The sequence below is a fragment of the Musa acuminata genome, chromosome BXJ2-6, assembly GCF_036884655.1.
Source record: "Musa acuminata AAA Group cultivar baxijiao chromosome BXJ2-6, Cavendish_Baxijiao_AAA, whole genome shotgun sequence".
In the NCBI taxonomy this organism is placed as follows: Eukaryota; Viridiplantae; Streptophyta; class Magnoliopsida; order Zingiberales; family Musaceae; genus Musa; species Musa acuminata.
In genome coordinates this window covers 37,867,142-37,979,736 of record NC_088343.1, presented here as the reverse complement: position 1 = coordinate 37,979,736, position 112,595 = coordinate 37,867,142, and the positions used below count along the sequence as shown (strand labels likewise).

At 39.0% G+C, this 112,595-nt stretch overlaps 14 protein-coding genes and 1 pseudogene across 24 annotated transcripts; 8 read left to right on the top strand and 7 right to left on the bottom strand.

The window, feature by feature from the left end:
- Positions 1-2,294: 2,294 nt before the first annotated feature.
- Positions 2,295-12,355, top strand: LOC135615458 (UDP-glucose 4-epimerase GEPI48-like). The gene is made up of 9 exons (XM_065113971.1): positions 2,295-2,753; positions 4,162-4,211; positions 5,364-5,499; positions 6,922-7,023; positions 7,107-7,334; positions 8,044-8,125; positions 10,921-11,003; positions 11,107-11,198; positions 11,449-12,355. The coding sequence occupies exons 1-9, from the start codon at positions 2,388-2,390 to the stop codon at positions 11,921-11,923; spliced, it is 1,614 nt and encodes a 537-aa protein (XP_064970043.1). The 5' UTR covers positions 2,295-2,387; the 3' UTR covers positions 11,924-12,355.
- A 973-nt stretch (positions 12,356-13,328) lies between these two features.
- On the top strand, positions 13,329-28,368 carry LOC103989151 (dynamin-related protein 5A). Its single transcript, XM_009407920.3, has 16 exons — positions 13,329-13,672; positions 14,712-14,775; positions 14,873-14,977; positions 15,598-15,699; positions 16,686-16,736; positions 16,849-16,910; positions 17,022-17,112; positions 17,422-17,486; positions 19,464-19,658; positions 19,798-19,917; positions 20,618-20,688; positions 22,881-23,106; positions 24,895-24,945; positions 26,328-26,556; positions 26,799-26,938; positions 27,919-28,368. Exons 1-16 carry the CDS (start codon positions 13,544-13,546, stop codon positions 28,045-28,047), a joined length of 1,830 nt encoding a protein of 609 aa, XP_009406195.1. The 5' UTR covers positions 13,329-13,543; the 3' UTR covers positions 28,048-28,368.
- A 1,046-nt stretch (positions 28,369-29,414) lies between these two features.
- Positions 29,415-33,378, bottom strand: LOC135615457 (phosphatidylinositol 4-kinase gamma 4-like). 3 transcript variants are annotated; one of them, XM_065113967.1, is made up of 4 exons: positions 33,094-33,378; positions 32,826-32,951; positions 31,279-32,726; positions 29,415-30,122 (listed from the first exon to the last, which is right to left on the bottom strand). In XM_065113967.1, exons 3-4 carry the CDS (start codon positions 32,629-32,631, stop codon positions 29,745-29,747), a joined length of 1,731 nt encoding a protein of 576 aa, XP_064970039.1. In that variant the 5' UTR covers positions 32,632-32,726; positions 32,826-32,951; positions 33,094-33,378; the 3' UTR covers positions 29,415-29,744. The 3 variants fall into 3 exon arrangements, with proteins under 3 accessions (XP_064970039.1, XP_064970042.1, XP_064970041.1); XM_065113970.1 differs by lacking the exon at positions 32,826-32,951; XM_065113969.1 differs by lacking the exon at positions 33,094-33,378 and having other exon boundaries at positions 32,826-33,074.
- A 446-nt stretch (positions 33,379-33,824) lies between these two features.
- LOC135615456 (pentatricopeptide repeat-containing protein At3g49240, mitochondrial-like) lies at positions 33,825-36,191 on the top strand. Its single transcript, XM_065113966.1, has one exon. The coding sequence runs from the start codon at positions 33,868-33,870 to the stop codon at positions 35,935-35,937; it is 2,070 nt and encodes a 689-aa protein (XP_064970038.1). The 5' UTR covers positions 33,825-33,867; the 3' UTR covers positions 35,938-36,191.
- Positions 36,192-39,828: 3,637 nt separating this feature from the next.
- Positions 39,829-42,765, bottom strand: LOC135615455 (uncharacterized). The gene is made up of 3 exons (XM_065113965.1): positions 42,616-42,765; positions 42,054-42,242; positions 39,829-40,307 (listed from the first exon to the last, which is right to left on the bottom strand). Exons 2-3 carry the CDS (start codon positions 42,233-42,235, stop codon positions 40,121-40,123), a joined length of 369 nt encoding a protein of 122 aa, XP_064970037.1. The 5' UTR covers positions 42,236-42,242; positions 42,616-42,765; the 3' UTR covers positions 39,829-40,120.
- Positions 42,766-43,262: 497 nt separating this feature from the next.
- On the bottom strand, positions 43,263-47,505 carry LOC135615454 (NADH dehydrogenase [ubiquinone] iron-sulfur protein 7, mitochondrial-like; annotated as a pseudogene).
- Positions 47,506-47,640: 135 nt separating this feature from the next.
- LOC135615453 (uncharacterized) lies at positions 47,641-52,686 on the bottom strand. The gene is made up of 7 exons (XM_065113964.1): positions 52,405-52,686; positions 52,174-52,284; positions 51,247-51,315; positions 49,511-49,642; positions 48,338-48,415; positions 48,138-48,260; positions 47,641-48,058 (listed from the first exon to the last, which is right to left on the bottom strand). The coding sequence occupies exons 1-7, from the start codon at positions 52,621-52,623 to the stop codon at positions 47,873-47,875; spliced, it is 918 nt and encodes a 305-aa protein (XP_064970036.1). The 5' UTR covers positions 52,624-52,686; the 3' UTR covers positions 47,641-47,872.
- A 168-nt stretch (positions 52,687-52,854) lies between these two features.
- LOC103989142 (uncharacterized) lies at positions 52,855-56,984 on the top strand. The gene is made up of 5 exons (XM_009407913.3): positions 52,855-53,791; positions 54,287-54,339; positions 55,637-55,803; positions 55,881-56,029; positions 56,138-56,984. The coding sequence occupies exons 1-5, from the start codon at positions 52,981-52,983 to the stop codon at positions 56,566-56,568; spliced, it is 1,611 nt and encodes a 536-aa protein (XP_009406188.2). The 5' UTR covers positions 52,855-52,980; the 3' UTR covers positions 56,569-56,984.
- A 1,004-nt stretch (positions 56,985-57,988) lies between these two features.
- On the top strand, positions 57,989-61,654 carry LOC103989141 (protein NDL1-like). Of its 3 annotated transcripts, none has more exons than XM_065113962.1 (12): positions 57,989-58,147; positions 58,661-58,718; positions 59,308-59,407; positions 59,761-59,858; positions 59,973-60,061; positions 60,162-60,222; positions 60,297-60,383; positions 60,448-60,525; positions 60,611-60,667; positions 60,784-60,839; positions 60,932-61,064; positions 61,179-61,654. In XM_065113962.1, the coding sequence occupies exons 1-12, from the start codon at positions 58,119-58,121 to the stop codon at positions 61,398-61,400; spliced, it is 1,068 nt and encodes a 355-aa protein (XP_064970034.1). In that variant the 5' UTR covers positions 57,989-58,118; the 3' UTR covers positions 61,401-61,654. The 3 variants fall into 3 exon arrangements, with proteins under 3 accessions (XP_064970034.1, XP_009406184.2, XP_009406186.2); XM_009407909.3 differs by having other exon boundaries at positions 57,991-58,147; positions 60,929-61,064; XM_009407911.3 differs by lacking the exon at positions 58,661-58,718 and having other exon boundaries at positions 57,991-58,147; positions 60,929-61,064.
- Positions 61,655-62,376: 722 nt separating this feature from the next.
- On the bottom strand, positions 62,377-70,209 carry LOC135580828 (uncharacterized). 7 transcript variants are annotated; one of them, XM_065113957.1, is made up of 9 exons: positions 70,191-70,209; positions 69,902-70,101; positions 67,657-68,535; positions 65,312-65,500; positions 65,090-65,181; positions 64,574-64,633; positions 64,416-64,485; positions 63,203-63,406; positions 62,377-63,046 (listed from the first exon to the last, which is right to left on the bottom strand). In XM_065113957.1, the coding sequence occupies exons 3-9, from the start codon at positions 68,356-68,358 to the stop codon at positions 62,663-62,665; spliced, it is 1,701 nt and encodes a 566-aa protein (XP_064970029.1). In that variant the 5' UTR covers positions 68,359-68,535; positions 69,902-70,101; positions 70,191-70,209; the 3' UTR covers positions 62,377-62,662. The 7 variants fall into 7 exon arrangements, with proteins under 7 accessions (XP_064970029.1, XP_064970031.1, XP_064970027.1 ...); XM_065113959.1 differs by having other exon boundaries at positions 67,657-68,446; positions 70,032-70,101; XM_065113955.1 differs by lacking the exon at positions 70,191-70,209 and having other exon boundaries at positions 69,902-70,184.
- Positions 70,210-72,536: 2,327 nt separating this feature from the next.
- LOC135615452 (inactive protein kinase SELMODRAFT_444075-like) lies at positions 72,537-78,447 on the top strand. The gene is made up of 10 exons (XM_065113953.1): positions 72,537-73,250; positions 73,431-73,982; positions 74,784-74,938; positions 75,014-75,108; positions 75,293-76,323; positions 76,866-77,026; positions 77,271-77,347; positions 77,423-77,570; positions 77,758-77,907; positions 78,002-78,447. Exons 2-10 carry the CDS (start codon positions 73,796-73,798, stop codon positions 78,233-78,235), a joined length of 2,238 nt encoding a protein of 745 aa, XP_064970025.1. The 5' UTR covers positions 72,537-73,250; positions 73,431-73,795; the 3' UTR covers positions 78,236-78,447.
- A 1,581-nt stretch (positions 78,448-80,028) lies between these two features.
- LOC135615451 (RGG repeats nuclear RNA binding protein A-like) lies at positions 80,029-86,446 on the bottom strand. The gene is made up of 6 exons (XM_065113952.1): positions 86,015-86,446; positions 85,363-85,780; positions 85,113-85,257; positions 80,727-80,885; positions 80,561-80,623; positions 80,029-80,475 (listed from the first exon to the last, which is right to left on the bottom strand). Exons 1-6 carry the CDS (start codon positions 86,187-86,189, stop codon positions 80,281-80,283), a joined length of 1,155 nt encoding a protein of 384 aa, XP_064970024.1. The 5' UTR covers positions 86,190-86,446; the 3' UTR covers positions 80,029-80,280.
- Positions 86,447-86,864: 418 nt separating this feature from the next.
- On the bottom strand, positions 86,865-92,456 carry LOC135615450 (putative leucine-rich repeat receptor-like serine/threonine-protein kinase At2g19230). Its single transcript, XM_065113951.1, has 13 exons — positions 92,061-92,456; positions 90,302-90,857; positions 89,736-90,223; positions 89,512-89,650; positions 89,325-89,396; positions 89,172-89,243; positions 89,017-89,097; positions 88,702-88,853; positions 88,411-88,625; positions 88,219-88,345; positions 88,003-88,068; positions 87,681-87,870; positions 86,865-87,590 (listed from the first exon to the last, which is right to left on the bottom strand). The coding sequence occupies exons 1-13, from the start codon at positions 92,185-92,187 to the stop codon at positions 87,149-87,151; spliced, it is 2,727 nt and encodes a 908-aa protein (XP_064970023.1). The 5' UTR covers positions 92,188-92,456; the 3' UTR covers positions 86,865-87,148.
- An 8,242-nt stretch (positions 92,457-100,698) lies between these two features.
- Positions 100,699-104,390, top strand: LOC135615449 (phosphatidylglycerophosphate phosphatase PTPMT2-like). The gene is made up of 6 exons (XM_065113950.1): positions 100,699-101,189; positions 101,474-101,596; positions 101,935-102,028; positions 103,103-103,185; positions 103,359-103,448; positions 103,744-104,390. Exons 1-6 carry the CDS (start codon positions 101,004-101,006, stop codon positions 104,200-104,202), a joined length of 1,035 nt encoding a protein of 344 aa, XP_064970022.1. The 5' UTR covers positions 100,699-101,003; the 3' UTR covers positions 104,203-104,390.
- A 5,295-nt stretch (positions 104,391-109,685) lies between these two features.
- LOC135615448 (uncharacterized) lies at positions 109,686-111,795 on the top strand. Its single transcript, XM_065113949.1, has 2 exons — positions 109,686-110,427; positions 110,794-111,795. Exons 1-2 carry the CDS (start codon positions 109,778-109,780, stop codon positions 111,491-111,493), a joined length of 1,350 nt encoding a protein of 449 aa, XP_064970021.1. The 5' UTR covers positions 109,686-109,777; the 3' UTR covers positions 111,494-111,795.
- The last annotated feature ends 800 nt before the right edge of the window (positions 111,796-112,595 follow it).

Genomic DNA, 112,595 nt, shown 5'->3' with positions numbered 1-112,595 from the left:
AAGAACATCAATGACTCATAATTGACCCTCTTAATTAAATGCCTGCCAGAAACATTAATATTCCAAAGCAGTAGTAGTTAGTTCTGCCACTCCAATCAGTGATGCTAGCTTCAAATACAAGGAACAAGGTGCAAAATCCAATCGCCACTCTCTGACAAATGCTTCTCAAGATCCATTTCATTAGTTCTATCGCAGAAGATATCCCCAGAAGTATCCTCCCTAGTTAGGATCAAGCTGTCCAACACCTTTGCCTTATGATTACAATGACTACTTGAGGAATCATCACATGATGAACTCATCATTTGTCAACAGCTAATCTTGGAGCTAGCAACCAAACATCAGCCTGCACAACCCTGTAACTTGGGAATGGACAACCAGCTACAGCAAGGCATGACAACCGGATCATTCTTTCAAGAGCATAATGGAATCATGCAGTGGATGAGGATGATGTTAGTTGTACAGATTGATCGCAATCAAACCATGCATGTTCCAGCAATGCTTGGACCCTATATATATATATATTTCTTCCTTCGTGAAGTGCAATAAAAGAGTCATTATTTTAGTGGATGGTGTTCAGTAGAATGCAGTGCGAGAAACCATCAGAATCCAATAGTTCTTGACTAGGCAGAATAATGAGCACAAACTAGGCTTTGACTTCGAGTATCTGAAGATTTCACACATCTTCTGACTCTCTTGATTGAGTACTAAGTATTGTACTCCTCTCTCATCATTTCCATAGGGCTTGCATGTGTTGCTTCCTTGAAAAGGAGAGAATCTTAACTAGGCGGAGACTAAGTATAGATCCATGGGTCAAGTCAAAGGTTGATGCGATACTAAATCAAAGTCCATAAGTGTATTTAGTTGATGGCGCAACACAAAACACTATGGCATCCTCTTGTTTCTGTCTCGGTTGACTCGGTTTACCATTCCACAGTTTTGCTTGTCCATGAACACACACCAAACCTTTCACCAACTGAGAGAACAAAGGATTTGAAGACCAAATCAACACGAGTTTGGCTGGTCTCCTTCAAGTCAAGGTTGGCGATCCACAACGTTGACCATGTAATGGGTTGGAGAACCCCCACCCCCCACCCCACAACTTTTCCTGATCGATTAGGTATTGCTATGAAGCTTCAAGTCACCCGTAACTTTTCCTTTCCATTCAGACCAAGCAATTTGTTCTAATGACTCATAATTCAGACAATAACTCAAGCCGTCGCCAATAAAATTCTTGCAGTTGACTTCTATTATATTATGGTGCGTAAATTTCTGTGCTCCCCTTAAATGCATCACGTGGAAAGCACATGTGCACTGACCATTTACATGGAAAGTCTTCGTCTACAAGTCAACGCTTCTCCCTACTTAGATCCGCTCCAGTTGATTTATCCCCATCATAACAACTCGTGCCGAAACTTCTCCATGACATGTGAGCCAAATCTACGCCTATGGAACCTCTCTCGGGTATCTGACCGGGCGCGAACGTGTGCCGATGGCAAGTCCGAGTCTCACGCACGCGACGCTCCGTACCATCTCTTTAACCTTCTGCTTTTTCCTCGAGTGTCGTCACGGGGAGTTCTTTCTCCCTTCGGCTGGTCCCTCATCTCCAGCTCTAAAAACTGTCTTCTACGAACCGTGCCAGATCAGAACAGTGGATGTGATGTGCCCAGGGAATGCAGCCACCCATCGTTTCTTGGTGGTTCCCTGTGACGTACTTTGAGATGCATCTGAATCAATGATCCACGGGCCCGTTCGAGGTCCTGAGAGCCGACCGCATGTGATGGCTACCTTTCCATCGAAGAATCGGCCGGCGTGTGCGGCTGTGTCGATGCTCTTCGCTCGCCTTCCGCTACACGGCTTTGGGTAGCCCCCGGCTGCGCCTGGCGGTCCTTCCCCACTGTCCCCCCCTTATGCGACGTCCTCTCCTCCGTCAACTCCACCACCGCCACAACGACGTCGGCATTTCGTCAAATACGTGAGCCACAACACGTTTCGTTAACACGCGTCGTCAGCTATTTCCCCGAGGGAGCGGGACGCCTTTGACTCGGTACCGAGTTGAGACGAATCGGGTCTGACTCGGTGTGTGTGGTCCGAGCGTCCACCCTCGCTCGTTCTCACGACGCCGACCTCGTGGTCCCACGCGGCTGAGAAAGCTATGCCCTGTCTGGGACCGGACAGCTGAGCCGCGCTCCTGTCGTCCCGACCGTTGGCGAGAAACGAGCTGTAAAAATACCGCAGTCGGCCACTCGCATGGCGCCACGTGCGCCGCTCCATATCTTAATAATGGCGAAATGCGATGAATTCCCGCTGGGGGAGGAAGTAGGAACGGGAATACCTTTCTCCTGTTGACGCTTCCTGGGGTGTTCGCGGACAGCCCATGCTCGGTGACCATGGCGGTTAGGGATCACCCGCGGGCATATATACCTCCCTCCCTCGTTCCCGGATCCCAATTACAAACCTCCGTCTCTCCTCCTCTCTCCTCTCCCACTCGCCCCGCGTGCCTCTCCCTGGATCTCGAGGATTCCGCTGTCCGCCTTCGTCGTTCCGTCGATCCAATGCCTTCGCCGCCGGCCGTCGCGCGTACCATTTTGGTCACCGGTGGCGCCGGGTACATCGGCAGCCACACGGTGCTGCAGCTCCTCAAAGGGGGCTTCCGGGCCGTCGTGTTGGACAGCCTCAACAACTCCTCGGAGGTTGCCGTCGAGCGGGTCAGGGATCTCGCGGGGGAGTTCGGCAAGAACCTCGCCTTCCATCGGGTACTGATCTGACTCGGTATATTAGATCCAGATTTGGGGTTCTTAAAAGTGTTGGGATGGTTTGTTCGATGCCTGAGTTGGGAACTATTTCTTGATTGCCAAGATTATATTTTTTTCGGTCTGGTTCTCGTTTGAGATGATACGGTTCCCGTTTGCGCTCCTCCTTCCACCGTCTCGCGAACGTCATATTGCGTTTGTCGTATATTCCTGGCATTATGAATTGGAAGATTGCTTCCGCTTCCAGATTGTGACCGTTAATTTTTAGATCCTAATTATTATGCAATTTTGGGTTCACTCTGGACTTATAGTTTAGGGTTTCTTGAATGGTGCTTGTTCGTGCGTCATGATATCTCTTTCATCAAATTAGGGAAACAGGCAAGTTTTTAGATGCTAGACCGTGTATCTAGAACGCGACATCTCTGTCATCAAATTAGGTAAACGGTCAAATATTAGATGCCAGACCACCGTATTGTCGACCCTTATGTGGAATCTAAGAACCTGGAAATTGCTACCAAATCTTATAAGAATCATAAACTGGTAATACCAATTGCCAGAATCGTCCAAACGGTTATGTTTGACAAATTTCCCTGAGAATTTCAGCATGGTAAAATTATTGGTCTGACTCAGCATTTATTTACCTTTAGGCATACATGTTGCCGTCACAAGCATTTGCAGTTCCCCCTATTTACAGTTTATTATCTGTTTTAATCTCTGTTGCTGCTGCAGGATATAGGCAAAACATGTGAGGTATAAAGCGACATTTAATAATTCCTGACATCCCAATTGTTGCAATTTTTAACTATAAAGATACATTGTTGTACATATAAGTGCACAGAGCACTATCAATAACTTTCTCAAACATAGGATTCTTCTGTCCAGAACAACCATGCTTACTGGTAATAAGTTTTCATTGAATGACAATATTGGTCATTTCTTATAAAGAGTACAAATTTATTAACTTGAAAGCATTACCTGCAGCCTGCAGATATAGTTTGACATCAGAAGATCAACCAGCTTTACTTCTTCCCATATTACTGGTTTCTATACTTGACATAGTGTTTTTTTTCTTTGAACAAATGTTAACCATGATCTTTGTATCATGATGTTGAGTACATGCTGCATTCTTGTTGATAATTGAATATCCTTTCTTGACTGGAATCCTGGTCCATGTTAGAACCCTGTCGTCTACACAAACTAAACTCTTTGATTATCTTCATAAGTTGCAGAATCTAACATTTGAATAGCTAAGAAATAAACGAGTAACAAAACTTCATCAGGAATATGCTTCGACAGGCATGCATGATTGGTTGCTGTCAAATTCCTGTTATCCTGGTTCTGATGATTGATAATGAAAACAGCAAGATCCAATATATGGATTCCATTTCTGAATACATCTGTACTGCTGCAGGTTGATCTTCGAGACCGAGAAGCATTGGAATCAGTTTTTTCTTCAACCAAGTAAGGTTCTTTCGTTGTGAACATTGTTATCATTTGTTCACTATTATGTTTCATAAAAATTTCCCTTTACTTTCTCTATTCCGAATTGTATAGATAGGTTTTTATATATTCATGTATATTATATTAACTTTGGAATTTCATGAAAGTAAAGAACTACGCAGCATACTCTTATCTTCTTTTTAGAATATCCAACTCACCTTCTCTTCTGGTGATCTCACAACTGATGGCTGTTTGGGATGCCTTAATAACATTAAAGATTTTGTTCCCTCCCGTTTTCTCCATGATGAGTTGCATTTTTTGGATTTTATTTTATTTTTTCATTTTATAATGGTTGTGGGAGTTCGGTAATTGGTCAAGCAAGAGAGGAAAATTAGGTATTTCATTGTGACTATGGAAGAGTCATAGTCTTGTCCTTAAAATCATGGTTACTTCTTGGTCAATTGGGTGCATTATCTTTGTGTATAAGTTGATTGTGTATAAGCTGTTTACTGAATTCTATTTGGTGAACTGGAGGTAACTTAATGCAGGCTCATCCTACAGTTAATAATTATTTAAGCTTGTTATTTTGTATAATTGGCTTTTCCTTCCCATTATTAATAATTTGTCTTAGTTTATCAAAGTCTTGAAATAGCTGATATACAACCACATATTACAAATGATGAGTGCTGATGAAATGTCATGGTTGGTACATAAATGTTGATAGCTATCTGGTTTTGCTTAAACATGGTTGCTGATATGTACCTGAATAAGGCATTCACGGTTCTTTAAACAATAATTTTATATTGAAAGATAAAGAAACACAGAGATTTTATGTCATCAAGCGAAATATGCATACAACTTAGATCTCTAATTGCTTACTGGTTGGTACATAAATGTTGATGGCTCTCTGGTTTTGCTTAAACGTGGTTGCTGATATGTACCTGAATAAGGCACTCACGGTTCTTTAAACAATAATTTTATATTGAAAGATAAAGAAACACAGAGATTTTATGTCATCAAGCGAAATATGCATACAAGTTAGATCTCTAATTGCTTACTGTTTTCTTTTGTGCCAAAAGACTTTTCCAATTCGAAGATCCATTACTGATATTCTATAATTATTTGTGCTATCCTTTAAGATTTTTAATTACATGATCAGAATTGGCTCTGCAGGTTTGATGCTGTTATTCACTTTGCTGGACTAAAGGCTGTTGGTGAAAGTGTTAAAAATCCTTTACTTTATTATAACAACAACCTCATTGGTACCATAAATCTCTTTGAAGTAATGGCTGCAAACGGATGTAAAAAGGTAGTGTGGTGACTGTGGTCTACTATATATTTGGCATGCAGGCTCATAGAAGCGCATTATGAAAAAAAAAATTAGATAGCCTTTTACAATCATGTGCATCAAACTAACCTTTACCAAGCATTAGCAGCATTTAGTTCAATATTTATTTAATAAATATCTGTTATTAATGACTTGAATTTATAACTTTCTGAAGCAAATCTGAGATTATCAATTGGTTTTGTGGGGTACATATCTAGCTATCCTAGGATGTCATTAAGAGAAATTTTATCCCGCTAGATGCCTCATTCTTGAAGTCAATAATTAATTTTTTTTTCATAATTTTCCCATAGATAGAAGTGATCGATCAAAAGTACCAATTTTCACATTATTATTTAAAATAATGCTACTTTTGCTTAATGTTCCATTTGTCCTATACTTTATTATTCATTTGCCTTCTCTTCCCAAATGGAGTCATTTCCTGCAAGTTGGTTAAAACTGTCAAGGTTCCTAGGTGCTTATAAGTGATGACCCCTTAAAAGACCAAGTGGAAGGCCTTGATATACATTCAACCAGAATATAACATTTAAATATAGTGCAGATGTTGTGTTCTTTTATAATAGTATGTACTAACATGTATGAAGATAAGTTCTGAGGTAACATATGATCATCTGTATTTCTCTTGCTTAATTATTATAATAAATTATTTGGAATTAAGTTTTTAATCTTTGAAGCTCCAACCACATAACTAGTTCCTTCTGTGATCCTCAGAGTTCATAGGAATCCTTTCCTAAGCATCATTTACAGGTACTTTGTTGGTGTATGCATCTAAAGATACTAACGTAAACAAAAGCAGAAGTACAAATAGAAGCATAGTAATAAGCATCATAATTAAGATATAATATTGTTTGTTACGTCTAATAATATTCATAAACTTAACCAAAACAATGCATTCATTGTTATTATTTGTCACATGAGTATGTAGAACAGCTACTTTATATGTAACTGATCTATAACATTTTATTTTGTACATGTTGACCTCATTCTGACCCTTTAGTAACATATTCTTGCATTACATAATCAGCCACCCAAGGAGAAAAAGCACGATGGGGGCTAGGCTCTATCTAGGTGCTTGAGCAGTCACTTCGACTGTGACCCTTAGAGATGTCAGGAAGCTAGATGGTTGTAGCTTGAGTGTATTGACGACCACCTATAACAACTTTAAAGTTTTAGTGTTCTTTGTTGAAGTTCTCCATAAAATACTAATATAAGTTGAGTTGGAAGTTTTGACTTACCATTGTGTTTACTTCCTAAATTCAGGTTTTAAAGATTGTTTCATCTATTTTACATATATGAATTTCATCCTAAATACTGCATGTGCAACATTATTCTGGACTATTTTGAACAGAAGAACCATATGGATGCCTGATATCTTATACTTTTCAGCTAGTTTTTTCGTCATCAGCCACTGTTTATGGGTGGCCCAAGGAAGTACCCTGTACAGAAGACTTTCCTCTATGTGCAATGAATCCATATGGACGGACCAAGGTTTCTTTTTCATCTTTGCCTCTCGGTTTCCTATTTTATGCACCCCCTGTCTGAATTAATTATTCTTGCAATTTTCATTGCAGCTTATGACTGAAGATATCTGTCGTGATATCTGTCAAGGTGACAGTGATTGGGATATGATTCTATTAAGATATTTCAATCCTGTTGGAGCTCATTCCAGTGGATACATTGGTGAAGATCCTTGTGGAATTCCCAATAACCTCATGCCTTTTGTACAGCAAGTAGCTGTTGGAAGGAGACCTGCCCTCACAGTATATGGAAATGACTATTCAACCAAAGATGGCACAGGGGTACTGGTCTTTAAGACGCAATCTTGTATAGTGCTTCAAGCTTTCATTTAATTATCTTTTTCTGGAAAGTGGAAACATCAGTTTTAATTTTGGCATATCTAGCCTTTAGGCATACGCATGAGGGCATTAGTATTTTCAAGCAGATATAAATGATTGGTGTTTGAGAATGATTAGGATGCAGCACGCCTGTAACACCATAACATTGTTTTGGAAGCTATAAATAGGTTATGATATATGTTACATAAATTTTGCTCCAAAATTAAACACTTGTTAAGTTAATCAATGTCGTGTGTCCTAATGCTATTGATAACTGTCCTAAATGTCTATGCAGTCACAATAGGTTGTGTTGGAACACACTTTTTCCTAATGCTATCAGGTTTTTTTGCAATTTCAATAGGAAGCTTAGAGGGCTAATAACACATTCATGAAACTATTTTTTACCTTTATTTTTTCACGAGCACATCATCTCTTATTCTTTTTTGCTTATAATCATTTTTGTTTACTTGTGTTGCTATATACTCTGATGGGTGCATGTAGCATACTAATAATTTTCTCGATTTCCTGTTAAATATCTATAAAATGTTTATTTTGCTCAGTCTTCTGTCTGCCTTGCAATCTGCTAATTTCTGTGTGCAGAAAGTTTCTTCTGTTTAATTATCTTTTTTTTAATAACATTTTCTGTTATTTATGGACATCATTCTGATTCCAGGTAAGGGATTATATCCATGTTGTTGATTTAGCAGATGGACATATTTCAGCCCTGCAGAAGCTCTTTGAAGGCTCTTGTGTAGGTGTGTATTAATAGCACTTAATTTCATGATGTTAGTACTTTGTCGTTGGCTTAATAAGTTTAATAACTCATATTTTTTTTGTTTGGCTAAGAATCTATGCATTTTGCACGTCCCACATAAACTTATATAATCTAGTTTAGCATTGTTAAACATTGACATAGTATCAAAATAATGAATTATGAAAGCCATTTTTTGTTACTAGTATTTATCATTGTACTACAACAACAAGCCATAATATCCCAAGTGTATTTATCATTGTGTGTCCTGTTATTTAATTTTGAATGAAATGTTAAGAGCAGAAAAAAGGAGGGAGGTAAGGACGTGAACCCATTGATTGGAAAAAAAGTCAATATGGATCCATCCCTCTTGGAGAAGTATCATAGAAAGGAATGGACCCATAACCTATATTTTTAAGTGTAAATTATCTACATTGACCTAAAGTTTAATTGATTGTTAATGTAAAAAATAAATAAAAACATATCTAAAATTCCTGCAAACATGAATTTTGATAGCAGCCAGTTCTATTTGACCTCTTCTTTTCTAGCATGAATTTTGATAGTAGCTAGTTCTTAGCTAAATCTAATTGACTTGGTTCCTCCAAGACTGTAAAAGCAAGGTATGTAATTTCGAATAGTACCGGATGGTACGTACCGATCCGTCAGCCAAGGTATACAATACCATACTGTACCAGTGTTTCCAGATTGGCTTGGTACGGTATGGTACCATGTACCGAGCGGTACGCCAGGACGTACCAAGCGGTACACGAGGGCGTACTGAGCGGTACACCTAATTTAGGTGTAAAACCCTCCGAAAATATTTGAAAAAAAAAAAAAAAAGTTAGGATAGGGTTTTTAAGTTAGAAATAAATATAGTAATAGCATAAGTTTAGCAAAATCAATGTAAATTAGGTAAGAATAGTATCACATATCTTTTTCAGGCTTTGAAGAATATCTTGTCTAAGGTTCATATTTCAGTCCATTATGGATTGTCCTTATGTAAACATACCTTTTGGTTAGAAAGTTCTTCCTCTTAATCTTTTCAAATTAACCTCGATTCAATTCATAAATCGTTATTTTGTAGAATTTAGGAAAGCATAAATATGAGAAAAAAAGAGTTTGAGATAGTTTAAGAGAGTATAAGAATGTAATAGAGTGAAATAGGGGAGAAGAAGGGTATAAATACTATGAGAAAGGGTTCCAATGGTCAATTTGACCGTTCGAGCACTATATTACTATTACCGAGCGGTTTTAAATATTTCTTCCTCTTACTATAGCACTGTAACACGTTTCGTCTGGTAGCGGGCGGTTCGCGTATCGGTATGCTGTCGGACCGATACGTACCACCCGTACCGGACGGTATTATTCGAAATTGCATATTATGCCATCAGTTGACTGGTACACGGACCACCTGTTATCGGACGGAACGAAATATATATTTATATATATATATATATTTATTTATTTATAAAAGGCGATGTCGCGTCGTCTTTTTCGGCGACGTCACCTTTTATAAGAATATTTATATATAAATATATATAATCTTATATATATATATATATATATATGTATTTATATATATATAAACGAGGCGATGCGACGTCGCCTTTTATAAAAAAAATAATATAAATATATATATAATCTTTTATATATAAATATATATTTATTAATTTATATATATATATAAACGAGACGACGTCGCCCCGCCTGGGAAAAGAGAGAGGCGATGTCGTCGATATATATATATATATATATATATATATATATATATATATACCAAGCGGTATATCGAACGGTATACCGCTCGGTATACAGTATCGTACCGTACTGAGCAAATATCGAAACTCCGGTATGGTACGATATTTCAATCCTTGTGCAAAAGTATCATCATTCCAGTTGTTTTTGAATTTTGATCATGTCAAATAAGTTGGCTGTGTGAAGACACTTCATTGAGTAGGCTCCCTTCAAAATCTGACCTTACAAAAAGGCATGTGGTTAATTTGGCTGTGCATTAGGAAGATTTTGGCTTTTTGAGCATGCATGTAATGTTGGTCACATTAGAATGGAAGGTGATATCTAAAAATGTTATATGGGCCTAGGATTGTATACACGAGCTCTTTGATTAACTTAGTGACCGGCATTGTCGGAAAGCTAACTGCAGCGAGAATCTGATTGGTCAATAATCTGAACATGCCCCTAGATGGGGTTAAGATAGAAGAATACTAACTCGGAAGCATATGGATGATAAGCTGATTAAAACATTTTCAGCTATTAGGACAATGGATCTGGCATGATGATGTAGCAAAGGTTTCATTCTTCTTTCCTTATTACAGTGTGTAAATTTAAGTTTTAAGCAGCTAAAAATAAACAGGTTTTTCTAAGTTTTGAGAATGCATGCAAAAGTCTGCTGGTCTCGCGTGCCATGCATATAAATATCAAAGGCAAGATGATGTGTTAGCACATGATGTGCTTTAGTTCAGGACAGTGCACCTACATGAATCAGCTCATGTTACTCCCAGGCGTGCACCTCTGATTGTGCCCAAATTTGATCAGCATGGGATGTGCAATAGTATGTACTAGTATCTTTGTCTTTTGATGCTTTGTAGTTGTTATGCAGGTAAATATAACAATTGATGACCTGTTTTTTTGTTTCATTCTTTTTGTCCAACTATTGAATTGTTTCCAAAAAAAAGTCCAGCAATGGATGTGATCACCATAAATGATGCATCTGTTAACTTCTAATAGCTAATCAAGACGGCACTTTCTGTGTTGTGATTGAAGTCTCTTTACAAGATGCAGGTTGTGAAGTCTATAACTTGGGAACTGGAAAGGGAACATCTGTATTGGAAATGGTGGCAGCATTTGAAAAGGCTTCTGGGAAGGTGCTACTGTTTGTCTTCTATTATATTCCATATCAATTATTTAATACCCAGTTTCTACCTTCACTTCGTCTTCCTTATTTTCTGACCTCTAAGAACCTTTCAGAAAATCCCTTTGGTCATGGCTGGAAGGCGGCCTGGTGATGCTGAAGTTGTTTATGCTTCCACCACCAAAGCAGAGAAGGAGCTACATTGGAGGTATGGAGTGGCATACTTTTACCATTAAATGCCTCAGTTCATCCAAAATTATTCTCCATTACATGCCTGAGTGTACTGAAAATGCTCATAAATTAGTTCTACATTGTTTCTGTCAGTTAACTTCTTATCTTCTGGTTGCAACAAAACCTTTTTTCTTCTGAAATTGAATGGCATTTTGAAAGCTATTGTCTAAAGTTAGTTTACTATGACCAGCTTCTTGTCCAAGTGGCTGATGATGGCTTTTGTGCAGGGCAAAGTATGGGATAGAAGAGATGTGTCGAGATCAATGGAACTGGGCTAGCAAAAATCCATGGGGATACGGATCACCTGAGACTACTAACGGAAATCAATTAGGTTATGGATCATCTGAAAGTATTAATGGATCGATTGAGACTGCTAATGAGAAGCGATCGTCTGAGACTGCTAACGGAAAGTATCCTACTTATGGGCCGTTTAAGATAACTAATGGAAAGCACACCGCTTATGAGTCACCTAAAATTGCTAATGGAAAGCATCCTGCTTATGGATTGGTTCACACTGCTAGCTGGAAGCACCCTACTTGTGGATTGTCTGAGACTACCAATGGAAAGCACCCTACTCATGGATCACCTAAGACTACCAATGGAAAGTATCGTATTTATGGATCGCCTAAAATTGCTAATGGAAAGCACCCTACTTATGGATCTCTTACAACTGTTAATGCAAAGCACGTTATTTCCAAATAGCATTAGTTCTTTAGCGGATGAAGAAAGATTACTAATTCAAAGCTTGATACAGAATTGGCATAGGCCCAGCTGATATGATTCTTCAGTTAGATGTCTTGTCTATTTGTGAATAATCATGCTTCTATCATTAGAGAGGTACTATAGTTAAAGGTGTCCTTGCTTTTTCTCTTTAAGGTCCATTATTTGTTGCCCTTGTTGGCATATATCATCAGCTAGACTAGCACAAGATCTGGTATTTAAGCCCTATATGTGAGGATGGCTGATGATTCTTTATCCATAGTTAACCAGAAGTAGCTACCTTAGCAGATATTTTATATGGATTTGGAGGAAGAGATGTCATACATGTGTTATGAGGATGTATATTATTTCATCATTGTATGTCAAATTTGATCATCTGATGTATATGATATTTGTACTGGTGAAATTTTTATACTCTTTTTGATTGTCTAATCTATCGCATGCATTTCACCAACATCATTGCCAGTTTTCTGTTGTGCTCGGACAGAGACATGTTTTCTCATTAGGATACTAAGCGATTGTTTTGACATCTGACTTTTATTCACAGTGCACAGTTGTGTCTATTGAACGCAGAGAAGGATTCATGTGTCTGGATTTTGAACAAGGTTGAAGTAAGTGTTTATAAGTCATTTACAGTATATACAAGCAATTGCATACTATCCACAATCAGATTACCTGCGAGTCTTACAAGATGGCATTTGTTTGGCTGTAAGTTACTCGTATCATGTTGTATGATAATATGAACTATCACGTCATAGCAAGCCAAAATTGGTTGAATGCTTAATTCCTCCTCTCGCATGTATTATTCTCAGCCTCGCTCTTTGGATACTAATCATATAACGATTGTGCATGTAGACATACAGACAGCCACAGCCGCAATATTATTTGCATTATTTTTCTTTTTCTTTTCCAAAAATAAAATGACTTTCTATTAATTCAAAAAACGATTTTATTTACATCTTGTGCTATGGAGATTGGTATATAAAAAATGATTTTTATATACCAATCCTCTCCAATTAGCATATTTATTACGATTTTTTAAATTTGAAAAAAAGAAAAAAAAATATTATATCAAAATGACGTCCATAATATTTACACGAATTTGAACCCGAGTCGCAGCAACATTGGAGGAGACCATCGGTGGACCACCAGCTGTTCCCCAATAACTGCTATCGATTCAAAAAAATTCAAATCGGAGTCGACCACTGACCCGAATCCGACGGCCAATTGACGGATGGTGGACTCGACGGTGAAATGGATCCAAACGCGCTTACGGCCCTCCGATCCAAGGGCGGAGAAGAGGCCGCCTTCGTCGGACGGTCCAGATCATCCGAACCCGCTCCTCTCCGAGTCTTCAAACGACTGCGTCCGTCTTTACCACCGCCACGAAACAGTCATTGCAACATCCGCGGCTGGGTTCGAATCGCTTTCCTCGATCGTCCCTTCGCCTTCCTCTCCGATCTCCTGACTCGTCCCCGCCCTCTCTCTCTCTCTCTCTCTCGGTTTCTCCGATTCCTGGGTTGGTTTGGTCGGAATCGGAGTGATCTTGAGGTTCTTGATTTCTTGGCTTTTGTTAGGGAGGGAATCTGATCGTGAGGCGGCATGGAGAGCTTGATTTCGCTGGTCAATAGGCTGCAGAGGGCTTGCACAGCTCTAGGCGACCATGGGGAGGAGAGCGCCCTCCCGACGCTCTGGGACTCGCTGCCGACGATTGCCGTCGTCGGTGGACAGGTAATCATCTATCGGATCTTGCTGCCTTTTGGTACTACCTTTTGCCTTCCGTTTAGGATCTTGTCGTTTCACTTCCCCTTTCTGTGAATTCAGATGTTCTCCTTTATGAGTCCTAGGTCTCCTCCTTTTTGGTGGGAGATCTTTGTTATTGTAGAGGGGAATTCACAGAGTTGGGTGAACAGACCTAACCTTCGTTCTTGTTGTGGGTTCTTTGATGACTTTAACTTTAAAGAATGGGTTCTCTGATGACTTTAACTTTAAAGAATGGATCTTAGACTTTGATTTTTTGTCATGATTGAAGTTTCTTCATTTCCTTTCTTTTTGGTGCTCATCAATCTTTGAAAGAATGGATCATGGACCCCGATCTTTTGGCACGATTGAAGTCCCTTTATTCTTCTTTTTCTTTTAGGTTCATGGTTTATTTTCATTTTGCTCCTTCCAATCTGACGTTATGTTTGTTGCCTTTCGAATTTAACTTGGTTACATGATTATTCTTGATATCTTCTTGGGAGTGCCATTGATTTGCTGCAAACTTAATCAAAAGAACCAGTAATTAGCATTCACAAGATATTGTCGTTTATAATAGGTTGAAAATAGTGTGGTTAAGAAAGTCATGCAATCTTTTTCTGGTGCAAAAACCAAAAATGAAAGCAAGAAAACTAAGTACCTCCCATTCGACAACATCATATGTGAAGTTGATTTTGGTTAATTTTTCCAGGCTAACTTTATTCTCCAGAAAGAACTCTGTGGTTGTCCACTTGTGTCAGGATGCCAGGCGTTGCTTGTTTGAATTGCTTAGTTCTTCTTTCCATCTCCTATCATCAGACGTCTTAATATGATGCTTCTCTTACCCGACAATCTTTTTCTTGTATGTCTTTCATTAAAGGTCGAAGTTAAGACAAAATTGACTAATTCGTTCTATGATAAAGTGTGCATGTACTTATTCAATATGTCATGATGCATTATAGTGTTATAGAACTTCTTAACAATGCATTGAAGTGTGGGTACTATATTTCATGATGTGAGTATGTGTTATTAGAGCTCTGGCAAGTCTTCAGTACTGGAAAGCATAGTTGGGAAGGACTTCCTACCAAGGGGTTCAGGTAACATATTAGACTCTAAATTTATTTAATAGATAATTTCATACGACGTTAATTTGGTAGTCAATTACTGATTAAATGTTGCCTTTGAATTTAACAGGAATTGTTACTAGACGCCCGCTTGTACTCCAGCTACATAAGATTGATGGAGAGAGAGAATATGCTGAGTTCATGCACCTTCCAAGGAAGAGGTTCACAGATTTTGGTAATCTTGCCTGTCGATAGAATAGTTATTGAAAAGATGAAGTGCCCTTCATGTGTAGCTCCATCATTCTCACAAACATCCTTGCTTCATCCCAACCTTTGTATCCTGTCGACTATTGCTTGCTAGGCTATGATCCTTTGCAAATAATTAGTCAAATAAGCATACTAAAATTATTGTTCATTCATAGTGAACTGCAGTTAGTAAAGGTTGATTGTATTGATATCAGTGCAATTCTTTTTTTTTTTAATTCTTTAGTGTTTACTTTAATATGATAAGTTTTCATGAATGTTTATTGGGCATCGATCTGTCTTGATCCAAGCCCATGTTGTTAGACATGCATCTTGCATGTTTCATACAGCTCTAGTTTTCTAACATATGTTTCCTCACGTGATCAGAATTCTGACTAGTAGCCTGCCATTCTGCACCATTCTGTGGTGGCGACCTTGTTGTCACATGAATCCATTGTTTCTATAATAAAATTTATTTGGCCATACCTGTCACTGTTGTATTTTCTTTTTAATACTGATGCTGATGTCTGGCTATGCGATGCAAATTTTTATGGCGCTCTGTTTATGATTGTTATTGTACTAAGATGCACTTTTTAATCATTTTCAATGCAGCTCTTGTTCGGAAGGAGATTCAAGATGAAACTGACAGAGAAACTGGTCGTACCAAGCAAATTTCCCCTGTTCCGATCCATCTGAGTATTTATTCTCCTAATGGTGAGACAATGGGGCTGAAGGCTAGAGAACTTTTTTATAAACTTGTGATAGTTCTTTTGAACTTTATTCATGTTTTTGTTAGTGTTAAACAAAAATACACATGACTTCACATATTTGTAAAGGCAACAGATTAATATGTTTTTTACATTCAGGAAGTCTATAACTTGTAAACTACTTTTGTGTTAGCATTGAGGCTCATGTACCTTGCTGGAATTTCATTTGCACAACCTTAATTGTTTTGCCATACGGTTTAATTTTCATACAATCTAGAACTCTGATTATTGGACCATAACTATTGGTGGACTGTGCCTTGTGAACGCTAATAATAACTGTGAGAGTGTGCCTTTCATTACATGACATATTAATCAGAAAGGAATTCAACATATATTTGGGAAAGGGATTATATTCTATCTCATTCATACTATTTAAATTAGAAAGATGTTATTCAGCGAGGTATGAAGTTTTTTGTCTTGGTTTTGCTTTCAGTCAAGAGCTGAAGTGCAATGGGTCAACTGTGTTGGAAATTTCAAGTTTAGTAATTAAACAATTAAAAATTTTCAAAAAAAGAAGAAAATAGCTAGGAAAATAAGACATAAAAGGATACATTTTTTAATGTGATATAGGCAAAAGATATGCAACTTTTGATATTATATGATTATAATTTTAGAAATTACAAATGAAAAGTGAATCCATCTTTTAGCTTTTGTTTTGGAAGCAAATAATTAAAAATGAGTCACTTAGATGGTTACCTTATTAGCTCAAAGCTACTTTAATTTTATCAGAGTCTGTATTTTAATCGTTACCAACTGCATGTTGATAAGAGAGAGTAATCTCTTGCTAGGATGTTCGGGTTATTCACATTTATTTAGGTTTATATGTCATGTGTTGGCCACTTCCATATATTTTGAGGTGACAAAACCTGGTGCTTCTCTGAATTTAGAGTTTAACCTTTTCTACATTAATACTAATGCTTCAAAATTTGACAGTTGTGAACCTGACACTCATTGATCTTCCTGGTCTCACAAAGGTGGCTGTTGGTAATTTACTTGCCCTTTTTTATGCTAAAATTGCATTTTATGTATATACTTGTGAAATTATGTTTTTTTAATATGCATGTGCGGCAAACTTACTTGATTGTCAATTTTGCAGAGGGCCAACCTGATAGCGTTGTTGCCGAAATTGAGAATATGGTTCGCTCATATATTGAAAAGGTTATTCTTCTGAAATTATTATTTGTTTCCTGAACAATGAAAGATATCCTATTTGTTGGCCAGGTCATTTAGATTATAATCAAATGTTGATTCTTTTTCTTTGATTTACAGCCAAATTGTATAATTCTTGCCATTTCACCAGCCAATCAGGACCTTGCCACATCTGATGCTATTAAGATGTCCCGTGAAGTAGACCCTAAGGGTATGTCTTGGAGAAAAGTAGTGATCAGAACTTAATTTTGTGAATTCTATTTTCTTTAAATTTACTACATTTTTATCTTTAAAATGCCACTTTTTCACTAAATTGGAAATTTGTCTGAAAGGGGCCTCTAATAAGCATACAACATTTTTCAAAATGTCACTCAAGTGAATATATGAATGAGATTCGACACGGAAACTGCCATAACTGTTCAGATAGTGAATAAAAAATGTGTCGCATCATGCCTCTTTCAATTAATGGTATCGTTGTACTATCTGTATTTGATCTTATGTTTTTGCACTTTCAATCTAGGTGAAAGGACTTTTGGTGTACTTACTAAGATTGATCTTATGGACAAGGGCACTGATGCTGTCGATGTAAGCTGTTTTCTTTTGAGGGCACTTCTTTTCCACTTTAATTATTAGTCTGTTGCTGGTTATATGACACTGGAAGTAATATGTTCTCCATTACTTTTAGTCTGTCGCTAGTTGTATGGTTAACTTTTAGTTTTTTTTATTGTCAGTCCAGGAGATACTTTTTATGTATGTTTGTTTTTTATTCTATGAAGCATTGTTGTTCAATTTATACATTTTTCTGCATTATTGTTATGATTTTCTCTCAAATATGCCTATCTGCAGTTACTTTTTTATACTCCCTTTTGTTTGGTGTAGCCAAAATCCATTTACTTAGGCTACACTAAGAAATGATTAGATATTTGTTCATAAAGTAATTAAAAGTGTTTTGTGTGGCCATTGTGTTCCCTTGTTAAAAGAAAAAAATTATAAGAAAGTTATAAGGTCAACTCCGTGAACAAGACAATAGAAGAGAGAGTTTTCTCATTTCTATCTCCTGTTTTTATACAGGATGAAGTACATATAGTCGAATAAGAAAAAAAAAAAGAAAGAAAGAAAAGAGCAACCTAAATAAATCTTGGTGCTAATATAGGAAATATACAACTAGCACATGTACACAAATACGGTAATACAACTAGGAATGAATCAGCAATCGTATCCTAGTCTATCACTTCAAAAAAGGTGATATGAACTATTTTTAATTCAAAAAAAAATAGGTTTCCCAATATAAAGGACAATTTATGAGAGAATCATTCAAGATGATACGAACATGTTTAAAGGAGACTTATTGATGCCATGACTACTTGATGTGAGTCAATTAGGATTAATGATGTTAGGATAGATAGAGACAGACTTATGAAGAGTTTACTAGGAATAATAAAAAGAGATCTGAACACTCTTTTTTAACTAAACATTCAATATTATAGATGATGTGAGTCATTATTGCCATACAAGATCATTTAAGATGATAAGAACATGTTTAGAGGAGAATCATTATTACCATGATTAGATGATGTGAGTTAATTTCTTCGCCCGCGTTTTACCCGGTGAGACAAACCCGAAGTGAAACCCTACGTTCGCCACCTACATTCATAGCTGTCTATCGTCATTGCCTTCGTCTGTCGCCCTCTCCTTCCCCCACCTTCCTCCACAGTAGCCGGTTACTCCTCTTTTCAGTTCCCTATTTAGAACTGTTTGCCATTGGTAATAATTGATTAGCACCATATTGATCCACTTTTTAGAACTCTATAGCACAAGTTAGAACCATGTAGCACCATATTGATCCATTCTTTAGAACTGTTTAGCACTGGTTAGAAGCCTGTTTAGCCTAGGTCTCCATCGGTAGAAACCATATTGTGATATTTTTACTTTTATGATCATATTTATTAATCATAATATATTTTTTAAAATTTTAATATTCTAGAGTGTTTTGCTTCGCTTGGGTTGGTGCTTAGGCGAGCGCCTAGCACCTTAGGCACCTTGGGACCTTGGTGTTTTTTTTTTGTGCTTAGTGCTTTTAAAAACACTGCTAGAGATATTGTATTAAAGCTCAATTACAAGAAAATATCCATGTAATCTACCCAAAATAATTGAAACATTACAATTTGTTATTGTTGTTGTAGACACAAGATAATGGTTCACCTTTTGTCATTAGAATCATAGAATGTTGTAGTCTACTTGCAGAATCGTCTTTCTTCTAGCCTTAGTAGCCTACATTTTGCTATGATATATATCTTCTTGTTATATGCGTTAATCATGTATATTATAATTTAATACTTTTCCTTTTTAGTTTTTGCCGATCTAGGACAGAAATGTATTTTGCTTCTAATCAGTGAATGGTGACTTCCAGTATGTACTCTTTCATTTTTATTAACAATTATACTTTGATTTAGTAATTTCAATGTCTGTTTTTGATGCTTGAAGCTTTTGACATAAACATGCCATTTTTTCTTGTTTGTATGCTTTATGCTTTTACCAGAATCTGATTCATTATTCTTCTAGATATTGGAAGGAAAATCATATCGTCTGCAGTACCCTTGGATTGGCATTGTTAATCGCTCTCAAGCTGATATTAACAAGAACGTGGACATGATTGCTGCTAGGCGGAGAGAAAGAGAATATTTTGCAAATACACCAGAATACAAGCATCTAGCTCACAGGATGGGTTCAGAGCATTTAGGGAAGATTCTCTCAAAGGTATCACCGCTTGTGTATTCTTGGACTCTTTGTTTGATCCTTTTTGAGAAAGAAGCAGAATGGAACTTGTTCATTGGATTTTGGTTTTTGAATTAATAGCCCTTGTTAAGAGAATTGAAAATCGTGTTGCCTTTTGCAGCATCTGGAACAAGTAATCAAATCTCGAATTCCAGGCATCCAGTCTCTCATAAATAAGACTATTGCTGAACTTGAAGGTGAACTAAATCGTCTTGGGAAACCTATTGCTGCGGATGCTGGAGTAAGTCTACTAATTTAGCATTTGTCTACTCATAAATGAAGCAAAATATTTTATGCACTGTTTTGTAGATGAAGAGTGCCATGTAAAGTGATTTTCTTCTGTCAGCTTGGGATCTTGAGATATGCTAGACATATCTTACTTTTATCAAATGTGATTTTCTTAAGCATGATTCTTTTGTTGTTGCTTTTAGTTGTGAGTGTCCCTGATTGCTGACATTTGAGACTTAATTTATGATTGTTCACTAGCTTCTGGGGATGAACTGTTAGATATTTGAATATTCTTTTTTTTCTGACAAAGATGTTTGACTATTCTCATACAACAGTGGTGTGAAGCACACTTTTAACTTATAAAACGTGTGTACTTAGATACTGGCACCTGTTCACTAGTTTTAATTTGGTTGTCATTGATTGTTGAACTTGAAGCCCATTTGCTGTTAAGTCTGAAAATCATCAACCTCATTGTGCTGTTTGTTATGTATCTTGCTTTAACAAGTTAGGCTTATGTTCTTTCATATTGACTCTCTAAATAAGTCAAGAAGGTGAGCTGCATCTACTCTTCTTTTCTTAGTTAAATTCTCTTTCATAGTTGAAGGGAATTCAAGCTGGAGATATCATAGATATCTAATATCTGCCTTTTTATATAGTTGTATTTAGTATGTTAGTCTGGATCCCTGAGATAATTATTTTGCTCATATGTGCAGGGCAAGCTATATGCAATTGTGGAAATTTGCCGTATCTTTGACCAAATTTACAAGGAACATCTCGATGGCGTGTATGTATTTTAGTGTATACTTTAACAAATGCTTATTTTACAATCATGTATATATTTATAATTTATTAATCTGTATAAACTGCTTCATTCTTGCTCCTGTGGTCGAACACGTGAAATCAAGCTTCTAACAAAGATGGTTTTACTTCTTGCATTTTCATAGGCCAAGTATACTGCACATTTTGCTTGTAAAATCGGTTGTTCAAGTCCTCAAAACCTTGCAATTAACAATTTCCTTTTAGATTTAAGCTTGCAATTTTTTATAGTGTAATCTGTCACAAATAAAAATTATCAAAGCCAATTTAGTGGAATTTGAGATAAGATCCAATATTTTAATGTTGGAGAATTCTGAAACCTTGTAATTTCAACATGTTAATCTTCAATACATAATTGTACTGGAGCATTCTATGGAAATTACAAATGTTTAGGTAGGATAGGCGATCATTAAGATCTATGCAAATAGATACAACATGATGTGTATCTTAAACCTTTAGTCAAAACCTGAGAAGCAAACAATTGCTTTAGTTCAGCGTGAGTTATGGGTCCTTTATCATGACAATAACTCACAGAAAGTGTATGAATTTATTTCATATATTTAAAGCTGTGTCGACTAATTGTATATGCTAATGTTGTGCTTGCATATATTATCTTGCAAATGAAGCTCAATGCACCATGAAGCTTTATCTCTAACAACATTGTTAGACATGTTTGAAAAAATAAGGTGCAATTTCATGTGTTCTTGTCTGCTATCCCTATGTTGCTACTGTCATAGTTACTTTTATAAAATTTACTAACTTGTCTGGCTGTTTCCAATTTTCTTTTCTTTTCCCCATTTGCTGTCTTCAGGAGCCTTGTTCTTATCCTTAAACCAACCGTGTTTCTCTTTTGGTCTTTAATATCACTCAAACCAGAGCTTTGAAGATCCTTGGTTGTTGCTGGTAGAGGAAAAATAGAGGGCAAAAGAGGTGAGAAAGAAAATGAGAGGACAAAATGAGAGGAAAAATAGAGGACAAAATGGGAGTAGTTTCTGCACTATTTTGCTTTTGTTAAAATAGAGTGAGAAAGAAAATGATAAGGAGTGTTAGGACTAGGGGATGAGTGAGAGTGTCTATTTTGTGATTTTGTTTGTTATGTGTATCTTTATTCTGGTTTAATTTTTGAGGATACTTCACCAAAGATCCTTCAAGCAACTTTCTCATCCTATGTGTCCGTCCCACAGATCTGACCTTTGGGACCGGTAGATGTGGTTGAGATGATGATGTTTGTGAAAATAAGATAATCTTTTGGGAAGGACTTTTGCTACATGTACTTGACTCTTTTACTCATGGTTTGCTTTATCGGTTCGTACCTATGTACCAACCAGCCGTTGGTATGGTATGTATCGAATCATACCGATGTACCGACACAGTATGGTAGAGCGTACCGACAAACTGGTATGTACCACCCATACCTTGTCGGACTAATACATACTACTCGTATCGAGCAGTACACCACAATATGACAAGCCTTGTTTTTACCAAATCCACTTTAGTTGGGTGAGGCCCATTAGTTTCGATTTTATGATTTTCTTAACATTTTAGTTTCTATTATGATTTTTTTTGGATTTTGTAACTTTTTTGTTGGCCACATTGTTTGATCTGTGATTCTCAATATATTTTGTTTTGTCCAAACTGGTCTGAATGATTTATAGGATTTCCAACCATGACCTGATTGCAGTTTGAGAAATTTGTTGCATGCCATCATCATGAAAATCCTTTCAAAATTTCACATATCATGGGCTTATATGAATTAATTGGGCACATGTCAAAGAACTTTCATTATAAGGGCAACTATGATATTTGGAATTCTAAAGGGGTGTATGTTTTTTAAAGCATTTATGAATTACCCCCAGTGAAAAAAATTGTTATGCATGGAGATGGCAACAAAATAGGCAAATTTATAGCCATACTGAAACTTGCAACACCCTTTGTGAAGACACATATCTGATACTGTGCCGAGATAGCTTGATAGAAGGAATAGTTTTTCTTTTATGATATGATGAACCAGTTTTCCTGCTGATGACAATAATGGTCTAGCCTTTTGGGGACTGTGAAGTTGCAAGGTGTTTTGATGATTCTATTATATATTTCCTTTGTTCTATTATTGCATAAGCATGCTTTTTTGTTTTCGCCATTAAAATGTGGTACTCTCTGCAGGCGACCTGGTGGTGAAAAAGTTTACAATGTTTTTGATGCTCAACTCCCTGCAGCTCTGAAAAGGTTGCAATTTGACAAGCATCTATCCATGGAGAATGTGAGAAAACTTATCACTGAAGCTGATGGATACCAACCTCACTTAATCGCTCCTGAACAAGGATATCGTCGTCTCATTGAATCTTCATTGGTTTCTATCAGAGGTCCTGCTGATGCATCTGTTGATGCGGTAGGCAATTTGTTTGTCACTATTTCCAGAGATTTAATTTTCTCTTATTAAGCACTGAAGGACACTTTCTTATTTCTGTATTCATGTTTTTTTAGTTCTTTGGTCGGAGTGTTTTTTTTTTTTTTGCTCCATCTTGGCATTCATTTTTGGTGGTGATAGGGGAATCTCCTGGTATTATTTGCTAATTCTGTTGCAGTTAAGATGCTGAAAAAGGAGGCTTTATACATTTGAGGCACATATCATTATTTTTGCTGAGTTAGCAGTAAGAATATTTAAAATACGATTGTCATTTGGTAATTTCCTTAAAAAATTGTCTTTTCTTTCAGTTTTCTTTAGTTCATAATATATTTGTGAAGAAGATATTTGGTTCTATTAAATTTGACCACAGTTATAATGTTACACTAAGTGAGATTATTGTTAGTTCTACCTTAGTTTGAATATGAAGGTGTGACTTTAGAGCTCTCAGTATGTTCCTATGAATATTTTTACTAAGGCAGATCATGTGGATTATGAACAGATGGCAAGGATCAAGCTTGAAAAAGGAAATTGTCGCATCTTTGATATAATTAGTACTGATTGTTAAATAAGGAGTTATTTTTTATTCATAAAAAAAATATCCTTTATATGAATTCTCCCTGAAATCACAAAAGTTCAATGCAAACTATTATGTGTCTTTTGATAATGACTACAGAAAATAAATTGCCCCTATAAGCATAATTCTGCTGTTCCTTCCGTATCATCGAGTTTTTAGCTAATCTCTGGTCAAGGATCATTACTTCTTGCTGATGTTGAAAATTGATTCTGGTTCATCATTTTAAATTCGTGTGTTATGGACTTATGGTTATTGAGAAAATTGTTTGTCAATGTATTTTTTTTTCCTTTTCTCTTGTATGGTAGGTTTGGTGCTTGTTGAAGCCTCTTTAGTTTACATTTTTATACAGGTTCAATGTAAATATGAGTTTCTATGTTAGGGTAGTATCTTTGTGCCATACAGTTCAAACATGAAGTTAGGCTAGGCTTGTCTAGGTTGTATGGTCATATCTGAATAACAGAGGGCCATTTTGTATGAGCTGCCAAAGACAAGCTGGTTTTTGCTGATATATGAAGTCAATAACAGAAGATTTGTAATTCTGTTGGCTAACTTGCACAAAATAGTAGAATAACATTTACTTCGTTGAGAAAATTGAGAAAACTGTGGCAGCATAATTTGCTGCGGCAAAATTATGGAAAATTTGAACTGATAGAGAAATGTATCAAGGAATCAGGCAAAAGAGGCTTTTCTGCTTTTAGTATGGGTTTTACATTCTGTTCTGTTCCAAACTGTAAAGATGCTAATTCCTGACAAGCGATATTTCAACTGTATTATCTTTGCCTGTTTTCATTGTAGTTTCACTGTTACATTTTCTTCTTCTTTGCAACTGCAATATTTCTGCACATCAGCCAAAATCAGCTTAAATAAAAGAACATTGGTCTGTCTTCTTCAGTACAGACAAACTGCTGCTTATGAATGTCTCTTTAGTTTATCACAAAGTGTAGTATTACATCAGGAATTCATACTCTCATTTGAGTGGTATCACTTCGATTATTCGCTTTTATGATGCTTATTGCAGGTCTTACTTGATTCTTATTCAAGTGCTTATTGTCTTTTGATATCTATGAGACTGTTCTATTGTTCTTCCATCTGATTGGCCCTTTGATTGACTTCAACACATCTATCCTATTATTTTGAACTGTTATTAATATAATTTGTGAATTTGTTGATATAATTCTCTTATTACCTGTTTCCAGGTTCATGCTATATTGAAGGATCTTGTTCACAAGGCTATCAATGAAACTCCAGTTAGTTCTGCTTGCCCATTTCGTGCAGTTTATATTATAATATTTATTTATGTTAGATACTTGTGGTGCCACTCACAGTTCCTTTCATTCTGTGAATCATCTTCTCTCTTATTGATTTGCTAGAATATATTTTTACTAGTGGAATAATTTGCTTCTTGATGATAAGGAAGATATGACAAATGTCTACTTTGCTTATGTTAGTCTTAAGAGTTAATGGAGAGATCTTATAAGATTAGACTAGAGGAGAAAGGAAATGAGGTAGAATATAATATTAGGAAAAATACTATACTATGCCATGGGGCCAATAAAGGACAACTTCTATTAAAAACATGACCAAGATGCCAAACATCAGCCCTATACAAGACAATTAACCTTCTAGAGGGGAAAAAAAACACTGGGGGGAGTTCATCCAATATTTACTTATGTCCATCATATCTTCGTTATCTATTCAGCATATATCCTGAATTATTCCACCATTCAATGGACTCTTGCATGATTTTTAACAGTTGAGATAAAGCTGAAATTTGCTACAGAATTTTTATGCTGCAGAGTGTGGATTGAAAGGTTCGAGTCCAAATAGATATCTGGATTTGATGTCTGGTACCTTTAGTTATATTTAATTAAATCCCACATCATAGGAAATACTAGATTGAAGATCATTTTCCTAGACAAGGGACTCCAACAAAAAGATACATGGTAACATCCTATTATCTCATCACTACTCTTGCCAGGGGTATTTTTCATGCTGCAGCTCATACCAGCAACTCACACAATGTAAAGTGACTCTAATTGGACTAAAAAAAATTGACAAGTCTTTTGTGATCAGGCTGAAATTAATCATAAAACGGGACTAACAATCTTAGAACAAAATCTATTCAATTAAAATAAATCCACTCAAACTTTGGGAAACGGGAACTCGATATAACAAGTAAATAAACCCCTAAGCAGAGCAAACTTACTGACAATTTTGATCCAGTCCAACTCAAATTCCAACAAAATGACAAAATCTAACTCATAAAGAACTCAATAAAAAAAGATAATTGAATGCTAATCAAAGTAAATTGAAAGGAATAACTTTGTTGAGTCCATATTGGACTCGACCCTAGCCATGACCCTTTAACAACTGACACAATTCAAATCTGTGTCAGCCGATTAGACAATTTGGCATTTCTGGTAACTTTTGTTGGTAATTACATTTTTGTTTGTCATAATTGGTAGGAATCCAAGAGGTTGAAGCATTGAGCTTTTGCCGAGTTGTTCAAGTCTTAGTTAAGTCGAACAGTTAAGATTTTGTTAATTTGTTCAATATTTTCTCTTTAAGAAAAATTCAAATATCCTTATTGTAGGAAACAAAATGATTTGTCTTGCTTGATATTTTGCAGGAGCTGAAGCAATACCCTACCTTGCGAGTTGAAGTTGCCAATGCAGCTTTTGAATCATTGGAGAGAATGAGGGAAGAAAGTCGAAAAGCAACTCTTAAACTAGTGGATATGGAGTGCAGTTACCTTACTGTAGACTTCTTCCGAAAGCTTCCTCAGGATGTTGAGAAAGGCGGAAATCCTGCACAATCTATTTTTGATAGATACAATGACTCGTACCTCAGACGCATAGGTGAGTTGTTTTAAGTCTATATCCAATCATAATTGTGTCTATTTCAGTCTGAGTTGCTTGTGATTATGTCAGTCTTCGTATGGTTAGGTCTAGAACTAGGAAGCCAAGGGCCTTTCTGATGTCTCATATAATGGTGCACTCATTTGATGTGATGCATCCTTGTGACCTTTGATTTGAATAGACGATGTCTGAAGCTTTAGAATGTAGTGGGTGACATTCTACTTATTTCTTTTGAATGACAGGAACAACTGTTCTGGCATATGTCAACATGGTATGTGCAAGCTTGCGGAACTCCATTCCAAAGTCTATTGTATATTGTCAAGTTCGCGAGGCTAAACGCTCCTTGCTTGATCATTTCCTTACTGAGTTGGGAAAAAAGGAGGTAAGATCATACACTAATCAATTGTTCTAAGTAAGATCCACTGCTAGTTTTTTCCTATATGATAACTATATGTTCTGTATAATTGGAAGTTGTTCAAGTTTTGTATGGAAGAGTGGTAAGATATTAGGCTGTCCTTGATTATTTGATGATTTTGAGGGGAGATACTGATGATACGGGATTTGGTTCTTGTAAAATTAGCTAAATCATCATAGAACTTGCAGACATTGATTGGTTTCTGTGACCACCATTTCTCACAAGGAGCAAGTGCAGTGGGGATCTGGGATGGACCCTCTTCTTTGATCACAATCCAAGAACATATACTATATAGTCTGACAGCTGTATCCGGCAAGCTTGTGATAGGAGAGTGAGAACAAGAGGTGGTAAAGGATTGGATTGAAGCATTGCATCCACCATTGGAAATCCAAACATTTTAATGGTTGGGGTGGGGGATTTTGTTGGGGGTGCATAAATAGCATATTTTTGTTATATATATAGTCTATTGGCTTCTGTCATGATTTGCATATTCAATCTATTTCAACCCAAAAGACTGGCTTGATTTGGAGCATGTTTCCATTAAAAAATATACTTATCAAAATTCAGATTGGGGCGCTGTTTCACCGCGAGAACAGACGGATAAGATTAGCAGATTGCAATAGATTGTTGAGTAATTAGCCTTTATTAGCTATGGTTGGTTGATCTTGTTTGCGAATGACAGAACAACAGATCCACCTTAATATATTCTGTTACTGGACATCAACTTGAATTTGGTTCTTTGGGCAGGAATGTAGTGAAAGTTTTGATTTGTATATAAACCACAAATCAACTTGTATGTTTAGGAATTGATGCATTTTGTACATATTTTAGTCGCCAAAGTTTCTTATGCCTTAATCCTTTGTGCTATTGTAATCATTTGGGAAAAACTATGTATTGTATTATGTACAAGCAAAGACAGAAATAAATGTTAATTATGGATTGTGCAGGCTAAGCAGTTGGGATCGATGTTGGACGAGGACCCAGCGATCATGGAGCGCAGAGCTGCCCTTGCCAAGAGACTAGAACTATACAAAAGTGCGCAAGCTGAGATCGATGCAGTCGCATGGTCTAAGTAGGGGTGCCCGAAGGGGATTGCCATTTCCTCTCCCACCTCCATCACTCACTGTTGCTGTGTATAGATCCGTGTGGTTCATTCATTTATGATGACTACAACATTTGAGTGAGAGAATTCAGTCCTAATTTATATGCTTTTACCGAGTAACAACCGAAGAGTATCACAGACCCTTTTTTCTTATCTTTGACATAGATTATCAATATCAGGAGCTTGTATAATTTAGATGTCTTGTTAAGAACTGCATTATGTCAGGGAGAATCTGTCGAACTTTTTGTGTTGAGCAATGCCAATTGCTATTATCTATAGATTCATATTTCTGAAACTCTTGTATGTTTGATGGGAATAACCTTCAGAAATGTTGGAACCATTGTCTCCCTGTTCAAGCCAATTTGGCTGCAGAGCACTGACCCAAACTAAAGAGAAATCAAGAAACAGTGCCAAGAAAGTTCTATCAAATCCATCAGATTACTCCACCGACAAAAATGCACGCGTCCATTGCATAATCTCCGGAAATTCTGAAAAGAAGAGATAAAAAAAAAAACAAGAGAAGACCAGACCATGGAGTATCACCATGTCAAGGTGGTTCATGTTCTCATCATCGTTAGAACTAACGCCCATTTGCATCGATGCTTTCCACCATGGAGTAATCGATTTGTGACTTCTCACGTATACCAGGAGAGCTCTCCTCCCAAGGGGAAGAGAGGGCTGGCAATTATAGCAGGAGACCGAGATGCGAGGCGTTCGACGAGGGGCGTCCACGGACCTCTTCAAACTCCCAAAAGGTTTTATCTTGTTTACGGCTTCGCATGGATCGTTCTGTAAACTACTTAATCTACGCACGAACATAAATAAATAAATGCTAATGATTTGTGTGTTCCATAATCATGTACAGATTAAGGATGAGTCACCTATAGCTTAATCAATATAAACTCTTGATCCAGTTTAAACCCATACCAGTAGTAAACAAATATGTTAACTTGATTGATCTAAAAGAATTATTATGATATTATAACTTGAATGTAATTCCTTGATTTAGTTCCGATATACAATAAAAGTTTATTGTGATGTAATGCCATGATACGTTACGTCCAGATTTGATTTTAAACTATGTTGGTTTTTTTTTTTTTTGACCAAGACATTGAACATTTAAGTGGAACATTGAGTCGTAATATTCACATCACAATAAACTTTCAAACCTGCATGGCAGAATATAATTTTGAGAAATGAATCTTTGGAATGATTTATTTTAATGATTTGAGATAATTCCAAGCACACAAGTATCAGCTCCACATATATCAATAGTGGCCGCAAAACATTTTGAGATGAAGAGAGAAAACACATGGAAATAGAGAGGAAGAGACATCTATATAAAAGCGAAAAAAGACATCAGGTTTTATTGACCTCTGGATGTATGCATCAGCTTTTTAGACAATAAGATTCATGAGCTTCTGTTCATCTTCTCAGTAAACTGTGTGAGACTTGAGCCGAAAGAAAGAGATGTTAAGTGCTCCAGTTCAAATGTCTCAAGTAACCTCACACCTGTGTATGATCAAGCATGATCATCACTAAATAGCAAAAAGAAAATGAAAAAATAGATGGGGTAAGTTGCAGCGACTGGCACGTGGATCGAGACATTATTTAGATACAACCTCCATCAGTCGACTGCAACCTATCCACTTACAGCTTGCATATGGTGATCTATATGGTTAGTTCATTAAGATGACAATCCATGATGTTGGAAATAGACTCCATGAAAACAGTTTCAGTAATTCCTGGGAAGGCAATACTATTTGCTTCATGGATAATTTCTTCAATTTTGGACTCCTCGTTGATGGTTTCTCTGCACAAGATACTTCCGATGTCATATGGTGTCAGACCTTTCTCGACTCCCTTCTTCAGTAGCATGGTGGAGATGCGAAGAGTGCGAGAACACTCCAGAGACAACTCCCAGCCATAGAACTTCAGAAGAGCAATATCCTGCTCAGCATCCAGCGATCGAATGTAGTCAATTGTTTCAGTGTCAAACGGCTGACGTGATTGAGGCCAATAGAGCCACTCAAAGGTGCAGTCTTCAAACTGCAACAATAAAAGCATTAAAGACAGAAAATTTTCTCAAGATTTTAATGAAAGTAATATGCTAAATAGAAGTAGGTGTTACAAGTTGTTAGGCACGTTAGAAGCTCAAACTAAAGATACTGATCTCACATACATCTTTGCCCCCGTTTCTATTGTCGAATGTTAAATCAAGACTATACAATATATGTCACATTAAGATATCTACAATTTCAAGCAATAACACACTCGATTAAAAGAAATGTGAAAGATAATACTCTTAAAGTTATAAGCAAAACAAAGTCAACATGTGAATCAGAAATCAGCATCCATTTTGTATTATAATGTAATGGATTGTCACAAGAATACACAAAACACACTATTCTCAATCTAAAGACACATATTTGCTAATTCTAAGTGTTGAAGGCAATATCATTTTCACTAACTTTCAAGCCCCAATAAAATATTGCTCCCACTGCTCCACCTGTCATGTTCTTCAATTCCAAGAAAAAAATGTTTTCAAAGGAGGAAGAATAATGTAAGTCGAACAGAACTGCTACAACAGATGCTGAATAGTCGCACAAAGAAAAACATGTAAAGCAATAATAAAAAGTGTACTGCACAAAATGAAAGGGAATATCAAAGTGAAATCCATGTAGACAAGAGACTGATGAAGATAGATGAATTTGAAATAATGTGAGGAAGATTTAATGAGAGATTGGATGTCAACAGTAATCTGAAGATACGTAATGAATTTTACTTCCCAATTGACCGATAACAACAGTATGACATGAACCTTGGTGTTATTGTAAATTTGTTCCCTAGTGACTCGAGTGAACAAGGTTTGAATCAAGAAATTGCTTCTATGCTTCTAGGATAAGACAATGTGGATCAAACCATTCTAAACTCCATATAAATGGAAGCCTCATGCACAAATATGCTGATTTGGTTAGTTTAAGATAATCTTCCACCCTTTTCCTAATGTACAAGTTGCTTAGTCTAAGCCTAAAAGATTAAAGCATGTAGCTACTATCAGACCCAGTGATTGAAATATTGACTGCAGAGTCTGGACTATAGCTGTACACATAAACATGCATCTATATGATCCTAAAAGATGAAAACCTCATGCACAAATATGCCGATTCACCTCAGAGTCTACATGATGAAGTGATAAACTCACATTCTCAGGAAGGCAGTATCCATGATCAATTGGAACCAGCACCAAGTGGTCTTCTTCTCCCTCCTTGCATAGTAGTATATTCCCAGCATGTCGATCAGCATTTGCCAGTCTTATATCCAACACACAGATTTTATGAACTTCTTGAACTGGAAATGCCCGAGGTCCCATTTCTTCACAACTTCCACAGTTCTTCATGAACATCTGCAATGACCCAATCTTAAAATGCTTCATTGCATGCTCATATTCTACAGGATGGTTGAAACTTCCGTGCAAGCACCGCACCAAAACTGTTGGTGGAACACCAGAAAACCCAACATCAACACATGAAAATGACCGGCGCCCACTTAAAGGATGGTCAAGTATGTAAGCTGCGACTTCCCTAAGGGCGCCTTCTCCTACTCGAGTCCTCCTCTTCAAACCTTCACCGTTCACTGACAATGGAAGTCCTCGAGGATTGTTTTCAGCCATTGGCTCCTCATCAATTGGTTTAAAAACAGCAACAAATTTGTCACCTGATATATCCTGCATAAAGTAAGCTCCCCCTGTACCTTCCAAAGACATGATTGGTGGATTCCCATTCTCCAATCCAGCAAGAGTAGCATGAAGGAGATCCCTGATCACTTGAGGCAACTCAATCTTTGGGTTCACGATGATTGGCTCAATCCAGACATTCTTACATGTAGACTCTGTGGTCGTTACCTGAATATCATTCACATTTTCCTTCTCTTCGGACAATGGTGCTACAATGGAAAGCTCAAAGTCTCGTTCAACAGGCTTTGACCTCAACTCTGCTGATTTGTGCAAAAGTAAATGAAACACAGCATCATCATTCTTGCAAATATCATGAATCATCCTCTTGTCATCGAGTTCCTCGCAAGCAAAGACAAGTTTTTGATTTTGAAGATCCACATATGGGTTACCCGTCTTAGCAATTTGCCTTTTAACATATTGTACAGTTTGGCCCCCCTCGATATGAAACTTGAATTTCTTCCCACATGCAGTTTTAACAGTGATGACACGAACATCTGAGATGTGGATGACAAGGTGGAGGATGTTCCCATTGGAGATCCCATAATCCCGGATGAGGCTATCATTCCTACTCAGCTCTCTGCCATCAAACACTAGCTTCTGATTTTTCACAACAAACCCTTTGCAGGTCTGGATCCTAAGCTTCACAGAGGCAATCGAGTCAGAAGCCAGAACGCTCATTGGGGTCATGGAAGCACCAGGAACTGCAAGGTAAATCATAATGGACTCCACGGAACAATGTGGGGTTCTCGTGCCATTAGATTGGAAGAAAGAGACAGCAGGATCTTCATTGATTGGCCTAAGAGTGATTCCGGCGGATGCCATCCTGAATCCTCAACTCGTCGCTAGCGGAATGAACCACGAGCAAGACGAGGGCCTCTCAAAACGTAAAGGCCACTTCTGAATTCGATCCAATGCACCTGCGGACAGATCAATGAGTGAGCACCTAAGAGGCCTGATTAAATCCACAAATCCTTATCTAACTGTAAAAATCCAATTTTTCATAAATCCAACCCCACCAAAAAGAAAACTTTGGCTTGGAACTCTAAATTCCCGCAGACCCCAATTTCCCCAGCGAAGTCCGAGCTAACACTAGACTTGAAAGGAATCAGCTTTACGTCGATCAGGGCTCCAACCAAGACCAACTGCGATTGACAGGTCGTTTTGTGCGCAAAATGCGATCAAAACAGCATGAGAAGGGCGAAAGAAGATCGAGAATTTGAGACATTAAAGACAATGTGGTAGACCCGCCGAAGAGCAATGTCAAAAAGAGGAATGGATTCTTACCGGGATGGAAGAACCAAGTGCTAGGGGGCGACGCAGGGGATCTTAAATTGGGCGATAAAAATAGCAAACCGCTTCGATCGATTGACGAGGGGCGTTTCGTCAAATCAGGGCTTCGCTTCGACCCGATCGCGCCCTTCCTATCTACCACTCGCGCCAGTTCCGGCCTTGGCTGCGAGCATTGCGCTTCGCAAGTCCCTCGAAATGGGAACTGCGAGCGACGGTAAGAGACGACGAGCTACGTCGTCGGATCTGTCGCCGTTTTCCACGGTCTGATCCGAACCTGACGGAAATGCTCATGTTGACGGCGTTATAATGCGATAACCTGGGTTTGAATTACCAAAATGCCACCACGGGCCTTTTATGCTTTATTGGGCTTAATATATCCCACCATAAATTTATCCTCACTCCGCGCATCAAGATTCGTGAAATATTGTCCATTCACTATCCGACGCCTCGTTGGGCTTGGATTGTCCCCTCCGACTTGGATGCTCATCATCGATCTGCTTCAAGATTCGCAAAACGTTGTACGGTACTATCTAGGGCCTTGTTGGGCTTGGATTAGCCCGTCCGTTGCAAGCCCATCATTGTGAGCTATCCTAGGCCTCGTTGGGCTTGGATTGAGCCTCGTTGATTCGCATCAAGATTCGTGAAAACCATCCAACGCGTCCATCCTACGAATCGGAACCTCCAAACCCCCAAACCCTCGTCTATATCGTGCCGACGCCGAGCTCTCAGTCGTCTTCCAATCCTCAACACCCCCGCGGAAGAGGAGGAATGGCTCTCTCGAAACCCCTCTTCCTCTCCCACCACCTCAAATCCCTCAAACCGTATTACCCCCGCCCTTCCTTCCCCTTCGCCTCCCACCTCCGCCTCTTCTCCTTCGCCACCCCGGAGGAGGCAGCCGCCGAGCGCCGCCGCCGCAAGCGCCGCCTACGCATCGAGCCACCCCTCTCCTCCCTCCGCCAGCAGCAGAAGCCACCCTCCTCGTCCGCCCCTCCTCGGTCCCCAAGGACGGCCCCCAACCCTAACGCCCCGAAGCTTCCGGAGCCCATCTCCGCCCTCGCCGGCAGCCGCCTCAACCTCCACAACCGCATCCTCACCCTCATCCGCGAGAACGATCTCGACGAGGCCGCACTCCTCGTCCGCCATTCCATCTACTCCAACTGCCGGCCCACCATCTTCACCGCCAACGCTGTTCTCCACGCCCTCCTCCGCCAGTCCCGCTACGCCGACCTGCTTTCCCTTCACCGCTTCATCACCCAGGCAAACGTTTCCCCCACCGTCATCACCGTCAACCTGCTTCTGCAGGCCTACTGCGACTGCCGCAAGACCGACATCGCCCTCGAGCACTTCCGCCTACTCCTTAAAGACGACGCGCCTTTCCCTCCCTCTCCCACCACCTACCGCATCCTTGCCAAAGGACTGGTCGACAATGGCAAGCTCGACCAAGCCCTCGAACTAAAGGACGACATGCTGGCCAAGGCCTTCGTGCCACCCGACCCCATCGTCTACAACTACCTCATGCAGGGCTTTGTTAAAAAAGGCGACCCCGACAAGGTCGTCTCTCTCTATGAGGAGCTGCTGGAAAAGGTTGGCGGCGGAAAGATCCTTGACGGCATCGTGTATGGGAACCTCATGAAGGGCTATTTCGGAAAGGGAATGGAGAAAGGAGCCATGGAGATATGCCGCGATGTCCTAGGTGAAGGCTCCAAGGTCAGATTTGGTGCAGTGAGCTATAACCTGGTGCTGGACGCGTTGGGAAGGAATGGAAAGTTCGAGGAGGCCATTGACCTGTTTGATCGGATGCTAAAAGAGCACGACCCTCCGAGGAGGATCACGGTGAATTTGGGAACCTTTAATGTGATGGTGGATGCCTACTGTCTTGCTGGGAGGTTCCCAGATGCAATCACTGTCTTTAGGAAGATGGGCGAGCAGAAGTGCATCCCTGACACATTGTCTTATAACAGTTTGATTGAACATCTTGGGAGCAACAAGTTGGTTCCAGAGGCGGAGGAATTATACAAAGAGATGGGTGAGCGTGGGATCAATCCAGATGAATACACGTATGTCTTGCTAGTGGAATCATGTTTTGGAGTGGATAGGGTGGATGATGCAACAGGGTATTTTCAGAAGATGGTGGAGTTGGGGCTGAGGCCAAATGCAACTGCATATAATAAAGTCATTGGTGGACTGGTGAATGTAGTACGGCTCGATGAAGCAAAGAAGTTCTTCGACCAGATGTTGGAGAAGGAGGTGAAACCAAATGTTATGAGTTATGAGCTGCTTCTGAAAGGTTTCATTGACTCTGGCCGGTTGGATGATGGACTTAAAACACTAAAGGATCTGCTGTTAGATGATGGAGTGACATTGAGCCAAGAAATAAAGGAGCTTATGGAGGAGGCATTGAGGAAGGAAGGGAGAGAGGAGGAGATGGGAAAACTGTATGAGGATGTTGAGAGGGAGAAGGCTGAACGATTGGCCCGGGAAGCGGAAGAGAAAGCAAGAGCCGAGGCTCTTGCTAAGGAAGAAGAGGAGAAGAAGAAGAGGGAAGCTGCTGAGAAGGAAGCAGCTGCTGCAAGGGCTAGTGCTGCAGCTATTGAGGCAATTTTGGGACGGAAGAAGGATGCTGCCAACGAGGAGTCTACTGCTGTCGGTTCCAGTGCTCCTGTTAGTGGGATACTTGGTGAAGAGAAGAATGGTAGTGAGTCATCTGTACAATCTGAAACTGCTGATTCAGCAGCTAATTGCGAGGTTCTTCCAGAAGAAATAAATGATGGTTTGGACGATGAAGCAAAGAAAGGATCTGGAGATGCTGATCAACAGGTATCTGCCTCAGGAAATTGAGCTTGTCTCAAGAACAAATCGTTGGAGGGGCTTGATAAGATAATCTTCTATTCCATGTCATTGTTGTCTGTTACTGTAGTTCTGAAGTTCCATTTGCAACATATCATAACTTGTCATGATAGGAGTATAATGCATCTAATTGTTAAAGGTTGTTCACAGTGTTGATCTTACAAACTATAAGTTCTGGTTCTATTTTTACTGGAATGTCATAACATCAAAAAACTCATGTTTTGAATTAAGATGATTACACTCAATGTATGGCTAGAATGTGGCATTTTCTGCACCAATAACCTGTGCTATGTTTGCTGATCTTCTCTTTGGAAAAGTGATTTGCTGTAAGTTTCTGATGGCTTTCACTTTCTGCATGTAATTCAATGAATTAAGAATTTCTTATTTTTCGCAAATATCATGCTTCGGCTCAAGGTTTAGGTTTTGGCCTTCTCGAACTTTTCCTCTGGTACAATGCTTTATCTATCATGTTTGCTGCATAGTTCTAAACCTTATTTGCATTTGATCACTTGTGCTATTCATTTTGTCTTTCAGTATCAATGTCTCAAAGTTACTAAGAATATATTCTCTGCTCTCAGAATTTTGTTCACAGAGCTTTGTATGGACATCACCATGTTATTTTAATTCTGAAGTTCAATTTGCTATTTGTTTTAGCTTACTGTAATAGGAGTGTAATGCAGCTAACTACTGAAGTTTACATGTTTTTGAATATTGGTGACCATTTGAACTATAAGTTCTGGTTCTAGTTTTATCACACCATTGTCAAGGAAAAAAACCCATTATTTGGAATAAAAAAAATTCTGTTACTACTACTAGATAGAACATATGCATTTGTGCTATATCTTCTGGCGTGCTTTATTGAGTAGTGCTTTGCCAGACAATGTATAACTTCTATCCGATTCTGGTATGATCCAGTTTGATGATTATCTCACATGGAAACCTATAGCCGATTGCACTTTCTTCACATATTCAAGTATAAACTCAAGGACTTGTATCTTTTGCAGATAAGAACATATTTTTAAGAAGGTTTAATGTTTTAGCTTTCATGGAGCTCATCCTTTGGTTCTATCTGTGGATCTGAGATGGATTCTGCTTTATCTATTATTATTGTTTTTCAGTGCCTATGTGGATTTCAAAATTCTTTCAATGTCGATTGTTATCCTTTGGTTCTAGCTGTGGATCTGAGATGGATTCTGCTTTATCTATCATTATCGTTTTTCAGTGCCTATGTTGATTTCAGAATTCTTTCATTGTCTTTCGTTATCCTTTGGTTCTAGCTGTGTATCTGAGATGGATTCTGCTTTATCTATCATTATCGTTTTTCAGTGCCTATGTTGATTCCAAAATTCTTTCAATCCAATCTCTCAAATTGATCAATTATAGTATGGTGCATGCTAGGGTGAGTGGTGCTCATACCATCATGTACCTCCAATCCCATCAATGGATAGTCCTTTCCTATTTAGATTCTTTATCATTCTCAATTCTAGATCTATTTTGATATCAATTGTCATGAGAACGATAACCATATGTCATAAGAACGATAACCAAAACCTGGACATGAGATCCCAACCCCACAATGGTTTCACACCATGATATATCTTTGGCCCCGTCCATGAGTAATCCTTTTCTACTTGAGTCTCTCACCCAATACTAAGACTGTTCTTGTACCATTTGTCATAATATGGATCAATGAAATAATTGACTACAAACATGTTTAAGTCAGGTTAATACTAATAGACACATCTAACCCTCTTGACCTGACTCAAATCTCCACTTCTAGGTGTCTCAGCTGTTCGGTTGCTCTCTTCAAATTTTAGTGCTGCAAACTTTGTTGAAGAATAAACCAGGGGAATGTTATTCCCTCACTGTTCTTTACCTGCATTTTGTCAAATGCCCTGGGGACATCCCAATTCAATTGACAATGAAATTGGAGCTGTGAATTAATAGATAGCAACAATATGCATTAGGTAGGGGTGAAAATCTTGATGTGAACCCATTGCATTTCGCAGCCTAACCTGAATAAGCTAGAGTATCATCTTTTGATTATTGTTCGACCTAATCCAACCTTTTTTTTTTTTTCCTGATAATCAATGTAAATCTTTCCTGGCCTGCTGGAAATCTTCATTAGCTGGAAGGAAGGTTGGATTTGGATCCACTTTATGTCCTTATTGTCCCTCCTCAACCCGATCGGACTCGACTCAATCCAATCCCTGTAAGTTGGTTGCTGAAACTCTTTCACAAGCTACACCTGCAGAGTTTAACAACTGAACATGTCTTCACTAATGTAGGTTTTTATTTTATCTGGTATCGTATGCTTTATCCTTGTTTATTATCCAAGCATGATGTAAAGTGTCAAAGAATATTGCTGTTATCTAATTCCTTGGAGACCATTTCTGAACAGATTAATATTACTTGGTAAGGATCAGTGGCCATAGGTGGCATAAGTTCATCCACTCTTGAAGTGTGCATGATGACATTCTGCTCATGTAGGCTGCTTATTTAAGAGTGTTATTAGAATTCTTGTTGATGATCTTCTCGGGACCAAATAAACTTAAGGAGGGCCAATCTTTTGAAGGATTGATTTGCTAAGAGACTCATCTAGCTGCAATATGGCTTTTTTCCACAGGTAAAGAGTTATCCACTTAGAGATTAGATCTTTCCCATGACACAGCTCAATGATACTCCTGATCATATATGTTGTTCCTATGCCAACTCAACAAGCAGTCCTACCTCAGTTGTTGCAGTGTGTGTTGGTAGCAAATTAGAATACATTGAAATCATAATGGCTTTTTTCCACAGGTAGAGTTATCCACTTAGAGGTTAGATCTTTCCCATGACACAGCTCAATGATACTCCTGATCATATATGTTGTTCCTATGCCAACTCAACAAGCAGTCCTACCTCAGTTGTTGCAGTGTGTGTTGGTAGCAAATTAGAATACATTGAAATCATAATGGAGCTTTAGAATACTTTACATTAGATTTCGTACATATTTGGAGACCAGAGACAGGCTTACTACTATCATCCATCAACCCTCATCCTTGGTGGTGTTTGGTGTGTGTCGATTGCCATGTCATCATTAATTTTGGGAGGTGATCCTTATCGATGTAGTCTAATTTTGGGAGAGAATTCTAATTGTGGTTGTTTTAGATGTTAGCAATTGTGGACTGAAGTGAAAAGAGGGAGGAGTAAGTACCTCTTTCTTGGCTTCTTCTTAGTGCTTTAGCATCTCCAAACAACAAAACAAATAATAAACATTATTGTTTATTCCAACATCCAAGATGCGTGAAATATACAGAAATACTTGAATATGCATCATGAACATGATTCATTGATATAGCTTGAAGAAAGAATTGGTATCTGGTTCATACAACCTGATCATACACTTTCTTGGCTTCTTAGTGTTTCAGCATAAAACATCTCCAAACAACAAATCATAAACATTACTGTTTATTACAACATGCAAAATGCCTGAAATATACATAAATACTTGATTGAATATGCATCAAGAACATGATTCATTAATATAGCTTGAAGAAAGAATTGGTATCTGATTTATACAACCTGATCATACACTTTCTTGGCTTTTTAGTGTTTCAGCATAAAACATCTCCAAACAACAAATCATAAACATTACTGTTTATTACAACATGCAAAATGCCTGAAATATACATAAATACTTGATTGAATATGCATCAAGAACATGATTCATTGATATAGCTTGAAGAAAGAATTGGTATCTGATTTATACAACCTGATCATACACTTTCTTGGCTTCTTAGTGTTTTAGCATAAAACTTCTCCAAACAACAAAACAAATAATAAACATTACTGTTTATTACAACATGCAAAATGCCTGAAATTTACAGAAATACTTGAATATGCATCAGGAACATGATTCATTGATATAATTCCAAGAAAGAATTGGTAACTGGTTTATACAACCTGATCGTACAAAACAGGTTTCTGAATCTGGAACAGGAAGGAGTAGGATCAAGCGTATTTTGTGTAACAAGAAGAAAACAAGCCTCCAAATTATTGAGGGAACAACATCTGTCTAGCTGACTACCAGCTTAATTAATTTATGGGCAAAATTAAAATCAAGGTGAAAAAATTCATCATCCAACAATCGAAAATTTGACAGACGAGCAAACTGGCTTTCGATTGAGAAGGTTCAAACGTAGTAGCCAGTAAAGGTGAATCCTCGTCCAACTATCTCACCAACACAGGACCATGCGTACAGCTCGAGACCAAATAATGCTGCTATGCTGGCTTCCTCGACTTTGAGATCCTTTATGTTTCTCCAGATGTGCCTCAGGCCATCAATCTCCTTCCAGAATGATTCGTACCGACCAGGAATGCTGCAATTGAAAGCTGTTTATATAGAGGCATTCTAAGCCTAGACTTTCTTTTCATCAAAATCAAAATCTGAACTTTATACAACCTGCATGGAGTAATAATATTGACCTATCTTGAATGATAATTTAAGGGGATTTTGTTAAGAGAGGGCCATAACAGAACAAGCATAAACCTCTTCAGGAAAATTGAGGTCCAAACCTCCAAGCAAACCAAAATATTCATTATCGATCCACTTCTTAAATATTCCTAGTATAGATGCACTTCCTAAAACATAAGTCCAACTCCAACTTATAAAACAAAATCATTTATTTGCAACATATCATAGAAAACAGTCATGATGGATACAACATTAGCTTAAATGAAGACTAAGTTAAATAAGTCATTTAAATAACTTCATGAATCTTGCTGTCATCATATATGAACTCTGAATATAATGATGATCATGTTTATCAGCTCCAAGGTACCTCTAATGTCCAAAATAAATCTTTTTTGGTCAATGTTAAGTCTGTCTACCATAATGAAAAATGTACTGTAAAGGATCATCACAAGGTAAATTCAAGAAAAGGGTTCAAATGTTGGCTTATCCCCTCGCTCTAACTGCTGCTCAGCACAGGTGAGCGGCCAAAGGAAGCCAAAGCTCAATATTCACCCATCACACAATGTGCATTGTGTGCCACGATAACAACCTTTCCCGTGGAATACCACGCCACTCCATGGCTTAAGGGGGAAGCGCTCGGCCTTGGGCGTGTTATTTTGCAGAAGCATCCTAAAGGACACATTACTGATGGTGACAGTAAGACTTCAACACGTTCCTTGACAGCAGCAGCAGTATGATTTATCAAAAGTTAGAAAAAAAAAACAAAAGATTGTGTTTGTTTCAAGACTAGAGTAATAGGGTTGAATTATCTAACTTAGCTAGTTAATTTCAATCCTTTTTGTTTTACTGCTGATTGCTATCAAGCAAACTCTTTTATCTTGTTAACAAAGAATACAACATAAGATCATTTTAACGCACACTTCCACTTCCAGGTTATTTGGTTTAACCTCCTTTGACTAGATGATATTGTTTGGAGAGTCAAATTTAACCTACCTTAACCCTGAAACATAAGCACCCCCCCCCCAATATTCGCCCATCACACAATGGAATTATCACCTATCGAGGAATTTCAAAGTATATGATAATAATAACCTGAGAAAGGACAACAAGATCAGCTTCCCTAGTTACATGGTACCTAACTATTCTACAGTTTATACGAAGCACATTTTGGGAATAAGGAAACTCCACACACACATATATACACCTATCACAATGAGGGTTCATAAAGATCCTACCTGCTCATAGAAAAATCAAGCAAAACCTTCTGAATCTGCAGATCAAGATGTCAGACGAGATTCAAACAAATATCTACATTAGGTCCAAAAAAAATCTTATACACATGCTATGCTTAGAGAAATAAATATATCATGTTGCTAAGCAGTAGGACAATCTATGGCACACAAACCAACCTTCTACCTCTCTAGTTGCTCTTGCTCATTTTTGATACTTGTTATGGATTTAATCAAACCATATATAACAGACCAATACTCTTATTCATGAACCAATAATCACACTCAAACCAGAAAACATATGTTCAATGATCATTATTTAGGCTCATCTTGTTTGACAAATGTTTACCAACAAGACCAACCCAATCGCGATACTTGTCTGTATTCCCTAACAAAGTATATAAAAAGATGCGAATCCGAACCTTGCCAGACGCGTGTAAAAGAGCTGCTTTGACAACTCTTGGCACTTCTCGACGGAAGGTGGTTGAACAATATACTGCTTGTTCTTCTCCAGAAGCTCCTTATAGTATGCGCAACCGTTCTTCGCCACAAACTCCGAGGCTTGGGCAGCCTTAGATCGAAGCTGGTGCAGCCTCGCCGCCATCTGCCAACTAAAAAGAGACCACGCCATACAGAAAAACAATCATTTCATCAGACAGCCATTTGAAGAACGACATACAGATCATGTACACGATATAGAAGAAGACCTAACGATGACGTGCTCAACAATCCATGTCAAAAACAGAGCACAACTTTACTGAGTCAAGACCTCGAGGAATCACCAGAAGGGTAAACCCCTAAGTGATGGCACAAAACTAAAAGGAGATACAAATGCCCTATATTACAACAAGAAACGGAAGGGGGATCTGGAAAATTCCAGGTACAAGGAAACCCCAGATACGACGAGACGATAAGAAAAGAACGATCTGGAAAAGGGATTCCAATTAGAGATCGAGAGCAACTCAATCGACATAGCAAGCATACCTCTCTCCGTCGACTGGGGCAAGCAATAGATCGGAGAGCGGAACAAAGTCCGAGGAGAAGAGGTTGGGAGCGCAGCAAGGTCGCCGTGACGGCCACAGGCGTCCGATACTTAATAGCACAGATGCGGTGGGGGTACTCTCGTAATTTTGTTGCAAGAGTTAGGGCTCCGTGTCAGTCACTTTGGTGACTTCATCTTTCCGACCCGAGCCGACCCGATTCGGATCCGACCCGTTCTGCCAACTCATACAACCAGTCGGTTGGGTTGGATTCAGTCGAAGCAAATCGGATCTTATTAGATTCACAGGTCGAGTCAGGTTGAATCGAGCTGTAACGTGCTACGCTTGATCCAACTTTGACCCGACCATCCAACTGGTCCAACCCAATAGGATTGATTTGATAGGTCCAAGTCAAAGATCCCGACGCCCCACTTCAATGGTTGACTTCACAATACAAAGTATTCATAATGCTAATCATACCTTTGTCCTAAAGCTTCATCCATGAATTGACCACCTTATGATCTTAGACTTCTGTAATTAAGCTTCAACTTTCACATTAACTACAGAACAGTGGACATGCTCTGCAGAAATCTTTTTTTCTCAAGAATCACCCATCAGAGAATATTCTACATGGTCAAGAACAAACAGTACTTATTGAGTTACACAGAATATTTAGGGTTTTAGCTTCATAAAATGATATTAGTACATACAGCAGGATGAAAATTATCTGTGATGCCTTCAAAACAGAAACAGTGAAGAGAGTCTCAGCATAGTAGCTTTTATCAAGCACATCCATAGAAGCGATCCATTGATAATATGGACTCCTCTACTTGGTCCACCAAAGAAGGAAATCCTTGCGCCTGTTGATCTTCTTCTGGAGCTGGAGGACGCCGTAAAGTAGAGCCTCGGCTGTAGGAGGACATCCAGGAACATAGATGTCGACGGGAACAATTCTGTCACAGCTGCGTACAACAGAATACGAGTAATGATAATACCACCACCATTTGCACAACTGCCCATGGAAATCACCCATCGAGGCTCAGGCATCTGGTCATAGACCCTGGATGGAACAAAAGAAAAGATGAAAGATTAGTAGGTTGTGAAACGATATCCTATTATCTAAAGGAGGAAACTTTTTTAAAGAATAAATTGGGCTTTCTCTTCGATGGCATAAAAAAGGAAAGAATTTGATATTGACTTGTGAATTTGTCGTCTCCTTCATAGCTTCCATTTAAACTATTCTTTTGTTGAGATCAAAACTATAAATGGACAGAAATGAACCCCTAATGCATTAACCTACACTCCCACTAATTGCATATCAGTTTTGCATCCCAAACTCAGGAAGTTCTAGTTTGCTGAGTAACATATCAAAATTCCAGACAATCTCCAGAATGTATCCAACCATCTCTCATTTTGTTAAGTTGTATGGCAAAAAATTTGAGCAGCATATTTGCACACAAGAAGAATTGAACCTTCCCACAATCTCCTGTATGATGTACTCTGCCGAAACCTAGTAATATTATCTCCCTTTACAACAAGGCTTTGGTTCCAAGGTGCAATCATCTTAAACAGGAACGATCCAAATATACTTACGCCCGCTTAAATAATTTAAACAATAAGCCATAATGTCCCTACTATTTGGATATTTATCGTCATTAGGTTCCATAAAAAATATTTTGACATGGCAACTGCAAGTCCAAATTAAGAACATTATGTCATCCTCACAAACTAATAGAATGTAAGTTCCTATATTTTGAACTACTTAACCTTGGCATCACTGTCGGCAATTAAAAAAATTGTACCACTACAAGTTAGTTTAAGAAAATCATAGTTCAACTTCTCAAATGAGCAATAACTTCCATTGAAGACTTCCTGCCATGCTTGTACAATGATATAATGTTTCAAAATGAAAGTTCCAACAGCATGAAATAAGTCCATGACTTCTGAATCAAGAGAACTAGATTTCATCAAATATTGTTCTAGAAGATAAAACTTTGTCTAAAATATAAAATAAATATCACTCTACAACAGAGAAAACTTTAGCAACGAGAACATTTCTCCCAACAGTTGCAGATAAATAAAATTCTGTAATCAAATTCAAAATACTCTTTAAGTTATTAAGGATTAGCATAGGTGTTTTGTCAAGTGACAACTGACAAAAAAGTTCACTAGATTAACAGATATAAATTCAAGTCAACTTGGTGCAATTATCTCTTAAACATTATTCAATATCTTAAACATATATGTGATAGCTCACAGAACTACAACAATAAGCCATAATGTCCCAAATATTTGGATCTTTATCATCATTATGTTCCATAGAAAGTAACATCCTTTATTAAATAAAGAATATTTAAATCTATTTATAATTTGTACTAAAGTCTACTTAGCTCACCCTCTACCTCTCCTTATAGCATTAATGCTAATTATTTGTATTAAAGCCTCCTTAACGATTGCTCTCATCATATCCTCTTTTCCTCTAAAGAGGCTCCACCTAGTTGTTCATAAATGAAAATAAGTTCTTCTATCTATTCTAGTAATTCCATACATTTATTTTCGTCTCAGCGACACAAACATTTTTTATGAATGTTTTTTACCACCAACACTCGGATCTAGACACAAACTAAGAACTAAAAACTGATCATTGATCAAATCATCCCAGAATTGTTTATTATGTGGATGTAATTCTACCATGCTGGTAACTAAGGAACACAAAGAAATCCACCAAAACAGTGTGACAAGGAATCACCAAAAACCTTTATGCCCCCACTTTAAAGAGTTCCAGTGTCAGTAACAAATTAACACACAATATAAGACGACAGAAGCGATGAGGAAGTATTCAAAAGCAACCCATCGACAAGTTATATTGTCTTAAACAGAGCTCAGTAGCAGAAAAATCTGTGTAGCCAACCCCAGGTAGATGGGATATTATGGTGACTTGTTATACTCGGAGGCCACAGATTAACCTGAGTCCTGACAAGTTCAGGCGATCGTGTATAAGTTTCTCTAAGTTCATAAGCAATTGGAAAAACCTACATAATGCAGAATAATGGAGTTCAGTTTCCACTAAGCTTTGTACTAGAAATGAAAAGTTGGTTTACACCACGGAAAAGTCTAAACCGAAATTTGAGCGACAATACTTGCAGATTAACGACTCTTAAACCAATTGACCAAAATAGATGCTCGAGATCAAGATCCATCAAAATTTCTATTACTACAATAATGTGTTTGTAATCTAAGGACCTTAACCAACCATGATCAAACCCCAACACCAACAAAGAACAAGCCAAGTTCACGCTTTTGATACCCATATCTAAAAAGAAATTTCATGCTCGATGTTAATGTCATTTCCAATAAAATTAGGGAGGAAGGGAAAGTAAAGATTCAAATTTTGTTACTTGCGAAGAACAGGTGCCATCTTGTTGGTGAGCGTTCCGGCGACAATCATGCAATCGGACTGGCGAGGGCTGGGACGGAAGATTCCACCGAAGCGATCGAAGTCATAAAGCGAGGCGCCGGTGTGCATAATCTCCACGGCGCAGCAGGCGAGCCCGAAGGTCATCGGCCATATGGACCCGCGGCGGGCCCATTTCATCAAATCGTCCACCTTCGAGATCACGTACTCCGCCGCCTTCGAGAGGCCCGTCGTCAACGAGGCCTAAGGGAGGAGCGGCCTCGCGGAGAAGGACGCGCACGCCCTCTGCGAAGGGAGGAGAGCGAGGCGAGCGGTCCGCGGAAGGAGAGCCATGGCAGAGTAGTGGGAGCGACTCGATGTCGCGTTGAGAATGCACCGCACAGCCCAATAATTCCCGACAAAAGGGAAGTAAAAATGCTTAGTTTTTGTTATTAATAGGAGGTTCAGATAAATTACAAGGGGCGATTTTTCTGAAAAATCTCTTTATTTATTTATTATTATTATTATTATTATTTTTGGGGATGCTATCCGTTTTCACATTCGTTACCTTATTTTGCTCTAATTCTCTAAACATCACTTTTCTCTCTCTCTCTCTCTACATAACAATGATGATGTTCCTAATCATCTCGATGATGGACCTCATGATAGGACAAATAATAAAGCCTCCTAAAGAAGAAAGAAATAACAATAATGAGATAAAAATAATAAGTATTATAAGGCGAATGCAATAAGATTAAAAGTATAAGAATAGATCAAAATAATAGGTCTCATAATGGGATATAGATAATCACGATGAGACAGAAAGTTGAAAAACTCCAAGGTGAAGGAGGTGGCGACAACTATCATTACTACTTTTGTAATGAAGGAATAAAAAAGTATTAATGATAAGAATGAATATTCAAAGTATCGAAGCAAAATAGAGACAGTAAATGAGAAAACTGAAAATGAGAGACATCATGTATCAATAAGAAAAATCTAATTTTTTTTAAAAAAAATCATCTATTATATTTTTGTACGTTAATTAAACTTTTTTTGGATAATAAAATCAAATTATTAATATTAGATCTTTGATTCATTTTCCAAACTAATGGGAGGTCTATGGAAAGTCATCATTTCTTTGACTTCAATATTTGATATTCATGTCAAAATCTAACCATTTGCATGGCATAACATAATTCTGTGTGCTAATTAAACCTTTTTTTTGTGCTTATAATGAAACCAAGTTATTATATTAGATTCCTCTAATGTCATGCATCAATTGGATTCATTTTCCAAAGTGATGGGAGATAATTGGAAAGTCACCATTTCTTTAACTTTTAAATATTTGATATTCTAGTCAAAATCTAACATTTTGAGTAGCATAACATAATGCTGTATTCTATACTTTCAGGAGCTATATAATTAAAACTCTCTTTTTGTGCTTATAATCAAACAATATTATTAATATTAGCTCCCTCTAGTTTCATGTATCAGTTGGATTTAAAATTCAAAATCTCATTCACGAGCTTAACCTCTTCACCTTTTCCCATTCTCCCATGACAAAGATGCAGGGGAAAGATATTTTAAGCTACAAGGATGCAATCTAAGATCACAGAGTATCTACTAGCATAAACAGCAGAAAAGTTGCCCATAGTGCCGAGCAATGTGGATTGATGCAGATTTCCAACTTCGAGATTATGGTTGTCAGGAACATAGCACAGAAGGTCAGTCTCCATCTCTATCTGCTAAAAGAATTGAAACCTAACAAGTAACCACTAAGTTTAAATTTTAGCACAGGTACCTCCATCAGCAATAAGAGCAGTATGTCAACCACTGTATTTCCACTTGGAACCATTGTTATTGGGTACTACAGATCGGTTTTCTTTGCTTTTGGGTGACTTGAACCCTTTGTCTTTCCTGTCCACCAGTTCTTTATCTGTTCCGATACTTTGTTTATGTTCTCCTTTATCACTGTTCCAGTTCCCGTGATGCCTTGCAATATCTTCTGTTTATAATCCTGCTTAGGTGGATCCTTGTCATTTAGAATATTTCCCTGAACAACAAAGAAACATGTTTCAGAACATACAATTATTGATATATGAGAAAAATAGGCTAAAAGAACAATACTACACCAATTTCTCAGAAAAATTGTCTTCATCATCGTCGTCGTCATCATCATCATCAGCTTCACCAAATTTGCCGCTCATTAGATCTTCTCGCGAATACATTTTCATTCCTGGTGCCCCTGGCATACCCTGTCCTCATAACCGCTAAAAACATCAATTTAACTAAATAGGACAAAATTGTAATGTCAAACCAGTAGTTAAACTACCTCCATAGATCTCAAGATCTTTTCCATTTCAGCATCTTTAGAGGACTTGGCAATAAAAGGTTCTCCAGGAACCCTATCCTGTGAATTTGGAAGCATGGATTTATCAGTGCTTATTCCAAACAAAATCATATATCAGCAGTACACCACTCTGTCAGCAACAGCATGTAGCATGCAATCTTTTCAAGTAAGATGATATATTGTCTTGCTTGCAATCCTCAACAGTCAAAAACTGGTTTGACATATTTCAGCACATAGATAGCCAATTTCTTGCATATTTAGGCATGTAGCTCAACATGTGTCCTGCTGATGGAAAGATGGCACTGGGTATAATGCCATGCAGAAAACCAATGCGGAGTTGACACTGGACATCATGCAGTGCTATACCCTGTACACAGTGCCAGGACCTGACCAATGCAAGCACCATGCAGGAGCAACATGCTAAGTTGTAGCACACAGGTCTTTTGCTGGAGGTTTTCAGTATGCAGCAATAAAAGAAACAATGGAAAAGAAGGTCAATCATGCCGTAGAACAAAGAAAGTAACATTCTTACAAGTCCAATGGATAAGAATCTGCTGTATAAGCAGCACTTAGATACCAATGTCTTATGCTGAAAGTTAAACCTAGGTTTGACAAGAATAGCAGATTATGTCTGGTAGTATTGGCTCATTTTAGTCATATGCAAATCTAGAAGTTTGCAAAGATCCCATCAAACAATTTCATATCTTTCTCCTGTATATAGACAGGTACTACACTATAATACCAAACATCTAAAATCTTGTAGTAATGGGTCAACGACCTTTCAGTGATTCAAGCTACTCTGTTATGTAATATACTTTCAGATTATGATTCAAATGGTTTCCAATCTTCTAGCAAAATGACACATCTATGACATGTGCTAAGTAGCAAGGAGGCAAGCAAAACAAAGGTCATATATAGCAACAGATGTAATAAAGGTACAGATGGCTAAGCAGCAGTACACATGCCTTCCAGCTTGCTCATTATAAAAGAAATTGTTTTTTATCATTTAAACATCTCAGTTATTATATGTAACAAATATTCTGTGGGCTTTGATCAAAAGATACACGAAAGCAATCTGTAGGTCCCCAGAAGAATTGAGCTTCAGGTATGCTGTAAACTCTTAACTATCTCAAAGTATGAATTGCAACCAATTACCGCAGGAACAGGTGGTGGCTTGACAGAGCATGCTTTAGAAAGATCCTTGCAGAGAAACTTAACCAACTGATCAATTGATGGTCTTGCACTAAAAACATATTCTGCAACATCAGTATCTGAGTAACCCATGATCTGCTAACAAAAGAATGGAAAATTACAAATATGACACAAATCTTTCTTTATATATGAACATATCATCAATGCAATAATAAAAAAACTAATTGAAGAGAACATACTAAAAGGACTAAAAGGGTTTTCAGCAGTCTAATTCTAAAAGAATCAAACAAAGGCTTCCTACTATCACATCATATAATTCCTCCAAGATCTTCTAAACATAATTAAGTTTCACCAAGGAGTGATTAGCCTATACATTATGGGCGTAGACATTATAGAAGTCATTTGGGCATTCCCTTCCCAAATCAAATCTTGAATTTCTTGTTAGTCTAATGCATGTGATTAATGCAAGCAATCAAAGGAATCAGATCAGGGTCAAAAGCTCACTTGCAACACAAAAATTCTGACTTAGTTCCTAGACACAATATACACAGTGAGAGCTTTTTTCTTCCCATTGCATGACAACTTAAAAACCCCATAACGTTCATGATGGGTTTGAAGAGTGATTACTTAGGTGAAGCAGTTGATATCCGCCTGCTATCTCAGGCCACATGGTTTGCATAATTATGAATTATCTAAAATCAAGCTATCTGAATGAGCTTTAATGCATGAAATTGCAAGTGTTGCCACAATCTATGGAGTTTCCAACAAGACAAGTCATAGAATTTGACCAAATTTAACCTGCTTACCAAAGAAACAGGTTCAATGACATCTCTATTCTCTAGTAGACATATTTTAAAAACACTACAGAGATGTTAAAGTCAAAAAGATGTCAAGGACCATTTTTTCTATTTGTGCAAACTGAAGGATCACTGTACCATGTACGTCCAGATACATATCCTATAAAAATATTAGTCCCTGTAATGTGGGCAATGTGTGAACATCAACTAGTTATCAGGAATCAATATGTTGATGACCAGCATTAAAAATATTGTTCATTTCAGTAAATTTTAAGTTAAAAAAAATGTCCATCTCTGCCATAAGTCAGAGCAGATCATCATCACAAGTAGCATTTATGTCATTTGTGCAGGAGAATCTTTAATCACATCCACAAACATACAAAGAGGATTTATAGACAAAATATCAGGCTAGCTGCATATGTTCAGACAAATGTAGTCCTTGAGCAAAATGTAACCTGAAATATCAGTTTATATATATATATATATATATATATATATATATATATATATATATATATATATATATATATATATATATATATATATATATATTGCAAGTTAGAAATCCTGGGTTATACATAAACTTGCAGAATCATAGCTCTGGGAAAATGCAGCTAGCATACAGAAATATAGAATTGCAATCAAAATAGTGCTCGATTCTTAATAACATACAATGAGAGATCTAATTAGTATAGTTTTCTATAATCTCTTAAAGAAACAAAGGCACCATCAATGACCCCCTTATATGTAGCCAAAAGGCCTAAACTTTGTGGAGTATATCAATAGTGAAACAGATTTATAGTTGCACAAATCCTAGAACATAATAGAAGTTCAGCAATGACAGTCTTCTATTAAAAAATATACACATGCTAGTGCTATATCCTGACATTACACATAAAAGTCATTTTCTATATCACACAGCATCACACGCAAAAGTTTTACCTCTTGACAAGCATGTTCAATGGTTTTACATTCTGAATTACATTGTCCTTCGATGCCTTGTTCAACCAGCTGGAAAATGCAAATGTAATAAAATAAGAAACTAAGACAGATCTGATTGTAAAAATTGTAATACAAGAAAAAAATATATCTTCAGAGGAAAGTCGTATATCAAATAATGAAATCAGCAGATGGTGACATCATATGGCTTGATTTAAACAACTAAAAGGAAGACATTGAACTTCAAGTTAATGAAGTTCCATAAGTAAAATGTCTATTCCTGAAAAGGAAAAAGAAAAGGAACATAGTTGTACCGGTTAATGTGGATATCCAACCATAATTTTAGATTTATTTCAGATACAGACTATCCAAACTAATTACTCATTTTATCTTTTCTTTACAGTCATTTATAACCAATTAAGATTTGATGAATATGAATCTTAACTGATTTCAATATAGAGACCTTTTATAGATCTCAATAGTGGCAAAAGATTCATGTAGCCGACCCTAAATAGTTGGGATTTATGGCTTAGTTGTTATTGTATAATCAATTCAAAAATTACTTAAGTATAAATAAGTTGCATCTTTCGTTTGACGTAATAAAGTATTATCAAGTTACAGGTAAGCAGTTAAAATAAGTGTAGCTAGCTTCTATTAAAGCATGCACTTAGTGCAAGGAAACCTCAAATCAGCCCACATTCCACAAAACACAAACTTGTGCATGCTGGAAGCCAGGAATGAATTAAAACAATCACACTTTTAAAAACTGTTATTAGCTTATATTTTTCTCAGTTTTTCAATATTGTGCCATTATCAGAACAGAGCCCGCTAACATGTCGTTCATATATCTATGTAAATATTCTAACGAGATAGAGATATCCTGACTTACTATTCAGTGACCTGGAATCAGTTCATAGTTCGTTCACGTACCTCCAATTTATCACCTTTCTCAACAACATCAATCTGGAGAATCCAATCCGCCTCCTCCTTCTTCAAATTGCAGATATTCTCGGCTATCTCGATGATCTGAAATTCTGAAACCTAATCCGACACAAAATTCGTCCAAACGAAACCATCCGACTCAGATCAACCTCCTCGAATCCGGAAGCAACAATATCATAATAAAAAAGAACGGAAAGAAAGTGAAGAGGAAAAAACAACCTTTTTGGGCGAGATCTGAGCCTCCTTCTTCTTGACCTGGTGAATGATCTGGTGGGCGATCTTCTCACAGACCTGGCACCGGATAAAAGGGATGTCTCCCTTACGAGCAGCCGGAGGTGGCTTCTTCGAGGAAGCGACGAAATAGGGAAGCGAAGAATAGATGAAAAGGAGTAGGAGAAGAAACAACGAAGAAAGGATGCGTTGGGAGAGCCTCGCCATTTCTGCCTTCTGCTGCTCTCGCTGTTCGTCGGAGTCTCTCCACGGTCGTTCTATTGGACTTGATCCAGACTTCGGATCGATGCTTCGAGAAGAGTGGCGGATCGGACCCGCTTGCGAGCTGGCTGAACTGGACTTTGAGATTTGTGTAAACATGGAGATCCCAAGATCAAGATGGGATGCGGCTCACCTGGACCGTGTTGGATCCTTAAACCTTTCGAACCGCATCAGAAACCCCCATCCGAACTCAAACTTTCCCCCCAAAACGATCGAGAAAATTAGGGTTAGGGTTTGCATTCTTCCCAGTCTCTTCCTGTTGCTTGCTCGATCTTTGTTAGTTCTCGAAATCCCCTGCGCCTGATGGATCCGATCATCCTCGAATCCCCTACGCGTGCCAAACCCCTCGTCTTCGGCCCTCTAGCTGGCCCCAACTTCCACTCCGTGTTGAAAGAATCCATCGATCGTTATCTCATCGAAGTCAAGAAGGAGTCCTGCGACTTCTCCGCCTTCCGCTCGATATTCTTCCGCCTGCTTCAGTCCAGCGTGGATCCCCCGATCGAGGTCATCTGGTTCTATTCTGCCCTGGGTTACCACGAAGCAATCCGGTCGAAACGGGATGTTCTTGATCGAGTTTTTGCGATAAGAGACCTTCTCCAGCTGCTTTCGGCCTGCTCCGCGTCGTGTAATGGCCCGAAGTCGGTGGCCTTGCTCGCACCCGTTGTTTCGGAGCTGTATCATTGTGTCAGAGAGGAAAAGAAGCTGTCTGGGAAGGTGGCTAAGAAGATGAGGAAGGAGATTGAGAGTCTGGCAGACGGCGTCGTCAGCTATATCAGCATTTGTAGTGGAAGGAGTTCTGATGGGCAAGAGCTTTGTAATAGCTATTTGCTGCCATGTTTTATCGATATTGTTCGAGTGTGGACGGTGCAACATATTGGGGAAGGTGATGATTTAAATGTTCTTTTTCCTTTAGTTAGTGATGAGATTCGTGCCTGCTTGGGGCAAGAAAGGTGTTGGATTGGTCATTTGGCTGGCATTGTGGTTGCGGAGGCATTCTTGCTAAATTTGAGCTTGAAGGTTCAAGTAGATGGTTCACCAAGGCCAGACTTACAGAAGGAGCTGAAAGTCTGGGCTGTCAGTTCAATATCTGTCTTTCGGAATTATATTTTCTTCGGTAACTGTTCCTTTCATCTGACTTTAAGTTCATGGACATGACCGGAGGTTTAACTATCCTTAGTGTTTTGAACTAAATTGTAAATTTTACGAGCAGAATAGATAGTTAAATATTTATAGTTGTAAGGCATGATATCGTTTTACTCTATTTGTGCCATTTCATTTTGAACATGGGGATTGGAAACATCTGTTATTGCAGTTCTTATCTTATCTCTGATTATAGTTTCTGCTTCTGTTAATTCCACTTGTGACTGCTGAAAGATTTAAGTGATTGGTACGTGAGTCACAACTAAATATTGGGACGATTAAGAAAATAAATATTGGGACAATTAAGAAAAGAAATCAATTGCACATGTGATTAACTCTTTTTCCTGATACATCTGGTTACTGCTCTACAGAGAGTAGCTTTTTTTATCTTTATTATATTACCAGACTTTATACAATTGCCTAGGTTTGTTATGTGATTCTTTTCTGACTTCTACATGTTCAAAAACAGATATATTACTGAGGCTGCTGCTGAACCCACCGATGCCAGTTATAACCATTTTGGTAAGTTAGCAAAACTAATGAACTCCATGTGCAATAATCAGCAACTTTTAATTGACTCAAACAGCTATCTACCAACAGTCTCCAAATCTGATAGTTCTGTCAAGTGCTTCACTAATGAGCCGTGTGAAATAATCTACAAGGTCTTAGAGATTACTTTTGGAAGAATTTAAGAGTTAGTGGTTAGTGAAGGTGCATGCTTGATTGCCCATGTGAACCATGTTAATCCAACAAACCTCTGTGACATCATTTACTTCCCTGATTGTGGATTAAGAACACTTCACTATAATAACTAGTTTCTGAAAATGTGTTCTGGCTTATGAAACTTTAACTAGCTTTGGAACTTGAATAAAAGCTGCTGCAACATTAGCATATTAGGCATTTTCTTACATATATTTATTTTACCCCTCCTAATATTGTAAATTTGTATAAAAGTTGTTTCTACTTTAACAATATTAGTATGTAGTAAAATGATTGAAAAAGAAGTAGATCGGTATTACAGGGAGCATTCCAATAGATGTAGGAGCAAGTAGGTTGGGTCAGGTTTTGTTCAAGTCATTGTCCACTTGAAAACAGTACTTTTATGAGGTGGAGTCTGGTCATGCATTTGAGAAATGTTTACTTAACTAGTTTGAGTTTGTTCAGGTCTAAGAGTTAGCTTTGCTCTGATTTAGTGGTTATATTTTTCTTTACATGAATTGCATGCATCTTTTGTGGCTAGGCTGCATTTTTGAGGAAACTGACCATTGAATCTACATACTAGGTTTGGTTGTAATGTTACCCAACTTGAGCCATCTTTAGAGGCATATAATTGCCACTAGTGGGACAATCCTGAGAACACATATCACCAGTTTCATATGTAAACAACTAAGGGCTTGGTTTTGTAGCTTTTTCCAATACCAAAAAAGGCTTTGGTCATGGTCACCAAAGAAACTTCTGTGAAGGCCTACTAGAAGTGTAACTTTGTGAAAAGCATAACTTTTTGCCTTTGAACTAGACTTCTTTCAACAGCCAATCTAACATTAGAGATTTTCAGTTTTACATTAATGGCCATGGCTAATTTTTTGAAAACTCAAAGATTTTATACTACTTATTACTTTGTGTAATCTACAAAGTTTGACTTAACAGTATAATTAGAATGGTTCTACATGTCATGGATGGACAGTACTTAGATTACAAATTTAATCTTATGTGGGATCTCATTATTTTCTTTTTAGAGTAGTTTCAACTTACTTTTCCATAAGTCTTTTTTTCCAATTCTAAAATGTGTTTTCTGATTTTATTTTGTTTTTTGGCACAGAACTCCATGGATGAAAGCTTGGTACGAAACATCCTTTATGACGCTGTGATTTTAGTTGATTATTCTTTCATAAATCCGGAGGTTGAAGGAGAACATTTTAATGATTCTACAATGAATATCATTATGAGAAGACTGATTGTTACTCATGAAGCCATACAAATTGTCAGGTCAGGATGCCACTTAATGAGATTAAAGATGCCTCTGTTGATAATAGCATTGGTGTTGAAATTTATTCTGGTAACAGGGATAAAAGAGACCACAACAGAGCTGTATCCTATACAAATGCATTTTCAACATCATGTGTTCCCAATACCTTGATTAAGTGGGCCACTTATCAAGTTGGCATGCAGAAACTCAACAGACCCAGTGCTCCCACACCTCAGTGTTTTCTGAGTTAGTATCTAGAAATTTTCATGTTCTTAGTTTATTTAATTGAATATTGATGGTTTCTTATTTATATACGAAAACATTTCTTGATCAGACAGCTTGTCTGACTTGCAGAGTGGCTTTTGGTTCTCGAAGAACAAGGGTTGAAAATTTTTGAAAACATTACAGAACTGCGAAGCAAGTTAAAATTTGAGGAAGCTAATGTCGTCTCTGACACTACAAAGTTTGATTCAGACAACAAGAAAACAGACGATGATCTTTTCTTTTTTGATAACAAAGGGGAGGGTGACAAGGATGCTGCAGAGGACATGGAAACGGTGGATGCTGCCTTTTTTTCAGCTGCTCATTCTATGAAATCGGACACAGATAAAGGAAGGAGGAAGAGAAAAGAAATGGGATATGATGGGGAGTCACAGGTGAAGTTTGTCAAGTATAAGATCCATGACAAATCAGTCAAAGATTACTTCAAGGTTTCTGGGGCAGATAGCTTGAGTAGTGGCAGTGAGGTGGAGAATCCACACTCTTCTGATGAGATGGAAGAATGAAATTCAATGATTGGCACTAATCTGGTCATTCAATAGAAGCATCATTCCAGTGAAAAAATGCTGTATTCCTTTGTCAAGGACTTAAGCCTTGCTCATACTTCTGAACCCACATTTTGCTGATTATTCCACATCTATGGTAGTACATCATGACTGATCAAAAGCAGGATTTTGCGCAGAGCAATCAATAATAGGCACAGCTTTTTTCTAAGGAGACTGAATTTTTGGGATTTCAATCACTTGCAAAAAAGGGTATGTAAACTTAAACGTTTTTCTATATAGTGGAGCTGACTTTCATGCAACTTTCAGATTTACATGTAGACAGCAGTAGTTTATGTTAACAGACTGTCAAGATAGATATATCATGTCATGAATTTGCTGTAGAATTTGATAGTAAAAGAAGTAAAATTCTAGGAGTATATGATGTGTGTATTGTCAATGGGTTACTTTGTTGTTTTGGATGTGTGTATTGTTTGCATGCCTTGAAATTAAATCATGCTTGATTTTGCTGTCACTGATTTTGCTCTTTTTGATTTCATGCTTACCAATTATTCTGTATTGGTATTGAGCAAGCAAGATCACTTCCAACCCAGGATGAAGTAATTCATGAAAATGGTGAATTAAACAATATAAATATCGGTTCTAGATATGATGAAATAATTCATCAAAAAAATTGAAAGGCTCTGTTATTCTCTTTACTAGAGCAGTCAAACAACTCCATCGATACCGGTACGACGGAGATATCTCCAACAGTTAATGTTCGCCTCTGCGGGATGGAGTTTGGTTCGCACCGGAAGGGGGCCACGTGGGACCGCCAGTCATCAAACCCAATCACCTCACGCGTGCCGCGACCTTCGCAGTGCGGGCCCCACCCACCGCTGCGGCCGTCCATCAGGCCCTCCGCGTGATCCAACGGCAAAACGTCACGGGATCGGAGAGACTCGTGGCTTCCCGTTCGCTGGCGAGTCAAGCTGAACACCGAGCATTCGAGATTCGCGCAACATGAATCGGACGGTCACGATGGATCTCTTCCGATGCCGTTGCGTGGGTTATTTGGTCGTTTCGCGTAGCCGGTTCGTGACTAGCAGTTAACGTCACCCTCACGGGGCCCGCAGACAACGGGAAAATACTGGCTGCCAGCCGTCAGGTATAGATTAGGGAGAGTGAGTCGGTGAGGTCATATGTGGCTTAAATTTCAAAAATATACCTCCAAATATACACAATTTACAAAAATAATTATCGCCTTTAATGATTATGAATGCTAAAATATACGAATAATTTATATCCCTTTAAATAATTTATAACATTCAGAAATTTAAAATATAGACTGTTTTTTAAAATATTTATAGGTTATAAAAATCCGGAAAAAAAAAGGGCGCTTGGTATATAAGAGATGAGGGTTCTCACCACGGGAGCTTCTGTGTCTGTTTGTGTGCATGTGAGAGAGAGAGAGAGAGAGAGAGAGAGGAGGAAAGGAGGGGAGCGTCGTCAGTGTCTCGGTCGGGAACCTCCTCCTCGTCCTATGGGTGAATCGAGCAGCTCGGTGTCGGTGGATGTGGAGAGGATATCTTTCGGTGGGAAGGTTGGGGGCCCTCTTGAATTGTTCGTCGACACTGCTTTCTGTCCGGCAATGACGTGATTAGTGGCTGGAATGTGGTTCTCGATATTTGCTTTTTTGACTGGTTGTTTTGTTTTCTTTTGCTGATTTTCCCGTGGATTTGGATATTGTATTGAGAAAAAAGATGAGATTTTTGATTATTTTGACGGCTCTTTTGCTTCTTTAATTTTTTTTTTTCCCCTTGAACAATGTACTTGTTTGGCTTCAACACCGGACAAAGTTCAATTCTTTTCTTGGTGTTCTGCTGTCTTGTTGGTTTCAATTCGGTTGACCATCTTTTGCCTCTCGTGGGATAAGATGTTTTCTGTCGGTATCAATTTTGGTGCTTTGGTTCTGTAGATAAACAGCTATACCGCACTAAATTCAGAGCAAGTGAAATTTTGATGTCATAGATAGCAAGAGCGGTGTTTATTTCTTTCTCTTTTAACTCGGTTCGTCGGAGATATGTTGTTTATCTTATGACGACGACTTTTCAAGGTTTTGGAGAATTGACACATGGTGCATCCATGTTTCTGGCGTATGCTTCATGCGAATGGTTTGTTTCCGTTGACCAATTCTTGTTAATACGGTAAATTCTTTTGGTTAACAGTTAGCAGAAACTTGATTCATATGCATGAGCTAGCATTTCTTAGAAATTTGTTAGAAAGGCTACCAAGACTAACTATTATTGGTGGAGAGCATGTCTCCACTTGCAAAAGCTATGTTCAGTGAAGCTCTGTTTTTAATTTGTAGAAAATTTTGAATCTAATGCTACGTTGCCTTCCTCTAGTCATTAGTTTTTTTGCTTCTTCCTATTTCTCAGAATCATTCCATTTTGCAAAAGACATAAGCAAGGTGTTTATTATAGTGTCTACAGTTGTTAGTCACTGGTTTTAATGAGCTTCCTTTATTCCAAATTTTCCTGATATGAAATTTGTTCTGTTGAGAAAGCCTATCTAACTTTGGAAACTGTTAATCTTTCTGCATTTGTATAACTAGATTGTCGCTCTTGTCCAAGTAGATTTGCAGCATGTGCCTTCTGATGGTTGTGCTACCTAATCTTCCTGCATCAGGTCCTATTAAACAGCATATCTGTTCATTTTATTGTTGCTTAACATTGATTTTCCTTTCATGTTGGTCAACAGGAACATCTTATCAAAACCAGTCATGGCACAGTATCCGTTTCTGTGTTTGGAGATCAGGACAAACCTGCACTTATCACTTACCCGGATGTTGCTTTGAATCGTAAGTGCAATATCAACAAAATGGCTTCTCTAAGTCAAAATCTCCAGGTTTTAACATGTTAGTCTTGAATGGTTTTAATCAGATTCTCTGACGTTAAATTGATCTGCTCATGGAAATTTTTAGCTCTCTGCTGCTTAATGCCTCCATTTTTTATCCTGTTTTTCTTGTGGATCTTATCTGCCCATAAATGATATCTTACTAGGTCCTGATTGTTCTATTACAAACTCTAGATCTGAAACTGGCAATACATGCTTATGTTGAGTTCTGAGTTTTTGGATCATTGGGTAATCCTACACATTACAAAACCAACAGTTTTTGGTGTGTCTAAATTCCTTTTCTATGATGTTGTTCAGATGTTTTGTGCTTCCAAGGATTATTTTTTTGCCCTGAAGCTGCTTCGCTACTTCTTCACAATTTCTGCATCTATCATATCTGTCCTCCAGGTCATGAGGTTGGTTGCTTGGTCACAGCCTTATTTGAAGTGACTATTATATCCTATTATTCTGTTCTATTGGTTGATCATTTTCTGATCATGGCACTGAGATGCCTACGTTTTTATACTCAGCTGGGAGCTGCTCCAATTTCTTCCCGTATTCCTATCCCTTCTGTTGATGATTTGGTGGATCAGATCGCTTATGTTCTTGACTATTTCAGGTAACAATCTGCAGATTGTTTGATTATATACCCCTGGAACTTATATATGTGATGCATTATGTTGAAGCATGAGTTATCTAACTCTATCCATGCTTTCTAGGTTAGGTTCAGTTATGTGCCTGGGGGTCTTGGCAGGGGCATACATTCTTACACTTTTTTCCGTATGTATCCTTAAAAGTGTTGCTTCTGAGCATTACTTTGTAGATTTTGACTGTCTTCCGCACATGCTTCGCAGATCAAATATAGGGAGCGTGTGTTAGGATTGGTGCTTGTATCTCCTCTGTGTAAAGCACCCTCATGGACGGAGTGGTTATATAGTAAGGTATCATCTGTACATATGTCATGATATTGAGTTTTGAAGCTGATGAAGAGAATTTGGTCATCAGATACTATGTAATTTGCTCTACTTCTATGGGATGTGTGACTTGATAAAGGAGTGCTTGCTTCATCGGTACTTCTGTAAGGTAGTTCTCATCTTCTCTGCCTTTATCTATTTGACTTAGCCTCAATCTCATGCTAGTGGTGATCTCATTCTGACCTTGTTGGTAGGAAGTCTGTGGCAATACCCAGATCCCTGAGTCAGAAATTGTCCAGGCCTGCAGAAGTGTGAGTATTCCTTTATTTAGTATCGGTTAAATCCGTAGGTAGAAATTATTATTACCAAATAGGAACTTTCAGTATGTGATCCTTTGCAAATATTGCTAATGATTTTGCATCTACAGCTGCTGGACGAGAGGCAGAGCATAAATGTGTGGCGTTATCTTCAATCGATTAACCGGTATTGTTCTATATCTTTCCTTTGATGAATGTTCTTTTTGTTTCTAACGACAGTAATCCATTTTAAGCTTAAATATTGTATGCAAGCAGCAGATACGACATCACTGAGGGATTACAGCAGCTGCAGTGTCGGACACTAATATTTGTTGGCGAGAACTCTCCGTTCCATTCTGATGCACTTCACATGATGTCGAAACTAGACAGCAGACATAGTGCCCTGGTTGAGGTATGATCCTGACATACTATTTCTTCATAGCTTTATAATGGATATGACTGCTGCGCTTGAAAAGGATTATGACTAGGTTAGTTTTCATATACGGATCAATGCTACTTAGTGCAGGTCCAAGCATGTGGTTCACTGGTGACCGAGGAGCAACCCCATGCCATGCTGATACCTTTAGAGTATTTCTTCATGGGTTTTGGCTTTTACAGACTCAACCAATTCACCGACAGTCCACGCGGTCCACTTAGTCCATCCTGCATCTCCCCAGAGCTGCTGTCACCCGAAAGCTTGGGCGTAAAGCTAAAGCCCATCAAGACCAGGGTGTCGGTTGAAGTTTGAGGGTGGCCGGTATGAGCAGTGGCCAGGTTGTGTTCATCTTATGTGGCATGTAAGATTGGATCTGGATACATTCTCTAGAATCTTAGATCAAATTCTTTGGTTGTAGATAGAAAAGTAGGATGAAGGCATCATGCTCTCACCTGTAAGTGTCCAATATTCATGATGAGCTAGCTAATAATAATGAGGCATGTAGAAGACTACTGGGTCTAACTGATGCTTCTGTTCCAAGGAAGGTTACAGAAAACATTTTCATGTGTTGTTGGAAGGTTGATGATGCTTGCTGCATTTCTTTAGCAAGCTTCTTTTTTGCTTTAGGATGACAACTTTATGCTTATTTTTATGGGGGTTTGGGAAAAGTTGTAGGCTGTCAATGTCAATGTAATCTTAGAGCCGTTCATATCAATATATGCAGTCTTATTTTTACAAACATGAACACTAATTGCCTGGATCTACTTGAGAAGATCAAGCAGATTAATCTAGGGTTTGCTCAAAGTGGCACCTTGGACATATAAATTGTCTGCTTAAGCTGTCATCTTCCAGTTCCAGCTCACATGAACGAGGTCGAATCTGCAACAGCAGGAATATTTTGATGCCTGTGTACAGTGCCTCGTATATATATAACTATTACCAAGTTGTTTGCTTATGAATAATTTATCGAAGTTGCGAGTACGATATGCAATGATCAGATAGTTCGATTAACGCAAAAAAATTCTTTATCATTCTAGTAAAGACAAACTTCTGCAGTTCTAAATAGTTTGCAGCAGATCAGATTTTATTAACCCAGAAGTGGCTGCCAAAACATGAGATCTACTGATTCGCATGTGTCTGTAAGCAAGCCATCAGTCTCTCATCCTAAAATAATACATTTGATTCTTGTGAACCAGAACATTTGTATTACAGTAAACAATAGATCAATGCATTATATGACAAAAAAAAAATCATTTTTAGGATTTGCATATTGCTCGTTCTAAAATGTAAAGAAGGAATACTATCAAATTATTTGACAATTTCCTCTTAATATATGGACTAATGAAATGCAATTTTGTCTGGCCCAATACCTACGGATCGGTATTTAACGGTCCACACATATGAACACACATGTAAGCAAGAGAAGCATCCTTCTTTGAAGAGACATTGATTCTTGCTTTCATCGAATTACAACTGCTTTGTATCACATTATAATTTCAACCTCAAAAAGTATATTGATCAAAACAGTTATAAACGGAGTGGAGACTTCTCTTCTGATGATGATGATAACCCTTTCATGGTATAAGAACGTAACCAGCTTCAGGGAGTGTGTCTGCAGCAGTTGGAAGCAGGCTATACCTTGAGATGGCTTCTCTGACCTTTGCATGAGTTTCCGCATCATGCTGGAACATAGAAACCAGTTGCTGGAGTTCCAACTTCCTCACTTGAACCTTTTCTTCAGTGATTGGATTTTGTAGTCCAAGGTATAGCAGTCCAAGTCCAATTAGAACGATTCCTACGAAGAAAAGAACTCCCGCAAACAAGCTGAAAGCATACGGTGAACTCGTAGCCCCTGGTATCCCGTCCACGTTGATCCCGAAAAGACCAGTTATTATCGAAAGAACAAGACCACAACCACCAAAAATGGTCAAATTATGGGTAATGCGGAGGCTTCTGTCCTGAATCAGATCAGATCCAAGAAGGTCAGAGAGTTTGGAAGTATGAACTGCATCTAAACCTATAAGATTGTTATGCTCATGCAACATTGTACAAACCAAACAAGAGAGGTGGGTGGAGATGAGCAAGATTACAACAAACACTGTCAAAAGGTGTACCTGCAGCCATGCACGTACAGTGTTCTGCATAACATCCTGAATTGTGAACAACCGTCCACGGACAGCTTCTTGCTCTTCCAACATCTCTCTTGTGCTCTTCTTGATTCCCTCTAACATAATTTTCGTGGCATTTCCCCTCAAATGATGCAGAAGCTCAAAAATTATCTCCTCTCTAGCATGCAATGACCATTTAACTCTAATAACCTGCCACCCAGACCAATTATCTACTAGCTTTAATTGAACTCTCAAAAGTTAATTTTTAGAAAATTTTCAAAATAAACTACAGCACCGCAACAACTATCATGATAAGTACTTTTATAGATCAAATACACTATTTGGAAAAGATTCCTAGAACTACTTGTGATTATAACAGATTTTTGAACTGGCACAAAGAATCAACTTCAATCATTCTTCTAGTAGACAAACAATGGGTCCCTGTTTTGCCTCAATAAACAGCAAGTTTGATTTAATCCTCCTATTTTATCCTATATCAATACTAAGTCATAACATGAAACCTCTACTTGAAATAAGTTTTCAGGACCATAAGTTCAAAAATTAATATGTTATCCAGCGATACAACCTCTAGGGCTTATACTATGCCATATATAGTAAAGTAATTTAAGACAGAAGAGTTTACTCTTTTGAGATCTTGAAACTCTCTATGTGATTTCTAGTACTTAAAAAGACTGCCCCAAGCCTATCTATAACCTAATAGGACTTAAGATAAGAAGCGAGAAAAGCAAGCTTCCACTCAGAAAAAAAAACAAGGATCATCCTCTCAAGGATTTCAAGCCTAGGTCATGCTTCATCAGAAATTAGAACTAACAGCATAAGAACATCATCTTTTAAATCCTTGGCCATTTCACTGGCATATGCAGATTCACAATCTATTTTACAGAAACAAAATTTTAGTTTCTCCAATGAAAGAAATATAATCCTCAAAGTAGAAACTAAATTGTCCTTTTTTGCACCAAGTCATTGGATTGGTCCACTCATCTAACATAATGTCTAAAGATAGACCACTTTTTATCACTTTCAAACGTTAGTAAGTTCAGCATCCATATTCAGAAATGTTTATGCAGACAACAGCTGTTAACAAGAGAGAGAGCAAGAAAGGAATTTATAAAGCAGACTTACAATGGCAGTTTGAGGTTTCATATGGTAAAAGCAAGGCAAAAAGCTCAAACCAATTGGAAAAGCATGGGCTTTATACCTGAGTTGCCAACCTTCTAATTTCTTGGTTCAGTATGATACTTAGCAGATTCAAATCTTCATGATTTCTCCTGGTAACAGGAAAAATACATGAATAACTGCCAAAATACTGTTGAATAAACCATGATTAAAAGACCAAGGATCCAGATGTATGACAACCTATTTACAAACTTCAACTCAATTTCATCTGCTGCTCCAAACACATATTTCCGAAATAATCTAAAGCACATAAAAAGACGTGTCACGATCTTTAGTTATCAAATAGCTCCAAAACTACAAAACAATAAATTGCAAAGAAGAGGAATACCATATGCTGAGTAGAAGTTTTAAAATTTAATAGCTCAATAAACAAATTAAACATCAAAAGTGACTAAAGGGTAAATCTGCAAATGTGTCTTTCTCAAGTGGCTTTAAGAATATTCTTGCCTACAAGCTTTAGACTCTACAATATCAATTCAACTGAACCCGTAGATCCACAAACAGCTGTAAATCTACTTATAATAACTGGAACCGCAGACAGATAAAAAAACATGACAAAGGAACAAGAACCAGCTAATGTTCCTAGCAAAGTATTCTGATCATGGACTATTTAATGGTTGAAGAACTTTAGTTGATCGATCCATGATGGGAAGGAGGAAGGGGGAGGATGGAAAATGGGAACATAATTTACAATACCTATCATCCCACCGCGAAAGGCGGCTAGCTAAATGTGCTATGACTTCATGAACTGACTTAGGTGCCATGCTTCCACCAGCCAGAAGCAGCTCCTGCATATCGTTGGACCATTATGCTTAACTATGACTCTATGACATGAGGTTTAGGTAAAAGATCTAAAACTATCCATGGCCCATTGAATCAAATAAAAAACAAACATGTCGTCCACAGAGAAAAACATACCTGAACTTCAGTTATGCCAAGCACATTAATATTTGATGCAGAGCCTTTGACATGTAGTGCAGTTACTAAATAGTTTTGTGCTTGCCAAGACCGGAGAACAATGGGTATGTCATCTTCTTCACGATATGGATCACCAACTGACTGACCCAAAAGCTCAAATAGTAGCCCACCGGCGACCCTAACTGGGATCTATATAGCTAGCACCATCAAAACATTAATATGAGAGAAAATGTTCAATCAAGTAAAACAATTCAGTATTTGATGATTATCTGGCTAAATACCAAACAATAGCAACTGCCATCACATAATAGCAGACATCATAATATTACTTCAAGATAAAACTTTGTGTACAACTGTGAACATAACGAAATAGGCAATCTCTAGTTAATATGCTCATTGAAGTCAAGAGAACTTGTAATATTTCATCTAGGTCTAGGAATATGATTACATCTTGGTGACATATCATTGTAATTGATACTTGATAATTCAATATTCCAAGTCTAGTTCATAAATTAACCTCTTTCCTGAACTTAAGTACAAATGCTATCAATTTGTCCAACGAAAATGAAGTTTATCAAGGAAACAAATCCATAGTCATTACAAAAGATAATACGAAAGTTTATGGAACTAGAATGCAACTCTTTTATGTACGATCATAGCATTAATCTAAGAGAAAAGCTCAATCAAGTAAAACAACTTAGTACATGATGATTGTCTGGCGAAGTACCATATGAAATCAATTGCCACCATAAAACAACAGATATCACGGTTATTAATTGAAGATACATCTTCATGTACAACCATGAAACATTTTATTCTATTCATATCAAACAAGCCAAAGTACAGAGCTGCATAAAATTTTACATAGGCATACAGAGGATATCACACAAAAGATCCACATTTCATTTCCATTTATCTTCTTATGATTTTCTCCATGATCACTTGGTTAACTTCATTTCAGTTGAACAAATTAATAAACTTCTACATTCAGGAACGTGGCTGACATATGAACTAGAGCTTGAAGATCAAAATATCAATTACAACTGTATCTATCACCAAGATATATTTATGTATGTAGATGTAATACCACAAGCCTTTTACCTTTAAAGAGCATATTGGCTAGGGAAGTATAATTTATCCACTTTGTTATGTTCATCTAATTTGTATATTGTAATAGATTAGATGGATGAGGTCAAGATGGTCACTGATTTGTAGTTTTAATCAGAATTTACTTTAAGAATGCAGAATGTAATATGAAGTTACCATAAGTGCACAAGACAATATGTTGTATAAATTAGAAATCGAGCTTAAGTTAAATATTATAATTTTCAAGAATAATTAGACTTGTATGTTTTAAGTTTTGAAGAACAAGCCATGATAGTTTGATCCCGTGATGAGGGATAAAAATTAATATCAATGCTTAGCATATGAAGGGCTAGAATTATGTTTATAATACTCTGTGTTGTTTTATTTTAGGTCCAATCTCATTGCACTCCTAGGAGTTAAGGACAACCAAGTCTTGCTGATTGTTGGAAATAAATCATACTGGTAGCTTAATCTTGTAAAAGAAGTACATGCTCACCCAAGCTCTATGATTCAATTTCCTGGGTTTTACTTTTGACATGAGACACAAATCCTGTCAATCATTTGTACTAGTCCAAGTCTCCAAGATACAACTTAGTGTAGAAGAAAAACAAGTTGTTCACAACCTAACCATTTGAAAATATTTGTATGGACATATTTACTCAATTCCTCCAGGTGTATCAAAGATTCCACATGACTGTATTTGTATCTAAGAGTCCCTATAGCCTCTTTGAGTGCCAAATACCAGAGCTGAACACTTATCCTTATCAATAAAAGTAATGAATGATCTCGTGTACACTAATATCCTAAGAAAGCCCCATATAGATGGGAGAAAGTGCATTTGACAAATTTAATATAACTTCCCTTTTAATATTTAGAGACACAATCAATACGAAGAATCAAAATTTGTGGTCAATTAGCTGTTGCCTGCTAGTCTATAGACACTTCTTTACAAAATGATCAGATTTTATATATCCATCTCTGCCATCACTAACATCAGTGTGCCTGCTAGGAGTTACAAAAAATGAACAATGCAGCTATAATCATTTAACCTGACAAATTTGCTTATAGGACAACAAAAAGACATTTTATTCTTCAAGGAATTAAGGATACCTCCCTGGAGATGTTATAAATGAGAATGTCTATGCATTGTATAGTGCACAAGCAAGCTACTTATGAGAAGTGTGAAAATATATATTTAAATAGAAAACAGAGGTACTATTTTGTGTGAGCAAGCAGCTAAGGCATTGGGTAACAATCACCTCATACAAAAGATGCTTCATTTTTTCGCTAATAAGACGGCTTTCATCTCTCAAAGCAATACTGATAGCTGGATGCAACCATTGAGCGTTACTTAGCCATGCATCAACAAAGTGATGGCCAGCAGTTACATGGCACCACCATGTTGATCCTGCTGGACATTCCCAGTATGGAGCTGCAACATCAGCAACGGTAAAATCATCCTCATCATCAGTAACATATATTTGGTGTGAAGCCCAGCTGGCATCAGCTTGGACCATCTGGACTAGTTCTGAAATTCTTGCCCATCCAATAGGAACCCAGTGACCACCTTGTGATCTTCTGAGGTACTTGGTTTTATCTTTTGAGTCATCAGATTGAGGGACTTCATCAACATCTAAGGTGGCATCAGTATGGTTCGGGCTGATTGGAGAGATGGATTCAGCATCATCCATGTATTGGACAGAAATAGTATCTGATTCTAATTTGTTTACTTGCTTCCTTGAATTTAGATTATTCTTTTTCCATGTAACATGAGTCCTTAAAGTGGATTTATCAGAACTTGCTGATTTGTGACTCCGAACAAACTCAAAAGCACATATAAGCCCTTCTGTCCATAGGTCACCCCATGGAGTGCCATCCTTGCTTGCATGGACCTTATTCACTTCTTGCTTCTTAATCTTACTGCCTTTGCCAGCTGAATTGTGGTCATCCATGTTGCTCATTTTTGGTTGTAAAAAGGAACTCACAAATTTCTACAATTGAACTTCACTGGATCTTGCACATGATTATCTCCAAGATACGTCTATTTGTCTGTGCAAAGAATATTGTATGATCAAACCAGGATAACAGTTCATGGATACTCTATAAATGTGTATACAAATTCAGAAGAGGAAAACAACCTGCATCATATATGGATAAAATTCAATATCACAGCTCGCAAATCATATAGAACCCCTAATTAAGCTGAAGTTTGGTAAAAGAATCACCACAATAACTTGGCCCATAATTGGATTAATATTTAAAAAACTACTTAAGCAACTCCAACCCAAGAATATAGAAAAAGCCACTCTCGCTCCTGTGGGGGCTAGAGCAGATCAATCTACATTTGAACCCCTTATGCTAAATTGTTATTTTGAGGCAATAATACCAATGTCATAATGAAGCAATAATACGTTTGCCCCAAGACCCATCTCCAAAAATTCTCATAATGACAGTCCCATGCACTTGCAGTTACAAACTAAAAGATATGGTCAGATTAACAATAAGCAATTGCAGTTGAAATTTTAAAATACATATAGAAACATAAGAAAAAATATATAATTCAGAGTGTGAATCAAATCAGGAAGTGCCTATAGGCGTCCTGTAAAATCATAAGAGAAACACGTTTCTCCAAACAGATGTTTCTACATCTAGGGAAAATTCTTCAATGATGTCCCAAGGTCGACAAACTAAAATTGTGATATTCCAACCTTTGTACTGTTGAAAAACTGCTTGATAATAGAAGCTGGTTCTATATTATTTCACTTTATATTGCACAATGAACGGGTGGAAACATCCTATTTGCTTTTACACCATTTTATATAAGAATAGATAAGTGAAGAATATCTCTAACGGGCATCAAAACATAAAGGAAATATTCTCAGGTGCTTCAAGACATTTCTAACTGCAACCCCTTGGTATCTTTATCATCCAAATTGAAGATCAAGCAACAGATGATTTATATAGAGACAATCTCTCCTTTACATTCTAGTCTATACCCACTATAGGAAAGATGTGCATTATCTCATTTCCATGGTGGATGGTTCTCCCTTGGAGAGATATTTGGGCTTGAAAAGAGGCCTCCTAAATCGGTTTTGTACCCTCCTAGTGGTCAAGGATGACTTTCTGAGGCCTTGTGAGCCGTGTTTCAACGCCTGTCCATTTCTCAGAACAGGGTAAATAACAACAACGACGTCAATAACAACAAGAGAATGGATGATCGAGACAACAGTTAGCTTTAAATATGAACTCTTGCTCAAATCTGGCTCTCTCCTTTGTGTTTTATTGTTTCTTTGATCTACACGCATATCTGCAGGAACAAAGAATCCACCGAACTTTATTGTGTCAAAATTATTAACTAAATAATAACATCTTTAATTCGAAACTCTTGATACCAATAAAGAAAAACAAACACGCCCGATATTACATTCCAGGAACCGGAGGATGGGAAAACTTAGATTAGATAGAAGGACACCTAAAAAAGAACTCATCTGCAAGTGAACGTACCAGCAAATCTCAGCTCAATAGCATAAATCGCGGAATCTACCGAATCAGTTCGAAATTTACCGCAACATCATGATACCAAAGAAAATTCAAGAGCATATATATACAAGTCGCTCAACCAAAACATCCACACCTCTCTCCCTGAAGTCCAACCGAGTGAGGACGCATAACAGCATCGTTACACGGGAAGAAGAAAATAAGCCCTAAAAGCAAGGGAGAAACGATCAAGAAAAGAAACCAAACGACATCGAGTTTTAGGGGCGTTTCAGGGCAGGGTAGCAGGAGAACTGACATCTGCAACCGAGTCCGGGCTTTCGAGCGAACGTGCCGCAATCTGTTCCTACATTAGCTACGTGGCATGTAACGGGCGGCTAGCTCCGTGGAACATGCACGAAGTGTCCCAGGGAATCAAGGGCACCAACGTCTTGCCGCCGTCCACGGTTTTCCACGGTGTATATGATCTGTTAATATGGCGATCCAACCGAAGATGATGGACCGGTTCTTTTAAACTTGGATCCGGCCCAATTAGCTCAGGCCGCAAAATTAGACTTGGTTTATATCCGGACCGGCCCGGTCTTATCAGATGCGAATCAGGCCGAGCGGGTCTGTCTGCTCATGTACACAGTGTGCGACATAGATCATAGATATCTAACCCAGTGGATACCTGTTGTCTCTTCTGATACCCGAAAGACCTCACAGGATGGGGACACTGCACCATTAATGGAATTTACAGGTTTGGAGTTTCTGGTGGTTGATGCAATCAATAACTCACAGGAAGAAGCTGCATGTTTGCTATGACTCGTAGGCCGTGGGAGGACCCTGGGATCCAAAGTTAGAACTGTTATCTCTGTCAGAGAACACCGATGCACACATTAATTGCAGACCAAACTCGCTCTGGATTTTGGCCTCACTTGTTGGGAATATTTATGGCCGCTTGAGGTGGTGTTTATTGGCATTTATGTGGCAGTTCGTTGCTTGTGACTGTCTCCTTCTTCTCTCAATCATGCATGCATACGCTCTCGCCCCTCTTCTTGCACGACCTGGGCCATGGATGTCGCCTGACCGAGTCAGCGCAGCACGCTTGCTTGTTCCTCACATTCCTCCTCGTGGTCGTCACCTTGACTTCTCCTCCGTCACGACGAAGCCGATCTGATGAGCGGCAAAAACATGTTAGCGATCAGTTCCAGGTACTGCAAGACGGATCTCAAGATCATGCCTCCTGTAGCAGCTACAGTGTCAATCAGCGTGACCTCTTCTTCTTCTTCTTCTTGTCTTCATCTCTCAGCTTTCTAATCCGCTGTGTTACACGACTTAATCGACACAAAACCTGCGTCGCTGTCCGAAACCCCACTGCTTAGAAGAAGCAAACAAATTAAGCCTTTGGGTGTGAGTGAATGCCAACAACCTATCACCAAAGGCTCATATATTGTATATTGTCGTTCTCTTTGGTTACTGCACGTCTCGCATTATAACGTGCCTCATTCCGCAATTATTAACGTAACGCACCAAAAGAGGACAAACTCCACGCATTTAAACTATTCAGCAATAAAATAACGAAAGATGGCGATCGAACGTCTCGAATTCGGTGGGCTCCATCTTATTATTATCATTATTATTATTTTATTATATGAATGGACTGTCGTCGTCGAGAAGGGCGCCACCATGTGGGCTTTGGGGTTCCACAGAAGCCCACCAGTGTCGGCGTTATTTACGGACATATCCCCAAACGTTCGTTCGTTCGGTTCGGTTTCGCTGTGCGCGGGAAGTTTTGGCCACCGGTGGCGTGGCACGTACGATTCGTCTTTCCCAAAAAGACAAATTTCTATGGCGATTTACGAACCTGTTTGGATCAATTACGAGCCAAATAGACGCCACCAAATCACATAAACTCACTTTTGGGGGACACAGTAAATCCAAATCCAGTTAAACATTTAATTGAGATTAGGGTCGTATTAATCAGATGCAAAAACACATATGATGCAAATAACGAAGAGCACACGATCTGCAAAGTTGGCAGGTCGACTGACATCCGAACACCTAATCACATGAAAGGCAGTACAGGAAACGATCAGGTGTACCCGACGTGGCCCAGCGTCTGATCAAAGGCACAGGGTGGCAGCGGGCATCATGTTCTCGCACCGGGACCGCTCGGGTGAACCCACGAGTCACCATGTGAGGACAGGGGTTTGGACCCCACATGACCTGTGCCTGTGCGTAGAGAATTGCGCCATTGTGACTCGAATAGTTCTTACCCAATTTGGTGGTCCAAACCTCCGGTCAAAATGGTTGGGACCCACGGCCAATTTCCCCCCTCTCCGGTGAATTGTTGGATGATTAATGTTGATATTATATTATTATTATTTATAAGAAAAAAACATGTTAATTCGACATGAATATAAAATTAACATATTAAAAGGAATCGAAAAATAATAATTAAGTAGGAATTGAGGGAAAATTCAAGATGTCGGTCGTTCCGTTTAGGAAGGGGGTAGGTTTGGTAAAATGGTTGAGAAGGAGGGGTATTTCGGTAAGCGAACTGTGCGGCGGCGATGCGCAGTGATGAGAGCACGGAAGAGGCGTTTAATTTGAAGAAGTTAAAGGAGAGGATTTTTGGGGAGGGATTTCCTTTTTTTGTTGCTTTGTTACTTGTATGGATCGAGACCTCGCATTTTTTCGGATCTCTTTTCTCTTTTCGGCGTTGGAGTTTAGGATTAGGGCTCACTCATTTGGAGTTTTCTTCGTTTGGGCTCATCTGGTGGGCAGAGATCTCGATTTGGAAGCTTCACAGTTCGCTCTTTTCTTGGGCCTCCGGCCGGATTTGTCGGGTCTCCTGGGTTGATTTGAGGAGTATTACGGCGCGGATTCGGGGAGGAACGGCGTTATGCGAGGCGAAAGAAGGAAAAGTTTGGATCTTGATGGATTTCGACGCCTTAGTGGAGGTCAGGGTTCATGTCTAGCATCTCGAGGTATCTAAGGGTCGCTTCTTAGCAGGCCCTTTTTGGACGCTCGAAGAATTCGGAGGCTGTTGTGCGCGACTTCTAAGATATCATCGTCGCTTTGGTTCTGAATCATTTGGCGGCTGTCAATCGTCGAGGTTTGGATTTCTGGAGAAGTTTGAATTACAGATTACGGTAAAAAGGGAGATTCTTTTCTTTTGAGATCGTCGCCACTACGAGTGTTCAAAATATTTGCTCGACGACTTTTGTCGACTTCCTGAACTGATTTCCGACTCGGGGGTGCGAAGAGGCTCTTTGAAGTTTGCTAGGGTTTTTGTCATCTGATTTGAGAGTTCAAAGAGTGTGTTACTGTACTAGATCCACTTTTTCTTGTCGGTTTCCTTGCGAAAAAAGCAGTGAGTACATTCACGAGAACAGAGCTTTGATCCCTCCTCTCCCCCTCTACTTCGGAAAAGGACCTCCTTTTCAACGAGAAATCACCGCTTCATCTGTATTTAAGTAGTATTCGGTTTTTCTATTTCTTTACAACGTCTTGTGTATATGAGGCAGATGAGAATAACCAGATTTTGATGCAGGTGGGATCGACGAACAGTAGAGTATTCAGGAACACGGTGAACGGGGTGGAGCTGAACAGGGAAAAAAGATGTATTTCTGCGGTTGGTCAAAGTGACTGCACCTCGTTTCATCCGGGTAGGTCAAAAGTGTCTTTTTCTCGTGATTGCTTTAAACACCGGAAACGACAGTTGGTGTGGGTTCAGATCCATGTTATCTGCGTTCGCCTGGTCGAATCAGTGTATTAGTGAAGGCAAAGACACCTTTTCTTCTTCTGCTTCCCCTCCATCTTCTTCATTGCGACTCTGACGAACAGTTCTGCCTTCTGAGATGATGCTATGAGGGCAAACGCCTAGTCAGGAAGGTTTCGCTCTAATTTAGGGGAGAGATGAGTTCCAGCCAGCAGCACAAGCGGGGGAAAGCCGCTAAGGGCCTCGATGCTTCTGAGAAGGTTGTTGTTGCGGTCAAGGCCTCGAAAGAAATCCCGAAGACAGCCCTTGTATGGGCTTTAACGCATGTTGTTCAGCCTGGTGATTGCATAATGCTTTTGGTCGTGGTTCCACCCCATAGTTCTGGTATCAGTCATCCAACTCTGTTTGTTTATCTTTGTCTCTTCGATGCTCGTTTTCCCTACTTTTTTTTCTTTTCTTTTGTTTTGATTCTTTTCCGTCGAATATTAAGAATCTTCCAAGAGTTCTTTGCATCGGCCCTAGTGAATATTCTTGTAAGTCCTGATGTCTTCATCACTGCCCTGTTAATAGTTTGCTGTTCATTTTGGGTACTTTCTGAGACAGCTACATCTTTTTTTTTATTGGTTCCTGTCAGATGACTTAATTATTTATTTGGAAGGTTTGGTCGCAGGTTGATTGGTGCATATTTGTAGAGATTTGGGGTCTGAGTCCTACCTTACTCATTATGAATAAGCACAGAGGCTTATATTTTTTTTGGGAATTTGGTTGTTAAACATCACACAGTTTGTTATACCTATGATAGTATTGGTGACTATTAATTCTGCATCATGATTCCTGGAATAAAGAAGTGTAATACGAAGAAATCACTTTGAGATTCTTTGTTTTCCTAGATGTCAATGTGAGGGACTTGATCTTCTATATTGCTAGAGTTAATTATGTTATGTTATGAATAACACCTTAAACTGGTTATATGTCCATCTAGCAAATCATTGCATCATTAAGGACATTGCATCTGAACTATTTGCTTTTGTGCTTTTGTGGGTTTGTGTATGCTTTCATTTCTGAGCATGGTTTGCATTATTTGTATGCTTTCATTTCTAAGACTGCTACTAATGTGTTATCTTCTATCATGTCTTCGTATGTTCTTTGGAGTAACGCTTTATTAATTTTTTTTTATCCTTTCAGGTAGAAAACTATGGGGTTTCCCAAGATTTGCTGGGGACTGCGCCAGCGGCCACAGGAAGTCCCAATCTGGTACTGCTTTGGAACAGAAATCTGATATAACTGATTCTTGTTCTCAAATGATGTTGCAACTTCATGACATTTATGATTCAAATAAGGTAGGTTGTGCATGTTATTGCCATTTGATCTTCCTTTGATTTTATTGTTAAACATGCTCTTCCTTTTCTTTGTAGATAAGTGTCAAGATAAAGACTGTTTCTGGATCACCTTCTGGTGCAGTGGCTGCTGAGTCCAGACGAGTTCTGGCAAGCTGGGTTGTACTGGACAAGTAATAATTCATTTGAACCTTTTCCTTTGTGTGTATTTAATAACGAGAACAGGAATCTTCTTATCAATCTGTGAGATTTTTCTTTGTAATTTATTTGATGTTGTAAGTAGTTTATGCCCAATGATAGAGATACTTATCCTATTGTTTGCCTCTTTTGATTTCTGGTTGCTACTGCTTTCCGTAGACAGCTCAAGCATGAAGAGAAGCATTGCATTGATGAACTACAATGCAACATAGTGGTTATGAAGCGTTCTCAACCTAAAGTTCTTCGATTGAATTTAGTAGGATCCCATGAAGCAGAGCCCCAGTTTCCTCGTCAATTGCCTTCTGAGTTAGATACGCCAAAGACTTCTAATGACACAAAAGATTCGCAAAATTCTATCAGAGGTCCAGCTGTGACGCCAACTAGTAGTCCTGAAGTGGAGACATCATTTACTACGACTGAAGCTGGGACATCCTCAGTGTCAAGCTCAGATCCTGGAACTTCTCCATTTTTTGCCACCGAAACAATTGGTGCCATTAAGAAAGAGGAGCATGTAAGTGCAAAAGAAATCAGGAATTTAGATTTATCTACCTCTGATTCTGACAGTGGGTGTTCAAGTCCTGCACGAACAAATTTTCAGCCATGGATGGCTGATATTTTTGGCAGTGCCCGCCCGTCTTCAAAAGAGATTCAAGAAGTATCACAAGCACTTGATACCAAGGCCCGTATATCTACAGCCAAAGCCCTGTTGGATAAATTTTCTAAGTTGGATAGAGAAGCTGGAATTGGTTCTCTGAGTTACAGATCAGAAATAAACTTCAGTGGGAATGTCAGAGAAGCAATTTCTCTATCTAGAAATGCACCTCCAGGACCACCTCCTCTATGTTCAATATGTCAGCACAAGGCACCTGTGTTCGGAAAGCCTCCTAGGTGGTTCAGCTATTCAGAACTGGAACTTGCTACTGGTGGATTTTCCCAGGCAAACTTCTTGGCTGAGGGTGGATTTGGATCTGTGCATCGAGGTGTCCTACCAGATGGTCAAGCAATTGCGGTCAAGCAACATAAACTTGCTAGCTCCCAGGGTGATCAAGAATTCTGCTCGGAGGTAGAAGTTCTAAGCTGTGCACAACATCGCAATGTTGTGATGTTAATCGGATTCTGTGTTGAAGACAGGAGAAGGTTGCTGGTTTATGAATATATTTGCAATGGCTCTTTGGATGCTCATCTTTATGGTAATTACTTTAGACATATATACTCTTTTGTTAACTACTAATGGTAGATCTGAGGAACAAAGTCTAAGTGGAACTTCTGACTTTCATGTTTTGCCCCAGTACAATCTTACCAAGTAAAACTGTCTTGGTTTTACTTGAGTGTCAAATATTTGTAAACAAAAGCTCTCGTAAAGCCCTCCTAAAGTTGTTTATGTTACATATAACTGGACAATGTATTTCTGGAAATTTTAATCAATTGATTGATGAGGTGGCCTCAAGTACTTATCAGTTGTTTATTAACTGGCACTGAGGTAATTTACATGATATTTAAGTCACATAGTGCAATGCTGAGATGAAGACAACTGTGCTTTGGATTATTTAAATTGCTTGCTAATTTACATTCATAGCTTTGTGCAAGAGATGACTTGTATGTGTAGCTGTAGTTTTTCTCCATGGACAAAAGAACATTTATGTTAAAGATTGTCTAGAGTTTTTCTTAGAGAGTATCCATGATCGTTGGACTGTTCTGATGTGTACAAGATTTTATGCATTTTTGCTTGCAGGTCGTAGTAGAGAACCACTAGAATGGTCTGCTAGGCAAAAGATCGCTGTAGGAGCTGCTCGGGGTTTGAGGTATCTTCACGAGGAATGCAGAGTTGGTTGCATAGTTCACAGGGACATGAGACCAAATAATATTCTTATAACCCATGATTTTGAACCATTGGTATGTCCCCTCCCATTGTGTGTTTATAAGGATACTTGGTCCCAGTTTTCCTAAAAAAATGTTTGGTTCTTATCATTGTTAGGACACTCATATCCTCAACCAAATTTCATGTTCTCCTGTTTCTCTACAAGAATTTAATAAGATAATATCTTTCAGCATTTGTAATGTCTTTTATATATCTGCAGTTACTCTTAACTCTTTGAAATATTGGCTTCCAACATCTAACCTTTATTGTGTTACAAAGGTTGGTGATTTTGGCTTAGCAAGATGGCAGCCTGATGGTGACCTTGGCGTGGAAACAAGAGTAATAGGCACCTTTGGGTAAGCTTGGATCAGAGTCAAATATCTTTGACCAAATAAAAATGTATCTAAGTTATTTCTGTTCTTCTATTGTAGATATCTAGCTCCAGAATATGCTCAAAGCGGGCAAATTACAGAAAAAGCTGATGTATATTCCTTTGGAGTGGTGCTACTGGAGCTTGTCACCGGACGTAAAGCTGTTGATATCAATCGACCAAAGGGCCAGCAGTGCCTGACCGAATGGGTGAGCTGAAAATAGAACATAATTCTGTGTTCCTGTGGTGGTCATCCATTATACTATATTTTATATCTGATTATGCTCTAAAGTTATGACTTTAGTTATTTTACCATGCTTGCTTTCTGTTTTAGGTGGGAATTACTGATGCATTAAATCACTTATCTGTCGTCTTTGGTTGATATTGTTTGAACAGGCTCGCCCTTTGCTTGAAGAATATGCGATCGATGAGCTTGTAGATCCACGCTTGGGGAACCACTATGCCGAACATGAGGTGTACTGCATGTTGCATGCAGCATCATTTTGCATTAGACGCGATCCTCATGCCAGGCCTCGGATGTCTCAGGTATGTTACATGATGGTACACAAACCAGACATCCAAGAAAAAAGTGACATTTTCTTCTAATTCTGTACTAATGTTCTTGCCTTCATGTTTGAAGGTTCTTAGGATACTGGAGGGTGACATGATTATGGATTCAAGTTACGCTTTGTCCCCTGGATATGCCAACGGAAACAAGAGCGGACGGATGTGGCCTGAGCAGCAGCAGCAGCAACAACAACACAGCAGTCCGATCCGGAAACAGGCTTCAGAGGTTTTGGCTGGGAAAAAATCTTACGAGGCATTACGGACAGCCTGGGAAAGAGAGAGGGAGAGTATCATGCGAAGATGTTGATGCTGAAAGAAGAATATATATGCTTATAGATTTCCATGCGCATTGTGTATTCTCCTAGTTTCCTCTTTCCTCCTCTTTTTCCTGTTGCTGCATATTTTTCACCACTCTATTGCCGTTACATTATTAGGCTGTAATTTATATGTCAGTGCACTATATTAGGTTGGTCTTTCTTGAGAAAAGTTAGGCTATTCGAGAGCCATGTTTTATGTCTATGTTCATGTTCGGATATGGATCTCTTGATCTAACCCAAACACACCCTATCTTACATTATTTTGTAGAAATCTGCAATCCACTTCGATACTGATCGAATATCGTCCCACAAGTTTTAGATTTTCCATGATCTTTCAGATCTCTCTTTGCTTTGATTTGTGCAGAAGTAGAGTCTATTATTTGTTTGTCATGACATTGGATCTATCAATTACGTCTAAATCATCAGTCAAAATGTTTATCTTCTATATATCTTCTCCACACCGTTGCTTCGGTCTCGTTCGCCTGTCGTATGCGGAAATGCTCGTCCCCGTGTGGGTCCCGAGAATATCGCTCTCCCATGGGGAAGCGTGGAAGTAGGGCCCGCGTGCAGCGGATGGCTTCAGGCCATCAAGAAGACCATAAGTGGGATTTCTCGGGCCCGAGAGAACGCTGCATCGCTGTCCCAACGATGTCCGTCAAAGGAACGCCATGCGGCGTGCGTGCGTACGTACATCACGAGAGTTGCTGTGTCGAGGTAAGGTCATGGCACCCAACATGGACGAGACTCGAGTGGGATGTGTTGTCCTCTCGAGTCACATGAAATCTATTCCTTCCTGCTTCGATCCGACATCGGTGTGACCGAGGTTGGTCTTCGATTGGCACATCACGACACCGGGAACACACAGGCGTGCGAGCCGGCCGGTCCATTCATCGAACCACAATTGCAGTAGCGTCCGTAAGATGAGGAGGGAGAGGGAGGTACAGTTTGCTGCAACCCGTCGAGTTGTATTTTGAGTCTTGCATGATGCGACACTGATATGACTGAATTATCACGCTCGCAGCCCATCAAAAGCTGTGCCGCACACACTCGTCCATCCACATGATAATGGGCAGAGCCGATCACGCATGTCCATCGGTTCAATCGCCTTAGAGGCCACTCTATGCCCTCCGACAAGCGTCGTATGATACTGTAGGATGAAGTGAAGAGAGAGAAAGAGATTCTTGTTCTCCCTTTAGTTGGGAGCTAAATCCTTAGATGAGGACGGTGCCTCGGAGAGAGGCCAGAGAGAGAGAGAGAGAGAGAGAACCAGGCTAGATAGAGGATGTTCCTTTGCAATTGTACTGTCTACTTGTGGAGTAATTAGGATAGAATAAGTAAGCTCTTTCTCCCTCTTCATCTTGTGGTTATCATTGAATTAGGTTCAGAATGAAGGATAGAAAAAGTGTTAGATAGATTCTTGATAGACAGGTCAACACTTCATATCTATCTGGTACTCTATCAGAAAATGATCTAACTCAACTCCATGAACATGACATGTTCTTTGTGGATAATCTACCTGATTTCCCCACGCATTGGTTTGCTAAAACTACTAAAGCGTAGTAGTTGGGGAGAGCTGCTTGATGGCATAATCTAATTTCGGACTGCATTTATCAACAATCTATAACATGTTTAATGACAATCAATCTATCCTTCGGCTAGCAATTACAGCGGTAAACAAAATCTTAAATAGAAGTTTGACAAAAGTCAGTAGCACAACACATCTTCAAAGAAGCGTTATAGTGAAGGCAAAGCAAGCAGCCTTTATCTAAAACACAATTCAGCATGCCAAAGAAAACGATTGCAGCAACTCTTAGAAGTTAAATTTAGGCACAAAATAAGATCAAAATTGAAAGGAACAACACAGCATGTGGGCGCAGACGCAATTGGAGGATGCTGTTGACAAGGCAGTTCCAGTATACATAGTTGAATAGTCTAATAGAGAACCTGTTATTTCGCTGGTGTGCCAACTCGTAAGAGTAAGAACTGAAGAATCAGAAGTTGGCACGATTTAGGCACGATTTGATCAGGCTGATCTCTACTTCCCACCAAGTGTGGGAAACTGTCCAGGATCTTCGATCGATGGGGCAGCAGCCATGAAACTTGAGACCCCGCTGCCGTAAGAGCCTCTGAATGGACCACGGTCACCTCTCCCCCTGCCACGTCCACGGCCACTTGGACCATAATATCTTCCTCCTTCAGCTGGCTTCAGGAACTCATTGATGCTCAATGACTAAGACAAAGAAACCTCAGTCAATCAAGAAAAAGGCGAATAAAAAATCTTAAACAGATGGATATGACATAAAACGAATGCTAACTTTTTTGCTTCGTTCATCACGATCAATGTTTTCCTTCTTTTTCCCTGAATCCTTGTCAGAACCCTGCAAAGACAATGTAACAGTGAAAGCATAGTGAGAAATAAAAAAATGATGTTGCAGATCGATAGCAATAGAAACAAACGTATGAAACAAAAAAAACACATACCAACTTAACGAAGATAGGGTCATTTTCTTTTTTTGTAGACAGTTGCTGCATAGACTGCAACTCCTTGTCAATTTCGACCTTTCTCTCCTCAGACTTCATTGCAAGTAAGGCCTTTCGCTTCTCTTCCTTAATCTTTTCATATTCTTCCAGAGTCATCTCCTATGCAGATGTGTTATGCATCAGAATGTATAACTATTAATTTACTGTAAAGAGACCTTCTAAAATTATTTTCAGCAAAATAATACTTGCAGGTTTCAACATAGCTCGCACTTATCATGATTTTTAATCTAGATAGTGCACAAGAGTGTCTTACAAGAAAACAGCATGTCACACAATATATATAGTATTCTTAGTCAACATGTCATTAGAATTATTATATAATTCGGTTAAATTATGGCAAACATGAAGTGGAAGACACTGATAACAAGGAATAACAAGGAAGACAACTCAATTCCTTCATGCCCGTAGAAAGGCAAATAACAGAGAAAAAGAGAGTAATGAAAAGCTTTGTATGGCAACTTGGTGAATTGAAGCATGAAAAAGAGAGCGTGTCAAAACCTTGATTCTGCCACAAAAGGGATAGCTCTAGGCTGGGTGAAATAGCATACTTGAATACAAATTGGTTCGAATTTCTCTGCACCATGCAAGACGCTTTGGATCAGCCTTCCTCTTAAAGACTACTGTCAATTTCAGTCCCTCCTTACATGCAACAACATTAGTTTCTTGTTCAATAATGTCCAATAATTTTAAGGAAGGGGCCCAGGCAAAAAATCTGTTTCTGCATACAAAGTAATGCAGCAGCACCAAACACAAATAAGCAGGGAAGAAACTGCTATCGAGTGAGCAATCTACAAGTTCCTTCAGAAAGCAACATGAACCAACTTGAATCTGGATCAAGTTGTCTCCAATTTTCTAACCCACCGAGAAAAAAAAAACTAGTGGAACATGTAAAAGATCTCCAAGTACAGTCCTATACTTATTTACTGACCGACATAAATTAGTGAATAACTTCAAGTTCAAAAGCATGTTAAGGCCATTATAATTCACCATTTCAGCTAAAAAAACAATATTTTCAGAAGATAAACCATCATATAGCATCTTCACTAAGAAAAAGAATCAATGACCAAAATTTTCTTATTTTGCAAAATTGCTTTATATTTGGAGCACAGCAGCCAGGTTATAAAATGCAGAACTAAATGGGCACCAAGAAAGAAGGCAATGCCATGTAGGGAATACATAAATGGACTACGAAGACTGGATCTTAATTTATAATAAGACTTTGGTGTTATCTAGGTAAACCATGAAGTTCAATATCAGGAGGAATTTGAGAGAATGAGCAACAGTACATTCTATATAATAGTTAAACCGTGAAGTTCAATATAATAAGACTTTGGTGTTATCCTGCAGCTTCATTCATTCGCCGCTGCAGCTTTGTCCGTTAGCCACAGTAGCTTCATCTGTTGCCCTCTCCTTCCTCGACCTTTCTCCACAACCACCAAGTACTTCTCATCTCAGTTCCCTCTTTAGAACTAGTTATAACTGTTTAGCACCATATTGATCCATTCTTTAGAACTGTTTAGCACTGGTTAAAAGCCAACCTGTTTAGCATAGGTCTACTCAGTTGCACCTTCTTGTTCATGTTCTAACACTGTTAGGAGTTCTTAGTTTACCTAGGTAGGAACATCACGTTGATATGAAAACACTGCTTAGAACATTAGTATATATTATTTTTAAAGTTTAATATTCGGGAGTGTCTCACTTTGCTAGGTGCCTGCCTAGCGCTTTGGACATTTTGAGACCTTGGCACCTAGTGCTTTTAAAAACACTGAGCTAAAGCTAGTGATGTACGAATATAGAGGAAAGAAATCACTCTTTCACGTGGATCATGCATGCATGAAACCCCAAAACATGTGCGTTATATATCCACAACAGATATATAACTTTATGGACCTAACACATGAGACATCATGAATTTCAAACTTCCAATCTTGTTAAAAAAAACTCAATTGTATACATTTATACAAAGAAGTCCGTACTTTAAATAAACCTCTCTTGGCGGAGAAAGTGAAATCTGTCATATAGGCAACATAATGTGAAATTTTCCACCATGACATGAACAACCAGTGTAGATGGAAAACAACAAAGTTCCTTTTGTTAGGATGATAACTATATAGATATGAAATGACCAATGTTCCATTACAGTTACTAGTTCACAAGGATAAATATTTGTTTCTAATTAGGTAATTTTTTGGGGTTCTTTATAGAGATCCATTTGTCAGCAGTAAAATTTGAATCTTGTACTACAACTAGTTTTCTCCAACAGAGGTAGCAACACAAGGACCCGTTCAGCAAACCCAAAAATAGGACTCAAATGAGACTGTTAGCCTAGATCTCAAATCTCAATACATTAAAAAGATCCACTAAGAATCATTCATTACATGCAACTCCTAAAATTGTAGAAGTAATAAAAGGATATCAGACCCACAGGAAATCAACTTATTCATGTTAATCTAGTCCATAAAGGACCTCAAGAACACAATTTAACAATTTTTACTTGTCTTCTTGAATCTGCTTATTTTCATTTATGAACTTTCATTGGTTGGGCCAACTAAACTATAACAATAGAACATACTTGCATACTTGGACTCTATGAAACTATAATTTACCAACAAAGCACAAGTATAAAACTGACAGTTGAGTCATTCTGATAAACGTTCCAGAAGGATGGACACAGGAAGTAATCTATTGAATCTCTCTAGCTTGACACAAACTAACATCATATTTGTTTAGAGTCTTTAGACACAAATTATCTATTGATCACTGTAGATTTCCTTTTTCTTTAAAGAAAAGTAAAAACAACTTGACCAAATGTGGGAGATAGAGATGATCTGCTACAACTAAACCAGATGATCATTCAACATGATACTAGATGATCAGAAACTCGAAATTACATAATCATTATTGAAGGAAATACTTGTTGAAAGGTTTTTCAAAATGTTTGCTAATTAGGAAAGATAAAAAGTGTTATCGAGATGAGAATAATAACATGATGTTAGGGTTGTTAGAAAGGATATCAAAAGAAAAACTAACACTCATGAACAAAGATATAGTTTTGACCAACTGGCCATTTCGCCCACACTAGTATGAAACGAGCGATATGTACCGGTCCAAGCGCTAACCAGTACATGGACCCACCCTAGTCTGGTCCACCGTATAAAAGGGTAGCGTTTCCCACTTCTCACGCAAGCACCACCTCCGCAGGGCTCGCAAACATTGCCTGCATAGTGTTTCCCACTTCTCACGCGAGAACCACCTCCGCAGGGCTCACAAACATTGACTGTGTTTCCCACTTTTCACACAGGCGCCGCCTCCACAAGGCTCACAAAACATTGCCTCTGATGCTGCGATCAATGGCAAACTCCACTTGCCATGACTTCACTGCACTGCCACGTCTCAGGTAAGGTCTCTTCTCCTCTTCCTCTTCCTCCTTCCTTCTTCCTCCTCTGCCGCTTCCTCTTCTTCCCTCTTTCTTCCTCCCTCCTCCATCCCCTCCTCTTCTCCCTTTTTTTCTTCCTCTCCGAAAGACCAATAAACAAAAGTGTTGAGGTTTCATATTGCAGCATGTGTTGGTACATAGGTCATGTCATGCCAACCGAAACGCCAGCTCGGACCAATAAGGCAAACCTTGGTTTTGACAAAGATAAACGAGGGAAAAACATAGCAAATAGTGTGAACATGCCTAGAAGAAATCTATGGACATGCCAATTACATACAATGACTTGATTAGGACTAGCAGTGGGAAAAGAGGTGGAGAGAAGACTAAATAGTTTTATTAGAGACAACAAAAGTAGATTTGCTTACTCTACTTTGGTAAATGATTCTATCCTATGCAAAGGTCACTTGTGTAAAAAATATCTATGTAGCTGCCCCAAATAGTTGGGACATTATAGTTGTTGTTGTTGTTGCTCGATTGCAATGTCACTATGAAGATTAATAAAAAAAGTTTAAATATGAAAACAATTAAAAAACAGCTGCCCTTCTATATACAAGTGCATCTAGCTAGTTGCAGCTCTGCCACACATGGTAAAGAAAATTAAACTGCACAGATACCAGAACTATGTTGTAGCTTAACAAATAATTAACTGAAGTTTAAACACTTTCCGTGTCTTGCTGTCTTTTATATTATAATTTTTTGAAAGTGGCCACGAATTCATGAAAAACTTATTACATCCAAAAGCCAACAATGAAAACATGTTAAGAGAAAAGTTTGAAAACATGATAGTTTGAAAAGATTCATAGCGTCAGTAATTATAAATGTTATTTTTCAGCCATGATATCATTAGAGCAGCAGCTAACGCTATAGGATGTAAGTAGAGAATAACACACCTTATCCTCTTCCTTTTCTTCTGACTCATTAATTGCACCCTCCTTGTTATCCTTGATCTCTTCAGATAATGGTGACTTTTCCTGTTCTTGCTGCTTCTCGGTTGCAAGCTTATTATCATCAGAGTTTAGGATCTCATCCTTTTCCCTGTCCAAGAAAGTGTCTAACAAATAAGAACAAGCTAAGCAATGAAAACCATCAATAAAATTTCAACTAAATGGTTTCATTATTAAATAGAAAAAAAGCCTTAACTGTATATGCGTCTCATCAGCTACAGTTCCCCAATTACCACGACCTGCGCCCTGGCGTTTCATCTCATAGCCACGACCAGTGCCACTCCGGCGCTCGTACGACCTACGTGGGGGCCATTCGGAATCAACTCCAGATTCGACGTTACCATAGCCACCACGGCCCGCATATCCACCACGACGGCCACCACTGAATGGCTGACGCGGCGGACGTTCCCTCTCTTGAGGCCTATCAGCATCACCATCTTCACCTCCACCACCACCAGCACCACCATAGCCCCTGGAGAATCCATTGTCATTTCCAAAGTCGCGATTTGGGCCCATTCCACCACTTCGTCCACCTCTTCCACGTCCAGGCCCTCCACGGCCAGCCCCACCACGTGCTGGCGCAGCATTGTTCCTCGTTTCTCTTGCCTCCCTCACTATATTACCGATATTCCCGAACCAGAGAACAGAGAAAACAAGAAAAGAATAAAAGAAGTTAAATATCGAACCACAAAAAGAAAACCCATCTGCAACTGAAACCTAACATAGACTCAGAAGCTTGAATTAGACATTAAATAGACAAAATCCAAGATTTGAAGGGAAGACATCGCAAAGATCAATCTTTTTTAAGAGCATCGCTACGAATCAACAAATATTTGTTTGGAACCAACCAGCTTGAGCAGGAGGAACTGGCTTAGTGGGGAGCCTCGCCGTTGCCGGTCTAGCGGCAGCAGCTGGCGCAGCGGGCTTCTTGACCACCATCTTCCGCACTTGAGCGGCGATGAGCTGCGACGGGTCATCGTTGTCATCGTCTCCCAGGAGATCGAAGGGGTTCGCCGTGGCCATCTCCACAGAGGGTCGTCTCAAGCGCCGGCCTCAGAACGGCAGCAGGAAAATCTTGCGACTAGAACAACCGTCTTCGCGACGCGATCGCCATGGGAAAAGAAGTAGAAGAATCGGGGTCGAGTAGCCTCAAAGGGGAGCAAAAAGCGAGGGTTTTGAGGGCGCGGAGGAAAGAAATAGGCGGAGCAAAACCCTAGCCGCACCCCTCCGCAACGGGCTCGCACACAGAAAACCTAATCCCTTCGCCGCCACCCTCCAATCCGGAGACGAAATGACGAAACTCTTCAATACAACAAGTTCCATTTAGGGAACTTCGAACGTTTCCCATGACACCGACGTGGGTAATTTCGTCATACGAGAGACCATACAGCGTTCTGCGCGACACGTGGTCGAAATTCCAGCATGATGATGATAAGATCGAGCGGAGCAGATCGACCTGCATTCTACTTTGGATTCATCAGAATGGTAATGACGCATAAACCTCTTTGTGCGACTTAAGCACATGCGGCAACGAACTTATATGTGAATTATGGAAAAAGAATTATCATTTAATAAAGGATTTGACGTGCACTTATTGAGGACATTCTATCTGAAATCAAGTTCAAGCAAAGATTTGACCCTAATCGTATGCACACATATCACGTAAAACCATATATAAATCGAGTATTCTTCAATGATATTGCAGAGATGTTACAGTGTTCAATGTTCTTATTATTCAGATAGATGATGACTTATTCCAGACGCCCAAGTATAATATTGGAACTTCTCATTGTCGCAATGCAATATGCTTTCAATCCTAGCCTTCGAAGAGGTATGGGAAAGGAAACAAATAGTGGACTGCTGATATCAGAATCAACATCATAATATACAACACATAGGAATCCAAACAATTTTAAGTTTTTACTGAAGCATGTAAACTGCGATGGAGATTGGGAGCAGAGATGATGGAAGTGACATCAAGTTCATCTTGCTGATGGACCATCTTTGTCTGAAATGCTTGCACATTCGATCTCAAACGGACACATCTCACCATGTTCTTTAAGTAGTTTCTGAGTGTTTCTGCCTTCGAGTTGGGTCTTATCAAGATTACTCAGCAGTGCCAACCTCTCTTTCAGCTGCATCACCACCTCCGTCATCGTCGGCCTCTTGGTGGAGGATTGCATGGAGCAGTTGAGAGCTACGTAGGCAATCTTCCAAGCACAATTCACATCATACTCACCTTGCAGGCTTTTGTCGACGACGTCCTCTACGTTCCCTTTCGCAAGCCTTTCGTAAACCCATTCAACTATGTGAATCTTTTCTGAACCAATTAGTATGGGAGGTTGGCCTGTGATCAGTTCCAGGAGAACCACCCCAAAGCTGTACACATCACTCTTCTCGCTGAGTTGGTTCTTCACGTAGTACCTTGAAAGTCACAGAATATGAAATGCCATTGATCTTATGCTCTTAACTTGGTCGTATAAGAAGATTGCAGGAATGGAAGACATGACATACTCTGGATCAAGGTATCCCGGGGTGCCGACGACCTTGGTTGATACATGGCTGCGCTCATCATCTTCAAAAGCCTTGGACAGTCCAAAATCTGATATCTTCGCCTCTAATCTTTCGTTCAAGAGGATGTTTGAAGTCTTGACATCTCTATGGATCAGTGAAGGCTTGCATCCAGTGTGCAAATACTCCAGCCCTACACATCATTCAAATCCATGAATGCATAATGAAAGCAAATCAACATCTCTCTCTCTCTCTCTCTCTCTCTCTCTCTCTCTCTCTCTATACATGTTGAAGAATGTGCAGAGAATCTGTATTTGATTCAAACCTTGTGAAGCTTCGAGAGCAATTCGGAGTCGCTGTTCCCAACTCAAAGATCTAACGCCGCGAGACTCTGCTAAAATGACACGACGAGTTGTCAGTGATTCCACTGAAAGATCAATCCAAGAATGCATGTAATAGATTCTTTTCTTTGCTGAGTTGATGAGGATGTGTGTACAAACAGAGTAGTAATGTGGCATAAAGCGGAGAGTGTAGGTAGAACCTCTAAGATGCTCTTTGAGAGTTCCCTGAGACATGTACTCGTAGACCAACGCCAGGTGCTCTCCATCAATGCAGTAGCCGATCATAGAAACCAGATTCCTGTGATGCACCCTCGACAAATGCTGGGCCTGCAACGCAGTGGGATCAACAAGATGTCGAGCATGATCGAAGCTGGAAGGCAACAGATTACCACCTCGGTGACAAACTCTTCTGATGATGTGTGAGACAGCATCTTCACAGCGACTTTAATGCCGTTCTCCAGATGGCCATAGTAGACAGTCCCAAACCCTCCTTTCCCAAGAACTCTGTCGAAGTTCTTCGTGATCTTCTTCAGCTCCGTGTATGTGAATCGTCGATTGTCGATCTGGAACGTGTATTCTTTCGACCCCTTCATGTGTCTACCTCTGGCTGTAGATTTCAAGAAGATACATACATACCATTAAACGCAAATCACAGTGTTGAATGTGCACGAAGAAGAGACTACCTTGTTGCTTTTTCAGGATGCAGAGGACTACCAGCATCAGCAACAAAATGACAGGAACTACGCAAGATATCACAATAATAGTTGATGCAGTTTTTTTCCGCTTTGCTTCGCATGAAGTGGCATTGAAACAAACATTCCTATTGCCCTCGATTCTACCATTTGAAGGATTTCAAGGTCAATTAATAGCTTTGGAGAAAAATGGTGATGAATTGCAATGAGTAATTCATGGCAAGGATTTAATTTATGTTTTATTTTGGCGTTGAATTATAAGGCATATAACAGAGAGAGATGGGAGGTTTCGAGAAGGAAATAAACCTTAAAGTAAGTGATCCATTCTGTGATTTTGTAATGAGAGAAAAAGGTACAAATCCACTCAGTTCATTGTTTGCCAAATCTCTGCAAGTAGCTTCTTGAAGTTAAGCCTCAATAGTTTCTGCAAAGGAATCATAGAAGTCATTAGGAATACTTACAGGTACTTCAGCGATGGCAGATATGCTAGAAAAGCTGGTATTGACCCTGTCAATTTATTGTAAGACAAATCCCTGCACAATTGACATCAGATTATTTATATTGCCAAGATTACACTACGAAGCTGATATCACCTACTCAGAAGAGGCACTTACAAGTATTGGATTTCACTGAGGTTGGCAAAAGAAGTTGATATTTCGCCAGTCAACGCACCGTGCGAAAGATTTCTGCAGAACATGTGAAACCCGTTACTGTGTTCATCCATATTCCTTTTGCTTCCTAAAATCCATGTTTTCTTTTGTTTAATTGCTGCATTATCTTCATGTTAAATTACAAACTCACACTGCAGTGATCCTTGAAACTCCAGCTACATCAACAGTACAATTCAATCCATCCCAAGCATAAGCTTTTGGCATGCATGGATCGCCCATCCAATTCCTCTTCACAACATACGTTCCTTTGATTGCCACCATTGCATCAACTGATTGAACAACATGAAAGAACAAAACAAACATAAGATACTAACAACATAGAGAAGCAATGGACGACATTTATGTCACCGTTACCATTTCTGCTATCTGATGGCACAATCGTGTTCTGCATCGCAGAAAACACCTCCGCTGCGTTGAGGATGGGTGGAAGGGTGGAATCGCTTGTGGCAACAAGGGAGATGCTGTAGTGAGTGGGTGCTGAAGTAGGGTTTGTGCTGTATACAGCGCTGGAAGAAAGGTAGTCCGGGGTGAAGGGTTTGGCATCATTCAGCAGGGTTCCTCCGAGGTAGACGAAGAACTGCCTCGATTCATTCTGGAGCAGTGGCTTCAGCTCAGAGAAGTGTAGGACTGCATAGTATTCAGCGAGGCCTCCAGGTTCTGTTGCCAAACTGAGTGCCAGTTTGGTGGAGTTCACAGGGACAACTGCAGTCTTCATGACGACATGAGGTGCCTCAAAGTGATCATCCACAGGATTTTCGACTGTGAGATTAGTCGATGTCTTTGTCAAAGAGGTTGTGTCGTTAAATGGATTCCAGAAGCGATCATGGGGATCGGAAGGAAACCTGTTATGTTATCAGGCGAAAAGAAAGATCAATCTCAAATGGATCAATAGCTATGCTTATGGATCTCATGTTACTGACCTCACGTAATCACCTGTCAGCCCCATGTCAAACCGCGACGAGAGAATGAGACTGAGAGATGCGTTCACGACTGGATAAAGAGTGCGGTTGAGCGGTCTCAGCTCTAGCGAAGAGATGAAGGGAGTTCCACGGCCAGTGTTCACAAGGCAAACTGATATCAGATCGGTTGTGGCTTCCATGATAGTTTCTGTGTAATACCTCCTCGATCTGCTGGTCACAGTCATCGTCTTCCAAAAGTTGACGTCAAGATGGAGATCAAACTGAACCGAAGAACTGTTTTTGGAATCATAGTTGCCATATAAGAATGATGCCCTGATGAGATACTTAAGCCGTGGGGTCATTGATTTGAAGGTGTAGCAGTTCCGAGCTCCACTAGGGAAGCTTCTCACGGTGAGGAATCGCTGGGGGAGCGTTACTGATGCGTATACTGAGGATATGTTATGAGTCTCGCCACTGTCTGTGTAAGGAGCATCAGAGACGTATGTTATACCGGATAATGGGCCCACGTAATATGCTTGAGCATCACGTCCATATCCACAATCAAGGCTGATAAAACCTGGGAAGAGATGTACGAAATGTGTTTGAGTAGAGAAGAGGCAGTAGGAAGAAGAAAAGGCATGAGAGTAGTTGACACAGTTTACAACAACAATATACATCAAGCCTAGAGAATCTATATGTTCATTGAAATATGTATATTATATTATGATACAGAAATATGATATATGAAATATATGTTCATTGAAATATGTATATTATATTATGATACAGAAATATGATATATGAAATTTATGTTTCCTGTAAGAGAGAAATATATGGATACATTTAGTCTAATTGTAAAACCAATTATCATTGGAATTGTTGTTGCTATTGCTATTTCTTGTAATTGATCATTAAGACATTTGTTAATATCTTAAATAAGGGATGATCACAATCAATTAGCCTCTTATGTATGAAACCAATAGGTGAATGATTGTAGAGAAATTAGTAGAGGGATTATTTTCGTAGATGGTACAAACATAATAATTTAAAGATTATTCTTTTATAGAGTGAAACTATTTCTTCTATCAAATTTCTTGAGAATAACAGATGGACGATATTTTTATTAGGGAGAGAAAAAAGACTTTGAAATAAAAAAAAATTTAATATCAATAATAAAAAATACATCAAAAAGTCAATACAATATTAATGTGAATCGATAATTCTCTATTTATATTAAAAAAATATTTTTTTTATTATATAATAAATTTAATATAAAAAAATATTTTATCATGATTTAACTTAAACCCCTAATATACTCTCTGATGTAGACTTGAAACAACTCTTTTTTCAATCCACTAAAAAAAAACTCGGATGGTATTCCATCTCTCCCTCTCACTAGAACATTAAAACTTATGATCTATCCATAGGAATAAATCTTATTTATTAGGAATTATTCTTCTTCCTTAATAATCCAAAATCTAATTACCAACCCCAACACTCTACACATCAACCCAACAAACGAAAATTTCATTAGATCGATGTACGAAAGGGCCTCTCGTAGATGATATCTGAGGTGCTCCCATACTTGATATTAGTTACAAATCCTATTTCCGTAGATGATCTATGTTTCATCGGACTGTCAGATCCATGTTTCACTACTGCTATCTACAGGAAGATGTCTTATTTGAACAGTTCCTGTAAACAAATTGCATGGAAAACCTACATTCGAAGAACATGGTATTGAAAGAAGGTAAACGGGAAGCAAGATAGGATTACTTACCGAGACCGTCCGAAAACTGACCTCCAACTTGAACAGCGAGCAGGGAGAACGACAGAAGAATCGAACATGGGATGACGGCCATGTTCCTCGACCTGAAGCATCTCCTTCCCATGGCCAGTTTCTTCATCTGGAGGAAGGTTTTTCCCACACAAGCAGCAGGCGAACGGATCAGTCAAACTTGCACATAACGATGCCCCGAGTAATCAAATCCCTGGGGCCATGGGATCCCACCAACTAACAAGTCTGCAGTAATCATGTCACATCGCAAAGCTGGATCCCAGTTTAAGGCATTTTGCTGCACCAACTCGTCCTGGGAAAGCCTAATAAGCTCTTCGGAGATAGCAAATGCCGAAGACTCGAATCACCTTTCTTTTCTGTATCAGCTACTTCTCTTTCTTTCTTTCTTTCTTCCGTACTGTGACTAATCCGCGGGAAAAATATATGAATATAATGGTCAGAAACCTGCCGAAGAATTTGTACGTTAAGTGGGTGGCAAGTATCATTCAGACTTGAAAGAGTTAGGTTGGGTTGACTGACTCTTCATGACGTGCATCGTGAGCTCGATGAGACGCAGTCGTCGGTAAGCTTTATCGATTGCAATCTAGTCAATATCACGCTTTAGAAAAAGGAAGAGATTAGGGCTGCCAACTCAAATGTAGTTGACTACTGACAACAGGTATTAAAACAACAGCAACATGCACAGATTGAAAAGAAAATATGGTTTCTTATTTGTTGTTGTTGTTGAAAAGTTCCTCCATGCATTTAGTTTTCCTAAATCTTATAGTCGCAGTGAGATATTTGACATCTATACATGGAGAAAGATGAAGCTGATACATACAATGAGAACTGCATCCAACTCGAGCGCTCAATCTATCGATCGACTAGTCAAATACCACTGGCAAAACCAATCATTATCTGCACTAATTATTAAGGAGGAAAACCTAATGGGATTAAGATATTCAATATGGACCATCGGACACTGATAAAAACATTAATTTTCTCTCTCTTCCTTTTTTTTTCGCTGGTGCTTTAATATAAGAAAAGTATATTTTACTCTTTATATTTAAATACCATAATGACCCAAACTCCAAAAATTTATATATATATATATATATATATATATATATATATATATATATATATATATATATATATATATATATATATATATATATATATATATATAAAGGATGGATCGGTTTATCGATCCATAGGGTGAGTGAATCATTTATAGTATTTAGGGTTAAAAGTTAATTTAGGTGATTTACAATATTTTCAAGTAGGCTTTATAGTATTTTTATTATGACGATCAAAACACTATAATAGACTAATTTTTTATCCTTATTTTGGTGATGTTCATCCTAAATTATTATATATACTTATTTAAATCCTAATATGGCATATCAAGTGATTTCTAATGTGTTTTGATTCCATTTGAGATAATTGTACTATTTTTTAATAGCATTATATTATTTTTATTGATGTATTAAAAATATTATAAATCTATTAAAAATATTGTAAGTGACATCATATCATACTTTTTTAGTTATTGTTGCTTATAAACTATTACAATACCAATTTTTTATATATATAGTTGATTTGATCGAGTCTATGAGTATTTTTTTATCATTTAAAATATTTTCAAATAGATTTTATAGTATCATTATTGTGGTGACTAAAATATTATAGCAAGTTAATTTTTTTTCCCCATTTGGATTATCAAATTACTATGCAAACTCTATGAATTTTATTGTATAGATCGATCCATCCATTTGGATGAATCCATAAAGTGTCGCTGAAACTAATGAAAAAGATATCAATGGGATAATATTTGATATTATTTAAAATAAAAATATCGTTTGAAAAAAAAAATGAACTCCTTTGGTAAAAAAAAACTCTTTTCAAACAAATCGTCATATTATATATATATATATATATATATATATATATATATATATATATATATATATATATATATATATATATATATATATATATCGGGAGCACACGAGGACATATGCGAGTTACACGTTGACATGAACACGGGTTGACCAGAGGTGGTCCCCACGGCCTCTTTCGGGTACATATGGCGTCTGTCCTGTTGGAGAGGAGGATGACCGATGAGTTCGTGGGAACACGTCGGTCCTACGGACGATCCGTGCTTCCGTCGTAGTCCTCCCTCCGTATCAATGGAGTCGAGCATTCCATTTGGAGGGGGGAGAGGCGGCAGTGTCCGAGACGAGGGGGCGCTTCATCAGCTCCACGACGAAGGCTTCAGTTTGGTACTGCTTCCTCCTACTGGGCTTTGCCATCGCCGCCGTTCCAGTTCACTCGGTCCACGGACGCTCTTGGTATGCAGCTGCCTCTATCTGCTCGAAATGGCAAACCACCGCCGTTATCTTACCTCACGCTGATGTTTAGTTTCTTGACTGTGAAGAAACCACAAATCTAAAATGGGTTGACCAATAAGAGTCATCTCCCAATGATCTCTCTCTCTCTCTCGGAGCGTTCATAAGCATTGACTGCGGCATCGCCCCCCGATTCCACCTACACGATTCCAAGACCAACATAACCTATGTTTCCGACAGCGCATGCACAGACGCCGGCACAAACCGAAACATCTCCGCCGCATACGTTTCCTCCAGCGTGGGAAGGTGATGGTTGAGCCTCAGAAGCTTTCCCAAAGGCGCTCGCAATTGCTACACGATCAAGTGCATCACCCGGGGCTCCAAGTACCTGCTGCGGGCGTGGTTCATGTACGGGAACTTCGATGGCTTCAACAACCAGTCGCTCCGCTTCGACCTCCACCTCGGAGTCAGCTTTTGGGCGACACAATATCACCGACCCCGGCAGCTTTGTCACGCTCGAAGCCATCACCGTGGCGTCGGCTGATTTCCTCTGGGTGTGTCTGGTGAACACGGGATACGGAACTCCGTTCATATCCGCGCTCGAGGCGAGGCCATTGAAGGACAACCTTTACCCGGCCGCGAACGCCTCCCGTAGTCTGGTCCCTTTCAAACGGATTAACCTACGAGCAGGAGATGCTTACATTAGGTGAGCAGATGAACGTTATCCTTCGTAGCAGCAGAACGGCAGACGGCTAAACGTGCTACAGGTATCTGGACGACCCGCATGACCGCCTGTGGGAGCCGGGGACCTTGCTCGGCTGCACCGAGATCTCCAGCAGCTCCACCGTCGACAACATCTGGCAGGTGCCCTCCGCAGCCTCGCAAACCTCCGTCAACTTCACCAAGATCGACTTCTCCTGGGATCCGTACCCCGGGGACGAACGAGTACTACCCCATCTTGCACTTTTCCGAGCTCTCCAACCTCACCGGGACCGACACGTCGCGGCAGTTTAACGTCTACGTAAACGGGTACCGGTGGCTGAAGCATCCCGAGACCCCGCCATACCTGAAATCAGACTACGTGTATAGCAGTGAGACCGTCGAGACATCCCATAGGTACAACATCACCCTCGAGGCACTGAGCAACTCCACCCTTCCGCCGATCCTCAACGCCGTGGAGATCTACTCGAGGATGAACGACGCCAATGTGCCGCCTGATGCTGGGGACGGTACGACGCGACTTTCCCTCTTTTGCTTTGCTTTCTTGCGCTAGGGTATGAAGCAAAAAATTTATGCCTCTCAACTGCTTAATATAATGTCCCTGAAAACGATCGAAACAAAATGGAAAAATGAAGCCCGTTTGTCATAAAAGCATAATAAGAGCTTTATAATTCTTTTGCTTCAGTCTGTTCCTCAAGTTTGAAGCCTTTATTACTAATAATTTAAAATCAATGAAGCACAATTTTGGATTAAAACACTGAACTAAATGAACCCAGAATTTTCTTCAGTTAAATTACATATTGTTCACAGGTATGCTATATATCACAGGAGTGTATATTCGAATATCAATCCTTGATCCCATTATTTCGAGGGTCATCAATGGATAAATATATTGATGTTGGATGCATTTACAGAGCAGGATAATACTGGTTGGGGTTAAGAGGTATCCATGATGGGAAGAAGAATTAGCACATGAATATGTGACTCAATTCTATTGGTTTCTTTGTTTGGTAGGTTATATGCACTTTGCTCACATGCCAACATAGGTTTCTTTTTCTATTTTTATCAAACAGCTTTTCATAATTGAAATAACTTATTTGTACTCTCCTCTGAGTTGGTCATTGTATCAGTTAATGCCATGATGATGATCGAAGCTTGGTATAAGATCAAGAGGAATTGGATGGGAGATCCATGTTCTCCAAAGATTCAGCATCTTGAATCATCCAAGGATCACTACTCTGTGAGTTTCTTTAAGAGAGAGTTGTATCAAAATTAAGCTATAGATCATGAATGCATTGCTATTACATCCCGAGAATGTATAACATAATGTATTTACCAGTTGAAATATTCTGCAGGAATCTATCATTAAGTGGATTAACTGGTGAAATAAACAATTCTTTTGCCAGCCTTGGTGCAATTGATACCTGTAAGGCTACTGATCTCAAGCTAATTTATTTTCTTTTTCTTGGCAAAGCCATCGAACATGGTAAACAATCATTAGCCTTTATTGGATCCAATGCTGAGTTCCATGTAGAGGCCAGGCATCTGTTCTGAAATCATGCACATCTATGAGTCCCATGCATGAATAAAAGAGTTGAGAGTAATTAATAACATGAGATGACTCAATTAGAGATTTATTGGACCTAAGTTGGGATTGTTTTGGGTCAAGTGGAATGCTCATTCAGTGACCCAAGTTAGATGGAACCACATATGAGTTGGAAAAGTCAAAAGCATATTTTTTCAAGCTATCAAGTGGTGGCATCGCCCAAACACTATCTCCTAAACTATGTCAAACGATAGAACCTCCAATCTAGATGATGGTACCGTCTAATGTCAGTGTTGTTGGCAGTAGTACCGTTAGGACCCAGGAAATCCAGGGTAAGACCTTTTTTTGCTTCATTTTTGAAGTCATTTGGGGTCTATAAATACCTCATCATTTTCTACTTAGTAAAATATAAATTAAGTAGAAAATAAAAAAATATATATACTTAAAAAAAGTTATAATCTCTCTAAAGTTAGTGAGTCTCTTTCTTCTAGAGTTAGAAGGTTTCTAAAGGAGGAGTGAGGTCTAAAAGATAGAGGTGTAAAAGTTCTCTCTTAAGCCTATGAAAAGGAGAAAGAGTTGTAAGGATAGTTGATCTTCGCCCATTGAAAAGAAGATTAGTAGTGAAAGCCAATGACCTCGAATGAAGAGGAATCAAGAGTGGACATAGATCGGGACGACCGAACTATTATAAAATCTAGTTTTCATTATAAACTGATTTCTTACTCTCACGATGTTCATTATCCTTTCATATATTTTTAGTTAAATATCTTTTCAATACGACTTTATTGAACGAAAGTTTCCGTTATGAAAGTACTAATTCACCCCCTCTTAATGCCAATTTCAATTCTAACAGTATATTCATATTAAAAATTATTATCGAGTAAAATTGATGGGCCGCTTGATTTCTTAAGATTACTAATTTTTTTCTTCATTTATATCTTAATTTTAAAATGATATTGAAGAGAATTAAAATTATGCTATTAGGTGGTTTTGTGACTATAATAGAATTGAAAGTTAAATTTATGATAAGATTCAGTGACTACTACATGAAATTAGTAACATCGACGTGTACAATCTATGCCAAAAGAAATAAATCAATTAGAGTCCCGAAAAAGATGCGATGTCATTGTCATTCCGCACCTGAGCTCTGATAGATGTGGACTTCACATGTTCATCCGTATTAGCTTTGGCAGCAGGTTGGTTTCAATGTCTTCATCCAATGGCTCGGAAATGCACTTAAATGTGCTTCTAAAAATATATTCTTTAGGTCTCAACTCATCGTCATTCTCCTTAGCAATCTCATAATCTAATCACTGTCACATGGTTACACCAAAATTTTATGATATTTATAATTAAGATTTTTGGTTTAGTGGTGATGTATCAATTCATTCATAATCTAATTCAGTAAAATTCACATATAAAATATTAATTTAATGGTGATGATTCATTAATGATTAGAAAATGCTTGCCAACTCAGGTCAGCATTCATGTCAGCACTCATATCTAACATGTCCTTACATCGATAATCTCCTAACCATCAAAGTAAGAACCCTTATATATGAACAACGTTGAACCTTTTTCATTAAATATGAGCAAGTAATCAAAATCATTTTTAATAATTAGTAAATATTTTAACTATTAATAGAAAAATCCTATGATTTAATAATTAATAAAAAAATATTTATGAGATTTGAATTTTGATAAGAGGGTCTGAAATAAACGAATGAATGTCAAGTCATCACCAATAATCGTACCATCTCGGATGCTTCATTAGTCTAACACATCAATCGAACTTCTAATCAAACTTTGAAAAGTTGGTGTTTGAAAAGATAATTCTATTTTTACTTTCAGATGCACTTTTTCCCTATGGTGATGGATTAATCTTTTCACTAAGTTTGCTCGAATATAGATTTCTCGAGTCAACTCTTCAAATGATCAATCGGGTTGGAAGAGCTTATCACCTTATATTGGCTGACTTCATAGCAGAGCTAACTTGCTAAAAAAAAAATTATACACAAGATTCTCAACTCTATAGGTATTTCATGTAAATAGTTTGATGATGACTACTCAGGCGGAGTCGATTTGATTCTTAAAATCTCAAAGTGAAAAATCTTTAAGTATACGTCCATATGGGTTTCGAGTTATTAATAATGAGATTTAATATGGAGCATTGCTTATTGAGCTTCTTCTATATAAATATTTCTCAATAACCAACTTGATAGTCTATAGTGCTTCACAATTGATAATGTATCAAATCAATCATAGTTATGAAGCCGTGAGACCCTATCATAAAAAAGTTTCTAACTTAATGTAAAACAAGTATATCGAGAAAAAGATTCTAATGTGGATGCACTATTGAAGCATACACTCTCGTAAACTAATTATATATTATCCCTTGCAATTAGTTATCTTTATTATCATAATTTTTATGTTTTCAAAAGTTATATTGGAATTCCTATATTTATAAAAGTAAAATATTTAACTTTATTTCCCCTCACGTCGACTCTGCTAATAAAAATACCATACGTGCTCAGTAATAAACCAAAATGAGACAGAGTCAGCACATATTCAGTAGTAAACCCTATGATATTTCTATCAGCATAATAGACAATGTAAGGAGAAATAAAGTTAAATATTTCACTTTCTATAACTAATTATAGGAGGTAATATATAATTAGTCCCACTCATGATTAAGCCCATTTGAATATATAACAATCAATTATTTAATTATTAGATGATGGCTTAAAAAATCTAAGGAATACAAATTTAGTACTATCTAATCCATGATTATTTATAACGCACATCTTATACTCAATATATAGGTTTCCTTTGAACAATGTGATAGTAACAAATATTTCTTTAACAATATTTAATTATAAGTTATTAAATGATACGATGAATAAAAATTTACTATTTTAGATACAATAGTGCCCATAATAAGGAACTTGTAAAATGGATATAAACAAATAATACTAAAATTTACTATTTTAGTACTATCTAATCTTTTTACTATTTATCATAAAAAGATTCGTTTTTCGGCTTCACTTTAATTGTTATTTGAACAAAAAGATATAAACAATGATTTCAAATCTAAAGGTTAATTGTACTTTGACAACTTTAGGAGCTATGAAATTTTTTCCTGTGTTTGTTAGTATAATCTTTATGATTTTTCCTAAATTTACCCCTTTTTTTTGTCTTAGTGGTAATCAATGAAAATATATTCTGAATGTTAGCACATGATAATTTATGACTATCCCCTCAGACAAATGTATTCGTTGAGGTGTTGATTTCTAAGCTCAATTACAAGCCGACAGAGTGCAGCCCAAACTTAGCACGGCCGCGTTCGATCGGCGAGTCCGTCCGCGTTGCGGGTGCCGACCCGTTTGTCCGATTCCAGCGACCCTCTTGAATCGCTCTCAATGCGGTTCACCAACTCGGTCGGTGGACGCGCACCTAACCCCATCGCGCCGATCCAAACGTCCTCACGCGGATTACTTGTTTTAGCGGTTGGAAAGAGGCGCGTCACAGTGTCTCGATGCGGGCAACGGACACCAAACCGTCTCGGCGCCCGCCACCCCATCGCGCCTTTTGGCTCCATCAACGCGGCGTCATCTTCCCCTAATTGGCCACCTGGGTCGTGACGTGACGTTGACGGGCTCGCCGTCGTCTGGGGGGCCCCACAGGATATCCTGCTTGACGTGGCGGATCCACTGCTGTGGTTCTTCCCCTGCTTTTTCTCCGCGTCGGGGGCCCACCGGGTGGTATCGGTGGGCGCCCAGAATTGACCGTACGTCGCCGGTTTCAGAAAGCGCCCTACTCGATGCCGCTTGATCTGGATCGGACGGTCGCTGAGCGAGGTACCAGTTTGGGAAGGTCGTACGTAGAACCCGCGATCACGTCGAAATTATCCTGCACCAGGATATCTCGACCGTGGATTGATCTCGCGGAGCTAAGTTCTCCTTGTAACTATTGCGGTGGATTGGGTTAATTAGTGTGTTCCCGGGAAGGTGGCGTCGTTTCGGGGGGATGGATCGGTATTTTCATAAGCCACTCCCTCCGCCCGTTGTCCGTCACCGGGCTCGTCCGTCCTCGTCGGCCCCGGTTTGCCGCGTGGTTCGAGCGATTTTGTCTCCTTTTCTCCAAGTTTCTCCGCGGATTCTCGATCCGTAGTCGAGTCCCTCTCTCTCCGAACTCCCGATCGAGGTACCTTCTGCTTGTCGCCGTTGAAATCTCAGTTTATAACTCTGCGATAGTAGTTGTCTAGCGTTTGTCTAGAGCCGAGCCTTGGATATCTCGATCGAAGAAGGGTTCCAATTTGTGTGTACGATCATGAGTACCAATGAGTTCGGTGATGCGGGATCGGGGGCTTCTGGCGACCGCCAGATCGCCAGTTCTAGGACGAAGAAGGCGTTGGTGGGAGCGGGAGCTCGGATTCTTTTCTACCCCACCCTCGTATACAATGTCGTTCGGAACAAGATGCAGGCTGAGTTCCGATGGTGGGATGAGATCGATCAGGTAGCTATTTTCTTTTCTTTAAACACATCTTGATATTTGTGGACTGTTTTCCTGCTTCGAGATTCAGTTTTGAAGCAACTACAGTGGCCACAATTTGGTACCCTTAGTGTCATAAAAACGCAATCTTTTCACAAAATCGGCAATTATGAATTTGAAATTCTTAGCTCTGTTGGGTTGTGTTATATGAGTTTGGGATTTTGGATATTGCTTTTCGTTCGTACTTGAAGGATATTGATATTCTGAGCTTTTGATACTCTTTGTGGCTTTGCTCTGTGTGTTTTCAGTTCGTACTGTTGGGTGCTGTACCATTTCCCAAAGACGTCCCTCGCTTGCAGCAGATTGGAGTTCGAGGAGTTGTTACTTTGAATGAACCATATGAAACCTTGGTTCCATCAAAGTTGTACAAGGTAAATATTGCATTTTGGTCATCCTTGCATAGGCAAAATTTGTGTTTTTGTGCGATGCAGTTCTTCTGTAAGGTTCAACTATCTGTTCAAAATATTGTAATTTTTGTCTTTTCTGCCTGGTGTATGTATTATCATTAGAAAACTGATAGACTTGTTGAGGAAATGAACTGTTAAACAATCCGGGGCTCTATATCACTCTATCTCAATTGTATATAATTTTAATTGTGTACTGCAGTAGGTTTATAAAACAAGTTATTTTGGGCCTCGTTTCTAGTATCTGTGGCTTGTTTTCATTTGAAGTGATGCATTTCTGTTTACTCCTTTTTTGTTCCATTCAGGCTCATGGGATTGATCACCTAGTGATTCCTACAAGAGATTATCTTTTTGCCCCATCTCTTGCGAACATATGCCTAGCTGTTGATTTCATCCATAGTAAGGATTTCTCTTCATCCCTACTTCCATATTGCTAGCAAATTCATATGTTTCATTGCAAAATGCATCTCCAAATTGCCATGGCATCTGGAGCATTTGATATCAACCAATCATATAATAGAAAAATATGTTGTTTCCCCTTGATATAATTTGACTTACATATGGACATAGCTAAAGCAACAGGAAGCAATGAAATTAAGGGCCTTATCGTAACAGCTAAAACAGGGTTTGCTAAGTAATCAGTGCCTTCAAACAACAGCTAAAACACTCTTTGTTCTTTCTTATTTCATTTCTTTTTTTTCTTTATTTGTTTTTTTTTTTTTTAAGTAACATAGCACATAGATAAAGGCTAGCTGTAGGCTCACATGCTCTTCTTTTATATGTCTAGTTGGTTATTCTTGAGATAAGTGGTTCATTGATAGATCAAACGAAATTGGTTGTCTAATTTTCCAGATGGCATACGAGGCAAAATAGTGGTTAAAACATGACTAGTGGACATTCAATTGATGAGATTTAGGTCCTTGTGCATAGTCTTTTCTATCACAACTACATGGAAACTGTTTCTTGTGCTCTACTAATCATTTACCAATATAAGGCTTCAGCTTAGTTCATCATGGTAGAAAAATCGTCTGTTTTTGTTAGTGTTCATGTGGGTAGGTTTCCACTATCTGCTTCAGTTTGGTTACTCAGAAGGTTTTCTTGTAAAATAGTTGATGCAGGGGTATGTTTTGGAAAAGTAAAGTGAGGTTTCATGTCGTTAACCAAATGCCAAGATGTGGAATTTACGTTTTGAACTGTGGGAGCACTACACACTCAAAAGTTTTGTAATCTCTGGAAGATTTCAAGTGAATGATAGGTTAAATTTTATGGCCTATTTTATGACTTCTTGCTGGATGTATTATAATAGCATAACCATCTTGTTACATCAGATTACACAAATTGCATCACCATTTACTCTTGCAAGAATCTATCATTTCTAAAGTATGGGCAAATGATGACTTTGGTTCCCGTGTTTGGGTATCTTTCTTATTTATTTCCTTTGAAGCTTGATAAAGACCGGTTTCTATCTTTCAGACAATGCATCCAATGGGACAATGACATATGTTCATTGTAAAGCAGGAAGAGGACGTAGTGCCACCGTCGTCTTGTGTTATCTGGTAGTTATCATCCTTTGAGGATAAATTGTTTTGTAAATCATGCATTTCATTGGGGTAGATTAGCTTATCTAGTTCAGTGACAGTTAACCTATCTAGCTCTGTTTGAACAACATAATGAAGTTTTTGGTCTCTAACACGAACGTTCAAATTCATGCACTACTCTATATTTGCAGATTAAACATAAGAATATGACACCTCTGGAAGCTCTTGAATATGTGCGATCTAAAAGGCCCCGGGTCCTATTGGCTCCTGCACAGTGGCAGGTATGGAATTTCATATAGGTCACCTTTGACATAAGTATATTACATGCTTGTGGTTTATTGAAAGATTAAGTTGGTACCTGAATTGGGGTGCACGGATGCTACCTAGTTTATACTGGGATTTCTTCAACATAATTGACTTTATCCATTTGGATATATTTGGCTCCAAAGTTTATGCTTTTCTATGTTTATTGTACTTTGTGGTTCAATTTGATTCTTCAGTGCGCACAAACTGTGATGTACTTCAGCTAGGTACCTTTTATTTCTTGCCTCAACTTTGTACATATGAATTGTCCAGGCTGTTCAAGAGTTTAGCAGGGGCAAGTTTGACCTTCCCGCAAGTCAAAGTTCAGACATGTCGAATGGAGTTCTTGTAACTGAAGATGATATAAAAGGTTATTGTGTTGTGGATGATAAATTTCGGAGGAGCTCATCATGTCGTGCACGTGCAGGAGGGAAAGCCCTTGCAACTGCTGATGATCTAGCAGATTCCTATATTGTGGCTGGTGGATTCGAGTGGAACCCAAGGCATTCGTTAAGTTGCCCTGCTGGAAGCGATGCAGTTTTGGTAACCGAGGCAGACTTCGAAGGGTATAACGAATTTATGGTTAATTGCAATGACAAAAGCAAGGCGCCGAATCAGAATAAGATAACTGGGACAGTGATGAGGAAGCTTTCTTGCCTCTTTTGTTACTTCATGTCTTTTGCCGGTAGCCAGTCGGTTACCAGCGGGATCCTAGCAGTATGTGCTTTCTAGAGTTTGTGCCAATTCCTCTTTGAATTAGAGTGTGCGTGAGGAATAAAAAATAGAGCATTTTGTAGGAGAATAAACTTATCCTGCAGTCAGTGAAATATTGCCAGATGATATAAGAGTGTAATAGGCAACCGATTATACTTACATTTTCAGTTGCCCATTTTTGACTGAATTAGAATGCAAGTTTTCCATTGGTCTTTTGTGGTTCTATAAATTTTCAGCTTTTTTGTGTTACTGGCTTTTTATCAGTGAATAGTTTTTCTGCAAACATAGTCAGCACAAGTGTAAGTTCTTCTAAGAAGGTCCATTATAATCTGAGAGCTTGTTTAACAGTAGCTGAAATAGATCATCTATCGGTAATTTTACTGTGATTGCTGTGGTCTTCAGTTGTGCTTTCCTTGTTGATGATCTTTCAGACTTCAGCTATTTAGTTACGGTTCGAAATTAAACCAGACCAAATTGAACCGGGCTTTTTGGTCGGTCAACCGATTTGACCCGTTTCAGTTCGAAAATTTTGATCTGAACGCCCGAAAGCGCCATGTCGGTCGCCCGCGTGTTACGAGTCGGCTCGCCCTTTATATACATCGCTAACGAACACCCGAAACCAAATCCCCGATCTCGAGAGCGAGGAAGAGGGGAAGATTGCCGTAGCGGTGGCAAACGAACGTCGACGATCGTCTGATGCTTCGGATCGACGGGCTCGACCCAGCGTCAGCGTCAGCGTCTGCGTGCCCAGGTATTGGTTCTCCGATCCCTAGCTCTCCATCTCGTTTCGGTAGGTGGACTAGGGAGGGCTTTGCTCGATGCAAGAATCTGATCGTCGCGTTGTTTTTTTCGTTTGTATCGTGCATTTGGAACCAGGTGGCCGTGCTTCCTCTTGCTGTCTGGTGGATCTGCTCTGCAGCTTATGAATCTGGCGTTTGTTGGTTTCTCTTTGGTTAAGCCTAGTAAAGATTAGGCGATGACTAAATCTGGGTGTGTGGCCACGGTTGTTGTGGGTTTCAAATATCAATATCCTAATTCGTTCTTTTTGGGTTTTTTAGGTCAAAAGATCGTAATGCTCTGTCCTTTGAGCTTCATCATTATCTTTGTGTAGATTTTTTATCTTCATCCTGTTTTTGTAAGCTTAAGCATTCGTAGCTACAATAGCTCTTAGCATAGTAGTAGGAAAACGTATATCGATGTGGTTAACTTTAGATGCAAGGTGGGGAATTTTGTCAGGTGAACGCTTGGGGAATATACTCTTAAGCTGTTTCTCCTGATTTCTTGATAGTGTAAGGAAACAAAAACTAATTGTGTTTGTTATGATGAGTGTATACTTCTTGTATTTTGAAGTAGTAGAGATTTTTTTCTAGTTTTCCAATTTGATAAGGATACAAAAAACTTGGATTGTGTATGATGTTATGCATACTCATTGTTGTTTGAAGCGAGACTGGTAAAATTATCTGAAATTTCAGAAATTTCGAAGCTTTCTTTTTCACAATGAGGAATGTTATGCTATCTTTTTTGTCCGCTTTTGCTTCCTTATCTGGTCAACTTGTCATAGAGTGGACTTCAGATCATGTAAATCGTTTGAATGTTGTGACCTTTTGTTATAATTTCAACATAGATATATAATAATGCATGAAGCTTACTGACTCTCTTTCGGAGTTTGAAGCATGGATAAGATGGATACTTGACAAGCAAGCTTTATCTAGTTGAGTCGTTATAATGTTAGCAAACTTTTGTTATAATTTCAACATCGCAAACCTATATGGTTTGATTTATAATAATGCATGAAGTTTATTGACTCTCTTTTGGAGTTTGAAGCATGAATAAGATGGATACTTGGCAAGAAAGCTTGGTCTAGTTGAGTCATTTGTCTAGCACAGGTTGCCATGAAACTGTTACAAAGGGATTAGATACTGGTACAAAGAATTTGTTGGAAGTAACATGAGATTTTGCAGCAGCGAAATTGTTTATAAGCTAGTTAGAGTACAAGATCTTGATTTTTCTCTCCAACTCATGTTCAATTAGTTTAAGATGACCAAAAGATCCTCTGTGATGGATCTACTTATTCTATTTTCACTTCTCCTTGTTCATAAATTCGATGGATGAAACTAGATCAGATACTAGTTTCAAGGGAAGTTTCATTTAACCATAAGATTTTGTTTTATTTGAGACATCCTAATTTCACAGGTCAAAAATTCAAGTTTATGTATTATTTGAATGGAAGTAGTAGTAAATTAGAAAAATTAAATAATTGAGCTAGTCTGATAGACAGTCAACATTATTGGATACTACTTATGGATAGCTTTGCTCATGTTTAGATAAGATTTAGCTAGCGATTGTTGGTTTTCATGAACTAGCAGGAAAGGCTTGAGGATGATTTTTGGCTCTATGTAATTAAACATTTAAAGCATCTTGGGAGGCTCTATTTTTAGGTAATCCTCTTCATATCTGAGTTTGATGGAGGAGCAAATCTAGGTCAGAGAAGAATGTCATGTTGGCATCTGACCTTGTTAGTGGTTGCTCATGTTTAGGTATGGCTTGCGGCGAGTTCCTTGGCTTGTGTTGGAACAGAATGTATATTGATTATGAATCTTGATATCTCTTGGTCTCTTGAGAACCGAATTGTAGGATTTGGATCAGGTTATGGTCAACATGCAAAATTTGCTCAGATCGGATATTGGGTATGTGTTACAAAATTTCAGTTGTGGTTGTCATTGAGTTGTGTGGTCTGAGATTATGATTGGTGACCCTACTCAATCCTGGTTCATTCTTCGGTGATTTCTACTTCGTCGGTTGTAGCATTATGACTATGTTTGAGATTATCAGTGGTTATCTGAGGGTTCCAACCAAGAATTCTCATAATTTTAGTGTTTGACATAGCAAGGACGGTATCCTTCTAACTTAACTGCTTTTTTTCCAAATTTATATTGTTGCAGCCCAATTCAATCCTCTATGTTCTTCTGTGAATTTAGCTTTCTGGTGGATGTAGAAAATTAGGTTTCAGCTTTAGATTTTGGAGTTCTAAACTCACATAGAAATTGTTATCTTACCAATTTGTAATTCATTGTGCAGAAAATTTTCAAACAAATGTCTAATTGGTTTCTGCTCAACTTCCTGCAATTCTTGAAGTTGGATGACGCTACAGATTTTTATCCAGTGGACCTCATCTCTTCCTTCAAGCATGCAATGGTTTTCCAGACTTGCCCTGCTCTTAAAATTCCCACACTAGTAAGTGCAGATGTACGATTATTTCTTTCTTTAGATTGAAGATAGTGCTCGAAAAGATTTCAGACAAAACCTGTTATTGTCATCGTATTGAATTGCTTATAGTTCTTGATTTTGCAGATACGTGTCTGATATGGCATCCTTCTACTTGGAACTCTCTCTCCCAATCAGTTTGCCATTAGATGAATGCGTGCGTATCCTATCCTGTACTGGTGCTACGCCTTCTGGTTGTCGCCAATGATTTCACGAGCCATGGAACCAACCACATGCTCAGCGTCGGGGATGTACGATCGCACATGCCCTACGTAGCCGCTTCTCCAAGAGGCCACATCAGAGTACGTCGGCGCCATGACGAATAACAGGGATATCCACCGGAAGCATATGTATGATTGGATGCACCGGTCAAACCTGGAGATTTGGATCTACATGCGCAAAACGAGTAGGATGTCTGATGCACTCGCATGTTATGAGTTATATATTTGGATCTTTCCTAGTCTGGAATGTCAGAGTTAAAGCTTTTGGTATTATTGATCATCCAATTTAAAATCTTAATCAACCACGTAATCATTTTTGGTATTACTGGTCGTCCAGTTTTACTGAAATAATTCTTATAGATAGAAATATTACATATTCTCCGTATCTGACCTCTCTACCTGGAGACATTACACATGATAGGTTCGGAGTTTGGACAGAAGAGAAGCCTGCAACATCCTTACGTTCCCCATCAAACCCCGATCAGAAGCTCCCTTGACTGGATGGACGCAGTACACGCAGTGCTTCGAGCAAAAGCGTCGTGAATCCCAACGCCGTGTGTTCGAACGAAGGCCAAGGACGCAGCATGAGAGAGGTACACCATGTATCTTATACGCCGCCGCCGCAACGCCCGTCATGCGGAAGAGCGGAGGATACGATGTCGGCGTGCATCGTGTTCTTCGTCGCGCATGGCGACGACGTCAGATCAGCCTCGGCCTCGTTGTCCGACTTAACGAGTGTGGACGCCAGGGATCGCTGTTCTGCGTCGGCATGCGGCGATGCTCACATGGAAACTTGGGTCCGACACAGCCAGCCAGTATCCAGCTGTGTCGAGGGCCCCAAGACAGCATCTTGCCCACCAAATCCAGCCTAGCCATATCTAATCTTTACGCACACCACCCCCCCCCCCCGGGGTCATATTCCTACTCTCTCTCTCTCGCACACACGTAAATCAATCTTATCATCAAAGCTTCGTCTCATGGATTAGATTACTGCCAGAACTCGGGAAATGAGTGCGTTTTAACGAGGCAGAAAACTCAGCAGGATAGAATACCTAAAATCTATTTGGATTCAGAGTCGTCTCTGATAAAGTTTATGGTGTTACAGATGTAGGTTAATCCTATCATTGAGCATGAAAACATTGATCGCTGTGAGTTGTGGTGGATGAATGAAGTCCAGGAGATCACGCACTGTGTAACAGTGACCATTAAAACTCCCACATCTGCATGCTTCCCGCAGGGACCCGCCATCTTCCCTGCAATCCAGGGGACCCAGGCACAGGTGGAGGATTGCGACATTGTTCTTAATGCCCGCCATGTCCCGTAAACATCACGGGCGCCACCCACTACATCACCAGAGGCCTCTGCCTCCGGTGGATTCCCTCACAGATCGGTGCACACCTCCGAGGGACCAACTTTCACGAAGGGGATGTATTGACTTGGAATCGTGCAACCTAAATATACTGTTCCATTTCTGGGTAAAAAAAAGGCAATCGCCTAAATCAGGAACTTTGGCCATTATATTTTAGGATTTTTTTTTTCGAGAATTTCCAAGAAAATTCATCCTTAAAGGATTGCTTTTTTTTTTCTCAAAAGTGCTCCTATATTCAAAAATTTCAAACAACTTTTTTTTCCTTAATATCCAAAATACTTTCAATCCTCTATTATTTTTTCTTCTTTTTTCATATGGACCGATTCATAAAATGAACTAACCAAGTTACAATATTTTTATACTGCGTTACAATAATTCTTTTTACTAAAAATAATTATATCATAGTTCCAAAATAATGTAACTAGACCATTGACAAGGGTTATTATGTGGCAATAAATGGAGCTAATACCTCTATGTGACGTCTCACGTGTGTGTGTGTGTGTATATATATATATATATATATATATATATATATATATATATATATATATATATATATATATATATATATATATATATATATATATATATATATATATATATATATATACGTGCGTCATTTTTGCTCATTACAAGGTTGAGCTTACGCAAATGAAGGGACTCTCACACCATCAACAACATCACTATTAAGGGTCAACAGAGAGAAGAAGAGGGCGGAGGAAAGAAGTGGGTGAAGGAGATGGATCCTTGTCCCTTCGTTCGGCTTATCGTCGAATCCCTCGTGCTCAAGCTGCCGGCCATATCGAGGCCCGCCGGCCCGGGCGTGCACCCCTCGACCACCCCATGCTTCTGCTCTATCGAGCTCCAGGACTGCCCCTCCTCGTCCCACACCACCCCTCTCCCCGTCGCCGCCGACCCCACGTCGACGACCAATCTGATAGAGGCGCCCGCGTCCGCAGTCCCCTCCGCACCGGTGGCCATCAGCCTCGACCCGGCCACGCTGCAGCGGCTGTCGGGCAAGCGGGCGAGCCTGACCGTGTCGGTCTACGTGGGCCGGACGAGGAGCACGTGCGGGTTCAGCTCGGGGCGCCTGCTGGGGCGGGTGCGGGTGGCGGTGGACCTGGAGATCGCGCCGGCAAGGCCGACGGTGGCGCAGAGCGGGTGGGTGATGGTGGGGCACGGGCGGTCGGCGGCGCGCCTTCACCTGGTGGTACGGTCGGAGCCGGACCCCCGGTTCGTGTTTCAGTTTGGCGGCGAGCCGGAGTGCAGCCCGGTGGTGTATCAGATACCGGGTAACTGCGGCAGCAGCCGCAGCGGGTGTATTCGGCAGCCTGTCTTCAGCTGCCGCTTCTCCATCGACCGTAGGCGGAGCACCCGATCCTCGTCTATGTACGTGGCAGCACATATTCTTTTTTCCTCCTTTTTTTATGTTTATTTAAGCAAATAATAATAATAATAATAATAATAATAATAATAATACTCAGATTTTTTAAATAAAAAAATAAAACTTATAATTCAGAAGACGAAAGGAAAAAAAATAATTTAGTGTAAATGAAGATTTCTAAAATCAAAATAAATCACAGATATTAACAATCACAATGTACCAAAAATGGGATACAAAATTAACGTGAATTGATTACCAAGTAACGTTATGTTATTTAATTTGCAGAGATAGTTATGACAAGAAGTACAAATATGTAGTGAAAGGTTTCATTTTGTATGTGAAGTATTTGCTTAGTTTCATTCTGAACACAGATCACTGCCATCTGATGCTGCTTCCCACAACAATAGCATGAGATGCTGGTTTGGCTCCTTCGGGGCAAAGAAGAACCAACGAAGAAGGGAGCAGCGCAAGGGCTGGACTGTGACGATACATGACCTCTCGGGATCCCCGGTGGCCGCCGCGTCCATGGTCACGCCCTTCGTGCCGTCCCCCGGCTCCGACCGCGTCTCCAGATCCGACCCCGGCGCCTGGCTTATCCTCCGGGCCATCGTCCCCCCCTCCTCCTCCTCCTCCTCCTCCTCATCCTCCACCAACTGGAAGCCGTGGGGCCGCCTCGAGGCCTGGCGAGAACGAGGAGCCGTGGACGCCCTGGGATGCAGGTTCGAGCTGGTGCCGGACACCGGACCCATCGGCGGCGTGCCCATCGCCGAGTCCTCCCTCAGCGTCCGCAAAGGTGGCCACTTCTGCATCGATCCCAGCGTCATCGGGGACGTGGTGGCCGGTCCGTGGCCATTCCTCGGAGGCTTCGTGATGGGATCCACCGTCGAGGGGGAGGGGAAGGCGAGCAAGCCGTCGGTGCAGGTCGGGGTGCAGCACGTGTCGTGCACGGCCGACGTCGCGCTATTTATAGCCCTCTCTGCCGCCATTGATCTTAGCATGGACGCCTGTCAGCTGTTCTCCCAGAAGCTGAGGAAGGAGCTTTGCAAAGACCAGCAAGATTGTAGCCTCTAAAGGCTCATGATCCGCTCGCATCTCTTCCTGTCACAGACTTGGAGATCGATCGCCCATATTCTTTCATTTGTTTATTGATCGATGATCCTTTCCTCCTCCTTGTTCTTGATGCTTGTGATCTGAAATGAGTGAACTACACCGGCGTGGAGTCATCTGCGCTCTCTGGTGGTGCTCATAATTAGAGCCTCATGTTCTGAGGAAGCTTGAACAGGTTGCATCAGTTTCTACTGGTTTCCTGTTTCGATCGCTTGAATTGTATGGCTACTATGTTTAAGTTAATTCATATGGCTTGATTTGTTGCAGCTTCTTTTATTCATTATTATTATTATTATTATTATTATTATATGGAGAAGAAATATAACTATGTGAGGTTTCCATACATCTCTAAATCTGCCTCTCCCTTCTCCAACTGTCGGAATCTCTTCTCTTTTGTTCTATCACTTCCTGACCTTCTTCAAGCTCGGTTTTCCGGGCGGCTTCAGCTTGCGCACATCCAAATGTTCGGCGACGGTGTAAAGGACAGTTCGGTGCGGGACGATCACATTCTTCTGCACCAGCAAGTCGAGCTGCTCCTAGAATATCTCGTCGTGCTTCCCCGCCTTGTGGTGCGTGTTGATGGCTGTCGCGGACAGGCCTTCGTCTGCGCCATGGCATGTCAGCACATCCCTCACCATCTTGGATCAACCAGTTACAACATCGGACGTCAGTAAGAGTAGAGAAACGCTGATGGCCGTCTTCGATGCGTGCTTGGTCGTGGAAGCAGCGGTGGTCCATCCATCGGCCTTCTTCCATGCGTCCTTGTTCGTCGAAGGTCGGCATGATTTGGTAGCGTAGTGCGATGGTTGGTGAGTCATGTAGGAGTGTATATATATATAGGAAGAAGATTACTTCCAGCATAAGAAAGAAACACCACTTAGGTCTGATTATTCTATAAAGAAACTTACGTTCATTTGTACTATTCATAACCCCTTATTATTTATAATCTCTTAAAAAATAATAAAAATATTATTTTATTATTATTTATGATCTTTATATTATTGATTTTATCCTCTTTTTTTTCCCCACAATCTACTTTTCGGGTGCAGTACTACCTGATGAGTGT

Coding starts and splice junctions, on each gene's coding strand:
- LOC135615456 (XM_065113966.1), top strand. CDS start 33,868: ATGGCTCTCTCGAAACCCCTCTTCCTCTCCCACCACCTCAAATCCCTC.
- LOC103989151 (XM_009407920.3), top strand. CDS start 13,544: ATGGAGAGCTTGATTTCGCTGGTCAATAGGCTGCAGAGGGCTTGCACA. Junction 14,978..15,597: donor GAAGAGGTTCACAGATTTTG/GTAATCTTGCCT, acceptor TTTTCAATGCAG/CTCTTGTTCGGAAGGAGATT. Junction 19,659..19,797: donor TAGGGAAGATTCTCTCAAAG/GTATCACCGCTT, acceptor TGCCTTTTGCAG/CATCTGGAACAAGTAATCAA.
- LOC135615457 (XM_065113967.1), bottom strand. CDS start 32,631: ATGGCATCCGCCGGAATCACTCTTAGGCCAATCAATGAAGATCCTGCT. Junction 30,123..31,278: donor GATACTGCCTTCCTGAGAAT/GTGAGTTTATCA, acceptor TTATTGTTGCAG/TTTGAAGACTGCACCTTTGA.
- LOC135615449 (XM_065113950.1), top strand. CDS start 101,004: ATGAGTACCAATGAGTTCGGTGATGCGGGATCGGGGGCTTCTGGCGAC. Junction 103,186..103,358: donor CCGTCGTCTTGTGTTATCTG/GTAGTTATCATC, acceptor CTATATTTGCAG/ATTAAACATAAGAATATGAC. Junction 103,449..103,743: donor TGGCTCCTGCACAGTGGCAG/GTATGGAATTTC, acceptor TGAATTGTCCAG/GCTGTTCAAGAGTTTAGCAG.
- LOC135615455 (XM_065113965.1), bottom strand. CDS start 42,235: ATGGCGGCGAGGCTGCACCAGCTTCGATCTAAGGCTGCCCAAGCCTCG. Junction 40,308..42,053: donor TTTTACACGCGTCTGGCAAG/GTTCGGATTCGC, acceptor TTTCAATTGCAG/CATTCCTGGTCGGTACGAAT.
- LOC103989141 (XM_009407909.3), top strand. CDS start 58,119: ATGTGGAGAGGATATCTTTCGGTGGGAAG. Junction 60,062..60,161: donor TATGTTCTTGACTATTTCAG/GTAACAATCTGC, acceptor CATGCTTTCTAG/GTTAGGTTCAGTTATGTGCC. Junction 60,223..60,296: donor ACATTCTTACACTTTTTTCC/GTATGTATCCTT, acceptor CATGCTTCGCAG/ATCAAATATAGGGAGCGTGT.
- LOC135615453 (XM_065113964.1), bottom strand. CDS start 52,623: ATGGCGAGGCTCTCCCAACGCATCCTTTCTTCGTTGTTTCTTCTCCTA. Junction 48,416..49,510: donor AGCCACCACCTGTTCCTGCG/GTAATTGGTTGC, acceptor CCAAATTCACAG/GATAGGGTTCCTGGAGAACC. Junction 48,261..48,337: donor AGATCTTGAGATCTATGGAG/GTAGTTTAACTA, acceptor TTATGAGGACAG/GGTATGCCAGGGGCACCAGG.
- LOC135615452 (XM_065113953.1), top strand. CDS start 73,796: ATGAGTTCCAGCCAGCAGCACAAGCGGGGGAAAGCCGCTAAGGGCCTC. Junction 77,571..77,757: donor AGCAGTGCCTGACCGAATGG/GTGAGCTGAAAA, acceptor TTGTTTGAACAG/GCTCGCCCTTTGCTTGAAGA. Junction 77,908..78,001: donor CCAGGCCTCGGATGTCTCAG/GTATGTTACATG, acceptor TCATGTTTGAAG/GTTCTTAGGATACTGGAGGG.
- LOC135615448 (XM_065113949.1), top strand. CDS start 109,778: ATGGATCCTTGTCCCTTCGTTCGGCTTATCGTCGAATCCCTCGTGCTC. Junction 110,428..110,793: donor AGCACCCGATCCTCGTCTAT/GTACGTGGCAGC, acceptor TTCTGAACACAG/ATCACTGCCATCTGATGCTG.
- LOC135615451 (XM_065113952.1), bottom strand. CDS start 86,189: ATGGCCACGGCGAACCCCTTCGATCTCCTGGGAGACGATGACAACGAT. Junction 85,781..86,014: donor AGTTCCTCCTGCTCAAGCTG/GTTGGTTCCAAA, acceptor TCGGTAATATAG/TGAGGGAGGCAAGAGAAACG. Junction 80,886..85,112: donor AAGAAAAGGAAGAGGATAAG/GTGTGTTATTCT, acceptor ACATCTGCATAG/GAGATGACTCTGGAAGAATA.
- LOC135615450 (XM_065113951.1), bottom strand. CDS start 92,187: ATGAAGAAACTGGCCATGGGAAGGAGATGCTTCAGGTCGAGGAACATG. Junction 89,397..89,511: donor GTTTCAAGGATCACTGCAGT/GTGAGTTTGTAA, acceptor CATGTTCTGCAG/AAATCTTTCGCACGGTGCGT. Junction 88,346..88,410: donor CAGAAGAGTTTGTCACCGAG/GTGGTAATCTGT, acceptor ACTGCGTTGCAG/GCCCAGCATTTGTCGAGGGT.
- LOC135580828 (XM_065113957.1), bottom strand. CDS start 68,358: ATGAGCAACATGGATGACCACAATTCAGCTGGCAAAGGCAGTAAGATT. Junction 64,634..65,089: donor CTTTCGCGGTGGGATGATAG/GTATTGTAAATT, acceptor TATGTGCTTTAG/ATTATTTCGGAAATATGTGT. Junction 63,047..63,202: donor CTGTACGTGCATGGCTGCAG/GTACACCTTTTG, acceptor GATCTGATTCAG/GACAGAAGCCTCCGCATTAC.
- LOC135615458 (XM_065113971.1), top strand. CDS start 2,388: ATGGCGGTTAGGGATCACCCGCGGGCATATATACCTCCCTCCCTCGTT. Junction 7,335..8,043: donor CAACCAAAGATGGCACAGGG/GTACTGGTCTTT, acceptor TTCTGATTCCAG/GTAAGGGATTATATCCATGT. Junction 11,004..11,106: donor TTGAAAAGGCTTCTGGGAAG/GTGCTACTGTTT, acceptor AGAACCTTTCAG/AAAATCCCTTTGGTCATGGC.
- LOC103989142 (XM_009407913.3), top strand. CDS start 52,981: ATGGATCCGATCATCCTCGAATCCCCTACGCGTGCCAAACCCCTCGTC. Junction 55,804..55,880: donor GAAGCCATACAAATTGTCAG/GTCAGGATGCCA, acceptor TTCTGGTAACAG/GGATAAAAGAGACCACAACA. Junction 56,030..56,137: donor CACACCTCAGTGTTTTCTGA/GTTAGTATCTAG, acceptor TCTGACTTGCAG/AGTGGCTTTTGGTTCTCGAA.